This window comes from Salvelinus alpinus, chromosome 20 (assembly GCF_045679555.1).
Source record: "Salvelinus alpinus chromosome 20, SLU_Salpinus.1, whole genome shotgun sequence".
NCBI classification, from domain to species: domain Eukaryota; kingdom Metazoa; phylum Chordata; class Actinopteri; order Salmoniformes; family Salmonidae; genus Salvelinus; species Salvelinus alpinus.
In genome coordinates, this window is record NC_092105.1 from 46,988,911 (window position 1) to 47,133,089 (window position 144,179).

Here is a 144,179-nt window from a genome sequence, read left to right on the forward strand (position 1 = left end):
ACAGATCAGCTCACACAGAACTAGAAAACTCAACTCACACAGAACGGGCAAACTCTGCTCACATTCACTCCATATTCAAACTGGAGCTGGTCCCCTGACAGCTCTCATTCACTCAATGCTTAATAGCTACATTTCAATCTATCTCTTGTTATTCAAATTTCAATCCAATCTTAATAGTAATAATTTCAATCCATGTATTATCCACATTTCAATCAGCTATTGTTATCCAAATATCAATCTTTTAGCTTAATATGTCATATCTCACAATTTCCCATCCACATTCACTTAGTACTATTCCCAAACACACTCTGTAATCTCCCTTATTACCCATATGCATCTTCAATTGTTCCCTTGCCGCTACTTGCTATACATATAAATAACACCCCGTATTAAAAAATACCTTGTGTTATTTTGTAGTGGCTGCAGACCACAGACTTTTCTTCTAAATGCCTACAGAAAGCTGTTAGCAGGGCTTTCCATGGTACCGTTACACACTTGCTCTAGTTTTCCAATACAACTAGTGAATAGTCTTCTCTCTATAAGACTATGAGTACCTTTTTATGCGTTACCTTGTTTTAAATTTTTTTATCATTTATTTTTATACATATTTATTTAGAATATGAATCAATCCTCCTGTTCTTTGACGCCAAACTGTTGCAGAAATGATTACACAGGGACACATGAAGTCAATCTTAAATGAATAATTGTTTATTTGTCAGGGCGCTGGAGAGGTTCCAACCAACACAATGCACCATACTACACATGTCAATCAGGAGCTCTGCTTGGGCAGTCCCAGCAACTATCTTATATACAGCTATACACAGACAAGTTATATTTGCATGATTTAGCATAATTAATTAATCATTACTGTTTTGGTTCATTCATGTGACTGACCAATACTGCTTCATAACATGTGACAGACCAATACTTCACAAGGCTTCTCAAAACAAGGTCTGGGCGTACTGCCAAATTGCAGCTACTGATAGTGAGGATTCAGTCAGTCACTTGCATGAACACAGAAATTGGTTTATACAACAGCACATGAATAGAACACAGAAATTAGTTATAAGAAAAGCACATGTATAGAATTTCTATCACATAAGTATTGTGTGTAGATCAGTGACACAAAATCTAAATGTAATCAATTTAAAATGCAGGTTAACACAACATGTGGAGTAAGTAAAGCGGTGTGAATACTTTCTGAAGGCACTGTATTGTGCAATCTTATGTGTCATGTTACCAACTGTCATACCCTGGATATCTTGCCGGATTCTGATAGTTTCAGCTAGTGGCTCAAGCACTAGCACAAAGAGCAAAGGAGAAAGGGGACAGCCTTGTCTTGTACCCCTGGCCAGGGGAAAAGTGAGTGACATGAAACCTGTATACATTCAAGGAAATCTCCTCAAACAAATAACCCCACCCCTATCAAATGCCTTTCCAGCATGTAGGCACACAGCAAGTTCCCTATGGTTAGTCTGACTAGCAAATTGTATCATGTTCAAGAGCCTTCTGATGTTTAAAATGAAAATCGATTTAAACAAAGCCAGTTTGGTCTAGATTTATATGTCCAGGCAGTAGGCTCTCAAGCCGTTTAGCAAGTAGCTTAGCGAGCAACTTATTTTCTATGGCTTATAGGCCGTTGAGACCCGCACTCAGCAGGGGGCTTACTCCTTTTCAAAATGAGAGTAATATTTGCCAAGTTAATAGTTGGGATACTTCCCTTTTGATAAGAATGTAAATACATGTCAGTGAGAGAACAAGCTTACTCATACTTTTATATAATTCAGGGCAATATCCGTCAATGAGTGAATGGCCTCAGAGACCTTCTCCCCTGTGATTGGTCTACAAAGTTCCTCTCTCTATTCCTCTACTACGGATAGAAAAGCAACCCTATCGATAAACTCTTTCCTCTTCACCTTAGATGAGACACACTCAGAGTAAAGATTTTGATAAAAAATTCCTCATAATCCTATTTATATTCTTATTGTCATGGTGCCTGACCCTATTACTGTCTTTAAGCAATAATATGGAATAGTTTCCACTTTACCCCTTGCAAGGCGATCAAGAAGTCTGCCCGGTTTATTGCTTGGTTAATAGAGCCTTTGCCTGACAAAGAAGCTAGCAGATTCAGCTTTTCTTGTTAGAAGTTGGTCTGAAGCTGAATTCCCTTGACACAGTTTTAGAGAATGTGGTTTTCAATTCTTTCTCAATCTGAATCATATTCTATAGAAACAGTTGTTTTTTAATGAGAACTTGTTCTCAACTAGCCTACCTGGTTAAATAAAGGTGACATTTCTTTATTTTTTTTTATATTAATAGCTTCCTTTTTTTGAGCTGATATATAATAGCCCCTCTCATGTATGCTTTGGCTGTTTCCTACAGCATTGATGGGCTGACATCTGGTGATTATAACAGACATAAAAAAGTTTAATTGAGTTGTGATATAATCAGTAAATGCCGGGCTGCTCAATATTGAGGGATTAAGTCGCCAATAACAGCAGGAGATAGAATATGTATACCAATAGTACACATACACGTATACCACACATACACAAATACACACATACTACATACTCCCACACACACATAACACACGCACACATGCATAATGACGCCACGCAAAACAATGACATGTTATTCTGTCAGCTTTAAACTCAGGCAGTTAGACCCTCTCCTCCAGTTTTTAAGTCTTTTGTAGTTTGTTCCAAGACCAAGGAGTTTTGTACTGTAGGAGAAGGATTGTTTCCCAATTTCAGTCCTTGCCCTAGGAACTGAGAATGAGAGCATTGACTGAGATTGCAGAGGCTGTAGGATGTTGTTGTTAGTGAGGAGCAACGATATGTAGGGAGTAGGCCAAGCACTGCCTTGTACACAAATATGTACCAGTGCTTAAGCCTTCTGGTATTCACTGTGTATTTATTCCTCGTGTCACTATTTCTCTCTATATGTTTTTTTATCTTTAACTGTGCATTGTTGGAAAATGATCCAGTAAGTAAGCATTTCACTGTTAGTCCACACCTGTTGTTTACAAAGCATGTGACAAAAAACATTTGATTTGATTTATTCTAGAAATAAAATCTGGTGCAGCTGAGAAAAGAAGGTAAAATCTCTCCCCCCCGGGATGTATTATTCTCCAGGCGTCAGACAGCTCAATACATAGCTCTTAAGACTGGCACTTTTCATAGCAGACGACTGGTCAGGCAAGCAGTATGTAGGGAGTGGTAAATGAGGAAATATTAGATAATAATCTAGATCATTTATTTGTTTCAAAGAGTTGGGTGCATAAACGCAGTCTAAGAGAACATGTTCTCCAAAAATAAACCCTGACATGAGAATGTATCAGCCCTCATGATCTTTAAATTTGACATTTTAGTCATTTAGGAAGTTAACTTTATTTATAATAAGGGTTACATGGAGAAAATTGGACCTCTCTGAAATAAAAATAGATGGCCCTCCCTTCAGTAAAATATATTTTACCTAAACCCTCCTTGAAAAGACAAGTGACCCTATCCTATACCCAAAATAATAATTTAAACAAAGTGTATAGCAGAGAACATGTCTACCATTTACCCTCACTTCTTGGATAGACCAGAGCCTTAGATATGCAGTTTAAGAAACTCTTCATCCATTAAGCATAACATGGCAACGCAGGCATTTTTAAGTGCACAGGCCTGCAGGCCAGACTGTTGTAAATTTGCAGACCACAGTGGACAAGAGATCTCCTTTATAGTAAAACCATTGCATGAATCTATCATCGTATTTGCAGGTCAGAGAATTTATTTTATTTTATAAATATTTCATGCAACTCTACGTCATTTTACATATTTTAAGAATGTTTAGTACCACACAAATTACCGAAATTACAGGCTAAGAATGGACAGAGATAGGCCTATGTGTTCATCTAATCTAATGCCAAATCAGTGTGTCTTGTTTGCAATGAAACTGTCTTTGTTTGCAAATAATTAAATCTGAGCATGGTACTTTCAAAAGTTAGGCCTGCCTTTCCACCCCAGAGTAGGCCTACCAACGCAGAAAAACATCAGCTTTAACTGTTTGCTACTCTTCTTCCATGGCTTAACCCTACGAGAGAAGGTCACAAGTGTTTACCTCAAAGCTGTCTGGGTTTAAACATCTTCTATTGTACAGAAAGTGAATAGCTTAATCAATTGATAGTTTCATAATTAGATTACTCTTTTTTTTACTATTTTCTACATTGTAGAATAATAATGAAGATATCAAAACTATGAAATAACACATATGGAATCATGTAATAACCAAGTAAGTGTTAAACAAATCAAAATGTATTTTATATTTGAGATTCTTCAAAGTAGCCAACCTTTGCCTTGATGAAAGCTTTGCACTCTTGGCATTCTCTCAATCAGCTTCATGAGGTAGTCACCTGGCTAAATTATGCTCTCTGGTGTATTTTGAACATTGAGAGCGGTCTCCTCCCGCCTATGACGAGTCACATTTTTTTATTATGCAGTTATTTGTTTTATTCTTTATTAATCACTTACCCAATCAAAGCAGGGTTCCCCAGTTACCCACGTGGGCCCCATACTTCCTCTCCTACCCCTTTATTTTGATTTGTTATACTGTAGTTCCAAGTGCTGAACAATTGTCCCTGGAAATAACTGGTTATTATACTGAACAAAAATGTAAACACAACATGCAAAAATGTCAATGATTTTACTGAGTAACAGTTCATATAAGGAAATCAGTCAATTGAAATAAATTCATTACACCATAATCTATGGATTTCACAACTAGGCAGTGGCGCAGCCATGGGTGGGCATAGGCCCAGACCCAGCCAATAAAAATTAGTTTCTCCCCACAAAAGGGCTTTATTACAGAGAAAAATACTGTTTCATCAGCTGTCCAGGTGGCTGGTCTCAGACGATCTCACAGGTGAAGAAGCCACATGTCGACGTCCTGGGTTGGCGTGGTTACACGTGGCCGGCAGTTTTGAGCTGGTTGGACATACTGATAAATTCTCATTGGAGGCAGCTTATAGTAGAGAAATTAACATTCAATTCTCTGGTGGATATTCCTGCAGGCAGCATGCCAATTACACACTCCCTCAAAGTTTGAGACATGTGTGGCATTGTGTTGTGTGACAAAACTGCACATTTTAGTGACCTTTTATTATCCCCACCACAAGGTGCACCTGTGTAATGATAATGCTGATTAATCCACTTCTTGCTATGCCACTCTTGTCAGGTGGATGGATTTGTTTGGCAAAGAAGAAATGCTCACTAATAGGCATGTAAAATCTGTAGACAAAATTTGAGAAATAAGCTTTTTGTGCATATCTAACATTTCTGGGATCTTTTATTTCAGCTCATGGACCATTTATATTTTTGTTCAGTGTAAATTGTTTTTGATTGCATTTGAAATGGTCCATTCTAAACTGAGTGTACCTAAAATCTATCAGTTGCAAAATAAACATATCTTTCGAAGGGTTATTGCTTGTGCTTCTAACTAGCATGAGTTTTACCCATCTTTCCTTAAGTATTACCCTGGTAAAGTGGGAGAAAATGCCACTTAAGTCCCCAGAGACCAGTCAGTCACTTGACTGACGTCTGTAAGTCAAAGTCCATTCTGACAGCCGTACAAAATGAAAAAGCAGTGGCACACTCACAAATATAACCAAGTTGTACAAGCCAATTGGTCTCAGCGAACAGCGATACAAAACAATAGCGTTACAGCAGTGAATCTCCTACAACTGTAATAAAGTCCATTTTGTGTCACTTGGCCTCAGTAGTGGAGGCTGTTGAGGGGAGAACAGCTCATAATAATGTCTGGAACGGCACAAATGGAATGGCATCAAACATCCCACCTATTCTGCTCCAGCCATTACCATCCATCCTCCCTAATTAAAAGGTGCCACCAACCTCCTGTGGTACTCAAAGTCATACACCAGTTGCGCTCCTACAAATAATCAAGTTGTACAAGTCCACTTTGTGCCAATTGGTGACAGCAGCACCTCAAACTTCTATTTTAATGTCTTTGAACTGAGGGTAATGATTACTAAACCAATGTAATGATGTAGTGGTGTTCCAGTTCTCCCTTATGGATGACAGCATACATTGAGCGCTTGGCCGTGACTGGAGAAGCCCCTCTCCAAGACAAAGGCTATTGTGTGTGCCGGTGACATCTCTCTGGGAAACCTTGAGGACCACAAACAAGAAAGTCTTTGCACCTTTTTGGACAACTGACATGTTCAGTTGAGGTCTACTGGCAATTAGACTTCATAACAATCCAGATTCAATGCTGAGAACCCCTGGAAGCATTTGTATATTATTTCATAAGCTCACAGGTGGATGGGCTTCAATGTGAATGAATGCTCAACAGAGCACTTCCATTTCATGTTCTTCACTGTCAAAAATGTTCCATTCAAGGACCGTCCATATATCCCAAAAATAATTATCCTCCTGGTAACACTGTACAAATATCTCAAAAATGTTTTGTTTATCGACTGCATTACTAAAACGTTTTCCAGTCCATAATTCATAGTCAATTCCATAACCTTTACCCACATCACTTCTGTAACCAAATATTTTATTGTCCTCTCCGCAAGCATCTCAACGGCATACCCTTTCCTCATAACTGAAACCCATCTTTTCTATTATAATTCCAAAATCCATCTCTAATCACTTTGCCAAAACATTCACGCATATCAAACATTCACCACTTTACAAGCAAAGCATATTTAAATTTTATGTCACCCGTTACCAAAACATACTTTTGTTAAGAGATGCTATCAATACTATATCCCATATATTCTTAATAAACCCACCTGAATCAAGTTAAATAAAAGCCCAATGTACATCTAAACAAACACCATCCAATTATATAAATATATTGATAATCAGGTTAGACAAAATGTACATAAAAAGAGGCACACAATAGTAATGACCAAAGTGAAAGGTCATTTGCCCTGAGACGAGAAGGAAATGGAATGAAGAGGGGATAGGACGGAATGTATTCGCCTCCATACAGAGACAATCTGTTATGACTCCCAATATACAGAGAATTCAGAAAGTATCCAGACCCCTTCCCTTCTTCCACATTGTTACGTTAGTCTTATTCTAAAATGTATTAAATCAATAAAAAAAATCCACATCTACACACAATACCTCATAATGACAAAGCAAAAAAAATTATTGTTTTTTTTAATTTATAAAAATTAGAAATACCTTATTTACATCACTTTTCAGATCCTTTGCTATGAGACTCGAAATTGAGCTCAACTGAATCCTGTTTCCATTGATCATCCTTGAGATGTTTCTACAACTTGATTGGAGTCCACCTGTGGTAAATTCAATTGATTGGACATGATTTGGAAAGGCACACACCTGTCTATATAAGGTCCCACAGTTGACAGTGCATGTCAGAGCAAAAACCAAGCCATGAGGTTGAAGGAATTGTCCGTAGAGCTCCGAGACAGGATTTTGTTGAGGCACAGATCTGGGGAAGGATACCAAAACATTTCTGCAGCATTGAAGGTCCAAGAATAGAGAGTGGCCTCCATCATTCTTAAATGGAAGAAATTTGGAACCACCAAGACTCTTCCTAAAGCTGGCCGCCTTGCCAAACTGAGCAATCGGGGGAGAAGAGCCTTGGTCAGGGAGGTGACCAAGAATTCGATGGTCACTTTGACAGACCTCTGTGAAGATGGGAGAACCTTCCAGAAGAACAACCATCTCTGCAGCACTCCACCAAATCAGGCCTTTATGGTAGTGGCCAGACGGATCGCACTCAGTTAAAAGGCACGACAGCCCTCTTGGAGTTTGCCAAAAGGCACCTAAAGACTCAGACCATGCGAAAAAAGATTCTCTGGTCTGATGAAACCAATATTGAACCATTTGGCCCGAATGCCAAGTGCCAAGGAAACCTGGTGCCATCCCTATGGTGAAGCATGGTGGTGGCAGCATCATGCTGTGCGAATGTTTTTCAGCAGCAGGGACTTGGAGACTAGTCAGGATCGAAGGAAAGATGAATGAAGCAAAGTACAGAGACATCCTTGATGAAAACCTGCTTGAGAACGCTCAGGACCTCAGACTGGGGCGAAGGTTCACCTTCCAACAGGACAACAACCCTAAGCACACAGCCAAGACAACGCAGAAGTGGCTTCGGGACAAGTATTTTAATGTCCTTGAGTGGCCCAGCAGAGCCTGGACTTGAAACCGATTGAACATCCCTGGAGAGAACTGAAACGCTCCCCATCCAAACGAACAGAGCTTGAGAGGATCTGCAGAGAAAAATAGGAGAAACTCCCCAAATACAGTTGTGCCAAGCTTGTAGCGTCATACCCAAGACGACATACCCAAATGTGCTTCTAAAGACCTGTTTTTGCTTTATCATTATGGGGCATTGTGTGTAGATTGATGAAGGGGAGGAAAAAACTATTTAATCCATTTTAGAACAAGGCTGTAACTTTACAAAATGTAGAAAAAGTCACAAGGTCTGAATACTTTCCAAATGCACTGTATCTGACTCTCATTGAGCTTTAAAAGGCTTCCTAGCCCTAGAAAAATGTAATAGCTTTTTAATGCTGATTAAAGGGATGCAGATTAGATTACTTTGGTGAACATCAGGAAATAAGTTGTGTTCAAGTTATACTTGGAATAAAAACAAACAAACATAGAATTAAAAACACTTCAGAGGACATGGTCATTTTCCAGTTAAGTAATTCATGAAATACCCAGATGATAAATAGAAAGTGCTTCAGTCACATTTGCCTTAGGCTAATGATTAAAGAGGAACTGACAACTTTGCAGAAACATTTGAGTAAGCATGGGTGTGGTGTGTACTGTCTATGAGTCACCTTTTTTAGAGCCCTCTTAAACCGCCTCTATTACTGTGGAATTGTAAACCAGGAGAGTTCAGGTAAACAATAAACACTGTAATAGACAGAAAATAGCATGACTCATTGGCTTACTTATTATGCAGGCCATGGCTGGGTAATGTGTGCATAGAAAACCTGTCTTCAATGACATGCATTTTCAGATGTGTTGTAGAGTTCCTGAGAACTAGACAAGGGAATGTCAGATGGAATGGAATGTAATATGCCACTCGGCGAAAGCCATGGCCCAAAGCTAATGCTTGTTTGAGAGTAGGGAGGTAATGTACATCTTGGGTCAAGCAAACAAGCATATAGTACGAGGATACTTTACTTTCACGTCCTCAAGTAGACTGATTTAGCTTGTATCTGCACAGCTCAGTGTTCTTTCAAATGCTTTTAGCAAAAAATACTAAACACTTTGGGGCGTCTAAGAACACTTTTACGACCACTTATTAGCCTTCTGGCAAATATGGTCAAGTAATAATTTGTTGACTGTTTAAAATGTCTCTTAAAAGTTTGTGGAAAAACAGTATAGCATCGATTTCCCTTGAGATATATCTGGCCACCCATTCTCTGTAAATTCAGGGACATAAATGTCCTAGACAAAACAAAAGACAAAACAGCTCACTCTAAAATACTATTACTCATTAGATCAAAGTAAACTGGTTAACTTTGGTTTGGCCGGACACACTGGATACAAGCGAGCGGTAGAACAGAAAAGGACTGAATAGGTCTTGGGTAGGCAACAGTGCTGCCTGCAGGTTCCTTGCTGCATAAAACCACAAGGGGAGGTCGCAGGAGGGGGGGCGCTTGCGTCGCTCTTTCCCCCTCAAAAGTCCCCGGGCGTCTCCACCTCAAACCGAAACCGCTTGGCGTGGGGCGAGTCCAAGGTGAAGTTCTCCTTGTCCTGTGGGTCCTCGGGTGGGGCGGCCCACTTGTTACCGCTGCCCCTCTGGCGGGGTGTACGTGGCGTGACGGGCTCGGTACTTGGGTACTGATGCCACAGCCAGGGGTGGGTCATGCAGTCGGCTGCACTGGACCTGTCCCTGTGTGGAGAGGGTGAAAACAACCAAGGTGAACACCAAGTGGTGAAAGTTCTAGCTGAATTTATATCTCACAAAACGCAAATATTTAAAATGAAAATGACAAAAAAGTATAGTAAGTACAAAAAATATTTTATTTTACATTTTCTGTATTGCTAAACACAATGTGACAACACTTCCTGTCAGTAGCAGTACTTCCCTTATGATTTGAATTCCCTGAACTTTAACTGGCCTGCAACATTCCCACTTACTCTGGTGTTTTGACCAGCAGCTTGCGGATGAAGTCGACGGCGAGCTCCGACACCCTGGAGAAGGCCTCTTGGCTGTAGTCCACATTGACTTGGGACACGTTCAGGTACGTCTCCTGTTTGTCGTCTCCTGCAAACGGAGACTCGCCTGTCACCAGCATGTAGGCTATCACCCCCACACTCCTGAGGAATAACACACCCAGAACACAGTTAGTACAAATGTGTCAGAGTACACACGCGCATTGACCTGCAAACACACACTTCACACAAGTGCCTCAGGCAGGCAGGCAGGCACGCACATACATATCTACCCACAGTCATTCAAGTTTATAGTGTTGATTGTGATGACTCACCACAAGTCAGTTGCCGTGGTGATAGGCTCGTAGTTTAGAATTTCTGGGGCTAAGGTATAACAAGGGAGAAAGAGGCCAGATCATTACATTGCAACATTGTTAGTGTAGAATGTCAGACTTAATTGCAACTGGTTTAGGGAATGTTGGACATAAGTTAAATGGACGTTGCCTTACCCACATACTCGGGCGTGCCCAAGATCTCTCGGAGCTCTCCGACTGTGCCCAGTTTGCGCGCCAGGCCAAAGTCCACAATCTTTATGTCCCCCAGCGGAGCCAGGCTGGTCAAGAGAATGTTCTGGGGCTGTAAGAAAGAGGGAAGAGTAGTCCAATAGGGTGACATAAGTTTGTGCAGGGTCATAATACAGCTGTATACAGCACAATCCTTTCTGCATGTGATCATGTTTACAGGGGAGAAGTGGGACGGCAGGTAGCCTAGCAGTTAAGGGCGTTGGGCCAGTAACCAAAAAGTCACTGGTTTGAATCCCCAAGCTGACTAGGTGAAAAATCTGTCATTGCGTCCTTGAGCAAGGCACTTAACCCTAACTGCTCCTGTAAGTCGTTCTGGTAAAATGTAAATATGCAGGTGGTGATGTAAAGATTATTAAAGGGAGCAAATAAAGTTGAGAAGTGTATTTTAGGTGTATGCACGTGTTTTTGTTGTATGCGTGTGTGCGCAGTGCACTTCTGTTTGTAAACTAGTCTGTGTGTGTGTGCATTAATAGGTGTGGAGGGACAGACCTTGAGGTCCAGGTGCACCACGCTGGTCTGGTGGAGAAGGTGGACGCCCTCCAGCATCTGTCTGATCAGCCGTGTGACCTGGCCCTCTGGGAGCAGCTCATCACAGTCACAGTAGTCAAAGATCTCACCCCCCGCCGCACTGTGAAACACGGTAGTCAGTACTGTCACAGTGTCTAACGCTAAATATCATCAATTGTTGCATTCTTACATCCATAAAACCTAGGTGGTTTTGGCTCTGATGAGCGCATAAGTCTGTTTCATATCATTTCAGGTTTGGCAACAGATAATTGTCTATTTCTAAATGGAATAGACTATCCCTTTCAGAGTTTACAAGGCACTCTGCTTTCGTGGAAGGATTAGTAAGGCTTTCTTCAAAACTCAATGAAACAAATAGGGAAGGTTGAAACGTTTCTATTCGAGTTGGCTCTCAGAATACACAAGAGTGCCACGGGTGGAGTTTAGGAACAACAGAACTTTCCAACCTAAGAACAGAATGTGGATTGAATTCTTTATCTCCAATCTGCATTCTAGTTTCTGTTTTGCTGGATTCAGAGTAAAAGGTGTACTCGTTCCAATGAAGTTCAAAGCGAAATCACTAGGGATTGTTAATGGTTAACTGGTTAGCCTCTGAAAATATATCTGGTCATGGTTAACAGTCTATAGGTTCATTTGTAAAATTAAATTGGCACGTGTTTGTCAGTCGTCAAGTATAGGGCTGTTGCGGTGACTGCAGGGCTGGGCAATCTATCAAATGAATGTCTTTGCACGATATTCCAAATGCCTGTATTGCACGAATCAAGGTTTTGTTATTTTTCATGTTTATTTCCGCTTGTTCTGGCGTTGTATTTTTAGTCTCCTTCGCTCCTTAGCTATGTGCACCTTCCCATTTACACCAGAGATCTGTGTATCCATCTCGTCATTATACACGTCTCCGCCCTAACAATGGGAATCATTGTCCCAAAGGCAGGCGACAAGCTAAGGTCCAAAATAAGCCCATACTGTAGAAACGCATTGGCCTTATTTTGGACAGATTTCAGCAAGAGTGAAACCTCTCGGTTTGCCTCTTCCTCTATGGTTTACACACACACCCTGAACCCCTCCCCCTACCTCTTTCACCAACACAGTTGAGAGAGAGATCACATCATCTCTAAAAAGCTGTTTCAACTCGCTATTTGCATTTGAGGTTTGGTCCAACAGAATCGGTCACATGGACACAAACACAATGAGACATTATTTTAGTGTAATAAAGCAGAAGTTAAAAAGGGTATCGTTATGAAAGTTGTCTCAACTACTCAAATTGCGTGGAGAGTAGTGACTAAAATGAGAGTATCAATGAATATTGATGCTGGAAAATGAATGCTCAGTTTGTTGCACTGCATTAGGGTACCAAATAACGTTATACTAGCTGTCAAGTCTGTTTTATAAATGTGCAATAAGCATAAAACACAATTATATAAAGGAATTGGCAACTCGTTCTCATTCTAAGAATTAAGGTAGGCCACTTGATTTCAACATCTGAACAGAGTGTACAGGCTAACATGCTTTTCAAACAGTTGGAGACAGACAGTAGGGTATGTTCATAACAATTCAACTGTTCAAGTAGATCCAAGTTGGCTAAACTTGAAATACAAAAGATTAGCTGGCTAATCACTAGCAAGTTGGCTTGAGACATTGTTGATGAGACCTGTGTTAATTTCCAAAGTTTAATGCCTGCTACAAGAAGTTATCATTAGTGAATGTGCATTATGCATGATTCTAGTTACATTTGTGACAAAAAAGGGGCATTTTCATAGACCGACTTGAAAGCCAGAAAGTGATTATTACAAAATAAAAAAAAAGCAGGTTAAACTATTTTGACACAATAATTAAATTATTGGGACTAATGGTTGTGGATGGCTTATATTTAGGTACAACTTCACAAGCCCTGCATTCATTAGATTATTGCTGACTGATTCAAATGCAGTGTGGTTGACCTTTAAATTGTACAATGTTTATTTAGAGAAAATATATTTTTTTAAGTTTGGACACCTCATTCCAGGGTTTTTCTATATTTTTTTTAAACTATTTTCTACATTTTAGAATAATAGCGAAGACATCAAAACTATGAAATAACATATAGAATCATGTAGTAACCAAAAAAAGTGTTAAACAAATCGAAATATATTTTATATGTAGCCACCCTTTGCCAGCTTTGCACACTCTTAGCATGCGCTCAACTAGCTTCACCTGGAATGCTTTTCCAACAGTCTTGAAAGAGTTCCCACATACGCTGAGCACTTGATGGCTGCTTTTTCTTCACTCTGCGGTACAACTCATCCAAAACCATCTCAATTGGGTTTAGGTCGGGTGATTGTGGAGGCCAGGTCATCTGATGCATCACTCAGCCTGGAGGTGTGTTGGGTCATTGTCCTGTTAAAATACAAATGATCGTCCCCCTAACCGCAAACTAGATGGGATGGCGTATCGCTGCAGAATGCTGTGGTAGTCATGCTGGTTAAGCATGCCTTGAATTCTAAAAAAATTACAGACAGTGTCACCAGCAAAGCACTCCCACACCATCACACGTCCTCCTCCATGCTTCACGGTTGGAACGACATATGCAGAGATCATCTGTTCACCTACTACGCGTCTCAAAGACACGGCAGTTGGAACCAAAAATATCAAATTCGGACTCAGACCAAAAGGACCGATTTCCACTGGTCTAATGTCCATTGTTCTTGTTTCTTGGCCCAAGCAAGTGTGTTCTTCTTATTGGTGCCCGTTAGAAGTGGTTTCTTTGCAGCAATTCGGCCATGAAGGCCTGATTCATGCAGTCTCCTCTGAAAAGTTGATGTTGAGATGTGTCTGTTACTTTAACTCTGAATAATATATTTGGGCTGCAATTCTGAGGCTGGTAACTCGAATGAACTTATCCTCTGCAGCAGAGGCAACACTGGGTCTTCCTTTCCTGTGGCAGTCCTCATGAGTTTCATCATAGCGCTTGATGGTTTTTGTGACTGCACTTGAAGAAATTTTCCAGATTGACTGAACTTCATGCCTTAATGTTATGATGGACTGTGGTTTCTCATTGCATATTTGAGCAGTTCATGCCATAATATAGACTTGGTCTTTTACCAAAAAGGGCTATCTTCTGTATACCACCCTACCTTGGTCACAACACAACTGATTGGCTCAAACTTTTAACAAGGAAGACCTGGTAATTGAAATGCATTCCAGGTGACTACCTTACAAAGTTGGATGAGAGAATGCCAACAGTGTGCAAAGCTGTCATCAAGGCAAAGGGTGGCTACTTTGAAGAATCTGAAGAATCTACATTTTTCATTTGTTTAACAACTTTTTGGTTACTACATGATTCCATGTGTGTTATTTCATACAGTGGCTTGCAAAAGTATTCATCCCCCTCTGCGTTTTTCCTATTTTGTTGCATTACAACCTGTAATTTAAATAGATTTTTATTTGAATTTCATGTAATGGACATACACAAAATAGTCCAAACTGGTAAAGTGAAATTAAAGATTTTTTTTTTTTATTATTCTAAAAAAATAAACAGAAAAGTGGTGCGTGCATATGTATTCACCCCTTTGTTATGAAGTCCCTAAATAAGATCTGATGCAACAAATTTCCTTTAGAAGTCACATAATTAGTTAAATGAAGTCCACCTACGTGCAATCAAAGTGTCACATGATCTCAGTAATATACAGTGGGGAGAAAAAGTATTTGATACACTGCCGATTTTGCAGGTTTTCCTACTTACAAAGCATGTAGAGGTCTGTCATTTTTATCATAGGTACACTTCAACTGTGAGAGATAATCTAAAACAAAAATCCAGAAAATCACATTGTATGATTTTTAAGTAATTAATTTGCATTTTATTGCATGACATAAGTATTTGATACATCAGAAAAGCAGAACTTAATATTTGGTACAGAAACCTTTGTTTGCAATTACAGAGATCATATGTTTCCTGTAGTTCTTGACCAGGTTTGCACACACTGCAGCAGGGATTTTGGCCCACTCCTCCATACAGACCTTCTCCAGATCCTTCAGGTTTCGGTGCTGTCGCTGGGCAATATGGACTTTCAGCTCCCTCCAAAGATTTTCTATTGGGTTCAGGTCTGGAGACTGGCTAGGCCACTCCAGGACCTTGAGATGCTTCTTACGGAGCCACTCCTTAGTTGCCCTGGCTGTGTGTTTCGGGTCGTTGTCATGCTGGAAGACCCAGCCACGACCCATCTTCAATGCTCTTACTGAGGGAAGGAGGTTGTTGGCCAAGATCTCACGATACATGGCCCCATCCATCCTCCCCTCAATACGGTGCAGTCGTCCTGTCCCCTTTGCAGAAAAGCATCCACAAAGAATGATGTTTCCACCTCCATGCTTCAAGGTTGGGATGGTGGTCTTGGGGTTGTACTCATCCTTCTTCTTCCTCCAAACACAGCGAGTGGAGTTTAGACCAAAAAGCTCTATTTTTGTCTCATCAGACCACATGACCTTCTCCCTTTCCTCCTCTGGATCATCCAGATGGTCATTGGCAAACTTCAGACGGGCCTGGACATGCGCTGGCTTGAGCAGGGGGACCCTGCGTGCGCTGCAGGATTTTAATCCATGACAGCGTAGTGTGTTACTAATGGTTTTCTTTGAGACTGTGGTCCCAGCTCTTTTCAGGTCATTGACCAGGTCCTGCCGTGTAGTTCTGGGCTGATCCCTCACCTTCCTCATGATCATTGATGCCCCACGAGGTGAGATCTTGCATGGAGCCCCAGACCGAGGGTGATTGACCGTCATCTTGAACTTCTTCCATTTTCTAATAATTGCACCAACAGTTGTTGCCTTCCCATCAAGCTGCTTGCCTATTGTCCTATAGCCCATCCCAGCCTTGTGCAGGTCTACAATTTCACCCCTGATGTCCTTACACAGCTCTCTGGTCTTGGCCATTGTGGAGAGGTTGGAGTCTGTTTGAATGTGTGGACAGGTGTCTTTTATACAGGTAACGAGTTCAAACAGGTGCAGTTAATACAGTTAATGAGTGGAGAACAGGAGGGCTTTTAAAGAAAAAATAACAGGTCTGTGAGAGCCGGAATTCTTACTGGTTGGTAGGTGATCAAATACTTATGTCATGCAATAAAATGCAAATTAATTACTTAAAAATCATACAATGTGATTTTCTGGATTTTTGTTTTAGATTCGTCTCTCACAGTTGAAGTGTACCTATGATAAAAATTACAGACCTCTACATGCTTTGTAAGTAGGAAAACCTGCAAAATCGGAAGTGTGTCAAATTTCCCAGACTTGAATCCAATTGAGAATCTGTGGTATGATTAAAAAATTGCTGTACACCAGCAGGACCCATCCAACTTGAAGGACCTGGAGCAGTTTTGCCTTGAGGAATGGGCAAACATTCCAGTGGCTAGATGTGCTAAGCTTATAGAGACACAGCTGCAAGTCTCTTGGGGTATAATTGCTGCAAAAGGTGGCTCTACAAAGTATTGCCTTTGAGGGGGTGAATAGGTATGCACGCTTAATTGGTTTCTTTGGTTTTATTTCTTGTTTGTTTCACCCAAAAATATTTTGCATCTTCAAAGTGGTAGGCATGTTGTGTAAATCAAATGATACAACCCCCCCCCCAAAAAAATCTATTTTAATTCCAGGTTGTAAGGCAACAAAATAGGAAAAATGCCAAGGGGGGTGAATACTTTCGCAAGCCACTTTAGTTTTGATGTCTTCACTATTATTCTACAATGTAGTAAATGGTCCAATTTTAATATATTATGTTTTTTAAACCGGGAATGAGTAGGTGTATCCAAACATTTGAATGATAGTGTATATGATGAAGAGATATGGCCATATCGCTCAGCCCTAGGTGGCTGTACTAGCGCCACACCGGCAGTCATGAGTCATGACTGCAGTAAAATTCCACATGACCGTTGAGCCACGGTAATCTCCTTTTATGCACTCTGGACTAGAGGTCGACCGATTATCATTATTCAACGCCGATACCGATTAAATCGGACGATTTTTATATATATATATATATAATAATGACAATTACAACGATACTGAATGAACACTTAATTTAACTTAATACATCAATAAAATCTATTTAGTCTCAAATAATGAAACATGTTCAATTTGGCTTAAATAATGCAAAAACAAAGCGTTGGAGAAGAAAGTAAAAGTGCAATATTTGCCATGTAAAAAAGCTAATGTTTAAGTTCCTTGCTCAGAACATATGAAAGCTGGTGGTTCCTTTTAACATGAGTCTTCAATATTCCCAGGCAAGAAGTTTTAGGTTGTAGTTATTACAGGAATTATAGGACTATTTCTCTCTATACCATTTGTATTTCATACACCTTTGACTATTGGATGTTCTTATAGGCACTATAGTATTGCCAGCCTAATATCGGGCGTTGATAGGCTTGAAGTCATAAACAGCGCAATGCTTGAAGCACAGCGAAGAGCTGCTGGCAAACGCAGGAAAGTGCTGTTTGAATGAATGCTTACGAGCCTGCTGCTGCCTACCACCGCTTAGTCAGACTGCTCTATCAAATAATAGACTTAATTATAATATAACACAGAAATACGAGCCTTAGGTAATTAATATGGTAAAATGCAGACACTATCATTTCGAAGAAAAAAGTTTATTCTTTCAGTGAAATACGGAACTGTTCCGTATTTTATCTAACGGCTGGCATCCCTAAGTCTAAATATTGCTGTTACATTGCACAACCTTCAACGTTATAACATATATAACACATAACATATATAACACATATATATATATATATATATATATAAAACCAGTTCATTTATTTAAGTCAGTTACGAACAAATTCTTATTTACAATGACAGCCTACCCCGGCCAAACCTTAACACAGATGACGCTGGGCCAATTGTGCGCCGCCCTATGGGCCTCCCAATCATGGTGGGTTGTGATACCCTGGTTCGATTCCAGGCTGTATCTAAGGCACTGGATCGGGAGCCCCAACTGTAGGCTAGGCCTAATAGATTAGTTAATAAAATGTAATAAAAAAAGTAATTTCCCCCCTCCCCCTTCTCTCAGCTCACTCTTGCACCTTGCTCCAGTTGTAGCCAGTCACTAGGCTACCTCAGATGCCAACCTATGTCAGAAGGATAAATGATGAAGCCTTTGATGGAGGAATTGCAACGTCTTGCTCCAGCCAAGGACCATCACTAACATTAGAGCCAAGGAAAGAGCAATGTTTTAGCTAAATATGATAGAGTTGTCTTTGACAATGAAGGAATCAAGTTCACCACATGACCAAAAGTATGTGGACATCTGCTCATCGAACATCATTCCAAAAATCATGGGCATTAATATGGAGTTGGACCCCCCCCTTTTACTGCAATAACAGCCTTCACGCTTTTGGTAAGGCTTTTCACTAGATGTTGGAACATTGCTGCAGGGACTTGCTTCCATTCAGCCACAAGAGTATTAGTGAGGTCGGCCACAGGAAATGGCCATTCCCGAACTGTTGCCACAAAGTTGGAAGCACAGAATTGTCTGGAATGTCATTGTATGCTCTAGCATTAACATTTCTCTTCACTGAAACTAAGAAGTCTAGCTTGAACCATGAAAAACAGCCCCAGACCATTATTCCTCTTCCACTAAACTTTACAGATGGCACTATGCATTGGGGCAGGTAGAGTCCTCCTGGCATCCGCCAAACCCAGATCCGTCCGTCGGACTGCCAGATGGTGAAGCGTGATTCGTCACTCCAGAAAACGTGTTTCCACTGCTCCAGAGTCCAACGGTGGCGAGCTATACACCACTCCAGCCGACACTTGGCATAGTGATCTTAGGCTTGTGTGTGGCTGCTCGGCCATGGAAACCCATTTCATGAAGCTCCCGACGAACACTTCTTGTGCCGACCTTGCTTCCAGAGGCAGTTTGGAACTTGGTAGTGAGTGTTGCAACCAAGAACAGGCGATTTGTATGCGCTGCGCACTTCAGCACTGAGCGGTCCCTTTCTGTGAGCTTGTGTGGCCTACCTCTTCGCGGCTGAGCCGTTGTTGTTCCTAGACGTTTCCACTTGACAGCACTTACAGTTGACCGGGGCAGCTTAAGCAGGGCAGAAATTTGACGAACTGACTTGTTGGAAAGGTGGCGTCCTATAACGGTGCCACGTTGAAAGTCACTGAGCTCTTCAGTAAGGCCATTCTACTGCCCATGTTTTCTATGGAGATTGCATGGCTGTGTGCTCAATTTTATACACCTGTCAGCAACAGATGTGGCTGAAATAGCTGAATCCACTAATTTGAAGGGGTGTCCACATATGTTGTATGTACATGGCATGTAAAAAAATAATGCTGTGGTTTAATCAAATAGGCTACCAATCGGAGAGCTGGACAAGCAGCCTGAAGCTCTACTCCTAACAAGTTTTACCTTCAAACCCAATTGTTTGCGTATTTAACTAAACCCGTGCCATCTGAGGTGAAGAGTGATATATAAATAGATTGACTTATGCAGTACTGACGCTCAGGTTAATTTGATGTTTTATGTTCAAGTTGTAAATGTTAATGTGTTGTAAATGTTCATATGGTGTACAGTGCTCAGCTGTAGGCTACAGTTCTATGAAGGTGCTGAGCAGACCATACTGCTGGGGTCTGTCCTCATCCTCCAAGCTTAATCATCTACATTTAGGTCATTTAGAATACGGTCTTAACCAGATCGACTTAGGCCTACAGTCAGTGCAGGTAAGACAACTACATATCACTGTCGCATATGGAATTACTGAAATTATTTTTAATACTTCCAAAACAAATAATAGCCTACATATTTCTGGTGCAAAAATGAGCACGGGACGGGAGTGATTTTTAAATCGGGAAGGGACAGGAAAGTTCTGAGGTTATAGAACTGTTGCAGGATCAGGACAGTACAGCAAAATAATTAACATGACAAGATGGGACAGGAATTACTTTCACTCCCTGACATGTATTTTTTCACCTGCCCATTTGATAACGGGCTATTCTAAATCGAAACTATGTTTACATATTAGTAAAGACAAGATTAAATTGAGAATATTCTGATCAGTGAAAATATGATAACTTCATGAGAGAACAGCTGTGCAGCCTGAGGCAAGGAACAGAGTGCAAGCTTTTTTGTTGCTACTTTCTCAAATCATCAACAGCCTATAGTTGTACCATGCTGTTTGATTTAGAAGACATTCTAAGGTTTATATAATTCACAACTAAAGTTACAAATAACTCTCAGTCTAGCATATAGGACCTGTTTCAAATGATAACTTTTACGCTCAACACAGCGACTTCATATGTGCAACCACTCTGTAATGGGAAAAATATATTTATATTTTCTTCAGCTAAGTTCAGTTATATTTCTCTTTTTATATTAAGCATATCTTGTCTGCTAAATGAACAAGCCTACAGCCTATGGCATGGAGCATAGCCAGATAACATTAGCCTACAGTAGGCCAACTCATATTCTGTTCTTCTGAAATACATGAGCTTCCTATCACGTTTCTTTTGAACTGACTAAAATAAATAATGGATTGATTGTGATGGTGTAAATTAAATTGATTTTTTATAATTGTTTTTTTTAATGTAGATGTTCAAAAGGAGTGCATCAGCAGCTTGTATGTGCAGAGGCCTGGAGATGCTAAACATGTTTACGTTAATAAATGGTCAATTACTGTGAGACCAGCATTCTTTTGCATGACAATAACAGGCTGACAATTTCATGACCGCCACAGCCCTAGTCATGCATCTTATTTATTACACTCGCACAGCGTACAGAGCCTAGTTTGAGGAGCGGAATAGCCTATCACCTCTCAGACTGCGCGAGGGCACCTCCTGAAAAAGCTGGTACTGGAGTGAAACGTGCTTTTTTAAACCCAGTCATTGCGCAATAAATAACGATTCTAAATGCAATCGCTATTAAACTCTTGATGACCACGACTAAAAAGCGATACTACTTTTATTTCTCAATCTCAACTCGTAATTCAAGAGCACCTCACATTCCCATTCGAGTGCATAGGCTATAGTCAACGGTAGGCAGGCTATCAGTGTGTCACCCACCACTTTGCAAGCTTGAGGCAGTATAATTGTTTGAAACCTGAACGTTTTACTTGACTTCAAATAAGGAGCAATGTCATACATTGCTTCAAAGTAGACTAGCCAAAATCCTACCATAGAAACCCGGAGGACATTTTTATAAAGACTTCCTCATTCCATTAGTGGCAGGTAGCCTAGTGGTTAGAGCAGTAACCAAAAGGTTGCTGGTTTGAATCCCCGAGCTGACATGGTAAAAATCTGTCGTTCTTCCCCTGAACAAGGCAGTTAACCCACTGTTCTCTGGTAGGCCGTCATAAATAGAAGGAAAAAAATGTATTACCGATAATTTCTCTACTGTTTTATTGGTTTTTATATGAACTTTCTTTTGCTGTCCAGAAGCCTAGCAACCCATCCTAGTTGTTGGTATTAGATTCCCCATCCTTTAGGTTCTAACAGAGATTTTTAGCTGTCATATATGGAACTGCTCGCATTAGGTGCACTGTTAAGAACTGTGTTTTTCCGCGAATTGCATTTTGGCAAATATTTGAAAATTGTGTTTTATTAACTGTTTCATTACAGGGATTGCATGCTCAATCATAGGATATAGCCTTTTGACTGTAAAACGATAGGCTTGCTATTGTTGAATGTTTCCATTAAGCTCTTAATGAAAAATGTCCGTTCCTGGTATGCATGCATAGCATTTTCTGTTGGTCACGTCACTTTAGTCTTGTAAAAAAATATAACCATTTGTTGACCCGGTTAATGAGTGGGGGTTAGTCAGAAGCAAAATTTGCCTAAATTTGCATCCATAGCAATCACACATTATACGGTCTCAGTTATATGATAGGCTATTTAAAATCTTAACAATTTATCATCTGTCCTGTACAATGGATAGGTTTATATATCTATTTAAAAAAATATATATATTAAACATACATGCGTTAAGGAGTTCACAGATGTAGTGGAGGAAGCTGATGGCGGTGTGAAGTGGATGTTGTGGGAACAATAAACATTTCAAATGTTACTGATTGAACTGATTGCACTGAGTGCAATAAAAAATTAAAAAGTTGCCAAAAACAACTCACTATTCCAGCAGCAGGATGATGTCGTGGTCTGTCTCGTAGGCAGCTTGCAGGTTGACCACACGAGGGTTGTTGCGGGCCGCCTCCAGCACGGCCATCTCGTGCACCACCTCGGCCCGGCAGTCTCGGCCCTGCCGCCGCTTCCGCAGGAACTTGGCGGCGAACACCTTTCCCGTGGCCTTCTCCATGCACCGCTTCACCACTGCAAATTTCCCCCTGGCACCAAGGACAGAGCGAGGGAGGGCTGAGTAATTTTTTAATCACACACTATCTGGGTCATTTTAGTCTTCTCTGAAGGAGACAACATTGTTACCATTTGTACATCAGTTCATACAGTACCAGTCAAAAGTTTGAACACACCTACTCATTCGGGTTCTTTATTTTTACTATTTTCTACTCATTCAGGTTCTTTATTTTTACTATTTTCTACATTGTTGAATAAAAGAATACATCAAAACTATGAAATAACAAGTGGAATCATGTAGTAACCAAAAAGTGTTAAACAAATCAAAATATATTTTAGATTCTTCAAAATAGCCACCCTTTGCCTTGATGACAGCTTTGCACACGTGGCATTCTCCCAACCAGCTTCCCATGGAATGCTAATCCAACAGTTTTGAAGGACTTCCCACATATACTGAGCTTTAAAAGTTATTGAAATATTATGGATTGAATGACCTTCATGTCTTAAAGTAATGATGGACTGTCGTTTCTCTTTGCTTATTTGAGGTATTCTTGCCATAATATGGACTTGGTCTTTTACCAAATAGGGCTATCCGCTGTGTACCACCCCTACCTTGTCACAACATAACTGATTGGCTAAAATGCATTAAGGAAAGAATTTCCACAAATTAACTTTTACCAAGGCACACCTGTTAATTGAAACACACTCCAGGTGACTAACGCACAAAGCTGGTTGAGAGAATGCCAAGAGTGTGCAAAGCTATCATCAAGGAAAAGGGAGGCTACTTTGAAGAATTTCATATATAATATATTTTGATTTGTTTAACACTTTTTTGGTTATTACATATGTGTTATTTCATAGTTTTGATGTCTTCACTATTATTCTAAAATGTACAAAAAGTAAAAATAAACAAAAACCCTGTAATGAGTAAGTGTGTCCAAACTTTTGACTGGTACTGTATGTAAATGTAAAATGTACATTTAGGTCATTTAGCAGACGCTCTTGACCAAAGTTTTAGTGGCCCTCCTGTTGACAGCGGAGAGGAAATGTTACAGTTTTAAAGCAAGTTTTCTGTATTTTACACATTTTCCATTGGGCGGAGAGAACATTTAACAATTTTATAACAAATTTCCTGCAATTCTACTCATTTCGCCATGTGGTAGTGGAAAATTAGCTGTTTTATAACGAATTTCCTGCAATTCTACACCTTTTGCCATAGGGTAGAGAGATACGTTTGCCGTTTTTAATATATCTGAGCGAGGCTGACTAACAAAGTCAAGGGGGGGTCCTGCGGTCGGTAATAAAACCATGATAACAGATCTTTGTTTGGGCACAAATTCTTAATGTAGCCAATGTTTCCCTTAAAAACTTTGCCAACAACACCAAGAAAACAGTTAAAGTCTGGTTTTCACATGCCCTTGCTTCCTTCCTCCTGAATTGCACTAGCAAGGTTGGGGACACCAGCGATGCGACATACCCTAATGGGTCCTTTATAATAGGCAACAAAGGTTAGGTTTGGCTCATGTAGAGCACTTATAGCCACATCGCTTACAAAAAGGACAATGAGGTAATCGTGTGAAAACGGAACAAAAAATGTCCACCAAGGTTGCATTTTCATGAAATTTCATAAAACGAAATGATCTTGTGAGAAATGCCTTTCCACAAATCTATTTGTAGACTTGCCTATTAGGTGCAATTTCTAACATTTAGCCATTCCAACCATAAAAACTCACGGTACACCAAATCTATCTGATACACAATCTTAGATGTAGCCTTGCTAGCTTTATTGTAGGTAGGCATTTACAGTTGGTAAACAAAGTTCAAGCATCAATGTAGTTAAAAAGTCTTAACTGTTAGTCAACTCCTATAGCTAACTAACGTTACACTGAGATTATCAGAGGTGCCATGTTATAGCTAATTTTAAGGATAACGTTAGTTCTAATCATATTTGACGCGTTAGTTAGTCAGCAGTATATTGTGATGTATCGCTCTATAATCCAAGAGGCCAGTGATGCATCAGAAGGTCAAGATGGAGTCAGAAGGAGGTCAAGATGTGAGAAGAAAATGAAGGAATTAGAAAGTTTGAAAGGGGGACATCGTAACTTTAGCATTGGCTCACCTGCCCAACTCGCCGGTGATTTCGTACATACTGTCCATCGGTTCCGTATTGATAAGGGTTTGAATTTCTCCAAGTAACCCATTAGGTCCATTGCGGTTGTCAAGCCGCCTCCGAGACATCGTTGTTGTTAGCCTGACTGTGGGAATAAATTAGCGCCTGTTAAGGCCGTTGACTAGCTAGCGAAATGTGTTTAGTGCTAAACCAGTTAAGGTTAGTTGGCAGTTTTATAGCTAACTAGCGTTTACTAACTAGCTGGATAAATGTACTAATATTAGCTGGATAACGTTACATAGCTACTAGCTAAATAACTAAGTTCGCTAGTTTGAAATGTTTTAGATGTAGAGAACTTGTTAGCTAGTTGGAGAAAAGCTAGTTAACGTTAGTTACTTGTTTGACAGACAGGTCAAGAAGAACAACGGTTAACGTCAGCTACTGTACTGCAGCTAACTAAACAAACAACACTAATACGTAAGCTAGACAGCGAATTACGTCACTCACGAATCGGCACTTGTGGGGTTGATTGACAAACGTGCCGAAACTGTCCCTTGGGACATTGTTGAGTTATTAGCGACTTTAGTGCCTAGTATCCTAACAACTGCCTAAAATCCTTCCACTCGTCGATGTGCGCAAAAAGTCTTCTAATTTTACTACCAATCACCTGTCCACAGGTTTGATATTTGCCGCCTCGTTATGCGCACGCGCGAGGTGTCTACAGCTTCTTCTTTGCTATCGTGGCGTTCGCACAATTTCTTTGTGCATGCCGCCTCCTGCTGTGAGGTATGGAAGGCCTAGAGTTTCAAGTCGTCTTACCCGGAACACGTCTTAACACTTGTTATTATAATTTTTCACTTGCTTTTTTCAAGTGTCAAATGTCATTTTTTTATACACGCGATTTTTGTTCACCTGTACAGTTTGTTTACAGGTGATTTGAACGCTTGTTATGGGCATTTTTATATGGAAGGCCAAGAGTTTCAAATCGTCATGATTTGAACGCTTGTTGTGGGCATTTTTACAGGCGTTCATTACACCTGCATTTACAGGTGATTCGAATGTTTGAATGTTGCACTTTCAGACGCATGCAATTGTGCCAGGCATTTTTACACGCGTTCATTACACCTGCATTTACAAGGTGATTGGAACTTTTGAATATTGTGCTTTCATACGCATGAAATTGTGCCACTGCACACGTTCTGAACGCCTGTGTAGTAACGGGTACGTTCCATGTGTCTCAAAGTACCCCATTGTAGCCCTCACACCTCAATTTTCGTGAGTTTGACTTTGTTTTGACTTCCAGCCTTTTGCGATTAATCGCTTACTCAGGGAGATGTTTCTAAATATGGATCAAATTGTTAAAATTAGTCAAGGCGTTGGTGAGAAAAATGGAGGAATAAATTAAAACCACTTTTTCCACATGGCATTACAACTACAAAGCTGACGCTGGGTAGCTCACTTATTTTAATTGAAATAGCAAGGCTAGTTAGATAGCTCGCAATAGTATTGTAACGACCCTGGGTTTATAAGCGGAAATCGAATCTGCTGCACCAGCATGCTTTTGCAACAAACTATTAGAAACGGTGCTAATTTCATTCAACATTTTAAAAAGGGTCATTCTGAACAGCAGCATCTTCCTAACAAGAATTTAGACCAGTTGAGAATTCAACAGAATTCAGTCTTGTTCATGATCGGTACAACATGAGACAAATAGCAAGCCATGGTATATCAGACTGTATACCACAGGTATGAGTCAATCTTACTTGTTTACTGTTGTAATTACGTTGGTAGACAGTTTTTAATAGCAATAAGGCACCTTGGGGGATTGTGGTATATGGCCAATATACCACGGCTAAGGGCTGTATCCAGGCACTCCACATTGCATCGTAAGTAAGAACAGCCCTAAGCCGTGGTATTTTGTCCATATACCACAAACCTCTGAGGCGCCTAATTGCTTAAATATAACAGATACTTGCACATGTGAGGTTTCAAATATATATGTTACTACTACTAGCTTACTCTCTCCGTGCTTTTCCTGAACATGTTTATCTTATATAGCTAGTTGTTATTGTTCTTCCTTGCTCATCCAAAGCAGGCTTTTTTCCTCCTCTTAGTCTTCAGATGCTTGACTACATGATCATCATGTTGTGGCTGTAATATGGACATTGCATTAGAACTAGATACACTCTTAGAAAAAAGGGTTCTTCAGCTGTCCCCATAGTATAACCCTTTTTAGTTCCAGGTAGAACCCTCTGTGAAAATGGTTCTACATGGAACCAACAAGGGTTCTTCAAAAAGTTATCCTATAGGGACAGCTGAATATCGTTTTAAGTTCTAGATAGGACCTTTTTCTAAGAGTGTAGCTTATCGGATAGACATTTTCAGGAAAAGCAGCTCATTTAGCAAGCCAATAAAATGTCTCTGATATAACTAGCTAGTAATTCTTGTTCTATAGACGTTCCTCCTCCTCGCTGGTCTGCAGATGCTTGCGTACTTGACATTTCCTAGAACTCACAACTTATCAGAAATACATTTTCAGGAAAAGCAGCTCATTTAGCAAGCCAATAAAATACCTATTGAATTGGTTCAACCTTGAAATATGGCTGCTCAAGATAGAGATCGTACCATTTTATCTCTGTAGCAGTTTTGTCTCACCTCTTCTGGGCACTGCAACAGCCAGATCTTATTCTAAGTGGGTAACATGGAATTCATTGGAGGAGGGAGAATTAATGAGAATCAGAACTTGGACAATGTCAGGAAATAAGTAGGATAAATGTACATCCTATCAATGACAAAATAAACTGCAGAGGTAGCCTTAAGATAACATTAGATATGTGCATGTTATGTACTGGACAGATGGCTATTTTCAAAACATTGGATTACCAACTTGAGCGGTGATGTCTCAGTTTGCACCACATTTTCACATGGACGTATATACACTGAACAAAAATATAAATGCAACATGTAAAGTGTTGGTCTCATGTTTCATGAGCTTAAATAAAATATTCCAGACATTTTCCATATGCACAAGACGCTTATTTATCTCAAATGTGTGTTACCCTGGTCCTTCCTCTGCTGCCTCCATAACAGTTTATGAATTGCTTTTTAGAAAACATTTTAATTCAGCCTTTGTGGTTTGGAAAGTATAGTGACTATTATTGCTTTAATTTATTCATCAAACAGATGGGGTTTTGGAAATGTAGGTACTTTTCGCAAAACAATCCCATCTGGTGGATGGAAAGAGTCATAATTTATATATACATATACACACACATATAATACACACACACACACACACAGTTGATACTTCAGACAAGGAAAAATGATGTATAGCTAATTAAAATGAAAAAAGACCTTTCTGAATTATGAAGCCTTTGTGCTTTTTTTTTTAAACACAACATGTGACTTTAACTTATTTAGTAGCTTTCTGCAATTATCCAAAAACAACTAGAAAAACGCCATTCCTTAACCAATAGGCTGAACAGGTGTAATGAACGCATGTAAAATACCCATAACAAGCGTTCTAATCACCTGTAATTGCACACTGAACAGGTGTAATGAACGCGTGTAAAAATGCACACAACAAGCGTTCAAATCGGAGGTGCTGAAGATGGAGGAGAGTGCAGACGAGATGTCAGCTTGCTCCGAGTAACCTTGACTTTTAGCCCTCTCAAACTTACTTAAATGTAACGGAACTTGGCTTATAGTAAACACAATAGAGAACAACGCTTAGTTGACCTGAAACTTTGAGAAATGGAAGAAAAAAATGTGCGAAAGAGCAAAGGGAGGAGAAGGCAGTTGCTAGCTGAGCACTCATACATTGGAGAAAAACCGCCACCTGACTCATCAGGAGAAGAAATGGTTGATTATGAAAATCCAGTCAATAGTCCTGCACCCAATAAGACACAGAAATAATTGTCTTTGCGAGAACTACAGGTCAACATAATCGATGCGGTCTCTGCAAAGATGAACGAAAGAGCCGATGGTCTGGAGAAAATGATACACAAAAACACATAAAAAAGAGTTGACCTCGAGACCCCTCTGAATCATGCATACAGGAGTATAGAAGAGCTTAAACTTGCAAACACTGCTACTTCTGAGAAATGCTCTGCACAGGAGAAGACCATCACCGACATGCAAGAGTGCTTATCGGAAGCAGAGCGATACCGGAGAAGGTGGGGGCTACGGCTTTACGGTGTCCCCGAGGACCAGGATGAGAATGTGAAGCGCTTAGTAAGAGATATCTGTAATCGTGTGGCACCGGACTTCCCCGATGGATGTATGGATATGGCTGCGGATGTCACTCATCATATTGGGAAGAAGCAAGATGCCATCGTCAGCCGCTCGATCATCATCCAGTTTACTTTTCGCACAGCGAGAGATGCAGTTTGGAAGAAAGCAAAGGAAAGCGCCTTTCTGAAAGAGAGAAAATTTTGAATCGTTGAGGAATTAACTGCAGCAGACAAGGCAGCAAAGGCAAAATTGTGGCCTCTTGTACAACAGGCCCGAAATCAAGGAAAGGGTGGATACTACAGGGGAATCAGAGCCTTTTTCGCCAACGGAAAATAATTACGACCGGGGTGATTTGTTCTGTCGGTAGGTTTATAAGATAGCTCCTTCCCCACTGTAAACAGAGCGTTCTAGTTTTGAATTATGGTGTTACTGTTTACAAGTTAAGACTTCTGTTAATACATATATAAAGCAACTTTTTATAGAGAGGGTAGAGTTGAGATTGCATAGGATTTTTCTTTCTATTCTGTAGATATGGACTTGAAGTTTATGTCAATCAATGCCAGGCGGATACGAAACCTGTTGAAGAGAAAAGCGTTTTTTTTTGTTTTGTATGGACTGCAACGCATATCTTGTATTCGTTCAAGAAACGCATTCATGCAAAGAGGACTATAATTTTGGGAAAAATCAGTGGGGCAGTGCCATTTCTTTGGCCCACGGGACTAATCATTCAGCTGGGGTTGCAATTTTAGCACACAATTTCAAAGGGCAATTTTTGTTGACTCCAATGGACGTTGGCTAGTAGCGGTCATCCACCACATGGACAGATTGTGTTGTGTAATGTATATGGATACTGTTCTAGTCCTCCAAATAACTTACTTCTAGAAGAAATTCTTAAAAGTCTGAGAAAATATCCATCCAGTCAGATTATAGTAGGTGGAGATTTTAATATGGTTTATTCTAAGCAGACTGATAGATTGCCCCATAGGCCTAACATTGGTGTGAACAAATTGGTGAATTTCTGCCAAAGCCTGGACTTAATTGACATATGGAGAGTTAAAAACCCTGGAGAGAAACAGTACACATGGAGTAATAGAGATCGTTCTCTACAATCAAGAATTGATTTGTGGGTGATAACCTCTAGTCTTGAGCCCAAAACAGTAGAGGCAAAAATACTGCCTGCAGTCCTGACGGATCATAAAGTCATATGGCTGACTGTAAGAATGTGCAGTAATGATGGTAAGAAATACTCTGGTGGTTATTGGAAATGAAATAACTCATTGTTATTGCATGATGATTTAAAAATGTGATTAAGAATCTAATTTCTGTTTACTGGAGTTTAGCTACATCTAATGCAGAATATGGGAAATATTGGGAACTGCTGTAATGTAAAATCTGCACAGCCTGTATTACTTATGGAAAACGGCTTGCTTTAAGGAGATGTGAGGTGTCACGAATACCACCGAAGGTGGCTCCCCTTCCTGTTCGGGTGGCGCTCGGCGGTCGTCGTCACCGGTCTACTAGCTGCCACCGATCCCTTTTTCCTTTTTGTTTGTTTTTGTCTAATTGTTTTCACCTGTTCCTTGTTGGGGTTTTGGGAGGGGTGTTATTTAAGTTCGTTTAGCCCGCTGGTGTTTGTGCGGGCTTGTTATTTTGACGTATGTGGTGTTTGTGTTCTTTTGGGTTTTCGCTGTCCGGGTTTTTTAGTAACTATGGTTTTGGGTTTGTTGCACCTGTGTTTTGGGCTTCACCCATGGTTTTAACTGGTTACTAGCCGAAAGGACATTAAAGCGTTTTTCCCGTCTACCTTCTGCTCTCTGCGTCTGACTCCACACCCATCACTTTCCAGACGTTACATGAGGTAGCTGAACTCTAAGACAATTGCGGATATCACAGAGATTGAGCATCTTTATCTTAATGAGAAAGCTAAATTGAATGATTTACAGAATCAACTAGATACATTGTATGAGGAAAAGGCATTTTTAATTTGGAAAAGAGGAAAGGGGAACTCAACACACTTCGGAAATGTAAGATTAATGGGGTTACCACTGAGGATAGAAAGGAGTTATCAGACTTTACCACTAAGTTTTATGAGAATCTTTACTCCTTAGATAACAATTTGAGTGACTCTAAGGATCTGCTTGATTCTATAGAGAATGTTTAAAAAATATATATTTTACCTTTATTTATACATGTTTTTTCTCATTGAGATAATATCTCTTTTCCAAGAGAGACCTGGTCCAATAGCAGCAGAGAATGTTAATTCGGTTAGTGAAGAATTCAATCGGTCTTGTTGTCAAGATTTATCCTTTATAGACATCCAGTACTTGGTTGCTCAGTTAAAAAATAATACATCTCCAGGTTGTGATGGATTAACCTCTGAATTTTACAAAACCTTCTCTGAAGAAATGGCACCATTTTTACTTGAAGCCTTTAAGGAGGCTATAAAGAAGGGAGAACTACCTGCCTCTCTGAAGCAAGGGGTTATTACTATTATACTTAAACCACACAAGGATCTCTTAAATATTGATAATTGGCATCCAATCACACTCCTAAATAACGACCACAAAATTATAGCCTTAATCTTTTCAAAAAGGTTGAAGTCTTGCTTGAATGATCTGATTGATCATATAGTCCAAACTCCTGCGGTAAGGTAGCTCAATGTATGATAGTTGCATGGTAAGAAAGGGGAGGGAAAAAAACACAGCTCAATGAAAACCGTCTCACCTATAGTCCGCCACAGTGGATACGTCATAATACCCATAAAACCTAGAGGTCAAACACGGAAATGGTTCCATTTTTTTTTTCACAATTCATTTTTTACATCAATGATTTTACAAACACTTCAAATGAAGCATGTGTTTAGTGTAGGCTTACCTTGGCGTGATGTTTTGATTACCATGTAATTCTCTCTCGGACAAGGTGAGTTTTATCAATATATTTGCAGTGGTGTAAAGTACTTAAGTAAAAATACTTGTAAATAGGTTTTTGGGGGTATCTGTACTTTACTATTTATATTTGACAACTTTTACTCCACTACATTCCTAAAGAATATAATGTACTTTTTACTCCTTACATTTTCCCTGACACACAAAAGTACTTAGAATGCTCAAGCAGGACAGAATTATGGCACCTATCAATATAACACTTTGTCATCCCTACTGCCTCTGATCTGGCGGACTCACAAAACACAACTACTTTGTTTGTAAATTATGTCTGAGTGTTGGAATGTGCCCCTTTCTGTCCGTAATTAAAAATATGAAAATAGTGCCTTCTAGTTTGCTTAATATAAGAACATTGATGTATAGCATTTACTTTTACTTTGTACTTTTACTCAAGTATGACAATTTAGTACTTTTTCTACCACTGTACTTAAGTACATTTAAAACCAGATACTTTCAGACTTTTACTCAAGTAGTATTTTACTGGGTAACTTTCACTTTTACTTGAGTCATTTTCTTTTACTCAAGTATGACAATTTAACTTTTTCCACCACCGTATATTTACTCTCAAAATAAAAATTAAAACGAGACTTAGTTGAGTGATAACTCAGTTCTAGAATGTTGTCATTGATGAGAATGAATCAAAACCCAAGTTATCAATTAAAAGTCTAACTATTTATATAGCACATTTCTTACAACAAATTCATTTCAAGTTCAAAGTCATGCATTGAAAGGCATGTGGCACTTAACATCCTTCCACTTGGCAGGTCTCTATAGGTGACCAGGGGATTCTCTACCACATGCGAATGCCTCCATGGAGCTCATCAGTGTAGCCATGCAGCCTATTTTGGCTAAGGAACCGTCTCCTGGGCAGGTTCAGTGGAATGGCATGTCTCCTTGAACCTGAGCCAATACAACTGCTGTCATCCCTGTCTGTACTTGACATTGTTAAAAAACAAGGACACCTTGGGCATGCAGGCATCCTGGCTAGCATGGCGCTGTTGGTGGAGCAGGTGGAGGCTATACGACAGGCAACAGTGGACAGCGCACCAACTCCAACTGGCACACCATGAGAGGGAGGTTGACGTCCAGCAATTATGGAGCAGTGGTTAGGGCCAAGCACGCTGCTAAAAAAAGGGTCCTCAGATCAGTCAATGGATGGGGTATTGTCTATAAAGTGGGACACAGATAATGAAGAGGAGGGCATCAATGCATTCAAAATGGCTACAGTGATGGATGTGTAGGAGTCAAGGCTTTGCGTCACGGGGTCTGGGATCTTGGGTGCCTCACCGGATGGTCTCGTGGGTACCACAGCAGTGACGGAGGTTGAGTGCCTATCTGCTGCAAGGGACCTTACCATTCAAGAGGCAGTGAAGTCAAAGGATTTCTAAACTCAGCAAAAAAAGAAACGTACTCACTGTCAACTGTGTTTATTTTCAGCAAACTTAACATGTGTAAATAGTTGTATGAATATAAGATTCAACAACAGACTAACTGAACAAGTTCCACAGACTTGTGACTAACAGAAATTGAATAATGTGTCCCTGAACAAAGGGGGGGAGGGGGTCAAAATCAAAAGCAACAGTCAGTATCTGGTGTGGCCACCAGCTGCATTAAGTACTGCAGTGCATCTCCTCCTCATGGACCGCACCAGATTTGCCCGTTCTTGCCGTGAGATGTTACCCCACTCTTCCACCAAGGCACCTGCAAGTTCCCGGACATTTCTGGGAGGAATGGCCCTAGCCCTCACCCTCCGATCCAACAGGTCCCAGACATGCTCCATGGGATTGAGATCCGGGTTCTTTGCTGGCCATGGCAGAACTCTGACATTCCTGTCTTGGAGGAAATCAGCCATACTGCTCTTCTGTGCGTGGTGGCATTGTCATGCTGGAGGGTCATGTCAGGATGAGCCTGCAGGAAGGGTACCACACGAGGGAGGAGGATGTCTTCCCTGTAAGCGTTGAGATTGCCTGCAATGACAAAAAGCGCCAGTGGAGAGCAGAGTGGTCAGTCCTTACAGGAAAGGGCAGGCCACCCAGGTAGTACTTGAAGTGTTTGATGGAAGCCACAACAGCCAGGAGCTCCCGCCGGGTGACACAGTAGGGGTGCTCATGTTTGTTGAATGTTTTGCTAAAGTACGCCACCACTCTCTCCCTCTCTGGCCCCAGCTGGGCCAGCACCCCACCCATGCCACACATTGCTCGTGTCTGTGTTCAGGGTAAAGGGCAAGTGTCCTTGAATACTCTTCATTTTAAGCTGCCCAATTCTACAAGAGTAATTGTTTTGAGCCAAACACACATTTGTCATCATCTGATGATAGTCAAATAGATGCCATGAGTTATAATAGTCAAGCCTATATTTATTGGTAAAAACCAGTAGGCTGTTTGCCACCCAATTATTCAAGAGTAGTTATTTTTATTGGTAATAAATAAAAACTGGTAGACTAATAACTGACATCAAAATTACTTTTATTTTCATATTTTCGCTATACGTGAGGTGTTTGTTGTGTGTTTTGTTAACATTCAAATGGCACAGTATGATTCTCTATCAAGAATAGTGCCTTGTAGCTCTCCCAGTCTTGTTTCACACGGTCGGGAACCGACCAATAAAAATGTGTTAAGAAACTAAAAACAACACACTCAATCAAAACCGTCTAACCAATTACAGAGCACTGGTGTAACGCCTATCGCTGTCATTCCTCCCACTTCTGTTGACATGCCCACTTTCAGACACACTCCACATACTGCATGCGGTTAGCCGTACTTGCAGCGAGTGGCTTCTCAAACACCATACTTACGATGAGGGGCTTCTTCAAACGGACGGCGTCATCGATGTGAACCTAGTATCTCACAACGACAGGGTCATTCACACATGTATTGTACAAAAAGCTGTAAACTATAAATACAATCATAGATCAGGAAAAAAAAAGAAAAAAAATGGGGCAATTCAATTGTTTAGCTGGGCCTCGGTATTTTCATATTTTCCAAAATACTTTGTTTGTTATGGAATGCAGAGTTAAAATAAAATGTGTATTTCTTTCTTTCTGCAAAAATAAATATATAGGATAGAAGGAGAGATATTCTTCATCTCATAGAATAGAAAACCATTTCCATGGTATGCTGTAGATCTCTATATGCTGCTCTCTAACGGTTGTGCCCTACTGGCTGAGCCCCTGCTTCACCTAAAAAACAATACACAAAGAAAACACACATCCATGTATCGCTAATTAAAACTTGCCCTGTGCCATTGTCTTTTAATACAATCATTGGGGTGAAAAGGAGAAATACAGGAGCTTTTGCATAGAGTGGAGTTCTGACAGTGGGATGTCCAATCCTATTGGTAATTGATCAGGCAAGGGATAGTGGTGGTGGCGGTGAGTTTTGTCCTTATTGGGCGAGAAGCAGACTGACTTTATTCTTATTGGACATTCGCAGCAGAAGAAAAAGCCTTGGCATGGAAAATGTCTTGATTGGCAGAAATTATTTGAACCCCATTGTGAAAGGTTACTGCCCATGCCACAAAGCCGCCCCTCCAAGCTCGAGGTGATGTGGGGGATGTGTGGACGTTCGAGACTGGGGTCATTCCGTTAAACAGAAATAGGGAGACATGGTTGACTATGCGAGCCCCAAACCATTAGTACATTCAGTGCAAAATAAACAGTACCAGTCAAAAGTATGGACACACCTACTCATTAAAGGGTTTTTCTTTATTATTACTAATTTCTACATTGTAGAATAATAGTGAAAACATCCACATTTAAATAACACATATGGAATCATGTAGTAACCAAAAAAGTGTTAAACAAAAGAATGCCAAGAGTGTGCAAAACTGTCATCAAGGCAAAGGGTGGCTACTTTGAAGAACCTCAAATGTAAAATATATTTTGATTTGTTGAACACTTTTTTGGTTACTACAGGATTCCATATGTGCTATTTCATAGTTTTGATGTCTTCACTATTATTCTACAATGTAGAAAATAGTAAAAAATTAAGAAAAACCCTGGAATGAGTAGGTGTGTCCATACTTTTGACTGGTACTGTACATGTATACACAACAGGGACAGACATACAGTACATGTACAAGTATACACAAAGAAAAGAGCACGCATGGTACACAGACAGGTGCTCTCACTTCCTCTTCGTCAGTCATTACAGCCCTATTGGTTCTCCGTGTAGCCATGAACCATGACCCTTAACCTCCATCCTCTGATATATCATCACGACAAGTGAACACTTGAATGTAACAAAACAAATTCCCTTCAAGCGTGCTGGCACAGTTCTTCAGTAACACTCGTCATAACCTGTCATATAAACAACAATGCTTGTTATAACATTTCATAGTTCGTGAACCCATACACAATGGGGACACAAAACATAGAGATATATTTGATGTATCCCTTGTCATGTCTTTGGACGCATTTATAACAGTGCTACGAACACATTATAGCAACATACCCTAAAGTACTATGTGGCTCCTTCCGCTCTTTTCTCCACATCGATAGCGATATCCTCATGCAAAATCTAACAAGAACAAACTGGTGTTGCACTATTTCGGCATGCAAATATCGAGCTATAACACAACGCCATCTAGGGGTTTCCGGACTCAGTGCAGCTCACAGAGTTGCTGAGATGGACCCTGCATGCAGTATCGAGCCAGGCTGAGATATGAAGGCTGCCTCCACAGTGCATCACAGTGGAGCTTCTATTACTATCTACTCCAGCCAGAGTTGTCTGTTTAGCTCACATAGACCTCTGTACAGTAGTGTGTGCACCCCATAGAAAATGTGTGTGTGTGTGTGTGTGTGTGTAAATAAATCCTTTGTGTAGGGGTTATGCACTGAGAAGTCCAAAACCAGGATGAAAACATGCTCAAGAAATCGTAAGCATCTGTGTTGGTGTGTAGTGTATGCCCCGTGCTTAAAGATGCTTCTATAGCTGTGTCGACAGTACTGAAGTATCCATATATAATGTGCTGCCCTCTTGTGTTTGCATCCTGGAACTGTTTTGGAATACACTTAAAGCTAGAATCCTTAATTGAAAGAATAACAAAGCGGCACCCCGCCTCTGTTTTGGTAGAAAGCTGAGGGGTGGGCCTGGAGAAATGTAACCCCTCTCAAATTCATAGACAGAACTATGGATGCAAGGACTGACCATCCATGAAATAAAAATTACAGTTTTAACCATGTTTTGAGGCTATACAGTATGTTTACATTTACATGGTTTACAATCATTGGAGTAAACCAAGTATATATTTTGGGTTCTGATGGGGTACAACTGTTGAACTAAGTTCATGATGCATTTATAAGTTATATACTTCTTGAATCAATGGGTATATATAATTAATTTCTACATCCAAAAATGAATGTAGGAAGCAACTAAGGATTCTAGCTTTAAAAGTTGTGGCTCTGTTTTTTTTGTGTGTGACACAGATAAACCTTTTGAATGTCATTTTGAACAACCAAATCAACCATACAAAGTCTCTCGTTACAACTGAGTTTTCAGTCGTGACCCAATAGGAAATGGACGCAACCCTTCGTGAAACAATGAGTAAAAGTGTCTCTCGTATCTCTCATAACAAGGCACGTGTCCGATGCCACAGTCTCGGCTTCCATATTCCTCAATCAACCACAGTCAGCAATTGTATGAGCTACACCTCGTGCGGCTCGGGTGTTTCTTCTTCTTTGAAGGCTCCTCAGTCTTCCTACTACGGCAAGCTGGAGGTTCATACCGGTTCATACACAGGTTCACTCTTTTGTGATACATTCATCAGTAAGTACACTGAATGGGAGAAAATTACATCAGTGAGAAATACAGCCTTTTATTTGGCAATGTCTCAGTGTGTATGTATTTCTGTGTGTGTGTGTGTGTGTGTGTGTACATGCATGTGGAGCTACATGCATCTATGAGAAAGTGCATCTCATCTATTTGGAAAAAGAGTGACCCTACAATTTAATTTGTATCCGTAAGTGTGTGTCAGTTTTAAAGCCTTGCTCATGTAGTCTAACATAAGGTAAGTGCAGTGTGTTTTGGAGTGTGACAATGCCTTTGGTGCCCCTTAGGAGCTCTGACATATCATTTCTGAAGGGATTAAATTGTAACGGTCTTACTCATGAGGGTCATCTTGAAAGTGTGTGCGTCATGTATTATAGTGTGCATAGTCTGCAGCCCCAGAGTAGAAAAGGAAACAGTTCTGAGGTCCAGAACACGAGGTCACTCCAGGAGGAAGCATAGGGGATTAGGATAAGGTTGCTCTGGGCTTGAAGTGCAGGCTGAACCCCTGGAGGAAGAAGGAGGACTGGAGATACAGTAACCAAGGCCATTAAACTGATAAGAGATAAAGCACAAGTGTGGTTGTTGTACGCAGGAATCGAATGGAGGGCATCAGTGTAGGTAAAAGAACAGTAACGTTATTCCAGGAAGTATGGGATCATGGAGCAGGGAGGTATAGCAAAGCCAGGGGGTCAAATTGGGGTTGTCTTATTGGTGGAATTGTCCCAAAAGTTCGTTTTTTCTCCACAATGATAATTTCTTGTAGATGTCTATTCAGTTTCCATTGTGTACTGTGAGTCCTGTCTCGCTTCAAGCTAAGGTGGTGGGATTTCCTCTCCACCATTTGTTCTTTCCCAATTCAACCCCTGGCTGTGGCGGACATTTTGTAGAGGTTACTCCAGGCCAAAGGTGCTGGTTTCCTCCACGGCCGTCAGCATTTTCTCGTAGAGCATGGAGAACGACGGGTACGGCGGGAGGTCCAGACGGTTAAAGCATGTGTGGGCCCTGTAGAGAGACAAATCGATAGTGAGGAGTAAACTGACAGAATATGCACACACCCACGCATGTACAATGTGCATAGTATACATTCTACTTCATATGTGCAACAGTGACGGTCGGTGCCATTTAAGATGAGGACACTATTTAATTGTTTTACGAGCATGGCCTTATTTCTATTAAAGCATATTGGATGACTGTCATTTATATTCCATTCACCCAGCTCAATGCAACATCGATAGATTTAGGCTACTACATGATACTCGAATTTCCCAATACCCATCATGAGGTTGCTACAACCTAGCTTATAAATGAAAGTTTACAACTTAGGTGCACAGGTTGAGAGAATTTTTAGTAATCAAGGTGACAGACAGTAACACATTCAATACCGTCATGCACACTCTTGCCTGCATCTAGCTGATCTAGCTGATCTAGGGTGTAATCATTAGTCCAAAAGTTGCAAATGAAAGTTTCTATTGGACAAATTTAGGTATGTTTCCTTCTTTTTGCTTCCATTTAAGAATCATTGTTCAACAGAATCGGCGGAATGAATACAAATCAAATGAACATTTTATTTGTCACGTGCCGAATACAAACCTTAACCAACAATGCAGTTCAAGAAAGAGTTAATAAAACATTTACTAAATATAGTTTTTGAAAAAATGATTCAATCAATAGGTAACACAAGAAATGTACATAACAATAACGAGGCTGTATACAGGGGGTACCGGTACCGAGTCAATGTACGAGGGTACAGGTTAATAGAGGTAATTTGTAAAGAGACTATGCATAGATAATAAACAGTGAGTAACAGCAGTGTAAAAACAAAGGGGGTAATGCAACCAGTCAGGATGCTCTCGATGGTGCAGCTGTAGAACTTTGAGGATCTGGGGACGCACACCAAATCTTTTCAGTCTCCTGATGGGGAACGGTGTTGTCGTGCCCTGTTCACAACTGTCTTGGTGTGTTTGGACCGTGATTGTTTGTTGGTGATGTGGACACCAAGGAACTTGAAACTCTCATCCCGCTCCACTTCGGTCCCGTCGATGTTAATGGGGGCCTGTACGGTCCTCCTTTTCCTATAGTCCACTATCAGCTCCTTTGTCTTGCTCACATTGAGGTTGTTGTCCTGGCACCTCACTGCCAGGTCTCTGACCTCCCTATAGTCTGTCTCATCAATGTCGGTGATCAGGCCAACCACTGTTATGTCGTCAGCAAACGTAATGATTGTGTTGGAGTCGTGCTTGGCCACACAGTCATACGTGAACAGGGAGTACAGGAGGGGACTAAGCACGCACCTCTGAGGGGCCCCAGTATTGAGGATCAGTGTGGCAGATGTGTTGTTGCCTGCCCTTACCATCTGGGGGCGGCATGTCAGGAAGTCCAGGATCCAGTTGCAGAGGGAGGTGTTTAGTCCCAGGGTCCTTAGCTTAGTGATGAGCTTTGTGTGGGCACTGTGGAGTTGAACGCTGAGCTGTAGTCAATTTACAGCATTCTCATGCAGGTGTTCCTTTTGTCCAGGTGGGAAAGGGCAGTGTGGAGTGCGATTGAGATTGCATCATCTGTGGATCTGTTGGGGCAGTATGCGAATTTCAGTGGGTCTAGGGTTTCTGGCATGATGGTGTTGATGTGAGCCATGACCAGCTTTTCAAAGCACTTCATGTCAACCGACGTGAGTACTATGGGGCGATAATCATTTACTTTCGCTATCTTGGGCACAGGTTACTTTCGCTATCTTGGGCACAGGGACTATGGTGGTCTGTTTGAAACAGAGACAGGTTGAAGAGGTTGAAAATGTCAGTGAAGACACTTGCCAGTTGGTCCGTGCATGCTTTGAGGACACATCCTGGTAATCCATCTGGCCCTGCGGCTTTGTGAATGTTGACCTGTTTAAAGGTCTTGCTCACATCGGCTACAGAGAGTGTTCACACAGTCGTCCGGAACAGCTGGTGCTCTCGTGCATGTTTCAGTGTTGTTTGTCTCAAAGCGAGCATAAAAGGCATTTACCTCATCTGGTAGGCTCACTGGGCAGCTCGCGGCTGGGTTTCACTTTGTAGCCCTTAACAGTTTGCAAACCCTGCCACATCCGATGAGCGTCAGAGCCGGTGTTCCAATAAGCGCCCGGATTAGTGTCCCGCTCCTTGAAAGCGGAAACTCTAGCCTTTACCTCAGTGCGGATGTTGCCTGTAATCCATGGCTTCTGGTTGGTTGGGAAATGTACGTACCATCACTGTGGGTACGACAAGTCCATGCACTGCATGCCAGAACATATTCCAGTCTGTGCTAACAAAACAGTCCTGTAGCGTAGCATCCGGGTCATCTGACCACTTCTGTATTGAGCAAGTCACTTGTACTTCCTGCTTTAGTTTTTCCTTGTAAGCAGGAATCAGGAGGATATAATTAATTATTATTATTTGTCAAATGGAGGGCGAGGGAGAGCTATGTATGCATCTCTGTGTGTGGAGGAAAGGTGGTCTAGAGTGTTTTTTCCTCTGGTTACACGTGACATGCTGGTAGAAATTAGGTCAAATGGATTTAAGTTTGCCTGCATTAAAGTCCCCGTCCACTAGGAGCTCTGCTTCTGGATGAGCATTTTTCTTGTTTGCTTATGGCTTTATACAGCTCATTGAGTGCGGTCTTAGTGCCAGCATCGGTTTGTGGTGGTAAATAGACGGCTACGAATAATATAGATATGAACTCTCTTGGTAGACAGCTTATCATGAGGTATTTTACCTCAGGCGAGCAATACCTTGAGACTTCTTCAATATTAGGCATTGTGCACCAGCAGTTTTTGACAAATAGACACACACCCTCTTGACAAAGCAGTATATCCTTTGGGTCGGACTCATTAAAGAAATACAGATGAAGTCGGAAGTTTACATACACCTTAGCCAAATACATTTAAACTCAAGTTTTTCACAATTCCTGACATCTAATCCAAGTAAAAAATCCCTGTCTTAGGTAAGTTAGGATCACCACTTTATTTTAAGAATGTGAAATGTTAGAATAATAGTAGAGAGAATGATTTATTTCAGCTTTTATTTCTTTCATCACATTCCCAGTGGGTCAGAGGTTACCATGCACTGAATTAGTATTTGGTAGCATGGTCTTTAAATTGTTTAACTTGGATCAAATGTTTTGGATAGCCGACCACAAGCTTTCCACAATAATTTGGGTGAATTTTGGCCCATTCCTCCTGACAGAGCTGGTGTAACTGAGTCAGGTTTATATGCCTCCTTGCTCGCACACGCTTTTTCAGTTCTGCCCACAAATTCTCTATAGGATTGAGATCAGGGCTTTGTGATGGTCACTCCAATACCTTGACTTTGTTGTCCTTAAGCCATTTTGCCACAACTTTGGAAGTATGCTTGGGGTCATTGTCCATTTGGAAGACCCATTTGCGATCAAGCTTCAACTTCCTGATTGATGTCTTGAGATGTTGCTTCATCTATTTTGCGAAGTGCACGAGTCCCTCCTGCAGCAAAGCACCCCCACAACATGATGCTGCCACCCACATGCTACACGGTTGGGATGGTGTTCTTCGGCTTTTTTCATCCAAACATAACGATGGTCAAAATGGCCAAACTGTTCTGTTTCTGTTTCATCAGACCAGAGGACATTTCTCCAAAAAGTATGATCTTTGTCCTCATGTGCAGTTGCAAACCGTAGTCTTTTTTTTTTTATAGCGGTTGTGGAGCAGTGGCTTCTTCCTTGCTGAGCGGCATTTCAGGTTATGTCGATATAGGACTCGTTTTACTGTGGATATAGGTACTTAAGTACCTGTTTCCTCCAGCATCTTCACAAGGTCCTTTGCTGTTGTTCTGGGATTGATTTGCACCAAAGTACGTTCATCTCTAGGAGACAGGTCTCCTTCCTGAGCGGTATGACCATGGTCCCATGGTGTTTATACTTGCATGCTATTGTTTGTACAGATGAACGTTGTACCTGCATGCATTTAGAAATTGCTCCCAACGATGAAACAGACTTGTGGAATCTACAATTTTCTTTCTGTCTAGGCTGATTTCTTTAGAGTTTTCATGATGTCAAGCAAAGAGGCACTGACTTTGAAGGTAGGCCTTGAAATACATCCACAGGTACACCTCCAATTGACTCAAATGATGTCAATTAGCCTATCAGAAGCTTCTAAAGCCATGACATAATTTTCTGGAATTTCCCAAGCTGTTTAAAGGCACAGTCAACTTAGTGTATGTAAACTACTGGCCCACTGGAATTGTGATACAGTGAATTATAAGTGAAATAATCTGTCTGTAAACAATTGTTGGAAAAATTACTTGTGTCATACACAAAGTAGATGTCCTAACCGACTTGCCAAAACTATAGTTTGTTAACAAGAAGTTTGTGGAGTGGTTGAAAAACAAGGTTTAATGACTCCAACCTAAGTGTATGTAAACTTCCGACATCAACTGTACATCTTCATCCAGTTTGAGGTGAGTAATCGCTGTTCTGATGTCTAGAAGCTCTTTTTGGTCGTAAGAGACGGTAGCAACAATGGTAGCAGCAACATTATGTACAAAATTAGTTACAAAAATGCAAAATAAATAAATAAATACATAGCACAGTTGGTTAGGAGCCTGTAAAACGTCAGCCATCCTCTCCTGCTCCATTATCTTGTTGTACCCCTAATCCCACGCAAACACAGTTCACTTTCATAGCAGCCACATAAACAGCATGATCTCTTTGCTTGTTGTAATTTGTTCTTGGATCTATGCACTCTCCTCTCTCACATTTTCCCTTCACTTGTGGACTTCAGTGCACAACACATTAGCTGTCAGTGACCAGGCAAATAAAAGCTTTCCAAGCCCAACATTCATATCATAACCGCTACACACAACCTACATCATTGTCAACATTGCTAGTAGAACTAAACGCATTAGTAAACCCACTACAATCATGCAGTACAGTGTACAGTTAGCAAGCACTTTAGCAGTTACACCTGTGCGCCCGGTGACAATAAATTAATAAAACCAAAAGCTTACCTTGACTTGGAAGCGTTCCAGTGTTTGATAGCAATATCCAGCTAGCTAACATACTGTAGCATTCCTCTGTTTGAGCAAGCTAAACTGGCTAGCTAGCAAAGTAAGTGAAAACAATTGGAAACATAGCTAGCTCTCCCTCTTGCTTTAATTTGTTAAAAACTGTTAAACTCTTGTCTTTCTCTCTCTTTGAGTCAACTACTCACCACATTATATGCACTCTAGTGCTAGCTAGCTGTAGCTTATGCTTTCAGTATTAGATTCATTCTCTGATCCTTTGATTGTGCGGACAAAATGTCAGTTCATGCTGCAAGAGCTCTGACAGGTTGGAAGATGTCCTCCGGAAGTTGTCATAATTACTGTGCAAGTCTATGAAAAGGGGTGAGTACCATGACCTCCAAGGTTTTGCATTAGCTGTCCTCCCGCTACACCATGGTGCTTCCCTACAAAGTGCTGTTGAGGCTACTGAAGACCTTAATTACAAAACAGTGTGTTTTAATCAATTATTTGGTGACATGTGAATATATTTAGTATAGTTCTATCTAAAAATTATAGTTTTTAAAAAATGTTTCACTGTTTTAATTTGTATTAAATTCACTGAGAAGGATGGTCCTCCTTTTCCTGCTCTGAGGAGCTTCCACTGATGTGCACACACACATCACATACACACAAACCTATAGTACACACAAGATAGTGACAGAAGCAGAACATTTTGAATAGCTCACACAAACAGGTAGGCAAATATACAGACAGACAGGTGTACTGTACCTGGGCAAGGAGGTGATTTTGCCCCACTTCTCCACACAGAACCTGCGTGGTCCATTGCTACCTCTGAGGGAGGCAAAGCCCTCATAGGGAATACTGGAGGTGCCTGTCACAAACTAGGGAGAAATACACAATGTCAACTATCCAATTTAGGTAACACTTTATTTTTACAGCACCGAATATGGGCTCCCGAGTGGCGCAGGGGTCTACGGCACTGTATCTCAGTGCTAGAGGCGTCACTACAGACCCTGGTTCGATTCCAGGCTGTATCACAATCGGCCGTGATTGTGAGTCCCATAGGGCGGTGCACAATTGGCCCAGCGTCGTCCGGGTTAGGGTTTGGCCGGGGTAGGCGGTTATTGTAAATAAGAATTTGCTCTTAACTGACTTGCCTAATTAAATAAAGGTTAAATAAATAATAAGCAGGTATTTACATACAAAATACTTGTAAAAATGGCAATTATATACATTTTGCACAGAAATTACTTCTCGTCACAAGGATATTAATTGTACCAGGAAGCACCAATTTTAAGCAAGTAATTTCACATTCAATACCAAATAAATACCAGTGGTAACAGAGCTGTACAATTAAGAGCTATTGTAAGTTAAGACTGGGGAGCTCAGCCTTTCCTAAGTATCAAACTCTGTTGGAGTTTCCCCTGAAAAGTAGTACCTGCAGCAGTCTCAATTTCTGCTCATTGTTGAACCTCTCCACTGCCGCCCAGAACCAGCGGATTACTATGTGGTTGTCATGGTACCCTGGGGAGAAAAAGGCATCTCAGTCAGCCATAGTTCAAAATAAGCCTCCTGTTCTTAAAAGTATCTGTAGCTTTCATGTCCAGTCAAAAGTGTTGCCCCTGCACTTGTTTGTAAACTGGGTGGGTTGTGCGGGGCCAGGCAGTAACGCCTGATTCCACTAATCAAAGTCTTTGAAGACTAAGATGAGATGATTAGTAAAATTATGGGTGTTACTACTTGGCTGGAGCAAAAGCATGCCCCCACACCGTCAGAGTGCCCACCACTGCTCCCGTCTCTACCTCCTCTGTACTCTGTGTTGTTCCTCCAGTCTGCCAGGTCGATCTCTGCAGTGCCAGCGATCACCAGCTCCAGCTCCCGGGCATCAAACACAGAAACCAGCCGCACGTCCACCACCTAACCAATACATGTCACAATACTAACGTATTATCTATGACAGAGACATTCCCACCTGGCCAATACATATTGCAACACTGATACACCCCTAATACATTTAGAGTAACCACATTGAATGTTAATGGCCTGCATGATTATCCATTTCATTATATCTATTTAAGATACATTACCACCTGCTGCATCATTATCTATTACACAATACACATACTGTACATTACCACCTGACCAATACATACTGTATCATTATCATTATCTATTGCAGATACAATATCACTTGACCAACACATATCAGAATGATGGACCATTATTGGTGTGTGTGATGTCATAGGGCCCTGTGTTTTGTACAATCATGTCACATGACCTAGATTTGAACCTTTATTTAAAGCTTTTTCATCAAACTGTCCCCTTCTCTTTTTATTTCAAATGGTCCAGCACCATCCTCAGACAATTGCTTTCATTTTTGGTGAAACAAATTCCAGGATAAGGCTTAAAATACAGGATAGAAATCATGCTACAGTGAGCTCCAAAAGTATTGGGACAGTAACAATTTTGTTGTTGTTTTGGGTCAGTACTCCAGCACTTTGGATTTGAAATGATACAATGACTATGAAGTGCAGACTGTCAGCTTCAATTTGACTGTATTCTCATCCATTTTGCGTGAACCATTTAGAAATTACAGCACTTTTTGTACATAGTCCCCCCCCCCATTTTAGGGGACCAAAGGCATTGTGACGAATTCACTTATATATGTATTAAAGTAGTCAAAAGTTATGTATTTGGTCCCATATTCATAGGCCGCAATCAAGCTTGTGACCGTACAAATTTGTTGGATTTGCTGTTTCTTTTGGTTGTGTTTCAGATTATCTTGTGCCCAACGGTAAATAATATATTATGTCATTTTAGAGTCACTTTTATTGTAAATAATAATAGTATATGTTTCTAAACACTTCTACATTAATGTGGATGCTACCATGATTACGGATAACCCTGAATGAATTCTGAGTAATAATGAGTGAGAAAGTTAGATGCATGAATATCATACCCCCCCAAAATGCTAACCTCCTCTGTTACTGTAATGGTGAGAGGTGGTAAAACAACAAAAAATGTCCCAATACTTTTTGGAGCTCACTTTATGTCACAAGATTGCACAAAACACAGGGCCCTACCTCATAGAAGCCTCGCACCAGGCTCTCCGTCTGCTGAGCCACACCCCTTTCGATGCGCCACTTAACCATACGCTCGATGTACTCCTTCTTATTCTTCTCTGACACTGGAATACCTGCCCCGCCTGGCTTCAGCTCTCTCTCTGTGATCTAAAAGGCCGTAGAGATTGATACACAATATGGGGTGAAACCTAGTCTGGGTACCAGTGTTTTTAGCTAGCATTCCACTTCTTGACGCTTCTATCATTTGCCAAAGAGACTGGCCTTTCTTCAATCTTCCAATATAAACATTCTATCATTAACTTTTTTGGGATAGGGGGCAGCATTTTCCCCTTTGGATGAATAGCGTGCCCAGAATGAACTGCCTCCTACCCAGTCCCAGATGCTAATATATGTATATTATTATTAGTATTGGACAGAAAACACTCTGACATTTCTAAAACTGTTTGAATGATGTCTGTGAGTATAACAGAACACATATGGCCGGCAAAAACCTGAGAAAAAATCCAAACAGGAAGTGGGAAATCTGAGGTTTGTAGTTTTTGAACTCAGCCCCTATCGAATTCACAGTGGGATATGGGTTATGTTGCACTTCCTAAGGCTTCCACTAGATGTCAACCGTCTTTAGAACGTTGTTTCAGGCTTCTCGTGTGAAGGGGGGCCGGATGGGAGCTGTTTGACTAAGGGTTCTGCCTGCAGCCTCGTTCTCAGTCACACGCATTTCACATGAGAGGTAGCTCTCGTTCCATTGCTTTTCTACAGACAATGGAATTCTCCGGTTGGAACATTATTGAACATTTATGATAAAAACATCCTAAAGATTGATTCTATACTTAGTTTCACAAGTTTCTTCGACCAAAAATATAACTTTTTGAACTTTTCGTCCGACTGAACCTGAACGCGCTTTTGGATTTGTTTACCAAACGCCCTAACAAAAGAAGCTATTTTTACATAAATGGACATACATTTACATTTAAGTCATTTAGCAGACGCTCTTATCCAGAGCGACTTACAAATTGACATAAATGATGGACATTATCAAACAAAACAAACATTTATTGTGGAACTGCGATTCCTGGGAGTGCATTCTTATGAAGATCAAAGGTAAGTGAATATTTATAATGCTATTATGACTAATGTTGACCGCGCCACATGGCGGATATTTATTTTGGCTGGTTTGGCTCTGAGCGCCGTTCTCAGATTATGCTTTTTCCGTCAAGTTTTTTTGAAATCGGACACAGCGGTTGCATTAAGGAGAAGTGTATCTAAAGATCCATGCATAACACTTGAATTTATCAACATTTTTAATGAGTATTTCTGTGAATTCATGTGGCTCTCTGCAAAATCATAGCATGTTTTTGAACTACTGAACATAACACAATGTAAAATTTGATTTTTGGATATAAATATCCACTTTATCGAACAAAACATACATGTATTGTGTAACATGAAGTCCTATGAGTGTCATCTGATGAAGATCATCATTTTATCTCTATTTGTGCTTTTTGTGACTCCTCTCTTTGGCGGGAAAAATGGCTGGGGATTTTCTGTGACTTGGTGGTGACCTAACATAATCGTTTGTGGAGCTTTCGCTGTAAAGTATTTTTGAAATCAGACACTGTGGCTGGATTAACGAGAATTTTATCTTTAAAATGGTGCCTAATACTTGTATGTTTGAGAAATTTGATTTATGAGATTTCTGTTGATTTGTATTTGGCGCCCTGCAATTTCATTGGCTGTTGGCGAGGGGTTCCGCTAGCGGGTTTAGTCAGGAACCTTCCCGCTAGCCATGATTGGCTGAGATAACGGATAGGCTGGACATGCCGGGAGATGAGTTTGGATGTAGCTTGCTTCTGTCTATAACATGAGCTGGTCAGTATGTGTTGAAAGTCCTTTCTACCGTGCCGCTTTTTAAAGATATAACGTTAGCCATTGAGAACTACAAAAATGTTGCTACTTTTCTAAACACCATTGATGCCCTGAATTTAGCAGGCGCTATCAACAGATCTGTTGGAAAAAGTTGTGATGGGCTACTGTCAGCACACGCCACAGTCAGTGTGAACTGGAGTGACTTGACACAAAACAGAGTTAAATGGTTCCAGTCTGCCATGGATCATTGATCCATGTATACGGGTAAGAGTCTAATTTTCAGATATTATACGTTTCTAATTTTGTCAGAAAGTTGTTTTCATTGCATGTTAAAGTGTACTGTTCGCTAGCTAGCAGCGTTAGCTTGCTGGCTCGCTAGCTAAAGTTACATGTATTATCAGTGTAGTAATATTAAAATCAGAAATACATTTGCATTGCTAGTTATAGCCTAACGTTAGCTAGCTAGCTAACATTGAACCTAGTTGGTTAGCTTTAGCTACTTGCAGATTCATACTACAGCTATGACAATCGGTTTGTATTGGTGGTTATAGTATGAGTTGGGATTATGACGGTTCATTGCTAGCTAGTGTAGTAGTAACATAAAACACATGGATAAAATATAAAGACATAAGACAGCTGAACATTAAAGTAACGAACCACATGTTCACATTTATCATGAGACTGTGGTAATGGAGATATACTAAGAGACGTTCTGGCCCTCTTATTTTCTCCATTGTGCTGACAGACTGACCAGACACATGGGCACCTAAAACAATTGGACACACTAGACTTATAGTCTACACATTCCACTAAAAGCACACATACCAGAGAAATATGCCTAAGGCAACTGGACACTAATGATAAGAAGAGACATAGAGTCTGCCAATTCCAATAAGGACATACCAGAGAACATGCTGGGGCATTGAATTAAATACAGGGTTGAGTCATAGGCCTAGAGTATAGAGGGACATATATTATTTTTAAGACAAGCATGGGTCTGGCCACTATTATAATTTAACTGAAAGCAGATAATGGGCGTTAGTAGGCGTGAACAAGCAGGAAGCCTGAACTAAAAAGATAAGGATGGCAGGAAGAATTAGGGGAGGTATGCTTATTTGCATATGGGGTGGACCCATATGCTATTTATGTATAAATGTTGGAACCGGGGTTGGGAAGCGGTGTGTGTTCCGCGGGGTGTGTTCCGCGGGGACATGCCAGTGGGCTGTACAGTTGTAATAAAGAGCATGTTTGATTTTAAAAGTTCTGGTAAGCGTTGTATTTGAAAATGATTTTCCACGACATAATTGGCGAGCTAGCCAGGAGCTGATAGGGACTGGGACGTTCTTGGCTGATGATGGGTTCTTTGGACAATCTAAACAAACAGAGGTGGCCGCCCAACTAGACGGTAAGCAAGTTCTTACAATAGTTGAAATGTTTGTGTAAGATTGCTCCAGAGATACTGTCTCAGCGAGAGGAGCGCCACGTAAGTCTCTCTTTCAAATTTCCTAAAATGAAACCAGTAAATACAAAAGAACTTTTAAATTCAATGAATTTGCATGTATGTGTAATTTGGGGAATGGTATTAAATGTAAATGTATGCGCATGTATAGAGACTGAGTGAATAGGTGCTGTGAACTTTGCTTGTGTTAGATGTAGAGTGAGCATGCATGCGCTCGTTCAGATCAGACCGTTCGAATGTGTAGCTTAAATGATGCGGTTGTTTGCGCATCTGGCTGAGATGGCTGGTTAACATTTTTGAAAAGGTCTGCTTGGGTGGGATATTCACAGCGCGGCAGAAGGGTCTGTTGGTGAATATTTAGTAGTTAAATTAATATTTCATGGTTACCGCTTTGAAAGAAGGACTGAACGGATGAAATATTTAGAAGGCAGGAAAAACGTTAGCCCGATTGTGCGGCGTTCAACTGCAAAAGTAGCTTATACAGTCAAAGCATAAAACAGTAGGTTGTAGGAAAACGTTAGCCCGATTGTGCGGCGTTCAACTGCAAAAGTAACTTATACGGTCAAAGCATAAATTAGTAGGTTGTAGGAAAACGTTGGCCCGATTGTGCGGCGTTCAACTGCAAAAGTAACTTATACGGTCAAAACATAAATCAGTAGTTAAATAAATATTCATAGTTTCCGCTCTGAAAGGAGGACTGTATGAGTGAAGTAGTAGGTGCAGGAAAAACGTTGGCCCGATTGTGCGGCGTTCAAATGCAAAAGAAATCCTGCGAATAAAAAACCGCTCTGTCTAGCTACCAGGGTTTGGTAATTCAGTAGGTCACGCCATAATACTACTCTAATAATAGAAGAAAAGATAAGTATTGGGGGTTGAATAGAATATGAAGACAAGCTGATCCGATTAGACAGTAGTCTCGTCATATTGTAGAAGTCTAGGCTTATGTAGGTGGAAGTGAATTAAGTCAATAAGGAAAGACAAGTTGTGTGTGTATGTAGGCAGAACGTCCAGGAGAGGGAGCGCGCAGCTCTCCTGTGACAGAGTAGAGTTGATGAAGGGTGTCGTTAACTGCTATTAGGCAGAGGGAAAGAAGTTAAGAAACATCGAAGTAAAATAAGTTATAAGCAAGGATAAAAACACTGATGTGATAAAGTAGTAAGCGACCATAGTAAAATTACTAAAAAGGTATCAAAATAAAGTATAGACAAAATAAATAACTAAAGGTAAAAGTAAGACGTTAGATAGAGATCTTAATGGAACGGGCAGTGGACCTGTGTGGCTCAGTTGGTAGAGCATGGTGCTTACAAACGCCTGGGTTGAGTGTTCAATTCCCACGGGGGGACCAGGATGAATATGTATGAACTTTCCAATTTGTAAGTCGCTCTGGATAAGAGCATCTGCTAAATGACTTAAATGTAACGTAAATGTAATATTAACAATATGTACACTTTCTTTTCCAGAAAGAATAAGGGAAAAAAAAGGGTTTTTTAATCTTCTCTGGTCAACAATGTCATTGGAGACTGCATTACTGTGGAAAGCAGTTAATTAAAGTCAGCCGCTTTAAAAATAAAAATATCTGGATAAGGCTAAAACATGGAGTTCTGGATGAGTGAGTCCAGTCCCTTTGCGATTATTGGCTTATGATTCACTAGTGAGTACACCATGTACTGGGAATGAATATGCATTAGTAGATATATTGGAAGGGTTTTTTCCAATTCAGTTTCAAATTGGGTATGCAAAAGGATGAACATGTTTTTGAAAAATGTATTTAAGTTGCTCCTAAAGAAAGGGGGAGTGGAAACATATTAATGGTCTCAAAATGCCCTGAATCCTAGGAATTTCTTGTGAAAGACTGATCACCTTTTACTAGAAATTGTTGGAACAGGTGGGATATACTTATAAAATGTTTAAGACACTAGACTCTATTCAAACTGTATAATATTATCAGGCCACTCATGAGAGAAACTGAGACAAAAGGGCTATTGGGAAAATAGATAGTACTGGTATTTAAAGTGTTTAGTATAAATGTTAATTTTTTTATTTTTTTATTTTTTTTATTTTAATTTCTCTTTTTCTCGTTTGGTCAATTTATTTTTGTTTTGAGGAACATAAGGTTGTGTATATGTTCCTGAGGAGGGACTGATATAAATGATATATAAATTGACTTAAGGATGTTTTAAGTATGTATCAAACAATGGCAGTTATGGGTTAGGGGACTTATAAATGAAGGTAATGGTAGTAAAGGGGTGTTATTTCTAGAAATATGTATAAAAATAGAGATAATTCACAGAAAAGGAAAGATAGCTGGCTGTGTAAAATATAGGGACAATTCTAAAAGTAAATAGAACAATTCACATATCTAAAGATATGGTAAAAAGAATAAGTGGTGGCATTTTGAACACTAGAGCAAAAGTTTAAGAAACTTATTACTTAGTTTTGATAGGATTGGATATTAATCCAACTGGAAGACATTTGACTGATTACATGTTATTGTACAGCAGTTGATGTAGGGAACATCATTTGACTATCATTGAATATTTCTGTGGCAGGAGGCCAGGTATTTGAGGCAGAATGGTTACATAGGGCTGTTATTAAAAATTAAGATTTAGTGATCTTGCTAATGTTGTCAGGAAATAACCCATGTGTTAGTGTGTATGTCCTCAGGAAAAAACAGCCAGAAATGGAAGGGCTTGGGCTGCATTCTGGAGATTGAGTGTACATCAAGATACACCAGGCTGGTGGTATACTTCTTACAACACTGCAGTGGTAAAGTTCTTTATGTCTCTCTTTGGTGGGTGTATAAGTCTCACGAGAAGTAAGGTCCAGCTGAATAATGGGTGAGCTTGAAAACACCATGACAGAGGATGTGGAATCAGAGAGAGAAAGAGAGAGAGATTAGATTCCACTATAGACATACTGGGTTGAGTTTGGAGGCTACTTGTTTTATTTTTAATACATCATGTGAAAGAGAATGGATAATAGGATATTATACTCTAAACAAACATGTTAAAGGGATTGATATGAAAGCATATACAGTGTTGAATTAATTCAAGAAGAGAGAATGTTAATTGTAGGTTATGCACATGATTATCAGTTGAAATGGAGTAGATGGGAAACTAAGTAAAAATGACATGATTTGGGAACACCTCTCAGAACCTGTGGCCGAAAGGGGAAGACTGGGTGGAAGCATGAGGAAGCTTTTTAGGGCTTTTATTTTTGTGGAGTCCAGCAGAAAAGTATCCTGGAGGCATAGAGTCAGGTAAAGAGAGAGTGGGAATTGTCATGGTCTCAGATTTCAGTTTGCATGAATATATTTATGCATAACACATAACATTGTCAATGCTGTTATGTTTTGTCTGTTGTTTTCCAAGTCTTATGTTTAGGAAACCAGAAGGAGAGGGGTTCGCCAGCTTCAGCTGGAATGTCTGTTTGTTGTGTGATGAGTGATGGAAGTAAGAGGATGTATGGTGCAATCTTAGAACAGAGGCCATAAGTCTCTAAGTATGAATGCTTCACAGAAAGTAGGCAGAAACCTGAACCAGGATGAGAGGTTCAGCGTCTGATGATCCAAAGGGGACCAGAAGGACCTCTCTCAGTGGTACCAGGAGATCTAGTCCATGTTGGAGGGATCCGGAGGAAGTGGGATCAACCGAGGAGAGATGGACCCTATGAGGTGGCCAAAGCAACAAGAACGGCCGTCCAAGTGAAAAGAAGCCAGACGTGGTACCATCTGAACCACTGCAGCTGAGTCCCAACAGAGAAGGATACAACCACATAGAGATGAGGACACTGAGGATGCTGATTCACCAGGAGGGAGCCTGGAGGGAGCAGGAGCAGCGGAAACGATTGAGATGCCAGGGAGGAGCCAAGAAAACAGTAAATCAAGTGAAAGCCAAAATATGACACGTGCACCGACTAATGCACCCAGAAGAGGAGGAGAGGCCTCACAAGGAACAGAATAAGAACGTTTCTTTCCTAAAATTGAAACCCTTCCAGATGGAAGCTAAGTCCGGCCTGAGGAGGGAGCTTCAGGTGAAGAAAGAGGAGGAAAAGTCCCGCAAGCTGAAGAAAATGGGGATTACCCCACAATTGACTTTTAAACTTTTGAATGGCCTCCTTTACAGACAATTGATGTTAGAACAACAAAAGAATAATGACATTGACATAACAGAAGCAACAGTGAATGCTAGTATAGAAACAACAGACTAATGCACAATCAAGATGTATGGTGGGAGCAGGAAGAGAAGAATGAAATCAGCCGAACAATCCAAAAAGACTGACAAGGTTAGAATCTATGTTCCACCTCAATGTATAACAGAAGCAGGAGAACTGAAGTCTATCTCAATCATAAGGATCAAACCCTTATCGGAGATTGCACTCTGTGGATGGACACATCACCAAACAAAGGGAGAAGTCGTTTGGGACCCGAAAGGATGTGACCTGACATGAATCAAAGAAAAAGACGAGTAGGTGCTCATCATGAACAAGATTGAACCAGTGGAAGGTGAAGACCTACCCCTGCACCTGAACAGGAAGAACCTGTGACAACAACAAGGGTGGCGGCTGCTGTGACGACCACAGTAGTTACCACTAGATGACATCGACTGCCCTTACCAAGCAGACCACCGTGCCAACAAAGCAACCTGAGACATCAGTCAGGAGAGTTTTTTACTGACATTTGGAACTTTCTGATAAACTCTAATGATCTACCTCAAGATAAGAACATTGAAAAAGCAACAGAATTAGATATATCAGAATCAGAAGCACTCAAGGACAGCACACGAGAAGAAGTAGTGAAGAACGAGTGGTACAAATGGGTTAAGTCTATGGCAAACAAACACAGAATGGACAATTGTATTTTGTGTAGAAAATCACCTTTGTCTGATCTTTTAATAGTCTCTGAACCAGCATCATTTAAAAACTGTGTAAGTTGGAAAAATGACCATTGTACCAATAGAAAGTATTCTATTTCCTTGTGTGACATTGAATGTAGGATTGCTCAAGGGAGCACTAGAGGCAGAGCCATGTTAAACGAGACTAAGTTGGGAGACAATGATTGTGCTGCCTATGAAATTAGAACTGAATTAAATGGACCCCAGTTAGACAGAAGTACTGTGGTTAAAGGAAAATATGAATGTTTTTACAGACACCACACTGAAGGAATTGATGTAGGAAACACCACTGTAGAATGTGATACTATTTGGGTGCTAGAGAATGCGGGAGTTCGTAAAAGTAATGATAAAGGATTGATTATGAATAGAAAAGGGTTGTGTAGTTACATAACTCAGGTTGCGCCATCTCTTACTATGTTGAAAAATCAAGACAGAGGTATTGCTGATAGTTTCTGGATGTGTGGAAAAAAACTAACTGTTGAATGTATTGCCTGATGGATGGATTGGTCCTTGTGCCTTAGTTAGAGCAATTAAATAGGTTACTATTATTGAATCACTCCATGATGACTATGTTAAACCTAGAGTTAAAATGGCTTATGATAAGGATCCTGAGGTATACCTTAATGCAATTGGACTGCTTAGAGGTCTACCTAGGGATTTCAAGGCCAGAGATGAGGTTAAATCAGGATTTGAATCTATATTTTTGTGGATAACACCAAATATGAACTTAGAATGGATTAATTATATTTTTATACCAAATTTGATCTTTTACTCTTATGAATATTGGAGATGTTTGGTCTAGTTGGTTTTCTTTAATGTTTCTGATTGGATCTTTTACTCCTATTTCACATTGGAGATGTTTGGTCTAGTTGGTTTATATGCTTCACTTTGTTTTAATTTTTTGTATTTTCTTGTTTATCATAGGTATTTTAATTTACTATCCCAAAGTCTTATTTGTATCATTTATGTGGCTAAATAGCCCCAGAGGGGGGATTGTAGTAGTAACATAAAACACATGGATAAAATATAAAGACATAAGACAGCTGAACATTAAAGTAACGAACCACATGTTCACATTTATCATGAGACTGTGGTAATGGAGATATACTAAGAGACGTTCTGGCCCTCTTATTTTCTCCATTGTGCTGACAGACTGACCAGACACATGGGCACCTAAAACAATTGGACACACTAGACTTATAGTCTACACATTCCACTAAAAGCACACATACCAGAGAAATATGCCTAAGGCAACTGGACACTAATGATAAGAAGAGACATAGAGTCTGCCAATTCCAATAAGGACATACCAGAGAACATGCTGGGGCATTGAATTAAATACAGGGTTGAGTCATAGGCCTAGAGTATAGAGGGACATATATTATTTTTAAGACAAGCATGGGTCTGGCCACTATTATAATTTAACTGAAAGCAGATAATGGGCGTTAGTAGGCGTGAACAAGCAGGAAGCCTGAACTAAAAAGATAAGGATGGCAGGAAGAATTAGGGGAGGTATGCTTATTTGCATATGGGGTGGACCCATATGCTATTTATGTATAAATGTTGGAACCGGGGTTGGGAAGCGGTGTGTGTTCCGCGGGGTGTGTTCCGCGGGGACATGCCAGTGGGCTGTACAGTTGTAATAAAGAGCATGTTTGATTTTAAAAGTTCTGGTAAGCGTTGTATTTGAAAATGATTTTCCACGACACTAGCTAGCTACCTAAATGTCTAAATAAAAGACTCCACTTCGCAGATGATTACATGACCCATCAAGTCATGAATGGACATGTGTACATGTCTAGACAATAGTGACCTCATCCACTTAGCTAGATGTGGCTGGGGGGTGTTTATATCATTTCTTTCACATGACCCATCAATTTAGACAAGTGTGTTATAATCTAATAATTATAAAATATTTTTATCAGGACACTTTGTTTTTGATATTGCTACTATGCAAATATACAAGTAACCATTTCACTGTAACGTTTACACCTTCTGTATCCTGTGCATGTGACAAACTACTCACTCTCTTTAGCACATGGCCTCACATGTGAATTCTTAAAGAGATGGGTGGGGCTAAGGCTTAAGAGGGTGTGAACGATTCTTAATGAGTGTAGACAAAGAAGAGCTCTCCAGTAGGTGTACCAAAACATTCAAGGGCCATTTTCTCAAAAGTGGGGTTACGTTCAGGTTTATCAACTTTAAAAGCAGAATTACTGTTCCATTATTCCTCAACTGTAGTGTATGATATACCATTTTTTTTAGCTCAGAGTCTCTACTTTTATCCAATGTAAAAAACACGATTTAAATTTTTGCTACATAGGACCGAATCCAAGTGGTGGGCCACATGTGTAAATAGGGGCACTAATTTGCAGTGGTGTAAAGTACTTAAGTAAAAATACTTTAAAGTACTACTTCAGTAGTTTTTGGAGGTATCTGTACTTTACTATTTATATTTTGGGCAACTTTTACTTTATTACATTCCTAAAGAAAATAAAAGTACTTTTTACTCCCTACATTTTCCATGACATTCAAAAGTACTCATTACATTTTGAATGTTTAACAGGACAGGAAAATTGTCCAAATCACACACTTATCAAGAGAATATCCCTGGTCATCCCTACTGCCTCTGATCTGGTGGACTTACTAAACACAAATGCATCTTTTGTAAATTATGTCTGTGTTGGGGTGTGCCCCTGGCTATTCGTACATTTTAAAAACAAGAAAATGGTGCCGTCTGCTTTGCTTAATATAAGTAATTTGAAATGATTTATACATTTACTTTTGATACTGAAGTGTATTTAGAACCAAATACTTTCACTCAAGTAGTATTTTACTGGGTGACTTCCACTTTTACATGAGTAACTTTCTATTAAAAAGGTATCTATAATTTTACTCAAGTATGACAATTGGGTACTTTTTCCACCACTGCTAATTTGTCCCAAAATGTTAAATAGAATTATATGGGAAAGGTGTGCATTCCTGGTGCTTTTCTCCACAGTAATGTTTTAACAATGTCTAATATTTAGTTTCGGGTGAAATTTGTTTTTAGTGATTCTTGTCTGCTGATAGTTACTTCAGGGTTTTTGAGTCTAAGAAGGCTGTAGGATCAGTCCAACTGTTGTTCAATTCTGATTTATATCGACTTTAAAATAGTTGTTAATCACTGTTGTTTCTAACGCATTTGTATCTTTCTTTTAAAATCATAACTAGTTTGGCATGTATTCGCGTTGCGAGTGCTGTGAGGTTTGTCATTAAGTAGTGTGCTTTATTTGAGCTTAGTAGTTGTAGTTGTTGGCTCTCTTCAAAAGTAGAAGATCATATTCCTGTTTAATTTTTTTAATTTTTTTTTTCTTCTTTACCTTGTAAATATGTTTTATGGGCTTTTTCTAAGATAGAAATTCAAATGAAAGAGAAATAAATCACTAACTCAGATTTAACTTTTGCTGTCCTCTGTCTACATTTGTAATGGTTTTTATTTTTTCATTTAAATATTTAATACATTTTGGGCCTTGAAGATGTACTCTGTTCATTCTCCATATTCAGTCGCTAATTGTATTTTCTGTTGACGTAATTAAGCATGAGATACAGGTGAATGATTTGATATTTTACATTTTACATTTACATTTAAGTCATTTAGCAGACGCTCTTATCCAGAGCGACTTACAAATTGGTGCATTCACCTTATGATATCCAGTGGAACAACCACTTTACAATAGTGCATCTAACTCTTTTAAGGGGGGGGGGGGTTAGAAGGATTACTTTATCCTATCCTAGGTATTCCTTAAAGAGGTGGGGTTTCAGGTGTCTCCGTGTCATGATATGTCATGGATTTTATAACCAGTAAATTATTGTGTGCATTTTTGCAAGAAGCAAAATGTAGTCAATTCTTGAATAGTCTTTCTATAATAGCCTTTCAATAAATATTGTTTTGTAGTTGGGAATAATAATCTCCAGGTGTCCTGTAAATTATTTGTAGAGATTACATTTTTCCGCATCATTGGAGGCTCATTGAAAAATTCTTTATTGCGACATCTGTCAAACTTATTGAATGCGTGATTTAGTGTTGCCTGCTAAAATAATAGTTCATGTCTGGATTTGATTTCATATAGCTTGAATTCTATCTATAATTAACAGATTTGACATTTGATTTGCATTCGCCTTCAACACACAATTTCAACAGTCGAATTATATCTGCGAAATAATTATCGTACTCCAGAAATATTTAATATAAAAAACGCAGAAGGTAATTAAAGTGCAACTTGCCTCTGAGCACATCTGACTACGACCCTACGAAACAAAAATGTCCTCCAGGAGTGAAGACGTGCGCTTCACTTTAAGAGCCGTGGTGGAGGTACAGGGTTTGAAGGACAACTATGAGAGCCAATGGACTTAAGAGTTTTGATGACAAGCTATTTTGAAAACATTCCATTGTTGGTCAAGGGGTCGTGAAACGTTCATACAGAATTAAATGAACAGAATTAATTCTGTTCATACAGATTTCAATAAAACAATATCGATTAATGTACAAAAATAGCACTCACTTCTGTCATCATGACATGCTTTGAGAGGCTAGTTAAGGATCATATCACCTCCACCTTACCTGACACCCTAGACCCAATGCAATTTACATACTGCCCCAATAGCTCCACGGATGATGCAATCGCCATCGTACTGCACACTGCCCTTTCCCATCTGGACAAGAGGAAGACCTACATAAGAATTCTGTTCATTGACTACAGTTCAGCCTTCAACACCATAGTACCCTCCAAGCTCATCATTAAGCTTGGGGCCCTGGGTCTGAACCCCGCCCTGTGCAATTGGGTCCTGGACTTCCTGACGAGCCTATCCCAGGTGGTGAAGGTAGCCAACAACACCTCCACTACGCTGATCCTCAACACTGGGGCCCCACAAGGGTGAGTACTCAGCCCCTTCCTGTACTCCCTGTTCACCCATGACTGCATGGCCACGCAGGTCCCCAACTCAATCACCAAGTTTGCAGCCACTAGGCCACTGTTGTGCCAGGTAAATAACCTCTCCCTCAACATCAACCAAGCGAAAGAGCTGATCGTGGACTTCAGGATCCACATCGATGGGGCCGCAGAGAAGAAGGTGAAAAGCTTCAAGTACCTCGGCGTACACGTCACTGACAATCTGAAATGGTCCACCTACACAGAAGTCGCAACAGTGCCTCTTCAAACTCAGGAGGCAGAAGAAATTTGGCTTGGCCCATAAGACCCTCACAGACTTTTATTGATGAGAGCATCTGTCGGGCTATATCACTGCCTTGTATGGCAACTGCACCAGCCGCAACCGCAGGGCTCTCCAGAGGGCCCCCGCCTAGAACCCTGCCCTCAACTGTAGTCACTAGTTGGCTACCACCCGGTTACTCTACCATGCTGCTGTCCTATGTTTACTGAACAGAAATATAAATGCTGCAGGCGAAAATTTCAACAATTCTACTGATTTACAGTTCATATAAGGAAATCCTTAAATTGAAATTATGACTGGGCAGGAGCGCAGCCATGGGTGGGCCTGGGAGGGCATAGGCCCACCCACTTGGAAGCCAGGCCCAGCCAATCAGTGTTTGTTTTTCTCCACAAAAGAGCTTTATTACAAACAGGAATACTCTTCAGTTTCATCAGTTGTCCGGGTGGCTGGTCTCAGATGATCCCACAGGTGAAGAAGCCGGATGTGGAGGTCCGTGGTCTGCGGTTGTGAGGCTAGTTGGACGCACTGCCACATTCTCTAAAATGACATGAGGTGGCTTATGGTAGAGAAGGTAACATAAAAATAACTAGCAACAGCTCTGGTGGACATTCCTTCAGTCAGCATGCCAATTGCACACTCCCTCAACTTGACATATGTGGCATTGTGTTGTGTGATAAAACTGCACATTTTAGGGAAGCCTTTTATTGTCCCCAGCACAAGGTGCACCTGTGTAATGATCATGCTGTTTAAATCAGATTTTCTTGGTATGCCACACCTGTCAGGTGGATGGATTACCTTGGCAAACTGAGAAATGCCCACTGACAGGGAAGTAAACAAATGTGTACACAACATTTTAGTGAAATAAGCTTTCTGTGGGTATGGAACATTCCTGGAATCTTTTATTTCAGCTCATGAAACATGGGACCAACATTTTACATGTTGCGTTTATATTATTGTTTAGTAGACAGTCATGGAACTGGTCACTTTAATGGAACACTGGTCACTTTAAATAATGTTTACATACTGTTTTACCCAATTCATTTATTCTAGTCAAAGCCTATCCCATTCCGTCTCGGAGCTCTACGGACTATTCCTTTAACCTCATGGCTTGGTTTTTGCTCTGACAACTGTGGGACATTGAATAGACAGGTGTGTGCCTTTCAAAATCATGTCCAATCAATTTACCACAGGTGGGCTCTAATCAAGTTGTAAAAACATCTCGTAACAAAATGTGTAAAAGGTCAAGGGGTCTGAATACTTCCGAAGGCACTGTACACACACACACACACTGATTCAAGGGGTTGTCTTTATTTGTACTATTTTCTACATTATAGTAAAGTGATCAAAAGTATGAAATAACATATGGAATCATGTAGGAACCAAAAAAAGTTAAACAAATCAAAAGTTAAACAAATCAAAATATATTTTAGATTCTTCAAAGTAGCCATCCTTCGCCTTGATGATAGCTTTTCACACTTAGCATTCTCTCAACCAGCTTCACCTGTAATGCTTTTCCAACAGTCTTGAAGCAGTTCCCACTTGAAGCAGGTAGCCTAGTGGTTAGAGTGTTGGTCTTCTAACCGAAAGGTTGCAAGATCGAATCCCTGAGCTGACAAGCTAAAAATGTAATTCTGACCCTGAACAAGGAGGTTAACCCACTGTTCCTAGGCCGTCATTGAAAATAAGAATTATGACTGACTTGCCTTGTTAAATAAAAGGTAAATATTAAAGAAATATATATATGCTGAGCACTTGTTGGCTGCTTTTCGGTCACTCTGTGGTCCAACTCATTCCAAACCATCTCTTTGCAGCAATTCAACCATGAAGGCCTGATTCACACAGTCTCCTCTGAACAGTTGATGTTGAGATGTGTCTGTTACTTAAACTTTGAAGCAGTTATTTGGGCTGCAATTTGAGTCTGCTGCAGAGGATACGTTCAGTAGAGTTACCAGAGGTAACTCTGGGTCTTCCATTCCTGTGGCGGTCCTCATGAGAGCCAGTTTCATCATAGCGCTTGGTTTTTGTGACTGCACTTGAAGAAACTTTCTTGTTCTTGAAATGTTACGGATTGACTGACCTTTGTGTCTTAAGGTAATGATGCACTGTCGTTTCTCTTTGCTTATTTGAGCTGTTCTTGCCCTAATATGGACTTCATCTTTTACCAAATAGGGCTATCTTCTGTATACCACCTCTACCTTGTCACAACACAACTGATTGGCGCAAACACATTAAGGAAACAAATTCCACAAATTACCTTTTAACAAGGCACACCTGTTAACTGAAATGCATTCCAGGTGACTACCTCATGAAGCTGGTTGAGAGAAAGGGTGGCAACTTTGAAGAATCTCAAATATACACTACCGTTCAAAAGTTTGAGGTCACTTAGAAATAGTTAAAAGCACATTTTTGTCCATTAAAATAATATGAAATTGATCAGAAATACAGTGTAGACATTGTTAATATTGCAAATGACTATTGTAGCTGGAAACAGCAGATTTTTTATGGAATATCTACATAGGCATACAGAGGCCCATTATCAGCAACCATCACTCCTGCATTCCAATGGCACGTTGTGTTAGCCTTCTTAAAATGATAAACTTAGCTAATTGATGATTAGAAAACCCTTTTGCAATTGTTAGCACAGCTGAAAACTGTTGTGCTGATTAAAGAAGCAATCAAACTGGCCTTCTTTAGACTAGTTGAGTATCCGGAGCATCAGCATTTGTGGGTTCGATTACAGGCTCAAAATTGCCAGAAACATAGCCCAGTCTATTCTTGTTCTGAGAAATGAAGGCTATTCCATGCGAGAAATTGCCAAAAAACTGAAGATCTCGCACAACCCGGTGTACTACTCCCTTCACAGAACTGCGCAAACTGGCTCTTGCCAGAATAGAAAGAGGAGTGGGAGGCCCCGGTGCACAACTGAGCAAGAAGACAAGTACATAAATGTCTAGTTTGAGAAACAGATGCCTCACAAGTCCTCAACTGGCAGCTTCATTAAATAGTACCCGCAAAACACCAGTCTCAAAGTCAACAGTGAAAAGGCAACTCCGGGATGCTGGCCTTCTAGGCAGAGTTGCAAAGAAAAAGCCATATCTCAGACTGGCCAATAAAAATAAAAGATTAAGATGGGCAAAAGAACACAGACACTGGACAGAGGAAGATTGGAAAAAAGTGTTTGAGGTGTTCGGATCACAAAGAACATTCGTGAGACGCAGAAAAAATGAAAAGATGCTGGAGGAGTGCTTGACGCCATCTGTCAAGCATGGTGGAGGCAATGTTATGGTCTGGGGTTGCTTTGGTGGTGGTAAAGTGGGAGATTTGTACAGGGTAAAAAGGGATCTTGAAGGAAGGCTATCACTCCATTTTGCAACGCCATGCCATACCCGGTGGATGGCACTTAATTGGAGCCAATTTCCTCCTACAACAGGACAATGACACAAAGCACAGCTCCAAACTATGCATGAACTATTTTGGGAAGAAGCAGTCAGCTGGTATTCTGTCTATAATGGAGTGGCCAGCACAATCACCGGATCTATTGAGCTGTTGTGGGAGCAGCTTGACCGTATGGTACGTAAAAAGTGCCAATCAAGCCAATCCAACTTGTGGGAGGTGCTTCAGGATACATGGGGTGAAATATCTTCAGATTACCTCAACAAACTGACAACTAAAATGCCAAAGGTCTTCAAGGCTGTAATTGCTGCAAATGGAGGATTCTTTGACGAAAGCAAAGTTTGAAGGACAATTATTATTTCAATTAAAAGTCATTATTTATAGCCTTGTCAACGTCTTGACTATATTTGCTATTCATTTTGCAACTCATTTCATGTATGTTTTCATGGAAAACAATGACATTTTAAAGTGACCCAAAACTTTTGAACAGTGTATTTTGATTTGTTGAAAGTTTTTGGTCACTACATGATTCCATATGTGTTATTTTATAGTTTTGAGGTCTTCACTATTAGCCTACAATGTAGAAAATAGTAAACATACATTTAAAAAAACCTGGAATGAGTAGGTGTGTCCAAACTTTTAACTGTCACGCACGCTCCGGACTCAGACGTTGCTCGTCCTAATATTTCTTAATTCCATTCTTTTACTTTCAGATTTGTGTGCATTGTTAGATATTAGTGCACTGTTGGAGCCAGAAACACAATTATTTTGCTACACCCGCAATAACAAATAAATGCTAAATGTGTATGAGACCAATAAAGTTTATTTGATTTTGTTTTGAAAATGACCAAATTTGTAGTTTTCACCTGACAGCGACGATATATGAATCAAATTACATTTGTCACAAAATGCCGAATACAACAATGAAATGCTTACTTACAAGTTCTTAACCAACAATGCAGCTTTAAGAAAATCCCCAAGAATTTTAAGAAAAAGTAAGAGATTAGAGTAACAAATAATTAAAGAGCAGCAGTAAATAAAAAATAGCGGGGTTATATACGGGGGGTACCGGTACAGAGTCAATGTGTCAATGTGCAGGGAACACCAGTGTCGAGGTAATTACCTACATGTACATAGAGTTATAAAAGTGGCTATGCATAGATGAGAGTAGCAGCAGCGTAGGGTGGGGGCAACGCAAATAGTCTGGGTAGCCATTTAAATAGCTGTTCAGGAGTCTTATGGCTTGGGGTTAGAAGCTGCTTAGAAGCCTCTTGGACCTACACTTGGCGCTCCAGTACCACTTGCCGTGCAGTAGCAGGGAGAACAGTCTATGACTAGGGTGGCTGGAGTAATTTTTAAGGCCTTCCTCTGACACCGCCTGGTACAGAGGTCCTGGATGGCAGGAAGCTTGGCCCCGGTGATATACTGGGCCGTATGCACTACCCTCTGTAGTGCCTTGCAGTTGGAGGCCGAGCAGATGCCATACCAGGCAGCAGAGGTGTGGACTCGAGTCACATGACTTGGACTCGAGTCAGACTCGAGTCACAAATATGATGACTTGCAACTCGACTTTAACACCAATGACTCGTGACTTAACTTGGACTTGAGCCTTTTGACTCGACCTGACTTGGTACACTCCTCAAGCCCAGATATTAAAAATTATGCTATTAAAAAAAGTGTGCAGCGCATCAACTCTTCATTTAACAGATTACAGTTTGAATTGGACAGCAGCCAATCAAATTGTGCCAGCTGAGAAAAAATGGCATGTGGCAGTGCAGAGGAACGTCGGCGGGTGAATTCAGATGTAGCCCTTGGAAAGATGATACCCAAAATTATTATTTTACGATATAAAGACTACGCTGTATCAACAAAAAACGGATTGCAACTTGCAAAACATGCGGGAAGAAAATTACAGACGGAGGCGCAACAACTTCCAACTTTGTTCGACATTTGAAGCTGCACAAAGAACGGTAAGTCGTGGCAAATATAGCCAACAGCTATATAATTTATATCATTGTTAGTGTAGTATGTAGGCTAACGTAACGTTAAATCAATGAGCCTCCACAGTCAGTGCGGGAACGTGAACATTGCACCCAAGATTGAGCTACAACTGGCTACGCAGTTGGTAGCCTAAATCCTGCCTGATGTTACTGCTGTTCCGAAATCCATTGACATATGTTAGCCTAATGTAACCACACACTGAGAAGGTGTGTGTGTTAAGGTTGGGAGATTGTGTACAAGCCTACATCGCCCGATTGCGCCCTATAACAATCCTCGATAGTCGATCGCTATGGGGGGTGGGGTCCTTTCTCATGACTACCCATGTATTTCCATGGAAATACAAAGTTTATTTGGAAAGTAATAAATATACAGTATATATTTTTTAAAAGCATTCATGATTTGCGTAAATGTAATATACTATTACTCTTGTTAAAAATATGAAATGGTATTACATTTGGTGAAGAGCACATTATGACTTGTTTAGGACTCGACTTGGGACTTGAGTGCTAAGACTTGAGACTTACTTGTGATTTGTAAAACAATGACTTGGTCCCACCTCTGTCAGGCAGTGATTCAACCCATCAGGATGCTCTCGATGGTGCAGCTGTATAACTTTTTGAGCATCTGAGGACCCATGCCAAATCTTTTCAGTCTCCTGAGGGGTTTTGTCGTGCCGTCTTCACGACGGTCTTGGTGTGCTTGGACTATGTTAGTTTGTTGGTGATGTGGACGCCAAGGAACTTGAAGCTCTCAACCTGCTCCACTACAGCCCCGTCGATGAGAATGGGGGCATGCTCGGTCCTCCTTTTCCTGTTGTCCACAATCATCTCCTTTGTCTTGCTCACATTGAGGGAGAGGTGGTTGTCCTTGCGCCACACTGCCAGGTCTCTGACCTCCTCCCTAAAGGCTGTCTCATCGTTGTCGATGATCAGGCCTACCACTTGTGTCATCAGCAAACTTAATGATGGTGTTGGTGTCGTGCCTGGCCGTGAAGTCATGAGTGAACAGGGAGCACAGGAGGGGACTGAGCATGCAACTCTGAGGGGCCCTTTGCTGCAGAATCAGACCAGGCTGAAGCCATCACCAAATCTATTGGGATGTTTAATCGCTGCAGACATGAGGCCATACTCTGTTGTGGAAAACAAAAGGCTTAAAAATATCGTTAAAGTGCTTGAGCCACCCTACGAAAGCCCCTCGCAGATCATGCCAGATCTTTGTGAACAGGAAAATATCAAAATTGAGCACTGAAACTGCACCGTCTGTGTCCATGATCCTACCTCTGAAAACAAGGATTCTACAGTGGTTCCTCCTTTAAAAGTTGCGGCACACCTTGCGTGCTGCCTCAGCTTTCTGTGGCACGTCATTTAATTCTTGTTACTGCAAGTTACTGCTAGTTTGACCACCAGAGGGCATCTTTGAGAAGCATTTGATAGTATTCCTTATTGGCATTACCAGAGAATTTAAAACCTTTTTTGTAATAACATAGTATATGGGATTGATTAATAAATTTGGCTTAATACATTTGATTAATATTATGGTGTTTCTATTCAGAGAAAAACGAAACCCTCAGGGTTTCTATGGCGCTGTACAACGTGACGTCGGGAGTAGACTACAGGATCGGAGGATTCTAAATTGTTTGCCTTCATTAGACAACTTTGTTCCAATATTTCTGTAAATCAGTGATATTTATTCCCATAGTAATTCGTTATGGATCCATAACTAAAATCAACTTCTGCATTTTGAAAGAGTATTTTATTAACAAAATGTGTTTATTAGGCTACTGTGCAGTCTACAATAAATACTGTAGTAAACATGGCAATGCCTAATTCCTTACATAAGGGAGAGTAGGCTATGTCTACACTACAGAATGCGCGGCTCGCGGGAGACCGGTGTTATGTCCGGTGTGATGTCTTCACTATTCTACAATGTAGAAAATAGTAAAAATAAAGAAAAATCCTGGAATGAGTAGGTGTGTCCAAACTTTTGACTGGTACTTGCTTAATTAATTTGATTAATACTATGGTGTTTCTATTCCATGAAAAAGAAAAACCCTCTGGGTTTCTGATAGAATGGAACAGAAAATATGACGCTGTACAACGTGACGGTAGGCAGTACACTACTGGGCTATTTAGCTAAAGAATCCCTGTGTCCTGTGGACGGGAGACCGGGTGACGGGGTGGAAGGAGTAGGCTGTCCTTGTAAATAGGAATTTGTTCTTAACTGATTCCATATGTGTTATTTCATAGTTGTGATGTCTTCACTATTATTCTACAATGTAGAAAATAGTTTTTTTTAAATATAGAAAAATCCTGGAATGAGTAGGTGTGTCCAAACATTTGACTGGTACTTGCTGGAACGAAAAATGACGGTCAGCAGTACAGTACTGGGCTATTTATGAGGAAGGAGTACGCTGTCCTTTAGTTCATAACTGACTTGCCTAGTTAAATAAAGGTTACACTACGAGAATAACATTTCTGCACCCTAATTTTCAAATTCTTGTCTAACCAATACCCAAATGGCGATTAAGGGAAATATAAACATCTGCATTTGAATGTCCTTTAAAATATATATATTAACGAAAGCATAAAGATATTGATGAAGAAATACTGTGCTGCTGTTTTGAGTTAGAAATGTAACACTTTAGAGTACTTATTAAGCATTAAATACATTGCAAGTTGAGGGATTTTCACAACAGTAGCCGTTATAAAAAGTATATTGTCCTGCTAATAGGAAACATTTGCATGATGGGCTCTTTAAATAAATAAGACCTACACCATTTAACAGTATATTTAAAAAATATTTTTTTCAATGATGTGACTCTCTGCCAATAATTACATTTAGAGGATTGGAGGACTCTATATTAATATCTAAGGGGCATTTTCTGTTAGATATTCTCAGATATTCTCACAGATCCTAAGGGGCTTTTATATAATTCTAAAGTTTTAATAATAGCTTTGTTTAAAAAGTAACGCTATTTTGGAGATTTTGTTTTCATTTAACCCCGAGTGAGCGAGAAAAAGGGGTGAGACATTCTTAATTTGTAAATAAAGTCAGATATTTAGTATTATTTATTTCTGGAGAACCCTAACTTGATTATCTGGCAGACATCACTTGCTTATATTCAGTCAACACATATCTTAAGAATATCATGGAATATTTGAACATTTGTTTCACCATGCTTATCTCAGAGCAGCGCGAAACGGTGCTGAAATAGACAGCCACAGCGGGAAGGCTATGTATTCTGTGCCCACTCGTGGTATCTCTTCGGTTACACATCCTTGGAATAGCAGAACAGCATAGCGGTCCGGGCGGCCCTTGCTGTGCATGGTGAGCATTTGGTCAAGTTCTGTTGTCAGAAGAGGAATGGAAATTCTAGGGTGAACCGAACACCTGACGAACCCGCAACGTATGTTGACTCTGCCTGTCGGAGGTGGAGTTCCAGAGCTCACAGGTGTGCCTGGCATGGATTGTGACTCCATCTCGTTCCTTTTCAACACGTGAGTGAGTCAATGACTATTCAAGCCATTGACTCACTGATGAATGAAGATGAGCGATCGGCAAAGGCAATCTGTAATCTGCCGGTATCACAGCTTGGTAAGAAATGTGTATATAAAACTCAGCAAAAAAAAGTCCCCCTTTCAGGACCTTGTCTTTCAAAGATAATTCGTAAAAATTCAAATAACTTCACAGATCTTTGTAAAGGGTTTAAGCACTGTTTCCCATGCTTGTTCAATGAACCATAAACAATTAATGTACCTGTGGAACGGTCGTTAAGACACTAACAGCTTACAGACGGTAGGCAATTAAGGTCACAGTTATGAAAACTTACGACTCTAAAGAGGCCTTTCTACTGACTCTGGAAAAACACCAAAAGAAAGATGCCCAGGGTCCCTGCTCATCTGCGTGAACGTGCCTTAGGCATGCTGCAAGGAGGCATGAGGACTGCATATGTGGCCAGGGCAATAAATTGCAATGTCCGTACTGTGAGATACCTAAGACAGCGCTACAGGGAGACAGGACAGACAGCTGATCGTCCTCGCAGTGGCAGACCACGTGTAACACCTGCGGGACAGGTACAGGATGGCAACAACTGCCTGAGTTACACCAGGAACGCACAATCTCTCCATCAGTGCTCAGACTGTCCGCAATAGGCTGAGAGAGACTGGACTGAGGGCTTGTAGGCCTGTTGTAAGGCAGGTCCTCACCAGACATCACTGGCAACATCGTCGCCTATGGGCACAAAACCACCGTCGCTGGACCAGACAGGACTGGCAAAAAGTGCTCTTCACTGACGAGTCGCGGTTTTGTCTCACCAGGGGTGATGGTCGGATTCGCGTTTATCGTCGAAGGAATGAGCGTTACACCGAGGCCTGTACTCTGGAGCGGGATCGATTTGGGGGTGGAGGGTCCGTCATGGTCTGGGGCGGTGCGTCACAGCATCATCGGACTAAGCTTGTTGTCATTGCAGGCAATCTCAACGCTGTGCGTTACAGGGAAGACATCCTCCTCCCTCATGTGGTACCCTTCCTGCAGGCTCATCCTGACATGACCCTCCAGCATAACAATGCCACCAGCCATACTGCTCGTTCTATGTGTGATTTCCTGCAAGACAGGAATCTCAGTTCTGCCATGGCCAGCGAAGAACCCGGACCTCAATCCCATTGAGCACATCTGGGACCTGTTGGAAAGGGAGGGTGAGGGCTAGGGCCATTCCCCCCAGAGATGTCCGAGAACTTGCAGGTGCCTGGTGGAAGAGTGGGGTAACATCTCACAGCAAGAACTGGCAAATCTGGTGCAGTCCATGAGGAGCAGATGCACTGCAGTACTTAATGCAGCTGGTGGCCACACCAGATACTGACTGTTACTTTTGAACCCCCCTTTGTTCAGGGACACGTTATTACATTTGTTAGTCACCTGGCTGTGGAACTTGTTAAATTTGTGTCTCAGTTGAATCTTATGTTCATACAAATATTTACAATAAATGCAGTTGACAGTGAGAGGACTTTCTTTTTTTGCTGAATATATATATATATAAATAATTTGTTTAATTCTCAGAACATTAACCACGTGAGTTCGCTTGTTTTGTACTGTTCTGTTGTTTCGACCCAATGATTCGTCGGACAAACAAATAACTTTGCGTACTGCAGGCCCAGGCATTGATCAAAACTGGCGTGACATTCAATAACGTCATCGTCACAGACGAATCAACCCTGGTCCTTGAGCAATTTGCTCAGAATTGCTACAGAAAGATTAACGAAAGCATAAAGATGTTGAAGAAATGCTGTTTTGAGTTGGAAAATGCTTTAGCTAGCTAGATTCTGCACATCCACTGTTCCACAAGATGACAGCCTGGTTTGCTGGTTTTCTCAGGAGTCCCTAAAACATTAAACAACACAAATTCATTCTCCTAACACTAGCTAGCTGGTTAATGTTAGCTAGTCAGAACTCGCTTAATAGCGATTTTCATAAATTAACTTTATGACAAAAAAATAAGTACAAACCATTGTCTCTACATTAACATATTCCTCTCTATTGTAATTTTTTTGCCTGACTCGTTATGATGTTATAACAACTTACAGCTGGTTCCACCATAATGTTTTGTTAGCCATCTTTGTTGAAGAACGCCACACGGCAAGGGTGGCTCGCGTCAAAATTCGTAATTCAAGCCACTCGTTATGATTGGTCATATAAAAACCTTGGGACCCAAATGCATAATGAGTGCTCCAACTCCCCCTTGTGGTGGTCTGGAGCAATGAAGCCGTGACACTGGGTACCTCTAAGTCCTGCGGTGCAAACCTCGCAACTTTTAAAAGGAGGAACCACTGTACAATCCATGGTCACAAGTGAGGAAGACATCACAAGAGATGTCAAGGCAGCCATTAGAGAGGACCGAAACCCCAGATACCCCCCTAATGTACAGGACTACCTTCATAGATCTACTGCACTGGATCCAAGGTTCAAGTCCCTGTCTCACCTAGACCCTGCCCTACACCGGAGGACATAGAGTGATCTCACCACTGAGATTGTGGCCACTGAAGAAGTAACAAAAATAGTGTGAATTACTTAAATAATAAATATACTGCAGTCTAATCTTAGTCTATGCTATTGCTATTAGAATCATCCACTTTTGATTTTGAATAATAATGGCTTTTTCAATGTTATTGCAGCAATTATAGTTCTATGAAATATGAAAATAAATAATTTGTTTAAAAGATCAAGTCATTTTTTCTGCAGGGTCAAGCCACAGACTCAGAGGCATCTTCTCCACAAAATTATTCGGCCATGAAGGAGCTTTTCGGGGAGACCTTTGCGAGCAAGGACACGGGCAAGACGTTTGCCAACATCAAAGAGGTGGCATCCTACAAGGCAGCAAGCGGCATTCCAGTGGATGGTGATCCACTGGCATGGTGGAAATACACTCACATTGCCATGATGGAAAGATGCTACCTGGCTGTGCCTGGCACTTCAGTTCCTAGCGAGAGGGTGTTCTCCACGGCAGGGGAAATAGTGACTGCAAAGAGGTCTACCCTCTCCCCAGACAATGTTGACATCCTCCTCTTTTTGAAAAATAATTTGAAGTTATAATCTCAGGTCTGCTTTGCTTTATCTCTTTACTTTTTTTTGATGATGTTGACACAGGCTATTTTTTCCATTCACTATTGTTCAAAGGAAGAAGGTATGATGCCTCATATTGCACTTTAATTTAACAATTGAGAATATAATATTTTATTTTAAAATTGTATTTAAAACATTGAAAAGCTCCTTGCTTTAAGTGTTCTTTAAGTAATAAATGGAAAGCAAAGCTATTTTCCTATTTTCCTTTTTTGCTGACCCGAAAAATTATCCGATCCGTAACTCAAAACCCGCGATCCGATCCCAGAGTTTTGTGATCCGTTGCACCACTAAAATCTATGTAACTTAAGTGATTTGGTAAAATGTAAATGAGTAAAAAGTAGGTTACTTCCTTCAGAAATTACTTGAGTACAAGTACAGCCCACAGAGAGTAACTACAAAAGTACTAGTTCCTCCAAAAATTCAAAGGGCAATGGGCCGGATTCTTAACCATGCCAACTCTGGCATATGTGTGCCGGGGTCAGCGGCTATAACCGCTAGACCACACAGGCAACCAATAATTTATTCGACCTATTGCTTTCCTTGAACATAAAACAAAGCAATTAATAAACAATTCATATAATTAAACAATAACTGTTTTACCCCTAATGAAAAATACATCTACCCCTTACAAATATAAGAATTCCCACGAGACCCACTGTAGCCTACAAACACTGCTTCCAGCTGCCCCCAGAAGCGATTCTAAATATTCAAAATTCATTCAAATCCTGCTGCTGAAGGATTATTTTCCTCCTGCGACGAAAGGGGTGACATTAAGATCCGACATATGTATAATTCTAACTTCGAAGGCTCCACATATTGTCATGGAAAGTGTTATTTCCAACAACCAACGAGCAACTCTGGTGGAAATCAAGCTGCACGTTGAGATTGCTGACAGGCCAGTCTCTTTGGCAAATGACAGGAGTGGAATGTTAGCTAAAATGACTGATAGCCAAGTTAGGTGAATCCTACCTTCCCATTGACATCAATGCATGACTAAGTAAAAATGTGACTTAAGTAGAAGTTAGGATTCAGCCACAAGTACAGCACATTGCAACAAACAGTCAAATATCAAATGCAGGGCAGTGTATTTAGTCTAAAAACCATTGAAGATGCATACAATATATTCATTAAAACAAATCATGCACTCACACACCTGTCCAAAGACCTCCTCGTTGACGGTAAAGGTGAGGTCCAGCATGTCCTCGATGTCATTGTCCTTCATCCACTGTAAACTCTGGTGAAACTCCTCATCCAGGAACTCCAGGTCACTCAGGTCACACGGGCTGCAGGGGTCAAAGGTCAACAAGAGGAGAACAAGGGTAAATAGAGGTCAAAGATTTAACTCCTAACTCTACAACGAATAAGTCTCACATTTACATTTCAGTCAGTTAGAATGTGCTTATCCAGAGTGTATATCAACCACTTAATAAAAGCACGGTAACTGAATAATTAATGCCAAATCCATTTAATCAACTTCTGTCGGTTCAGCTTCCACCAGGTCAGTAGTTTTGTATAAAATATTTTACGTTAAAGCATAACTGGCTACTTGACACGGTGGTTGTGTTTCCAAAACCTATTAACAATGCGTGTTCATGACAATAGGAGCCCTAGCCAGCTGCTGGCTGAGGGCCTAATTGAGACACTCACATGCGCAGCAGGCCCTTGTAGAAGGGGCGGGTAAAGAAGGCATCCAGCAGATACTGGTGGATCAGAGCCAGGCCCAGGATACGCCCACTGAAACGAAACCTGGAACACAGAGCAACATCACTGCTAGGTGTACAGTACAGTATGTTTATGACGACAAGTCAGGGTTTTTGTGCCTTTGTTCTTTACTTTATCTACAGTAGGTCTGTCCAGCATGTCTGTGTCTTCCTATATCCATCCACCCACTCACCATCAATATCATTGTAATGTAAACTTGTCACTCACCACTCGTGATGGTTGTCCACGAAGGCAGACATGGGGCTGATCTGCACAGTGTAGGTGTCGTTGGCGGAGTACTCAAACAGGCCGTAGTAAGGGTTAAACAGCTCCCTCGACACCAGGAAGAAGAACTCCCTCGAGGGGCCGCTGTAGTCCAGCCTATTAGACACACAACACACTTTTATAAACCATATATTAAGATTATGGAGAATATACACAACGTACACAGCGGTGGGCTAGCATTTAGAGCGTTGGGCCAGTAACGGAAAGGTTGCTGGTTCGAATCCCAGAGCCGACAAGGCGATCTGTCAATCTGCCCTTGAGCAAGGCACTTAACCCTAATTGCTCCAGGGTCACCGTCAATAGTGTCTGATCCCTGGCCGTGACCCCACTCGCCGAAGGTGTCTCAGGGGGAGTTGGAAAATGCAAAAAACACATTTCCATTCGACACCAACACACTTGTAAAACACAGAACAAATATAAGCACCCACCTATCTGACCTTGACATAACAACCGATGCATACGAGCAAACGTAAGGAAATGTGTAGCATATATGAAATACCTAAACCCAAACACTCACCCTTCCTCGCCCACAAAGCTGACGTAGAGCTTACTCCTCTGCAGGTCTTTGCGGGAGTAGCACATTATCTGATTGAAGGCATCCTCCAATAGGTGATCTCTACGAATGATCAACCTGGAAGGAGAAACACACAGACAGTCACGAACGTGCACACCACACATACACACAGGTTAAGATGAAGCAATACAGGATACGGGCTGATATTTAGCTGTTCAAATACGTCGTCACACAGCAACAGTACTCACTTGACTTTCCCAGGTCCCTGGCCATAGCCTTTCGTCTCCAGCTTGCGATAGAAGTTTCTCAGTTTGGCCTCAAAGTCACGTTTGTAAGGGGCAGGGGCGCGTGCATTAGCTCGCTGAGTACCTGAGAGGGGGGCAGAAAAGGAAGAGCAGAGAGGAGGAAGATGAAAAATAGACCCCAAAAAATACATAAGTTCATCAGAAAATCGTGTATCTCATTATTGTCAACTTTCATTAGAATATAATTAGTTCATATGAAACACTTCACTTTACTGATTGAGAGCGCTAAGCAACTTTTACGTCTCAAGGCTTTATCTCACTGTCTTGCCCTGCTTAGGATGGATAGTTTGGATTAGAAGCAAAGCTATGGGAAGAAAAGGCATGAGGAGAAAGTGTGTGCGCACGCGGCTTTGCATGTGTGTTCTCACCGGGGGAGCTCTGAGGGGAGGAGCAGTAGCTGGGGTGCAGTAAGGCATGAGGTGGCACATAGGACATAACCTCCTCTTCAAACAGGCTGAGGGAGAGAGGGGTGGCTTAATAATACACACACTTATCACAAGCACACTAACAAACACAATACTCGCAAACATACAGTCACACACACACATGCAATACCATCTCGCACACACAAACGCACACTAATCACAGACAGACATTAACCCCTGAAGACACACCTGAGCAAAATGACTAGATCAGCATCGCTAGAGAGACGAGCAAGCCCGGAAACACCCTCGCTGCGAATGAACTGTAACCTTTCCCTGCAGACACACAGGTTAACATTCGTGATACTGCTGTTTGGCACAAACATAATACACTTAGAGGGTTAGGATTAAAGGTTAAATATCTGCTTAAAGGGTTCCCATGGTGACTGGGGTGACCTACTTGAGTGAGTGGTTCCGGACGAGCTCTGGCTGCCTCTCCTGCAGGATCTCAATGATGTTGGGTTGCCGTAGAAACGCCACAATCTTGTCGTTGTAGGCTGGGGAGAGACCTGTGTCAATATCAACATTCCTGGGTCTGTAACTGGGTGGGTGTGTGTGCGTGCGCCGGGGGTGTGTGTGTGTGTATATAAGCCAGTGTACTCACCCACAGGCACCAGGTCCTGATTGCGAGTGGACCCACTGAAGGTGCTGGAGGGGCAGGGCATGACAGGTGGGCTGGAGTGTCGCGTGTCATCTACCACCTGCAACACAAGGGGACATTCATTTTAGTCAATTCCATTAACCTGCATCATTAGTTTTACAATAAGCATTATGATTGACATTGGTCTTGTTAAAGCAAGTCTTAGTGCTGATCTCTGGCCTGTATTCCAGTGTGTCAGTAGTGCAGTGGGTATAATAGACTGCATTTAGAGCTGTGGTGGCAAATTCCGTTGAGGTCGACTGAAAATACCATTCACTTTGGCAGTATTGTCTATTTTGGATGTGTAAGCTAGCATGTTCTTCAAACCAGCTAGCCAGGCAAGCTGCCAAGCCACGTGTACTGTAGGGTAGTCCACTAGTTTGCATGCTGTCTGGTCTGACAATTTTTTTGAGTCGCCTAAGGGAACTTAGCAGTAGTCTCACCTCGCCTGCGCTGTGGCTGCGTTGGCGGCTAAGGTGCTGTCGGTGGGCCAGCAGGCTAGTTGAGTGTGCACTCTGGAGGGGGAGCCGCGGGTCGATGAAGGTTGTGGAGCGACAGTTGTGATCCACAAAGAAGGGCTGTGGAGACACACAGCCAGCCACGTACATTAAGATAGATAAACAAACTACAGTTTATAAAGGTGTACTGTACATACAGTTCCAGTCAAAAGTTTGGACACACCTACTCATTCAAGGGTTTTTATTTATTTTTACCGTTTGCCTTGATGACAGCTTTGCACACTCTTGGGATTCTCTCAACCAGATTCCCCTGGAATGCTTTTCCAACAGTCTTGAAGGAGTTCCCACATATGTAGGGCACTTGTTTGCTGCTCTTCCTTCATTCTGCGATCCAACTGATCCCAAACTATCTCCATTGGGTTGAGGTCAGATGATTGTGGAGGCCAGGTCATCTGATGCAGCACTCCTTGGTCAAATAGCCCTTACACAACCTGGAAGTGTGTTGGGTCATTGTCCTGTAGAAAAACAAATGACAGTCCCACTAAGCCTAAACCAGATGGGATGGCGTACCGCTGCAGAATGCTGTGGTAGCCATGCTCGTTAAGGGTGCCTTGAATTCTAAATAAATCAGTGTCACCAGCAAAGCACCCCCACACCTCCATGCTTCGCGGTGGGAACCAAACATGTGGAGATCATCCGTTCACCTACTCGGCATCTCACAAAGACACGGCGATGGGAACCAAACATTTCAAATCTGGACTCAGACCAAAAGGACAGATTTCCACGGGTCTAATGTCCATTGCTTGTGTTTTTTGAACCAAGCAAGTCTGGTCTTACTGGTATCCTTTAGTAGTGGTTTCTTTGCAGCAATTCAACCATGAAGGCCTGATTCATAGTCTCCTCTGAATAGTTGATGTTGAGATGAACTCTGAAGAATTTATTTGGGCTGCAAATTCTGAGGCTGGTAACTCTAATGAAGTTATCCTCTGCAGCAGAGGTAACTCTGGGTCTTCCTTTCCTTTGGCGGTCCAAATGAGAGTCAGTTTCATCATAGAGCTTGATGGTTTTTGCGACTGCACTTGAAGAAAATGTCAAAGGTCTTGAAATTTTCCGGATTGACTGACCTTCATGTCTCAAAGTAATGATGGACTGCTCGACGAAGATGGCGCTGATGGAGATGGCAGCATCGTGACTAGCTCTTAGGAAACTGCATTATTTTGTGTTATGTATTATTTTTATATTATTAGCTCAGGAAATGTTTTGTCATTACATACAGCCGGGAAGAACTATTGGATATTAGAGCACCGATTACTCACTAGAACTACCAGTATTACGACTTCCCTGGAGCAGATCCTTGTTCACTCTCCCCAGAGCAATTTAACTTATTCCAGAGGTGGACCCAAAACATTGCCGGCGGAGGAGAGGCACTCGAGGCGGCCTGCTGGTTCGACCTAGGAGGCGCGCACACCACCCACCACTTCTGAGTATTTTACTCGCTAATGTTCAGTCTTTGGATAAAAAAAGTTGAGCTTAGAGCAAGGATTTCTTTCCAGAGAGACATTGGGGCCTGTAACATACTTTGTTTCACGGAAACATGGCTCTCTCGGGACACTGTCGGAGTCCGTAAAGCCTGCAGGATTCTCAGTACATCGCACAGACAGGAATACATATCTTTGGGAAGCAGAAGGGCAGAGGGGTGTTTCATGATTAATGACTCATGGTGTAATTCTAGGAACATACAGGAACTCAAGTCCTTTTGTTCACCCAACCTAGAATACCTCACAATTAAATGTTGACCATATTATCTCCCAAGAGAATTCTCCTCCGCCATGGCCGTTTACATCCCACCTCAAACCGAAACCTCGACGGCCCTCAAAGAACTTCATGCAAACTGGAAACCACATACCCCGAGGCTGCATTTATTGTAGCTGGGGATTTTAACAAAGCAAATCTGAGGACTAGGCTGCCAAGGTTCTATCAACATGCTGACTGTCCTACCTGAGCTACTAAGACTCTCAACCATTGCTATTCAAACTTCCTGAATGCTTAAAAGGCCCTCCCCCGCCCTCCTTTCGGCAAATCTGTCCACAACTCTATCTTGCTCCTCCAGTCCAATAGGCAGAAACTCAAACAGGAAGTGCCCATGCTTCGTACTATTCAACGCTGGTCTGACCAATCGGAACCTATGCTTCAGGATTGTTTTGATCACGTGGACTGGGATATGTTCCGGGTAGCTTGAGAGAAAATAATCTAGACGCATACACAGATACGGTGACTGAGTTTATAAGGAAGTGTATAGGATATGTAGTACCCACTATGACTATTAAATCCTACCCTAACCAGAAACCGTGGATAGATGGCAGCATTCATGCAAAACTGAAAGCGTGAACCACCGCATTTAACCATGGCAAGGCGACAGGTAATATGGCAGAATATAAACCGTGTAGTTATTCACTCCGCAAGGCAACCAAACAAGCTAAATGTCAGTATAGAGATAGTGGAGTCGCAATTTAATGGCTCAGACCCGAGATGTAGCAGGGACTACAGACAATCAGGGACTACAAAAGGAAAACCAGCCACGTCGCCGAAACCGACGTCTTGCTTCTGGATAGGCTGAACATGTTCTTCGCATGCTTTGAGGATAACAGTGCCACCGACGTGGCCCGCTACAAAGGGCTGTGGGCTCTTCTTCTCTGTGGCAGATGTGAGTAAAACATTTAAACGTGTTAACCCTCGCAGGGCTGCCGGCACCCCTAACTGCGTCCTCAAAGCATGCGCAGACCAGCTGGCTGGAGTGTTTACGGACATATTCAATCTCTCCCCATCCCAGTCTGCTGTCCTCACATGCTTCAAGATGGCTACCATTGTTCCTGTACCCAAGAAGGCAAAGGTAACTTAATGACTATCGCCCCATAGCACTCACCGCTGTCATCATGAAGTGCTTTGAGAGACTAGTCAAGGATTATATCACCTCTACATTACCTGCCACCCTACACCCACTTCAATTTGCTTACCGCCCCAATAGATCCACAGACGATGCAATCGCCATCACTCTGCACACTGCCCTATCCCATCTGGACAACAGGAATACCTATGTAAGAATGCTGTTTATTGACTATAGCTCAGCATTCAACACCATAGCACCCTCCAAGCTCATCATTAAGCTCGAGACCCTGGGTCTGAACCCCACCCTGTGCAACTGGGTCCTGGACTTCCTAAAGGGCCGCCCCCGGTGGTGCAGTTAGGAAACATCACCTGCACTCCGCTGATCCTCAACACAGGGGCCCCACAAGGGTGCATGCTCAGCCCCCTGCTGTACTCCCTGCAATGGAGAAGGTGGAAAGCGTCAAGTTCCTTGGCGTAAACATCACTGACAAACTGAAATGATCCACCCACACAGTCAGTGTGGTGAATTAGGCGCAACAGCCTCTTCAACCTCAGGAGGCTAAAGAAATTTGGCTTGTCACCTAAAACTTTTACAGATGCACAATTGAAAGCATCCTGTCGGGCTGTATCACCGCCTGGTACGGCAACTGCACCACCCACAACCGCAAGGCTCTCCAGAGGGTGGTATGAAGGCCAAAAGGCCAAAAAGATCATCAAGGACACCCGAGCCACTGCCTGTTCACCCCGCTATCATCCAGAAGGCGAGGTCAGTACAGGTGCATAAAAGCTGGGACCGTGAGACTGAAAAACAGCTTCCATCTCAAGGCCATCAGACTCTTAAACAGCCATCACTAGCACATTAGAGGCTGTTGCCTATAGGCATAGACTAGAAATCACTGGCCATTTTAAGGAATAGAACACTAGTCACTTTAATAATGTTTACATATCTGGAATTACTTATCTCATATGTATATACTGTATTCTATACTAGTCTACTGAATCTTAGTCCGTTCCGCTCTGACATCGCTCATCCATATTATATAGCCTTAATTCATTCCTACTTAGATTTGTTTGCATTGGGCATATGTTGTGTAATTTGTTAGGCATCACTGCACTGTCGGAGCTAGAAGCACAAGCATTTCGCTACACCCGCAATACATCTGCTAATCACGTGTATGTGACCAATAAAATTTGATTTGACTCATTTCTTTTTGCTTATTTGAGCTGTTCATGCCATAATATGGACTTGGTCTTTTACCAAATAGGGCTATCTTCTGTATACCACCCCTACCTTGTCACAACACAACTGCTTGGCTCAAACGCATTAAGAAGTGAAGAAATTCCCCAAATTCACTTTTAACAAGGCACACATGTTAATTGCAATGCTTTTCAGGTGACTACCTCATGAAGCTGGTTGAGAGAATGCCAAGTGTGCGCAAAACTATCATCAAGGAAAAAAGGTGTCTACTTTGAAGAATCTAAAATATATTGATTTGTTTAACACTTTTTTGGGTTGCTACATGATTCCATATGTGCTATTTCATAGTTTCGATGTCTTCACTACTATTCTACAATATAGAAAATAATACAAATAAATAAAAACCCTGGAATGAGTAGGTGTCCAAACTTTTGACTGGTACTGTATATCCACACACACCCCTGCTCTTACACCCAACCCCACTTCACACATACCACTTCACACATACACCCCCTCCCCCCCACCACACACTGATCCAGACCTTGCCGGTCTGGTCATGCTTCATCTCCCAGCCCCTGGGTAGCTCCAGCTGGATGTTGGTGAACATGTTGAGGAAGGCCACCAGGTCCCTGTTGTGCTGGTAACGCTCATAGTGGTGGGCATCCCGACGCACCTTACTGATCATGTGCTTCAGGCAGGTGTTGCTCGTAAACATGCTGTAGGCACTCTGGGGAGGGAGGGAAGAGACTGATGAGGACATCAGAGGGACATTAAATGCTGGGCTCTTCTGTAAATGGGGTTATTACCTTGAGCAAACACATTAAGGGAGATTGATGAATGAAAACCCAGGTAGCATAGCTCGTATTTATATATCAATTAACCTGATGAAGGCAACATTTGAAGTAAACTAGAAAAGAGCATTTCATTCCAAGAAGCTCTTACCTTACCATTCACACCTTTGCAGATTATTATCAACTACTGAGAGATATGACATGGTAAGGGTGACCTTGAGGGACCAAAGGTGATCCATAAGGTGAAATGTGAGAGTTGAGCGCCTATGCAGCCAGACTCACAGGGTTAGAATGCAGCACGGTGAAGAAGTCTGGGCTGCACAGGAACTTTGCACTTGGAGACTGGAGCAGCAGAGAGAGACGCGACCGAGAGCTGGAGTGACCCACTGCGCTCTCTCTCCTGTACTCTACAACAGACAAAACAAAAACTGTTAGAGATAAATATATGTTGGGAAGGATGTGTGTGTGTGTGTGTGTGTGTGTGTGTGTGTGTGTGTGTGTGTGTGTGTGTGTGTGTGTGTGTGTGTGTGTGTGTGTGTGTGTGTGTGTGTGTGTGTGTGTGTGTGTGTGTGTGTGTGTGTGTGTGTGTGTGTGTGTGTGTGTCTGTGTGTGTGTCTGTGCGTGTGTCTGTATGCGCGCACGTATGTGTGCATACCTCGTGAGTGTTATCAGTGCGTGTGTGTATGTATGTTAGTGCACAAGCACACCAGGGATGGTCTGGGGAAGAAAGTCACTCTCTGTGGGCTCTGGCGGGAGGTCAACTGTGTTCTCCTCAGATCTCTCACTGGTCATCGTCCTCCTGATGCTCTGATATCTGACAGACAGAAATAGTAAGAGGGAAAGAAGGACAGTGTGAGAAAGAGAGGAAGGGGTGTGAAGGGTTAAGGAGAGAGAGGAAATGTAGAGGATGGAAGTTACAAAAGTGTGTGTGCACATGAGCGTGTGAGGGAGAGAGAAGGTGTGAGTGTATACGTACATATATGTGTGCGAGTGTGCGTGTATATGAGCGCATGGTGTGTATGTACGTGTGGGTGTGTGCGCCTCTACACGATACAGACCTGCGGTTGAGCTGCTCCATCTGTTGGATGGAGCTGGAGCGGGTCAGGCCCTGGGGAGCGGGGGGTCCGGTGGGGCGCTGCCACGTGGTGGTCCGGTTCACGTGATCGACAAAGAAAATACGACCGTGACTATCGATCCTCGCCTCCCAGTCTGAGGAGAACAAACGCATGGCTTTACATTCGCAAACACACACTTAACATGAGACAGAGGCTATGTCCCAAATGGCACCCTAGTTCTTTTATAGTGCACTACTTTTGACCAAAGCCCGTAGGGAATAGGGTGCCATTTGGGACAAAACACCGTCAAACTAAATTTACACATGGTTGACATGCAGATGCATTCTGACAGAACCATGACACCTCGAATAGCATAAACATACAGTATATCAAATAGTATACCATTGTGTATATAGCCGTTAGAAATGTAGGACTTAGACATAGATTTAGATAGACAGCTCTAATGACACAAAGTGTGTTTTAGCATGGGCAGTGCCATTGAGAACTGTCACCATTTTGAAGTAGATATGCAGGTCATAAGGAAAAGATCAGCCAACGAATTATACTCCTCAGCAAACATTCCATAACTGCATGTGGCAGTAAATTTCCAACCTTGGTTTTATACATGTTCAGACAACACACTCCAGGTGGCGGTATGCACCCTTTCAGTTTGTCTACATACTTATAGAAGTAATAGTCAAAGAAGCCATTAAGGCACATATACAAAGAAGCCCCCTCTATCAGCCTCTATGGAGCCAAATATACACATTGTATCAAGCAGCCTTCTTCCTCTCCTTTTTGTCATCTTCCTTCACCTCAAATACATACAGATATAGTATGTACTTCCAGACACTTACTAGGCGGTAACGGTTCGTCCACTCGTTGGTATCGGTGAATGTCATGGCGTACTGAGGGGAGGCAGTGCACGGGGTGACCGTTCACTTGAGCACCTGACGATACATTCAGGAAAAGTTAGAGCACATGAGCCTTTTTATAGTAATTCACTATTAGTTTCTACATGACTGGATTAATGAATTAATCATATTTAATGATCATTTCAAGTAGGGGTGTACGCGGATGCTTTGATGAATCCCACGGAAGCAAAATAGTAATATAACGTAGCTATAATTTCATCATGTAATTTCTAAGATACTACAAGGTAAATATTGGACTGTAAAATAAAGCATAAAAAAATGATTTTAAAAGTGGTAGTTACACACCGTCCTCTCCATCTGTCTCCATGGCAACTGCATCTGAATCAACGGATACCGCCACCCCTGCGGGTCTTGGCTCCTCCCCCTCCTCATCCTGGGGAACATCCCCAGATACTTGAAAGCTCCACATCCGCTCACTAATCTCCTCCCCTGGCTCCAGCTCATTGGCAGACGGAGCGTCTCCTTCAACCTCATTGGCTGATGTATGCCCGCCCCCCTCGTCGTCTACATGCTGGTGGGTGGGTGGAGTGTCAGTGAAGGAGTCTCCCCCTGGGCCAATGGCAGCTACTGCCCTCTCCTCTGCCTCCTGCAAAGCCGGTCAGAAGGTCAGAACAGTGTTTCCTAAATGATGGTCAGGACCAGGGATGTAGTGGAGCGTTAATAAATGATGTTAACACACCTTATTTGCTTTGGTGAATAACGTTTGTGCGCCTATAACACTAAAATGATATTGTTAGTATTTACGCTACCTGCCAGCATCATCTCGAAAGGCGTTCTTGTTCACCCACCTTTTTATAACCACTGCCAGATCTCTGGTTAGGACCCACTGGCGGGTTGTGGTTCATTCTTTTACAACTGCAGCTTTTTATTTTTGACACCTTACTTTGTGAGGATTTTGTTTGCTGAAACAAGGTAAGGTCCTGGCTAGAAACATTGTTTGATGTCGTGTTATATTAGCTCTGTTTTCAACCTCAGAATGAGAACCAATCCTGAAACAGGAAGACCGCTCAGTGAGCAAGCAACTTTATAGCTTTAAATCCTGAATTATTCCTTTACTAAATGTCTCATGGACAGACACACATAACTGGTATCCTAGCATCTGTCAGCAGACAGACGTCTAACGAGGAACTTTGTTCCGGTGAGAATATTTTTCATCAATCTTTCGAATATCAGATGGGGAGGGGGACATTTGGCCCATAGAATTGCCTGTAACTTGCAAAGAGAGCTACCGCCCTGCTTCCACTCCTCATTCTAGCATATTTTCTAACGTGTCGAATTTAATCGAGCATCTGACACAATCACGCAAGATTCTAGTTCTGGGTTTCCGTGATTGTTCCTTGACTTACTACTACAGATATATTATAGGCTATTTTATGTATTGCATAGAGAACTTTCAACCACAGGTAAGATCTACTCACTTTACCACCAGTCACTCACCTCAGCGGTGGACATTGTGATTGGGCAACTCTCTGAGGAAGAGAAGACTGTCAGTGGGGCAATTGCCATGGAGCAGGTGTCAATCGGCGACGAGGCGTTGTCAGCGGGCCCCTGGCCCTCCTCTGGCCCCTCCAGGCCCACAGCCAAAAGACTCTGGGACAGCACCTCTGAGAAGAAAGGAACTTCCTCCACCTCCGAGAAAACATCAGGCTCTGAGGAGTCCTCGAAGTCGATGGCCAGGTCTAACTCAGGGGCCACATTGGATTCACCACCAGGGGCACAATCTTCCCCCGTTACCCCCAGCTGTTCATCTCCCGCCACCCTGGGTTCCAGCTGCTCAGGGTCAGGATCCTGCTGTAGCTCTGGGACAACGTCTTCTTCTTCAGGCCCCTCGGGACCCCCGTTGAGCAGCAGGGGGGACCCGGGCACCGGGTAAATTTCAGTGGGCCCCGAGCGCTCCTCATCTTCGTCTGAGTCAATGTGCAGCATGGCACTGAGACGTGTGTGAGTGGGAAAGCTAGAGCGCAGCTTCGGTGAGGCGGCGCCCAAGGGCCTCTCTCCGGGGCCCTTGGGGGCCTCGATGGCATCCAGGCCTTCGCTCAGGGACCTCTGCAACCGTAGAGGGCCAGAGTAGGATTCACCCTCTGTGGTTCTGCCCTCTGTACCGCTAAAGTCCCTGTAGTCTGGGACTGGATAGGCTGTGGCCCCGCCTTCCCAGGACCGCTGTGAGCCCAGGGATCCAGTAGGGGAGGGGCCTCCAGTGACCACCCCCGGGAGTAGGTGGGGAAGATCCTCGTCATCTGACGGAGTCCCAGGGGCCCCGTTATTGGGCACACCGATGATAGAGTCTGGAGAGGCCCCTGAGCATGAACAAGATCAAGATTCATAATTTTGTAATACCTTGATTTTTATTCCATTACAATTTAGCAGTGTGTACTTTAATTAGGTATTGTTGTTTACAAACACAATAAATTACAGGCAATGGCCCTCACCGTCAGGTCCAGTGGATGTGAGCTCCACCCTGAACTGCATCTGGCCACTCACGTGCTCAGTGGGCAACCGTCGACACAGAGAGAAGCTCAGAGGCTGGAGACTGAGGATAGACGGACAGACAAACAAACAACCAAATGCAATTACTCAACTATAGTTAACACGCAATGATAAAGCATAGCGAACAATCAATAATTATGAGCATGGGTCTAAATGAGCATCATTAAGAACACGTATGTCTTTGAGTGTGTATAAATTGTTTGTTTGTTTTAAAGCACATTGTGTGTGTGTGTGTGTGTGTGTGTGTGTGTGTGTGTGTGTGTGTGTGCCCATTTTCCAGGTTACCTACCCAGGTATTTTCTCAATCAGCCTCTGCACAGGAATGGTCAGCTGACCAAGGAAGCGTTTGATGATTGGTCGACTTTTGGCAAACTTGTCCTTCACCTCGATGTTCAGAATGTCTGTCATCAGTGCTACAAAAGTGTATTTCTACAGAGAGAGAGAGACACAGACTGGTTCGCTAAGCACCATCTGACCTTTCTATGTGAAAGTGATTTGCGGTGATCAGAGGATGAGCAACAATTTAATTTGGACAGCAACTTCATTGAAAACCTGAAGTGCAACACCACGACAATCTGAGCAAGGAGAAGCCTAGCGGGAAAGGCTCGCTCGGCTCCCCATGAACTATATTTAGCTCGACTCTTCAGCCATATTAATTTCAAACGTTTGATCGTTACAATATTGTAAATAATAGGGAACACATATAGTGAGTGAACCAGTGATCTATGAGTGGAGTGAGTGTGCACGTTTGTGTGTATGTCTGTGCACGTGTGTGTGTGTGTGTGTGTGTGTGTGTGTGTGTGTGTGTGTGTGTGTGTGTGTGTGTGTGTGTGTGTGTGTGTGTGTGTGTGTGTGTGTGTGTGCGTGCGTGCGTGCGCACATGCATGTATATAGATCACCTCTCCTCGCCACTTAGGGTTGGTGGTGTTGGCGATGATGGCGGAGCGTCTCTCCTGTCCGTGGTGGCTGAAGGTGGGGAAGCCGCTCCTCTTCCCGGGGTGGATGGACATCTTCAGGTAGGGATCCGGGTTGAAGAACATACCCTTCTTCAGCCCCACCGCATGCATATCTACACAGAGGAAGACCGTCATTAAAATCAGGGACTGTACATGTCAAGAGTCTCCGAATAGGAGCGCTGACCCAGAATCAGTTTAGCTTTTTAAGCTCACAATGAATAAGACTACATGGAGGGGGGGGGGGGGGGCATCACTCCTACTCTGAGACCCACTACATACAGTACAGCCCCGGGTCCTGCTTCACTGAGCATCGTCGTCTGAGGCTTTGACAAAACTCAAATTGGAGGATAAACTGCCAACCAGAGGAGGCTATTGGGTGGAGATATAGGTGGACGGGCTCATCGCAATGTCTGGAATGGAATAGTATCAAACACATGGAGACCATGAACGTATGTTGAAAGTGCAACGCATTGGCAACAGCCGACTTATTTACCTCGTTATTTAACCTTCCAAAATGGACACGTCAAGCCGTATCAATAAAGGCTTTTATCTGCAACTACAGTTTTGCCAAGTCCAATTGTTCATGTCACAAGCCAGGGAAACCAAAGCGCAGCTTACCATTTGAACTGACATTGCAAACGAAGAGTTGCAGAAACGTTTTGCTTTTTCACTAGTTGCCCGAGGTTTATTGCAAGGGAAGGATGACAGACATACACATTCATTCGGTTCTACTTTTGTGATAGAAATCAGTGCTTTTGAGGCCAATTGGAAGAAACTTTAGTCAATGATTGAGGCTGACTGTATAACTGCTTGCATGTCGGATGTTAGGAGCAAAGTTAGAACTTATTTTCAAGTGGCAATAATACATGCAAGGAGGAATAAAAGGTCAAATAAAGAAGAAGTAGTAGATTATAATAATGAGTTAATCAATAACGAAAAACTGACGCTCTTCTATTTAAATCATTTGAATCGGAACTATAGAGGGCACCTTTTCCAAGTCAGAGTCAATGAGGACATCTTCCTGGTTTTGGCCAAACCACACCTCACCTGTCAAAGTAAAGCTGACCAGTTTGCGAGGATGATCTGTGGATGACTGCCCCTCACTTTGACCTTCTCCCTGAGAGACACAGAGAAGTTGAATGTAAAAACACACACACAGACACACCACGACACACACACACACACAACAAACCATAAAAACACACACAGACAGACACACCAGGACTCCAGGGTTCTTCACAGTGATGCAGGGAGTGGTTGCTCTCAGGGCTCCACTGACGCCATGGTAGTACTTGAAGCAGATCTTGGTCTCAGCTAGAGGGAAAACAGAGAGATGCATGACATGAACACCATCCCTCGTTTCTCTCTTCACCCACTCTTTGGCTGGCTGCGCCACAATTATGAGACGGGACTTGTAATATTCTTATGTAACAGGGAAGTACGTACGTGGAGTAATGCAAAACGTACAAATCTTGCTCACAGTTACTTGTGTTTGCATGCATTATAGAATTAACAATTCAATTAAAAGTAGTATACTGTGTAATTGCAGTGTAATTCCCTTCCCATTAGTTACCCATGGAATAATGCCACTATGGTTGTTCCCTATAGGCCCTGCGCAAAAGTAGTGCACTACGGGGCCTCCCGAGTGGCGCAGCGGTCGAAGGCACTGCATCCCAGTGCTAGAGGAATCGCTACAGATCCGGGTTCGACCTGTAGTGACAATTGGCCCAGCGCCGTCCAGGTTACGGAGCGTTTGGCCGGCTGGGATGTCGTTGTCCCATCAAGCTCTAGCGCCTCCTTGTGGCGGCCGGGCGGATGCACGCCGACTTCGGTTGCCAGCTGTACGGCGTTTCCTCCGACACATTGGTGTGGCTGGCTTCCGGGTTACGCGAGCAGTGTCAAGAAGCAGTTTGGGTAAGCGATGTCGTGTTTCGGAGGACGCAAGGCTCTCGACCTTCGCCTCTCCCGAGTCCGTATGGGAGTTGCAGCAATGCGACTAACTACCAATTGGAAATCACGAAAGGTACAAAAATTAAATTGTGCACTACATAGGAAATAGGGTGCCATTTGGAATTAAACCAATGTCAATTATTAAGTATTGCATCTCCCCCTTTCTTAATCCTGTCCCATTGGACCACACTCATTACAAAGACCTTTTGAAATGTAGTTTCTACATTATACTTGATCATATTTCTCACTGTATAAATCCCAATGATGCTTTCTCTCCTCTCCTCTCACCATCCATGAAGTAAGGCCCAGGCTCCAGCCTCCAGACGATCTGGCCCCTCTGTGTCCCATTCACCCCACGGTTCTTACAGTCCCACACATTGGATGGGCTGATTTCATCTGGGCCGGCGAACAGAAAGAAAGCTCTGTCAGTCCAGTCAGTATGTGTGTGGGGTTCTAAATGAGTATATGGCTCTAAAATGTGAGTGCGTGCGTGTTGTGTTCTATGAAGACATGGCAGTGACGGACAAACTTCTGGATTATTGTCTAACCTTAAAAATGGTTGACCCCAAATAACATTATGGTCAAATGTTTATTGAACAGCACTTGTCTACGCTCCACTTTGCAGCCTTATCACAGCTGTTGTTCCACGTCTGTTTGCCTCATGTCATATAACCATGACAGATACTTAGCTTCAGACAATTCTTCTTTAATCCATAATTGTAGTGCCTAAAATACATTCTCTACAACCTCTAACACAAAGGACAAGAAATTGTAACCTACCACGGTGTTAAAACGGAGGGAATTCCGCTGTACGTAGCACTTTCGACCCCCCCCCCCTCTAATAATGAACCACCACTTCAGGCTGAACTGAACGAGCACGAAGCAGCACAATGAGGGGGTGAGAGAGGAGGGTGAGGTAAGGTAATATCATTGAATGTCTGCTTAGTAGTGGAAAGTGGGAGAGCACGGGCCACCCGGGGGGATTAAGACCCGGACGCTAGTAATGAAGTGCATGATGGCCTCGTGATCGATAGCCACGTGGCCTGGCACCCTCCCTGCATGCTTTCTCTGCTTTCTCCTGTCTCTCATAGTTTAACCTTACAGTGAACCATTGGGATCCTTCTTCCTTAAAGGAGGGAAGTCCAGAGAGGTCAAAGGGCGGGTGGATAGAGGATTCACGGAGCTTCTAGAAGTCGACTGACTCGTCCAAAAGCCAATTGGTAAATCGGTAAATGAGTATTAGAGTTAACCATAATGTGGTTGCTCTAGCTTTCTGTTAAATAAATACTATAGAGTTTGTTGGCTGAATGTCTCTAGTGGGTATGCTTACTTGCATAGAACCGAACTGGTCATACTGTAGTTTCAAAGAATGTGTGGTTCATAATATGAACAAATATGAATACGCTAGATACGTTGCCTTTTACTGCAACAGGGGAACATTTAGGCTTAGTAGCCTTATGCAGGGTGCCGCTTAAGCAGGGCTATCATGTTGGAGACCACCCAGAATAGTCTAAGTGTATATGGTATACGTGATAGCGTGCGTGTAAAGCCTATCGCATGTTTCCCAGTCAAAACAGTTTAAGTATATATTATGACAATATGTGCGACGTTTTTGGTTCATTTTGGTGTTCGGACGTTTATCGGCTGCATAACCTATTTTCTTGAGTCAAGTCGAAGTTTGGTAGCCGTAGTCTATGCCCCTTCATCGTTGATTGGTCAACAGGACTACTGCTAGTAGGAGTGGGAACTATGGACGGGATTGTTCAATGAAGTGTTTGTCCTTCAACGAGAGAAGACTAATTTTCATGCACGTTTTCTTACTTGAGAAAGTAGTTAGATGTAAAATTTGCAACTAAGAACTCCTCTGCAATTTTTTACAAATTTTAAATCAAGAAATCTTAGACTAATTCTGACTATTTGAGGAACTGTATACTGGCTGTGTTGTTGCTATGGCCTTTCAAGAGGGACAAACAGTAATATTGCCGCTTTCTTCTAGTTTTTCAAGCGTAGGTCTTTTAAGAGAGCATGGGCACAGAGCATGAGCACAGACATTTAAGTCACCTAGCTGAGTTCTGCTAGGAGCAAACAGAACCTAGTATGCAGGCGCCTTTATAGTACACCAAGTCAGAAGTATTTATGTTGACTCAGGCTTCCCTTCTGTGGAATTTCAACAGCTCCAGTTTCAATATTGGACTCTGGAGTCTCCTGCACCAGACTTGCTATTCTCAACTCTACAAAACTAGCTAGAATCAGCCAGTCCTACTAGTTAATCAAAGAAACACTACTGTTATATAATCAATGAATGTGGAACATTTATTTCAACCTTTGACTCCATGCTCCACCAGTAAATAGACATGTTTCTCAACTCCAGGTCATTTTTGTTTAGGCGGATACTAACACTCCTGATTCAACAAATCAATGGCTATATTATTAGTTGAATCTGGTTGTGTTCGTGCTGGACTATGTTCGTGCTGGGGCAACCAGTACAGGTGTTCTACTTTAAACTTTCCTAGTTATGAACTACACCATTGTGAAATGAATATACTGAATGTCTCACCGATGTGATACAGGCCGATCCAGTCGGTGGCGTCCACCTCCTCCTTGATGTCCCAGGAGATGACCAGGTTCTGGCCCCTCCCCAGCGTGAACTCCAGTGTGGACGCAGTCAGCGACGAGCGGCTCTGCGATGTCACCAGGTCTGTGTCGCTGTTGGCCCTCGGGAGACCCATGGGGCTGCTCACCACAGAAGCCGTGTCCCTGGCGGCACCGCCTCGCTCCGCCAGGCTCCGCAGGTTCTCTGGGCTGAGCGTGTGTCGCAGGTGTGGACTGCGCCTCCGTGGTGCCGACAGGTGCTCCCGCCCCACGTGTGCAGACAATCCGTGTGCATTTTGGGGGTGGGCTGTGTGGGGATGGTTACGGGTCCTGGGAAGGACCGCGAGTGAGGGACGCATGGTGGCTGCGGAGGGACCAAAGCAGGAACTTTAACGTTTGGCAGGGTGACGGAAGATGGCAAGGTGTTGGTGGGGCACAGATAACCGGAAACCCTTGGTCTTAGTGGTTGGGTTAGGCATCAAAGATATGGTCTACCTCGGCCACTTAACTATAGTAGCTTGCTACAGCTTTAGCTTTCCGATGGTGGTGTCAGTAGTGGTTGATGTAGAGGCTGCAGACCTTATCCTTCCATAGAAGCTCTGTGGTGTGTTGTACCTAAAGTTCTGGCCATTCTCTCTCTGGCCAATTTAAAAACAGAAGCATGTCTTGAGTGCAGTATGCCATCCAGGAGCAAAGACAGGTTGAAGACACAGCCAGCATTGTCCACTCCGCTACTCCAAATTGACACTGTCCAACAAGCAAAGATCAAGACAGAGACCGAGGCTAGGAAAGAAGAGAACAAGGCAAGATGGAGGGGGAAATGAGGGACAGAGGGAGACAGACAAAGACACAGAAACAAGCACGTCAGTATTCCTAACAGATGCCCTACACACACAGCAAACGTAGTGGACACTGCTGTCAAAGATCCAGTCACCTTGCCTGGCTACCCAAACGCTACGCAACGCCCACGGACATTACTTTCTTCTACGCAATGAGTCTGGATTCGAGTAGCTCCCCAACAATATCTAGAATGGAAATCTATTCAGGACCGTCTGATTGGTTCCACACGTGGGTAAAGCAGTGTTTTGAAAATTCGTCATTGGCTTTGATACTCTGATTGGTTAGAGATAATACAGTCACTGATGACTTTGTTTTGTACAGTACCCCTCATTTTGACACCACCACATGACTTCAATGACGGCAGTCTCCGACTGAAGTGTGTAGCGAACGATAAGAGCAGCAGAAGAATTCAGTGGGAGTCGTCAAGCACCCAGTCACCAATGCAGTACTAGACGTAGCCATTCCAATTTACACACCGCGTCATTCTCTACTTCTTAAAATCAACCTTCCAACTGAATCAGGAAATCTGTGTGGGTGTGCGTGCGTGTGTGTCTCAGATTGACTGCCTCAGAAAAGGCAAGTGGAGAAAGGCAGCTGTAACTGCTTCTCTGGAAGCTTCTAATTCAGCAAAGGCCGCTGGGGGAAATAAGGTGGGGAGGACTGTGATTGGCTGTCGGATTCTGAACCACAGCCGTTTAGTAGGAAAAGGGGGACATGCGACTTAATGATCCAACAGGAGCTTATTTTAGATGTGCTGAGCAACAACCAAGGCTTTTTGAAGCTTGGGTATAATTTGAGCTAATGCTAGCGCAAGTCATTTTTGATTTGGGCTGATCTATGCTGGGCTCGTCTCGTCGGCTGGTCAGCACTATTTTAGCCGACTATGCTGTTCTGGCTGCTTGGAGACCATTGCATCGTAGTGTAGCTCTTCTGTAAATTGAGGCGATTTTTGACAAGCTTAAGGGGTGCGAGCTAAATCAAGCACCTAAACTATCTGAAAGAAAACACGTAATGTTAGGAGCCAGGTCTACAGCCTTCAGAGTCAGCGATGAAGAGGCGACTCTGGGATGCTGGCCTTCTAGGCAGAGTTCCTCTGTCCAGTGTCTGTTCTTTTCTCCCATCTTAATCTTTAATTGGCCAGTCTGAGATATGGCTTTTTCTTTGCAATTCTGCCTAGAAAGTCAGCATCCCGGAGTCGCCTCTTCACTGTTGACGTTGAGACTGGTGTTTTGCGCGTACTATTTCATGAAGCTGTCAGTTGAGAACTTGTGAGGCATCTGTTTCTCAAACTAGACGTTAATGTACTTGTCCTCTTGCTCAGTTGTGCACTGGGGCCTCCCAAGCTTTCTATTCTTGTTAGAGACAGTTTGCGCTGTTCTGTGAAGGGAGTAGTACCAGATCTTCAGTTGCTTGGCAATTTCTCGCATGGAATAGCCTTCATTTCTCAGAAACAAAGAATAGACTGACGAGTTTCTGGCCATATTGAGCCTGTAATCGAAACCACAAATGATGATGCTCCGGAAACTCAACTAGTCTAAAAGGCCAGTTGTATTGCTTCTTTAAATCAGAACAGTTCAGCTGTGCTAACATAATTGCAAAAGGGTTTTCTAATGATCAATTAGCCTCTTAAAATTATAAACTTGCATTAGCTAACAACGTGCTATTGGAACACAGGAGTGATGGTTGCTGATAAATGGGCCTCTGTACGCCTATGTAGATATTCCATTTAAAAAAAATGCGATTTCCAGCTACAATAGTCATTTACAACATGAAATGTCTACACTGTATTTCTGATCAATTTGATGTTATTTTAAAATGGACAAAAATGTTGGCTTTCTTTCAAAAACAAGCACATTTCTAAGTGACCCCGAACTTTTAAACGTCAGTGTAGTTTAGAGTGATGTTTCCGTAATACACACGATTGCCAGTGTTCTATTTGCGACACTTAGGGTGTGGGTTGATGGTCACTAGACTTGATGCCCTAATGTTATACATTGTTCTCATATCTGTAAGTAGTGCTTACATTTACATTTAAGTCATTTAGCAGACGCTCTTATCCAGAGCGACTTACAAATTGGAAAGTTCATACATATTCATCCTGGTCCCCCCGTGGGGAATGAACCCACAACCCTGGCGTTGCAAGCGCCATGCTCTACCAACTGAGCCACACGGGACCTGCTTGACACCAGAGCAAGTTACTGAAGTTACTGAAGGTCCAAGGACACACTGATTATTCACTGTCGTATTGATGACATTATGTGGACACTGATGTTCTGATTACTTCATGACTGCCCTTTGATGTAATTGATTACTGATGATCGTCTGACTACTGTGATCGCTCCGATTACGGTTTTCTGTAGTAGCTGATGTTTATAACTCGGTAGCAGGAGACAAAGGTCACTGCTACACTGGGTTTTCTACAAGCCCCTAGGGCTAATGCTGACAAAACCGTTTCCTGTCTGATTGGGGTATAAGGGCTTGTTTAGAGAAGGCCAGGTAGACTTTATCTGCTTCTGTGCTGGGTGGTGTCTCCCTGTTGCAACTTGTAATACACAGAGTGATTTTTGATTGCTCTCCTTTTGTTCACCTGGACATTCCTATAACAGACACGTAGTGTGTGTGCGTGTGTGTGATGATTGCCTGTGCTTCCAGACTGATGCTGAAACTGAAGAAAGGGATGCCTGGATGGATGTCCCGGAATCAACCAGACTATATAACTGGGAGATACGCACAAATAGATATGGGCACAGCTACGTGGGAAGAGGAGCAATTTGAGTAAACAATCCGAGGCTTTACAGTCGAGAGACAAAAGTCTGTACACTTGCATAGTAGTTATGTAGCCGTTGTTGAGGTCAGTGGCGCAGCTGTGTAAGGCACTGACTCTCAGTGCAAGAGGCGTCACTGCAGTCCCTGGTTCGAATCCAGGCTGCATCACATCCGGCCATGAATGGGAGTCCCATAGGGCAGCGCACAATTGGGGTAGTCCGTCACTGTAAATAAGAACTGACTTGCCTAGTGAAATAAAAAAATAAAACAGTGCTCAAATTCTTTCCATGTCTGTGTTCCATTGTTTTCACTGATCTGAGTGGGAGAAGTCTGGGTTGTCTTTGTCCCTGAGCTAACGGGATAAGGAGTCTGTTCACTGCCTCTACACACAGGGCCTTGACCTGAAAATCCTTCTTCCCTTCCTTGAAATAATTACTGATCTAACATGACTGGATGAAAGCTTCCACTACACTGCTTTCATCCATCACGTCATGTGAGATCTGTGATTTATTGACATCTGAGAAGAAAAGAAGGAAGCAAGGATTCATTTTCAAAGGAGAAAAACAAGGCCATGGTAGCCATTTCTGTTTAGGACAACAATTGCAGGTTTGAAAGGTTGGTGAAATAAGGATGCTATTATGTAGTGGGACCCAGATGCCATCTAGTGCCTTGAAATTCTGGTTATAACTGCATGAACGTGTATTATTAGGCCTATAAATAAATACAAGTTTATTTTTGAGCTCATTGGACACCAAGCTTATGGTAAAGCCATAGAATCCTTTTGTTGGGCAAGAATACCAGAGAGCTATTTTGCTTGGCACAAATACTGGTAATTTCAACTAAAAAATATATTTGTCCTTCTGATAGCGTTGAATCAACGTGGAAAACTGACTGGATTTGAAAGCAGTCAACATAAAAGGAATTTTGAAAATGTGTGACTTTTTCCAAATTGTAACCTAAATCCAATGGCATGGTTCCAATTTTTGTTGATATCAATTTGAAATTGCAAACTAGATTTTGAACCTCCATCCCTTCTTTGAAGGAACGTCACTGATCTGACTATTTCGGTGAAAGATATGTTGTTGACCAGGTTTGCTTTCTCCTGTCCAGTCATGCTAAATCAATCATTATTTCAAGGAAATAAGAAAGGAAGGCGAAAGGGAGATTGTACTTGCAACATTTTGTATCGAACGACAGGGGTGAGTAAAGATATTACCCTTGGGGAGTTTGTAACATCACTGCGCTTCACTATTACAAATCCCGCACACCTCAGACCCACTTCCAATGGCCGCACAGTGTACCATCCCACTTCTAACACCAATGTAGGTGAGAATGGGGGTGATGACCTCCCTGAGCAGGGATGGAGCCATGGCTGCCTTACTCCAAAAGCAAAAGTGCTCGCAACAAACGTTGGTTAAGTTCCCATTCAAAACGGGAAGTTGGTGAACTGTTGTATTCGTCGCATGTGACTAATACAATTTGATTTGAAATAAACAAACTTTTAAAAAAATAGGATGCCTGGAATAAGGATATTGCATTTCTTGGCAATTGACCCGCATTCTACCAACACCACTGCACACTTAGTGGGAAAGGTATCACTCACTCTCTCCTCATACATCTGTGTCCCTGCTGGAGGGTGGTTGGCCCTGTGAATATTGATTGACAGCGGCCTATCTTCCAGGCTTCCTGTTGACATCAGTCTGTCCAGAGGAGATCTGGGCCTCTCAAAGACTGAAACACGCAGGGAGGATAGATGACAGTATGGAAGAGTGCACACACACCTCTTGCCAAGGAGAAGTGCTGAATCTTCAAAACGCAAGGTGCTGTATACAGCACTCCTTTGCGGCACACACACAAACTTGCACTCCCATTATGTCATGCGCATGGGTGTTGTATACACACTGACAGTAGTATGTTAGCAAGTGTGTGCACAGTATTGTTTTCTGAACTGACAGCACAGACCTGTATTGGTTATCAAATACTGTAATGGAAAAGAGTGTATGTATGTGCATAAATCAATGTCTGGGCTTGAGTACAATATGCGCCTCCAATGATGTCAGCAAAGGGATTCCTTTACTGTATGTGTGTTGATGTCAGCATTGGGATCCCTCAGTGCTCCTGTGGAGGTGACTGCAGCACTTTCCTGCTTGACAGAACAGGCACCTTGGGAAGCTGGCACGAAGAGTGTCACCAGGATCTAAATGTGCCTCAAAACACTTTCAGTAAGGACTCAGACATACAGCCAGCACACACACAGACATATGACGCATACACGTATGGCACCCCGAGAATCACACACAAAACCACGTGCAAAATGTGCTCATAGTCCACACAAACACAGCTATAAGTATAATATGTTGTAAATGAACTATGCTAATGTTACTGTAGATGTAGGCTAATCATTCATGGACCTGTGCACCATGGGTAACGCAGTTAATCTAAATGTGTACATTTTGTCAATGCACAGAGACCTCATAATACTGAATGCAGTTCTTACTGACAAATGAGAGCAGGAACAGACTGTTCCTGAGTATTCCCAGCAATATGCCATGGAGTTACTGTCAGGGCTACTTTGCTGGCTGCTTCCCAGTGAGAATATGTTCCTGGAATGAGTCACATGCTGGGAGGTATCCCAGCAAAAAAAAGTATGACAAATGTATGCACTCACGACTGTAAGCCGCTCTGGATAAGAGTGTCTGCTAAATGACTTAAATGTACGTATCCCACAATGACCTGCAGTGTGAGCGAGCACCACTGAAGACGCTCCATTCACGCTCACTTTCTGTATTCATGAAGGATCACTTTAGAACACAGATATATTTATAAAACACAATGGAAGTGAAGGCTGCTAACATATGCAAACTGCACAGGAATCTGTACCTTAAATGTTACCTTTACTGTAGATGTACACACACACAGTCAAAAAACACATGAAACAAGCATACAAACTGTACAGCCAACCCCAATGTGCTGTCATTACTCAACTTTTGAGGAAACCAGTTACACTTAACATCTGAGCAGTTTAATAAGTGATTTTGTAGTCATTACTCAAACTGATACAGTCACTGTGACCCTGTAGGAGGTCCAGATGTGAGTTGTATCAGCTTGAAAATGCTGACTAACTCCCCCACTAAGCCACACCTCCAATATAATTTCCCAGTGTGCCTTGCCTTCGAGTAAATAAGTTAAAAACATATCAATGACCATGTCTCTATTTTCAGTCCTTTGGCCTTCACTCAGTGAGTTCCTAGGTGAATATCATTAAACTCTTTATGACAATACATTAGATATCACATAAGGTCTTATTTTGAGGCCTAGATGTATTGTAACAGTGGCCTGAAACTCATGGTTTACAGGGCACATCATGCCTACAAGTATGGTTCCAAATTACAGTAACAAATTACCAGATACAAATAAATAAAACATGGATTTCCAGGAATCTTACAACCAGGATATCTGTAAAACCTGTGAAATTTACCAGAATTTTGAAACCCTACTTGCAAGTCACATTATACCATCTTGCAAAATTATATGTAATTCCCAATGGAATCCAGCCAGAGTTAGGATATCCAACAAATTTTTATTCACCCACAACCTGCATTCATAAATGACTGCCAGGGATAGGAACAATGTGAAGAGACTACCTAAGCCATTTACACTGGAACAACCATTTCAGTAACACGTGCAAAAAAAACTAAATGATTGGATTCATTTATATTTCTTTGTCTTGCATAATCAATCACTCAATGTACATGGAAAAACTCTGATATTAAAAACAATTACATTTTTTTTAACCTGTAGAAAAGCATGCTGGTTAAATTAATTTGTTATAATTTTTTTTTTAAATGATGCTGTGACTTCATTTAGTTGAGTCAGTAGCACAAACTTTATTTTTTTTAAATCCCCTTTTTCTCCCCAATTTCGTGGTATCCAATTGTTAGTAGTTACTGTCTTGTCTCATCGCTACAACTCCCGTACGGGCTCGGGAGAGACGAAGGTCGAGAGCCATGCGTCCTCCGAAACACAACCCAACCAAGCCGCACTGCTTCTTAACACAGCGCGCATCCAACCCGGAAGCCAGCCGCACCAATGTGTCGGAGGATACAACGTACACCTAGCGCCCGGCCCACCACAGGAGTCGCTAGTGCGCAATGAGACGAGGATATCCCTACCGGCCAAACCCTCCCTAACCCGGACGACGCTAGGCCAATTGTGCGTCGCCCCATGGACCTCCCGGTCGCGGCCGGCTGCGACAGAGCCTGGGCTCGAACCCAGAGTCTCTGGTGGCACAGCTAGCACAGGTTTACAGTCACTGTTCTTACTCTCCCTACTTACTGTACATCACTTTGTCCAACTACACCTACATTGTATGACTTACTTTCCCCGCAAAACAGATGGCGACAAAGACAGCCTGAGACAACCAGGGACAACATGCAAACGTTAGCACTCTGGGTTGTCGATAGGCACAGACCTAGGATCAGCTTCTCATCTCTGAACCGTGACCTTAGAATGGCATCACCCAAACGTCGTTATGTTTTTTAACCATTTAATTTTGAGTTTAATTTGTTTTCTGAACTGGGTTCAGATGGAAATGATCATCTCGACCATGTTGGTGACTGCATCCGTCCAACCAAGTGAGGCTTGGCAGGACTTGGAAGTTTGTGAATATGGGCAGTTCCATCTATACTGAACAAAAATGAAAATGCAACATGTAAAGGGTTGTTCCCATGTTTCATGAGCTGAAATAAAAGATCCAAGAAACTTTCCATATGCACAAACAGATAATTTCTCAAATGTGTCACATTTGTTTACATCCCTGTTAGAGAGCATTTCTTGCTGTTTAATCAGCATGGTCATTACACAGATGCACCTTGTGCTGGGAACAATACAATTAAAATGTGCAGTTTTGTGACAATGAATACAGTTGAAGTCATTAAAACTTGGTATTCAACCACTCCACAAATTTCTTGTTAACAAACTATAGTTTTGGCAAGTCGGTTGGGACATCTACTTTGTGCATAACAGTGCATAACAGAAGTAATTTTTCCAAGAATTGTTTACAGAGATTATTTCACTTATAATTCACTGTATCACAATTCCAGTGGGTCAGAAGTTTACATGCACTAAGTTGACTGTGCCTTCTTTAAAGAGCTTGGAAAATTCCAGAAAATGTCATGGCTTCAGAAGCTTCTGACAGGCTAATTGACATAATTTGAGTCAATTGGAGGTGTACCTGTGGATGTATTTCAAAACCTACCTTCAAACTCAGTGCCTTTTTTGTGGACCTCTGCAAGTCTGGTTCATCCTTGGGAGCAATTTCCAAACACCTGAAGGTACCACATTCATCTGTACAAACAATAGTACGCAAGCATAAACACCATGGGACCGTGCAGCCGTCATACCGCTCAGGAAGGAGACGCCTTCTGTCTCCTAGAGATGAACGTACTTTGGTGCAAAAAGTCCAAATCAATCCCAGAACAACAGCAAAGGACCTTGTGAAGATGCTGCAGGAAGCAGGTACAAAAGTATCTATATCCACAGTAAAACGAGTCCTATATCGACATGACCTGAAAGGCCCCTCAGCAAGGAAGAAGCCACTGCTCAAAAACCGCCATAACAAAAAGCCAGACTACGGTTTGCAGCTCACATGGGGACAAAGATTGTACGTTTTGGAGAAATGTCCTCTGGTCTGATGAAACAAAAATAGAACTGTCTGGCCATAATGACCATCGTTATGTTTGGAGGAAAAAGGGGGAGGCCTGCAAGCCAAAGACCACCCCATCATGTTATGCCGGTGCTTTGCTGCAGGAGGAACTAGTGCACTTCGCAAAATAGATGGCATCATGAGGTAGGAAAATTATGTGGATATATTGAAGCAACATCTCAAGACATCAGCCAGGTAGTTAAAGCTTGGTTGCAAATGGGTCTTCCAAATGGACAATGACCCCAAGCATACTTCCAAAGTTGTGGCAAAATGGCTTAAGAACAACAAGCTCAAGGTATTGGAGTGGCCATCACAAAGCCCTGAACTCAATCCCATAGAAAATTTTAGAAAAAGTGTGTGAAAAACTGAAAAAGCGTGTGCGAGCAAAGGAGGCCTACAAACCAGACTCTGTTACACCAGCTCTGTCAGAAATTTGACCCAAGAAACAATTTAAAAGCAATGCTACCAAATACTAATTGAGTGTATGTAAACTTCTGACCCACTGGGAATGTGATGAAAGAAATAAAAGCTGAAATAAATCTCTACTATTATTCTGACATTTCACATTCTTAAAATAAAGTGGTGATCCTAACTGACCTAAGACAGGGAATTTTTACTAGGATTAAATGTCAGGAATTGTGAAAAACTGAGTTTAAATGTATTTGGCTAAGGTATGTAAACTTCCGACTTCAACTGTAATTATACTTTTCACACCCCTGAGTAATTTCATGCTAGAATCACATTTAGAAGCGATTATAGCTGAGTCTTTCTGTGTAAGTCTAAGAGCGTTGCACACCATTTAAGTCTAGCCATAGATTTAAGTCAAAATTGTAACTAGGCCACTCAGGAACATTCAATGGCATCTTGGTAAGCAACTCCAGTGTATAATTGGTCTTGTGTTTTAGGTTATTGTCCTGTTGAAAGGTTAATTTGTCTCCCAGTGTCTGTTGGAAAGCAGACAACCAGGTTTTCCTCTAGGATTATACCTGTTCTTAGCGCTATTCCATATATTTTTATCCCAAAAAAACATAGTCCTTGCCGATAACAAGCATACCCATAACATGATGCAGCCACCACCATGCTTGAAAATATGAAGTGTTACTGAGTGATGTGTTATGTTTCGGGCAAATCCAACGCAACGCTCTGTATTCAGTCCGCCCTTGCATGACCAAATCTGAGGCAATCATAGACATCCATGTTTCATAAGTTTGGACATCACAGTACAGTATAACACAGTTGAGAACAGTACAGTAAAGAAAAGTACAGTACAATGTACTCTACTGAACATATCTTTACTATACTGTAATGTATTGAACTCTACTGTGCCGTCTATGTTTAACAAAAAATGTAGACATCTATTTCAGATTTTGTCTGGTCCGGCTCAACTAAAAGTGGTCTTGTTTGGGGGCAGAGCTCATTACAATAATTGCCAGTGTGTAGAAAAATACCCAAATATGCAATAGAAGGATATTGCATATATATTGCATATACCTTTTTGTAGCCATAATTCTGTATAGTACAGATCAGGGACCTATGATGTACTTCAGTTACCAGATGTTGATCCACTTCACCTACTGTAGTAAAATAACCAGATTATTATATTTTTTTACTCAAAGTGTCATGTCATAGCTGACACCCTATTCTTTCTGCAGACATCTTTGAATCTTAATTCGGAACAGATAACAGGTTTTGGAAAATGTGGTCGCATAAAAAAAAAACGAAGGGAGATTTTATCGTCATTCTGTTACCAAAGTTTGCATCTGCACAGTTGTTCCTGTAAATGTATTTTGTGAAACTTTGTAAAACCACTCAAAGTAGTCCTTGTGCATAGAGTATTGCTTTCGTTTTTTTACTTTGAGATCAATGTTTTTTGTTTGGAATACGTTTTAAAGTGACAAATATGATGTTAATGTTGGTGGTAAAGTTTTAAAAAAGAAAAAAAAGAAAATGGATTTTAGGCCTGTATAAATTTCAATATAAGATGTTACAGTTTGCTTTGATAAACCAAGTGTGATATACCCAGGATGTGAGGTGACCATACTGTATGTATGCATGCAAAGGCCATGGGGCACAGTTCTTGTCTTCAGGGGCTGCAGTCCTGCTGCTTTATCTCGCACCTTGTACTAGCACTGAATTGATCGATTTAAAGTCACTGATGTCCCAAAGAATGTACACACATCAAGGCTTTGGACAACTGAGCCGATCCAAGCCCAAATCAAGGCGTACTGAGCTCGCATGGTTACTGGAACCCTTCTGAAAATAACAATGTGAAATAAAAATAACTGAGCCAGCACAAAATGGTTTGGGTCTGCATAATAATGTGAAAGGGTAATGGTTTCCATTTCCCAGGACTCAGTCTCAGATTAACAGGATAGGACGAGAACCAGCAGACATGTCGGCCCTTGAAGACTGGACCTGTGACACGCTGGCTATAGGCATAAACCCACTCGTAACATTTGACATGACATAATGTTAATGCTTAGCTGCGTAGGGGCATGGCGTAAGCATTATTCTGTTCTCCCCAGGGCATTCATCACCACAAAGTAGTTACAAATCGGTAGCCTATCAGAATGTTTAGCAAATGAAATAGTTAGCACATCTTACTATAGCATCTAGCACTAGTATGCTGCCAGTAGCACAAACGATGACATCACTTTCCTACGTGAATGAGGAAACCATCAAAATAAAAGCCTGCTTTTGAAAACATTGCGATGTGGATAAGTCATTCAAATGATATTGAATTTTAAAATCAATGGCCACTTTTAATTGTGCATACAAGAAAATGCAAGAAGTCATTTCTGAAAACAAATAGAAAATATATGTTTTAACCTTCTCAAGTGTGAGATCCAAATGTCTAAAGGTCGCCGCAGCGTGAGTTTTTTTTATGCCCATGATGTCAGAATGCACTCACTGTTCCAAAATGTGATTGTTACCCAACAGGACATAGGGCTGGGCGGTACGGCCACAATCTCATATCCCGATATAGGTCATTTCATATCCTGATAACGATACATATCACGATATAGCACATTTTCTGTAAATTCAATGAATAAATAGTTTATATAAAATGACCACATGTAAAGGCCTATTTCTTATTACATTTTGAATATACGCAACAAATAAAAAAGGTACTTACTCATATGTTATTATTTCTCCTTTTATTTAGAACCTTTGTGCAAATTTTCAATTAAGGGTGTAACAAAATATTAAATATTAATGTATAAAATCTATAAAAATAAAATTAAAAAAAGGTAAATAGAAAACACTTCAACTATAGTTGCAAACAAAATAAATATATATTTATTTATTTTTAATTTAAAAAAATGGGGGGCTTGTCTGTTTTGCATGTTATTTTGGCATTAATACGTGTCACATATCAATTTGTATGTGGTACCTGGGGTGACAGGTAGCCTAGTGGTTAGAGTGTTGGGCCAGTAACCGAAAGGTTGCTGTATCGTATCCCAGAGCTGACAAGGTAAAGATTGGACATTCTGCCCCTGAACAAGGCAGGTAACTCAACGTTTCTAGGCCGTCATTGTTAATAAGAATTTGTTCTTAACGGACTTGTCAGGTTAAATAAAGGTTAAATAAATTAAAAAAAAACTTGGGTCGAGTGTTAGCACCAACTCACGAAACCCCCGTTTCTCGCCCGTGTAAATTGGGGCCATGTCTTTGCAGATGTAAGTTGTAACGGCAGCTGTTATCTCCTTCCGTCTTCGTGATACTTTGCCATATGGTGTGCCGGGGGCAAAAGCCTCTTGCAACGTCTGAGTCGGGGTTTGTTTTGAGCACTCGACTGTACTTTTTTGGGTCTCATCCGTAGACTCTCTCCGTACTGTTTCACATGATTCTTGCGTAGGTGGTAAAAGAGGTTAGTGGTGTTTGAGCCCGTTGTCGGGACCGACATGCAGCATATTTTGCAGAGGACAGTTTTCTGGTCCGTGTCAGACTTTTCATACCCAAACCACGTTCATGCAACCAAAGTAGCCCCTCTTAGGGACAAGTGCCGTGTCTGCTTTGTGTCACATTCACTCTTGTCCATGTTTGTTTGTGTTGCAAATGTCCTTCCACGCGGCACGCAAAGCGTCGTCCAATTGATGAAAAATGTTGCCATAAAGAGTGATTTGCGACAACCAAATAAACGACAGAGCATAATATGAAACAATAGACATTTTTCTATCGTCACACGATATATATCGTCATAGCTCCCAGCCCTAACAGGACAGTTAACTCGCGCTGCCCTCAAACCAAGGCACGCTGCCTGATAATTATCTATAGATGGTTTCAACTTGTCAATTTTTCCCTCCTGGCCAGTGGTGTAAAATACTTAAATACAAATACTTCAAAGTACTACTGAAGTTGTTGTTTGAACTTTTAATTTTCTTTAAAAATGTAGTAAAGTATGTACTTTTTACACCATACATTTTCCCTGACACCCAAAAGTACTCCTTACATTTTGAATGCTTAGCAGTACAGGAAATCTGTCTAATTCACACACTCAAGAGAACACCCCTGGTCATCTCTACTGCCTCTGAGCTGGCAGACTTAAAACACAAATGCTTTGTTTGTAAATGATAACTGTTGGAGAGTACCCCTGGCTATCCCGTAAAAGATAAATAAGGAAATTGAAATGTATACTTTGATAGTTAACTATATTTAAAACCAAATACTTTGAGTTTTACTCAAGTAGTATTTAACTGGGTGACTTTCCCTTGTGTCATTTTCTATTAAAAAGGTATCTTTACTTTTATTCAAGTATCAAATTTGGGTACTTCTTTCACCACTGCCCCTTTCCACATTTGTCTGGCACCCGCATTGCCTTTTATTTATTTTTTAAGGAAAACAAACTCTGCGAATGCACATGTGTGCGTTCCTATCAAAGTAAGTGCCTTATTTTCTGTATATTGTTTTGTTGTTTCTACTGTAGCATACCATATGCATGTATGGAGCGTAACGTATTTACGGTTTTATTCACATTTTCAAGTACTGGTGAAAAATCATGCATTCCGATTCTTGCATAGATTGTAATAGACACGTGTTTAGAATACTTTTTTGAAGGTTGTACTGATTATGATAAACTAATGCTAAGCAGCATCCCGCTCTTTCAGTTTTCCTACAAGGCTGCTATCAATAAACCATTTTGAGTCGGGAACGTTTAGAAAGACACTATCAGTATCAAGTCATCTATGCATTTTTTTAATGTGGCGCCATGTTTGTCACGTAAGCGCCTGTCAGTCCAAAGATGTTATAACGAAACGAGATGAAGTGATAATTCACTCGACTGACTTGTGTTTTCACGACAACTGGGAACTCTAAAAATACGAGGTCAAATCATGATGTCAGTGATCTTCAGATCGGAAAGTCAGAGCTCTAACAAGAAGCCTGATGTCCCCGGATGGAATTACGAGTTGGATGACCGTTAAACGATTTTCTCCCAGTCGATGCTCGTTTTTATACGAGTTCCCAGTTGTCTTGAACACGCTGAAGTCAGAAATTGGAGATTTCCCAGTTGTCTTGAACGTGGCATTAGATTGTAACTATGGTACCTCAGGGTTTCCAGCGCAGATCCCCCTTTCCAGGGGTTTTATTTAGCATAAACTTCTGTGTTTGCCCCCCCTTTTATTGATAAATCGCCCATAGTAATATTTCCTGCATCATATCCCCCCACGACACCTTCCCTCCCATGGACTTGAAAACCCCCACAAATTAAATGAACCCCCCCCACAAACGGTTTCATCCCTGTTTAGTTTTTGCTCTACTGTTAGGCTAGATTTGGGGGGGGGGTGATCTGTGAGGTGATAACATTTTATTTGCATTGTGATTTGTCTAATACTGTAAACGACTTGTCAAGTCATGTCCTCCGGTTGTTGTATATACAGTAACAAGTACATCGAAGATTTGCAATATGCTGAAAAGTGACCAAAGCTCATTTTTCAGGCAACGGGCGCAGCCATCTTTGACCGTAACTTTGTTTATTTGCGTCTTATAGTGAATAGCACTCTGGGATTGAGTTTTTGCTTGTCAAAGATAAACAAACATGGCTGCCATCAAAGAATTTAGCTTCTGTTAGCTTAGCTGACACGCATCTCTTTTCTAAACAATATTACATTTCTCCCATCTGCTCACCAGAGATGTGGTACATTGTAAACAACTCTAGCTGGTAGGTCGCTACCTTATGTTTTGTTTGTTGTCATCGCAACCTGTTATTTAGACTGGTTAATGGAATGAATTTGGCTGTGGATGTGTTCCACGTGATGCTTGGATGGTGAAATTCGCATTTATCTTTTACAATAAAAAGGGGAAATTGAGGAATTTAAGTTGTGAAGCCCTTTATTTCCCATCAGTACAAAACATTGTTTAGATGCTTTTCAGACAACTCTTCCAAACACATATTTGCAATGGTTTGCTGCACTGACCACTCAACAAGGATCACCAATATGTGATCGTACACAAAGGGTTAAAAACATTTAAGACCAATAATGAAAAAAATACAATGTTGACACTGGTATGTTGAGAATATTGGGCTGAGTAAAAGCTTGTTGAGGGGATGGTCGGGGAAATGTCCCTCGGGGGAGCAGCAGGTAGCTGACTAGTGGTGTTTTTGCCATGATGCTCCTGTACTGCCCGTGTCTGAGTGATTGAATCAGGGAAAACAGGGCATGGTTTGGGTGGCTGGGGTCCCTGATGGGGTCCCTTCTTTACCTTCCTGCGACACCTGGTGTTGTAGGTGCCATGTAGGGAAGGCAGTGCACACCCAGTGGTGCGTTCGGCTGCACATGTCACCCTCTGAAGCGCATTCCGGTCCGCGGCATAGTTGCCGTACCAGGCTGTGATGCAGCTTGACAGTATGCTCTCGATGGTGCTCCTGAACACTGAGGGCCCTCAGGGACAGGCTGAATTTCTTCACTTTCCTGAGGTTGAAGAGTCACTGTCATTCCTTCACCACGGTGTCTGTGTGGTTGAACCATTTCAGCTTCTCCGAGATGTTTAAGCTGAGGAATTTGAAGTTATTGACAGTCTCCACGGCGGCCCTGTTGATGAGGATGGGGGCGTGTCCAGCCTGGTTTCTCCTGAAGTCCACAATCAGCTCCTTTGTTTAACTAATATTAAGGGACAGGATGTTTACCTGGCACCATTCCGCCTACATCCTCCCTGTAGGCTGTCTCATCGTTGTTGGTAATCAGGCCTACTACTGTTGTGTCATCAGCGAACTTGGAGTTGGAACTGTGGGAGGCCACACAGTCGTGCGTATACAGAGAATACAGGAAGGGACTGAGGACGCACCATTGTGGGGCCCCCGTGTTTAGAACCACTGTCGAGGAGGTAATGTTGCCTACCTTTGGGGGGGGGGGGGGGGGTCAGGATGTCCAGGACCCAGTTGCATAGGGAGGAGTTCAGACCCAGGGCCGTGAGCTTTGTAATGAGCTTATAGGGCACTATAGTACTGAAAGCCGAGCTGTAGTCGATGAACTGCATCCTTACATATGCATTCCTTTCTGAGGATCTATCAGGGCGGTAGGCAAATTGGAGAGGGTCAAGTGTGTCGGGGAGGGAGGTGGTGACATGATCTTTGACTAGCCTCCCAAAGCACTTCATGATGTCGGAAGTCAGTCAGTGCTACTGGTCGGTAGTCATTCAGTTCAGTTACTTTACCTTTTTGGGAACAGGGATGATAGTGGACATCTTGAAGCGGGTGGGTATTAGCGGCCCAAGTTTGGGAGAGATTGAAAATGTTTGAGAACACAACAGCCAGCTGGTCTGCAAATGCTCTGAGGGCATGGCTATGGATACAATCTTGGCCAGCAGCCTTGCGAGGGTTAACATGTTTGAATTACTTACATATGTCCTCAGTGGAGACCGTGTGTAGCCCACGTTGTCACTGGGGGCTCTCCTCGTCAGCTCAGAGTCATTATCTTCGAATCATGATTAAAAAAAGGTGTTTAGCTTCTCCGGTAGGGTGGTGCTGGTGAATGCGATGTGGCTGGCTTTTTATTTGTAATCCGAGATTGTTAGGAGCCCCTGCCACTTACGCCTTGTGTCCGACCCGCTGAATTGCTTCTCCACTTTTTCCCCTATACTTGCATTTCGCCATCCTGATCGATCTGCGTAGGTCGTATTTGTATGGTTTAACCAAACAATTGTCCCCGGTTACCTTGCCCTGTTTATAGCAGCATCCCGCTCTTTCAGTTTCCCTACAAGGCTGCGATCAATCCACCATTTTTTGAGTCGGGAACGTTTAGAAAGACACTATCGGTATCAAGTCATCCATGCATTTTTTTTAATCCGGTGACTGTCGGCATGTTCATTGATGTTATTCATCTCCAGAGGCAACCCAGAACATATTCCAGTCCACGTGATCAAAACAGTCTTGGAGAGTGAATTCTTAATGGTCGGACCAATGCTGTGTAGACCTCACCACAGGAACATCCCTCAAGTTTTTGTTTGTAGGTGGGGAGAAGCACGATGGAGTTATGGTCGGATGTGCCGAAAGGAGAAATGGTCAAGAGTAGAATGCAAGTTAGACAGTCAATGTGTTGGTAGTAATTACTTTTGTTAAATTCCCCCACAACAATGGATGCTGCCTCCAGAAATGCGGTCTCCAGTTTGTTCAGGGTCCAATTAAGATCTTTGAGAGAATTTTTTGTTTCGGCTTGGGGCGGGATGTACTCAGCCATTGCGATAATCCCTGAGAACTCTCGGTAGGTAAAACGGGCGACATTTGATGACCAACTATTCCAAGTCGGGGGAGCTCGCAAGCTCCTGTACGTTTCCTCTGTCACAAAATGGGTTGTTGGTCAAAGCAGAGCCCACCACCTTTGCTCTTGCCAGAGACAGCCCACTTACGATCTGCTTAAAAAACCAGTAAAACCCGCTGGTTGTATATAATCCGTTTGGATGTCGGAGGAAAGCCAAGTCTCAGAAAAACAGTATGTTGCAGGATCTGATGTCCCTCTGGAAGGAGATCCTCACCTCAAGTTTGTTCAATAATGATTGAACATAGGCGAGTAGCATGCTTGGTAACTGAGGACGGGTCGCCCAGCGTCTTAATCTTATTAAGACTCCGCCACATCTACCTCTCCGTCAGTGTCGTCGCTTCGTACTCTCCGGTAAGACTGCCAAGCAGCTCAGCGCCTAGTCCATTGTTCCGCCATCTCAAGGAATTCGGGGAGGTTGGATGGACAGTGATTACCCAACGATTTGTATTCCAATAGTTCTACTCAGATGTATGTAGTAATGTAGAAAAACTGATTAAGAACATTTGAGAAAACGCACGGGGAAAAAAGTAGAAACCGGCAATGTTTTATCGGAGCTCGATGCGCGGCACCCTCTGTCGGCGCCGTCTTAACCACCTATACATCACTAGAGCTTGGGATGCGTATAACAGTCGAAGCTCTGCTCTTCGTTCACTCTCTACAAGCCAATATACATCCCATGTACAGCATATTACAGTGTATTGCATTGAGGGCTATGGATGGGGTAGAGAGCAAAGCTCTGCTGGATATGTACGACACACTCCCCCTCCAAAACTACACATATTTGATTAGTAGTGACCCTACTGAGTATTTCCCATCCCACTTTAGCTGAGACGGGTAGAAAGGTTCTCTCTACAAGCCAATAAGTATCCCATATACCGTGTATTGCATTGCAGTGAATGGCGTGGTAGTAGTAAGGAGTCACCAGTGCTCTGTATTAAACCGGTTGCCAGCACAAGAGACCATTTAAGTTTCAGAGTAATTCTGTATGGAGTAATTCCAATAACACATTTGTATTTAATTGAAAGTGTATTTATTTTAATATAGCCTACACAACAGCGTTCAACCACAGGAGGTTGGTGGCTCCTTAATTGGGGAGGATGGGTTCGTGGTAATGGCTGGAGCGAAATAAGGGGAACTGTATCAAATAAAACATGGTTTCCATGCGTTTGATGCCATTCTATTTGCACTGTTCCAGCCATTATTATGAGCCACCCCTCCCCTCAGCAGCCTCCATTGCAAATATCAGTATTTGTGTAAACCTTCAAAAGAAATGCAGGTATAAATACAGTATTAAACTTCGCCAAATTATCCAATTATTTTGTGAAATGCGGTTGCAGTGTTGTGAATAAGTTGTACTGCACTAGAGTCCAGCCCCCCCCGATTAAAATCGATATTCCCAAAGTTCAGCATGTCTTTGCAGGGGGACTCTTATTTTGAATATAAAAATACCCGATCGTGCTGCAGGCATACTATCCTGCTGCTAGGAACACGGTAATGCAAGTACTACTGACATCGATTAATTTGCATGTCAATACGTTTCTGTGGTGCGTCGAGCGCACAGGCTCATTGCCTTGCACACAATCCTGAATAGGGACTGTACTGAACAGTATGCTACCATTACTTGCTATTGGGTTACTCTGGGATTTCCCTACGTCATTTCTTAATGCACATCTCATTAATAAGACGCAGGCTTTAAATCAATCACTTTCACTTCATTGAAAGTGATCAAGACATGCACACATGACGCTTATACCAATGTAGTGGTTTGACTATAAACATATTTAAATTCCTTTTGTTTTCGATAAGAATCGTGGCAATGAACGATAATAAAATATAACATTCTGACCACGGGTGCATCGGGTAGCCTACCCATGACTTACCTTTTGCGCAGAGGTGCGAGATAACGGACCCAAAAAATAAACGTGAGCACAGCCTTTATCCGCAGTTATGGTGTTGATATCACGATGAATTAATTCGTTTCTGTTTTGTGCAGTCTCGGATTTATGAACGGGCGGGGTACCGCTTTAGGGGGCCCAAGTCCACCGCAGGGGTGTAGAAGTACCCTGGGTTTGAGTCACGTACAGCGTCGGCATCACTCCTCCGGTTGGCAGCACCGTTGGTGTGAAATTTTCGGGTTGCGGAGGCAGGTCGGCCTTTTTGTAGCAAAATGTCACCGTGTCTAAAGGTGCGCGCTAGCAACACTATTCTCCTTAATTATTACAACTACGGCTCGTTTTGTCTCCTTTTCCCCCATATTTGCTTCTTCATCGCAATGCGCCTTCTACACCCTCACGAATAAGGTCCTCCGTATCATCTTCTCTGCCAGCAGATTCTCAAATCCGAACGCCCTGTCCCGCAAGCAATGCAGGTTTGGAGCCAAACCTACCGAGTAAAATGGCGAATGTAGCCTCCTTAATTATTGCAGTTTGGCTATGAGTCCCTTTTCTAACATTTTTTGAAATTATGCATTACTGTATATACCAGATGCGTGAGCCGTGCCTCCTCACTGTTGATATGGTTTCATTATATTATGGGGGAGAGCACAACGTGGGCGGTGACTTAAAAGGGATAGACCAGCGTTTCCCAAACTCGGTCCTCGGGACCCCAAAGGGTGCACGTTTTGGTTATTGCCCTAACACTACACAGCTGACTCAAATTATCAAAGCTTGATGATTAGTTGATTATTTGAATTAACTGTAGTGCTAAGGCAAAACCAAAACGAAAAACCTGGGACTCTGGGATAGACCCATCCTGCAAGAGTGTGTGTGTGTGTGTCTGCAAATGACAGGACTGCATTTCTATCCATATATTTTATATAATTCATTGACGTGGTTTAGGTTAATATCCCATCCATTGTGGGCTCTGCCTGCCATGTAGCTAATGGTATATAAGCCAGCAATTCCATACAGAAAAGCAATATATTGAAATATATATGGTGGAAGGGCAAATTTGTTTTTTAAAGGTGACAGGCTAAAGTCTCCATGTAAACCATTCCACTTAATAATAATGCTAATTTAGGCTTCTTAAAGGGGCAATCTGCAGTTCTAACAATAACAAAGTGGTAACTGATTTTGTAAATAGCTGAGGGATGTGGCTGGAGAAATGTAATCGCGCTCAAACTCATGGACAGAGCTATGGATACAGGGACTGACCATGCATGATATCAAGATGATAGCCTAAAAGCATGGTTAAAACTATAGTGTTTGTTTACATTTACATTATTTACCAACAAACGTGTAAAACAAGCTCATATTTTGGGTTCTGATTGGGTATGACAGTTGACCTAAGCTTATGAAGTATCTATGAGTTATATTCTTCAAGTATCAATGGATACAGTGGCTTAGAAAGTATTCACCCCCCGTGGCATTTTTCCTGGTTTGTTTCCTTACAACCTGGCTTTGTATCACTTAATTTACACAACATGCCTACCACTTTGAAGATGCAAAATATATTTTTTTGTGAAACAAACAAGAAATAAGACAAAAAAACGGAAAACTTGATCGTGTATAACCATTCACCTCCCCAAAGTCAATACTTTGTAGAGCCACCTTTTGCAGCAATTACAGCTGCAAGTCTCTTGGGTTATGTCTCTATAAGCTTGGCACATCTAGCCACTGGGATTGTTGCCCATTCTTCAAGGCAAAACTGCTCCAGCTCTTTCAAGTTGGATGGGTTCCGCTGGTGTACATCAATATTTAAGTCATACTACAGATTCTCAATTGGATTGAGGTCTGGGCTTTGACTAGGCCATTCCAAGACATTTAAATGTTTCCCCTTCAACCACTCAAGCGTTGCTTTAGCAGTATGCTTAGGGTCATAGTCCTGCTGGAAGGTGATCCTCCGTCCCAGTCTCAAATCTCTGGATGACTGAAACAGATTTCCCTCAAGAATTTCCCTGTATTTAGCGCCATCCAGCATTCCTTCAATTCTGATCAGTTTCCCAGTCCATGCTGATGAAAAACATCCCCACAGCCTGATGCTGCCACTACCATGCTTCACTGTGGGGATGGTGTTGTCGGGGTGATGAGAGGTGATGGGTTTGCACCAGACATAGTGTTTTCCTTGATGGCCAAAAAGCTCAATTTTAGTCTCTTCTGATCAGAGTACCTTCTTCTTTTTTCTGGCCACTCTTCCATAAAGCCCAGCTCTGTGGAGTGTACAGCTTAAAGTGGTCCTATGGATAGATACTCCAATATCCGCTGTGGAGCTTTGCAGCTTCTTCAGGGTTATCTTTTGTCTCTTTGTTGCCTCTCTGATTAATGCCCTCCTTGCCTGGTCCATGAGTTTTGGTGGGCGGCACTCTCTTGGCAGGTTTTGTGGTGCCGTATTCTTCCATTTTTTAATCATGGATTTAATGGTGCTCCGTGGGAAGTTCAGTTTCGGATATTTTTTTATAACCCAACCCTGATCTGTACTTCTCCACAACTTTGTCAATGACCTGTTTGGAGAGCTCCTTAGTCTTCATATTGCCGCTTGCTTGGTGGTGCCCCTTGCTTAGTGGTGTTGCAGACTCTGAGGACAGGTTTATATCGACTGAGATCATGTGACACTTAGATTGTATAAAGGTGGACTTTATTCAACTAATTATGTGACTTCTGAAGGTAATCGGTTGCACCAGATCTTATTTAACGGCTTCATAGCAAAGGGGGTGAATACATATGCATGCACCACTTTTCCGTTGTTTTTTAATTTTTTAAACAATGATTTTTTTTCATTTCACTTCACCAATTTGGACTATTTTGTGTATGTCCATTACATGAAATCAAAATCAAAAATCCATTTAACTTACAGGTTGTAATGCAACAAAATAGGAAAAACGCTAAGGGGGATGAATACTTTTGCAAGGCACTGTATATAATGTTTCATGAATTTAAAAATGCATAAATTGGGCCTCCCGGGTGGCGCAGTGGTCTAAGGCACTGCAGTGCTAGCGAGAACCCAGAGAGTCTGGGTTCGAGCCCAGGCTCTGTCTGGCCTAGTGTCGTCCGGGTGCGACCGGGAGGTCCATGGGGCAACCGGGAGGTCTATGGGGTGACGCACAATTGGCCTACCGTCGTCCGGGTTAGGGAGGGTTATCCTTGGCCGGTAGGGATATCCTTGTCTAATCGTGCACTAGCGACTCCTGTGGCGGGCTGGGCGCAGTGCACGCTGACCAGGTGTTTTCTCCGACACATTGGTGCGGCTGACTTCCGGGTTGGATGCGCGCTGTTTTAAGAAGCAGTGCGGCTTGGTTGGGTTGTGTTTCGGAGGACGCATGGCTCTCGACCTTCATCTCTCCCGAGCCCGTACGGGAGTTGTAGCGATGAGACAAGACAGTAACTGCTAACAATTGTATACCACGAAATTGGGGAGAAAAAGGGAGCGATTTATAGCCAGTAATCTAAAATAATTCATAGATTTTAAACAAAAAACAGTTCCAAACAAGTTCAGGAAGCCAAGCTAGAGCTCTGTGAGACGTTCACAGCGTTGGGGGCATACATTATAGAGAGAGAGACGTTTAGAAAATATGCTCATTTTCATTAACACTGAAAATGCAAATATATATTTTATCATTATAAGGTGAAATCTTATAGTTAGTAATTTTATAATTTGATTATACTATATTTAAAAAGCATGTAAGTAAATTCAAGCCTTATTCATATAGTTTTGTTGAATAGGAAATACGTCCACAAAATATTTCATATTTTCAATGTGTACTTGAGCTTGTGTGAGCTCACCCCATTATCCCATTTCATGTTATAATACACAAAAACACGGAGTGATACACAATAACTCTTTAGAACCCATAGCCGCAGTCAACGGCCTTTCTTTAAATTATTATAGCGGCCACGAACAGGCTTGTTTTTCTAACAATAATATAAAATTATCTTGCTAACAACCTGTTGCCATATTCGCGTTGCTGTTGTCATTAACCGGGAACAGGTTATGCTGTCATTTGACTTTTCAACAACAACAAAAAATACTTCATTACTCAAAATGATGGTGCCGAAACAGACACAACTTTCTACTGTGAAAGAGGCTGTATCTACAGTATGTTGGTTGGTGATACGGATTCGGGCACGTCCTTGCACTTTGAAAAGGGATAATGTTGAGGTGAGTGAAATAAGTAAACAGCAGATATATGTTTGGTGTTGTCGATGTTTGATGCTGTGAAACTTGGGGAATAACGTTATTCCTGAGATTAGTAAATCATGTCATGATAACTTGGTTGGTACAGGCGAGCAAATCAGCGGTGGAGCTTGAATGATTGCTTTTTGTCTCATGGAAATAACATTAGTTGCATTGTTTATCTATATATAGTCAGCTAACTAGTTGGTTGTTTTGTCTTGTTTTCCACTGATGTAATTCATATGGAAACGGCCCAAGCTGCTTGCTATAGCTAGTTAGCTAACTACTATAGTTAGTCTGCCAGGCAAGAAAATGTATGGCTGCGCTTACGAAGCATCAACCTCAGCTGTCACTTTCACTACCTAGCCATACAGACAACCAGCTAACTAGCCACAAAAATGAAAGCTAGAGTAATTAGTTTTCATCTGTTGGGCTTAGGGTATGGTTTGTCATGTTTGCTAGGTGCAGATATTCATAGGCTATACATTGCTTCATTGTCCTATTATTTTACAGCTTAACTGTCGTGTTAGGGTAGTAGGTGTCCGTGCAGTGGGTCTCATATGATGAGTTGGATATTTGTGACCGGATTCAGGAAACTAGGCGTATGTCGCAAGTCACGACTTCACAGGAGAGCCGTTTGCACCTAATTTTTTTATTTTTATCAACATGCTTTTTTTTGTTGCAGAAATGCCTTCTCAAACATGTGAACTTTCATGTGCCTTATTATCAAACATGTATGCCACCTGTAAATATTAATACAATTGTTACATTTCGAGGTTTATTCACAGAAAAAGAGAGCAACCTTCCCACTAGCCATGATTGGCTGAGATAATGAGTGGGCTGGATATGCCGAGAGATGAGTTTGGATTGGTCTGCGGTGTAGCATCTTGTGTCTATAAAATGAGCTGCTTGTAAGGCATAGATAATCCTTTCTACTGCAGTTTTTTCGAAAGATATAACATTAGCCATGGAGAACTGCAAATATGTTGCTACTGCGCTCAATAACATTGCTGCCCTGAATTGATCAGGCGCTATCGACAAAGGTCAGTGGGAAAAAGTTGTGATGGACTACTTTCTGGAGGACGATCGTGCCATGCTGACTCTCTGACTCTGAAAATGAATCAGACGATGAGGAAATCCCTGATTTAGGTAAAAATATTTCATTTCCATTGAACAGTGATGGAGAAGAAACGTGTAACGATCGTCTAATGGAGGAGACCAAAACGCAGCGTGGTAAGTGTTCATATTATCATTTAATTCAAACTGAACACTAAACAAAATAACAACGAGGAAGAACAAAAACGAAACAGTTCTGTCAGGTAATACACACAAAACAGAAAACAACTACCCACAACACACAGGTGGAAAAAGGCTACCTAAGTATGGTTCTCAAATCAGAGATAGACAGCTGATAGACAGCTGCCTCTGATTGAGAACCACACCCGGCCAAACACACAGAAAAGAAAACATAGAACACCAGACATAGAATGCCCACCCCAACTCACGCCCTGACCAAACCAAAATAGAGACATAAAAAGGATCTCTAAGGTCAGGGCGTGACAGTACCCCCCCCCCCCCCCCCCAAAGGTGCGGACTCCGGCCGCAAAACCTAAACCTATAGGGGAGGGTCTGGGTGGGCATCTATCTGCGGTGGCGGCTCTGGCGCGGGACGTGGACCCCGCTCCACCTTAGTCTTGGCCCACTTAGGTGGCGCCTCTGGAGCGGGGACCCTTGCCGCCGACCCCGGACTGGAGGGCGACTCTGGCAGCTCCGGACAGCAGGGCGGCTCTGGCAGCTCCGGACAGCAGGGCGGCTCTGGCAGCTCCGGACAGCAGGGCGGCTCTGGCAGCTCCGGACAGCAGGGCGGCTCTGGCTGCTCCGGACAGGAGGGCGACTCTGGCTGCTCCGGATAGGAGGGCGACTCTGGCTGCTCCGGACAGGAGGGCGACTCTGGCTGCTCCGGACAGGAGGGCGACTCTGGCTGCTCCGGACAGGAGGGCGACTGTCTACATCGGCGTACAGAGGACCATTATCTGCACCCATCACTCCTGTGTTCCAATGGCACATTGTGTTAGCTAATCCAAGTTTATCATTTTAAAAGGCTAATCGATCATTCAGTCTATTCTTGTTCTGAGAAATGAAGGCTATTCCATGCGAGAAATTGCCAAGCAATTGAAGATCTGGTACTACTCCCTTCACAGAACAGCGCAAACCTAACCAGAATAGAACGATGAGTGGGAGGCCCTGGTGCACAACTGAGCAAGAGGACAAGTATATTAGTGTCTAGTTTGAGAAACAGACGCGTCACAAGTCCTCAACTGTCAGCTTCATTAAATAGTGCCGGCAAAACACCAGTCTCAACGTCAACAGTGAAGAGGCAACTCCGGGATGCTGGCCTTCTTGGCAGAGTTGCAAAGAAAAAGCCATATCTCAGACTGGCCAATAAAAGAAAAGATTAACATGGGCAAAAGAACACAGACACTGGACAGAGGAACTCTGCCTAGAAGGCCAGCATCCCGGAGTCGTCTCTTCACTGTTGACGTTGAGACTGGTGTTTTGCGGGTACTATTTAATGAATCTGCAAGTTGAGGACTTTTGAGGTGTCTTTCTCAAACTAGACACTCTAATGTGCAAAACACTCAAAGACCCTTTTCTCAAAAGTTGATCAACTTTCACAGCAGAATTATTTTCCCATTGTTCCTCAAAAATGCTGTGTATGATATACCATGTTGTACTTTTTACAAATGTTTAAAGAAAACAATTTCTAATTTTGCTACATATGACCAAATCCAGGTGGTGAGTCACATTTGTTTACATCAAATTAATTCCCATAATTTAATTTAATAATTTAACATTAGTGAACTCTGTAGTTAGTCTGTCAGGCAATAAAGCAAGAGTTGATTGGAGAGAGGGTGTGTGGAATGGGAGGTGTGTTACTGTATCACACTATTTATCATTTGGAAGAGAGTATGTGTATGGTTGAGAAAAAGAGAGGAAGGAAGAGAAAGAGTTTGAGAGGGAGATTATGTTCCTGACCACAGCTGTATCCTATTTGTTGCTCCTCTCCTCTCCCTCTGTTCTTCTAGGTCAGTGAAAGTGAGGGAAGTGATGTTGAGAGTCAGGGCTCAGCAGCAAAAGGAAGGGAGGAAGATGAGTTATGATGATTAGATGAGAGAGATTTGGAGCAAGGAGGGAGGAGTGGAGTGAGGGGAGAGTGGAGGGAGAGAAGAAGAGGAGAGTGAAGGAGAGATGACTGGAGGTGGAGAGGAGAGTAGACGGAGAGTAACAGGGAGAGGAGGAGAAGGGAGAGTAATACGCAGAGGGAGAGGATGAAGCAGAGGGAGAGGACGAAGCAGAGGGAGAGGAGGAGGCAGAGGGAGAGGAGGAGGCAGAGGGAGGGGAAAAGCACACCCGAGTATGTCTGCCCCAAGTCCCACCATTCGCCCTTGTACCACACAGCCTGGGCCTAAAGTGAAAGTGGCAGGGGTTTTGGAGTTGTTTTTGTAAGTGGTAGGAATTTATCTATTCCAGAGCTTGTAATAGATTGCAACAAGAAAATTGGAGGGGTTGACCATTTTGCCCAATTGAGGAGCTATTACAATGTTGGACACTCAGGCAGAAAATGGTGGAAGTATGTGTTTTGGGGGATGCTCAACATTGCCATCATCAATGCGTACATTGTGTGGGGGACCCTGCAAAGGCCCCTTCCCAGAAACCGCAGGCGCTGGTCCCTGAAGGCATTCAAAATGCAGCTTGTGTATTCACTTTGTGATATGGCTATAGTGGCAGGAAGGGGAGTGTGGCACCAGGGTGTGTGGACCGAGTAACTCATTTGTGTGGTGTTGCATCCGGAGTGGACGCAGGGCAAAGAGTGGGACTCCTTTGGGTGCTCTACGTGTTCTGTGCCACTTTGCAGGATGGGGCCTTGCCTCCAGAAGTTCCATGACATGTTGTAGACTAAATGCAAACACTAAAGTGACATTGTGAAATATGAATTTGTCCTACAAAAATGTTATTGTCTCTGAACAGTTGTTGTGTTTTGTATCTTCTCTCTTTAATACTTGATGCATTAACTGAATTATTGTCAGTGTACGCTACTATTTGTACATTGTGTATAAGGCCTGGTCTGTGCTAAATCTAATTGAGAGGGGTTGCCTACTTTTTGATATAGTCTCTATATAGTTATAGTCTATACAGATATAGTCTCTATATGCATTTTTACATTGTTACAGAAGTAAGAATCGTTGTCAATCAAATAACCTACTTTGTGTGGGTTTTGAAATACTTTCTGGATATTGTCCTCTGGTCACATTGTATAATTTCATTTATTTATATGTAAATATTATTTATAAGTATAATGAGTGAGTAATTTATTCAAATTTACTACAATTGAATTACTCTCTGGTTTTTTGTTGTGTTAATTGCTTTTCGATAGTGAGTGTATTTACACACTGGAAGACAACATTTGTGTTATTCCTATTGACATGAATGTGGTATCATATTAAAGAAGAGGTTGTGCTTTTTAAAGTTCCGTTAACTTGAAATTGTCATTTGTTCTTTGTTTTTGAGCTATGTTTGTTTGTTTGAAATGTGTGAGAAAATTAGTTTTATCTTGAAAATTCTCAGTAATCTACAGCAGCATTCTAGAATTCTATTGGGGTCTACAGAGACAAAATTAATATAAAAACCGCAATAGGCTATACATTTACAGTAAAAGTTCAGTAAATACACTCAGTGTAGAAAACATTAGGAACACCTTCCTAATATTACGTTGCACTCCCTTTTGCCCTCAGAACAGCCTCAATTCTTCGGGCATGGACTACAAGGTGTCAAAAGAGTTCCCCAGGGATGCTGGCCCATGCTGACTCCAATGCTTCCCACAGTTGTGTCAAGTTGGCTGGATGTCCTTTGGGTGTTGGACCATTCTTGATACACATGGGAAACTGTTGATCGTGAAAAACCCAGAAGAGTTGCAGTTCTTGACACACTCAAACCGGTGCGCCTGGTACCTACTACCATACCCCAAACAAAGGCACTTAAATATTTTGTCTTGCCCATTCACCCTCTAAATGGCACACATACACATTCGATAAAAGGCAGTACTGTGTAGCTGTCTTCATCGACCTGGCCAAGGCTTTCGACTCTGTCAATCACTGCATTCTTATCAGCAGACTCAATAGCCTTGGCTTCTCAAATGACTGCCTTGCCTGGTTCATCAACTACTTCTCAGAAAGAGTTCAGTGTGTCAAATCGGAGGGCCTGTGGCCAGACCTCTGGCAGTCTCTATGGGGGTGCCACAGGGTTCAATTCTCGTGGCCGACTCTTTTCTCTGTATATATCAATGATGTCGCTCTTGCTGCTGGTGATTCTCTGATCCACCTCTACGCAGACGACACCCTTTTGTATACATCTGGCCCTTCTTTGGACACTGTGCTAACAAACCTCAAAACGACCTTCAATTCCAAACAACACTCCTTCCGTGGCCTCCAACTGCTTTTAAATGCTAGCAAAACTAAGTGCATGCTCTTCAACCGATTGCTGCCCGCACCCGCCCGCCTGTCTAGCATCACTACTCTGGACGGTTCTGACCTAGAATATGTGGACAACTACAAATACCTAGGTATCTGGTTAGACTGTAAACTCTCCTTCCAGACTCACATTATGCATCTCCAATCCAAAATTAAATCTAGAATCGGCTTCCTATTTCGCAACAAAGCCTCCTTCACTCATGCTGCCAAACATGCCCTCGTAAAACTGACTATCCTACCGATCCTTGACTGTATGTAGTCTATCACAGTGCCATCCGTTTTGTCACCAAATCCCATATACTACCCACCACTGCGACCTGTATGCTCTCGTTGGCTGGCCCTCACTACATATCCATTGCAAACCCCACTGGCTCCAGGTCATTTATAAGTCTTTGCTAGGTAAAGCGCCGCTCACTGGTCACCATAGCAACACCCACCCGTAGCACGAGCTCCAGCAGGTATATTGCACTGGTCATCCCCAAGCCAACACTTCCTTTGGCCGCCTTTCCTTCCAGTTCTCTGCTGCCAATGACTGGAATGAATTGCAAACATCTCTAAAGCTGAAGTCTTATATCTCCCTCTCTAACGTTAAGTATCAGCTGTCAGAGCAGCTTACCAATCACTTTACCTGTACACAGCCAGCCAATCTGTAAATAGCACACCCAACTACCTCATCCCCATATTATTACTTACCCTCTTGCTCTTTTGCACCCCAGTATCTCTACTTGCACATCATCCTCTGCAGATCTATCACTCCAGTATCAATGCTTAATTGTAATTATTTTCGCCTCCATGGCCTATTTATTGCCTACCTCCCTACTCTTCTACATTGGCACACACTGCACATAGATTTTTCTTTTATTTTGTGTTATTGACTGTACGTTTGTTTATGTGTAACTCTGTTTTGTTGTTTTTGTCACACTGCTTTGCTTTATCTTGGCCAGGTCGCAGTTGTAAATGAGAACTTGTTCTCAACTGGCCTACCTGGTTAAATAAAGTTGAAATAAAATCAAATAAATAAAGAATTGTTTCAAGGCTTAAAAATCCTTCTTTGGATCGGACCCTTTTTTTTTTGCGTCTCCTGTTGGATGCCATGGTTGCCCTTAGTTTGAAGATGTAATCCGGAGACGGGTGTTTTCTACATCTCCTGAGCTATCATACTTGAATTCCACTCATTTCAAAACGCGGCTTCATCAATAAGCGCATCGATGACATCGTCCCCACAGTGACTGTACATACATACCCCAACCAGAACCTATGGATTACAGGCAACATCCGCACTGAGCTAAAGGGTAGAGCTGCCGCTTTCAAGGAGCGGGACTCTAACCCGGAAGGTTATAAGAAATCCCACTATGCCCTCTGACGAACCATCAAACAGGCAAAGCGTCAATACAGGAGTAAGATCGGATCATACTACACCGGCTCTGACGCTCGTCGGATGTGGCAGGGCTTGCAAACTATTATAGACTACAAAGGGAAGCACAGTCGCGAGCTGCCCAGCAACATGAGCCTCGATGCGAAAGAAACTCACACCTATTTAGGCGAGGTGCTGGCTAGCGGAGTGGAACACTTAAAAAAAATAAAGGAGAGCTGCACACTCTAGGAGCTCAGATGCAAAAATATTGATGTCCAACGTTTCGACAGACAAGCTGTCTTCATCAGGGTATAATGACAAACACTGCGGGATGACTCATTTAGATAGTGTCAAAAGACACACAGGTGTCTGTAATCATGACCGGGTGTGACCTGATATCATTGGTTAATTCTCATATATTAAAATAGCATACAAAAAAACATAAAAGGATAGCGTACGATCATAGATACAATTTGGCTACGTAAGCCTACAAACATTTACAATAGCAAAATCACAAGAATCACAAGAATGGCTTCAGATCAAAGTTTACGTTGAGACCGAAGGGAGCAAGGGTCTTGCAATCTATTACAGACTACAAAGGTAAGCACAGCCGAGAGCTGCCCAGTGACACGAGCTAAATAACTTCTATGCTCGCTTCGAGGCAAGTAACACTGAAACATGCATAAGAGCATTAGCTGTTTCCGACTGTGTGATCACGCTCTCCGCAGCCCATGTAAGTAAGACCAGGTCAAAATTCACAACTGCAGGGCCAGACAACTGCAGGGCCAGACGGATTACCAGGAAGTGTACTCCGAGCATGCGTTGACCAACTGGCAAGTGTCTTCACTGACATTTTCAAACTCTCCCTGTATGAGTCTGTAATACCCACATATTTCAAGCAGACCACCATACTCCCTGTGCCCAAGTACACGAAGGTAACCTGCCTAAATGACTACCGAGCCGTAGCACTCACGTCGGTAGCCATGAATTGCTTTGAAAGGCTGGTTATGGCCCACATCAACACCATTATCCCAGAAACCCTAAACCCACTCCAATTTGCATACAACCCCAACAGATCCACACATGATGCAATCTCCATTGCACTCCACACCCCCTGTATATAGCCTCGCTATTGTTATTTTACTGCTGCTATTTAAATATGTGTTACTTTTATTTCTTATTCTTACACATATTTTTCTTAAAACTGCATTGTTGGTTAAGGGCTTGTAAGTAAGCATTTCGCTGTAAGGTCTACACCTATTGTATTCGGCACATGTGACAAATAACAGTGGATTTGATTTGTATCTCTGTTAGTCTAATGGCTGGGATGCCAGTAAGATGTTAAACTAGAAGACGTACTGAGTCAACTCCACCTGTGGCATCCTCTACATCTGCTATTCCCAAACTGGGGTATGCGCAATGCCGTCGGGGGTACGTCAAATAAAAATGTGATTCACATTTTCAAACAGTCCATTTAGATTTTCCAACGGGGCTATACATTTGGGTGATGTTTTTTCTCACCTGAGTAGTCTCGTTTCACTGCCAAAAAATAAAATTAAACCGTCTAGTGTTCAGCAAAATAACAACACGATGTTAAACACAGGTAGCCTTGTCAAATAATTAACATTCAATCACATTAACCGTTACTCTCTCGCGGGAATTCCACTAACGGTCCGTATGTAGCCAAACGTAGCTGCTGCTCATTCCGTTTGCTTGAAAATTGATGAATGGTTAAAAAAAGTAAGGCCTACGTCCATGCTCTACTGGTAGTACTGCTATTACCAGCAGTACTACACCTGCACCTGTTGACGACACAAGTTGTTCTGCTTCCACGAGCACATCCAATGCTAGCATAAGTAATTCTACATTTGTTGCTAGCCCAACTAGCATGGACACTGACAATTGTGAATCTGATGCAGTCGAAGAGCTACTGCCCCCTTACCCGGGAAAGCACCGGACAACAGACAGGGACGTTGGACCATCGAAGAGGCGCAAATATGATTAGAACTAGTAGTGTAGTGCCTTTCCTCAGCCACACTGTGTTCTATGTGCAAAAGTACTACAGTTGAAGTGAGAAGTTTACATACACCTTAGAAAAAATACATTTAAACTCAGTTTTTCACAATTCCTGACATTTAGTCCTAGTAAAAATTCCCTGTCTTAGGTCAGTTAGGATCACCACTTTATTTTAAGAATGTGAAATGTCAGAATAATAGTAGAGAGAATGATTTATTTCAGCTTGTATTTCTTTCATCACATTCCCAGTGGGTCAGAAGTTTACATACACTCAATTAGTATTTGGTAGCGTTGCCTTTAAATTGTTTAACTTAGGTCAAACGTTTGGGGTAGCCTTCCACAAGCTTCCCACAATATGTTGGGGGAATTTTGGCCCATTCCTCCTGACAGAGCTGGTGTAACTGAGTCAGGTTTGTAGGCCTCCTTGCTCGCACACACTTTTTCAGTTCATTTTCTATAGGATTGAGGTCAGGGATTTGTGATGGCCACTCCAATACCTTGACTTTGTTGTCCTTCAGCCATTTTGCCACAACTTTGGAAGTATGCTTGGGGTCACTGTCCATTTTGAAGACCCATTTGCGACCAAGCTTTAACTTACTGACTGATGTCTTGAGATGTTGCTTCAATGTATCCACATATTTTTCCTACCTCATGATGCCATCTATTTTGTGAAGTGCACCAGTCCCTCCTGCAGCAAAGCACCCCCACAACATGATACTACCACCCCCGTGCTTCACGGTTGGGATGGTGTTCTTTGCCTTGCAAGACTCCCCCTTTTTCCTCCAAACATAACGATGGTCATTATGGCCAAACAGTTATATTTTCATTTCATCAGACCAGAGGACATTTCTCCAAAAAGTATGATCTTTGTCCCCATGTGCAGTTGCAAACCGCAGTCTGGCTTTTTTTATGGTGGTTTTGGAGCACTGGCTTCTTCCTTTCTGAGCGGCCTTTCAGGTTATGTCGATATAGGACTCGTTTTACTGTGGATACAGATACTTTTGTACCCGTTTCCTCCAGCATCTTCACAAGGTCCTTTGCTGTTGTTCTGGGATTGATTTGCACTTTTTGCACCAAAGTACGTTCAAGTCTAGGAGACAGAACGCATCTCCTTCCTGAGTGGTATGACGGCTGCGTGGTCCCATGGTGTTTATACTTGCGTACTATTGTTTGTACAGATGAACGTGGTACCTTCAGGCGTTTGGAAATTCCTCCCAAGGATGAACCAGACTTGTGGAGGTCCACAATTTTTTTTCTGAGGTCTTGGCTGATTTCTTTTGATTTTCCCATGATGTTGAGCAAAGTCAGTGAGTTTAAAGGTAGGCCTTGAAATACATCCACAGGTACACCTCCAACTGACTCAAATGATGTAAATTAATCTATCAGAAGCTTCTAAAGCATTGACATAATTTTCTGGAATTTTCCAAGCTGTTTATTAAAGGCACAGTCAACTTAATGTATGTAAACTTCTGACCCACTGGAATTGTGATACAGTGAATTATAAGTGAAATAATCTAGCTGTAAACAATTGTTGGAAAAATTAATGGTATGTAAACTTCCGACTTCAACTGTATTTCACTGCTCGATGAAGCCTTCACGCAGACATTTAGAAACGAGACATGCCAATTTGAAAAATAAGCCATGGGAGTTTTATGAGTGTGAATTAAGACTACTTTCGAGTAGTAAGATATGTATAAAAGCAACAGATACCATTAATAAGAAGGGGCTAGAAGCGTCTTATATGGTGGGCTACCGAGTGGCTAGGACAGGTAAGCACCATACTATTGTGGAGGACCTAATTATTCCTGCTGCTGTGGATATGGCTGGGGGAAAAGGCCCAAAAATCTATACAGACAATGTCTTCATCAAACAACACTGTTTCACGACGCATCAGTAACATGGCAGGAGATGTTTTGAAACAATTACTGCTTCGCATACAAGTCAGTGAATTCTATGCATTACAGCTGGATGAGTTAACAGACGTGGCGGGCCTGGCACAACTCCTGGCATATGTCCGTTACGTTTATGGGGGGTCAATTAAGGAAGACATCCTCTTCTGCAAACCACTGGAAATCAGGACAACAGGAGATTATATTTTAAAGTACTGGACAGCTTTGGTGGTCAAGATGTGTTGGTATCTGTACTGATGGTGCAAAAGCCATGACAGGGAGACATAGTGGAGTGGTAATGCGCGTGCACGCAATTGCTCCCGGACGCCACTGCAGCATCCACCGAGAGGCTCTTGGTGCTAAGGGAATGCCTGACAGCTTGAAAGACGTTTTGGATGCTACAGTGAAAATGGTTAACTTTGTTAAAGCAAGGCCCCTGAACACTTGTGTATTTTCTGCATTATGCAATGATATGGGCAGCGACCATGTAACGCTTTTACAACATACAGAAGTGCGCTGGTTATCAAGGGGAAAAGTATTGACACGTTTTTTTAAAATTGAGAGACAAGCTTAAAGTTTTCTTTACTGACCATCATTTTCACTTGTCTGACCGCTTGCATGATGACGAGTTTCTCACACGACTGGCCTATCTGGGTGACGTTTTTTCTCGCCTGAATGATCTGAATCTAGGATTACAGGGACTCTCCGTAACTATATTGAATGTGCGGGACAAAATTGAGGCTATGATTAAGAAGTTGGAGCTCTCTCAATCTGCATTAACAAGGACAACACACAGGTCTTTCCATCATTGTATGATTTTTTGTGTGCAAATGAACTCAAGCTTACGGACAATGTTAAATGTGATATAGCGAAGCACCTGAGTGAGCTGGGTGCGAAATTACTCAGGTACCTTCCCGAAACGGACGACACAAACAACTGGATTCGTTATCCCTTTCATGCCCTGCCTCCAGTCCACTTACCGATATCTGAACAAGCGGTTCTGTGAAAAATGTATTTAATCAGAAGCCACTGCCAGATTTCTGGATAGGGCTGCACTCAGAGTATCCTGCCTTGGCACATCACGCTATTAAGATACGGATGCCCTTTGCAACCAGTACGTTTGTGAGAGTGGATTCTTGGCCCTCACTAGCATGAAAACTAAATACAGGCACAGACTGTGTGGGGCAAATTATTTAAGACTGAGGGGCTTATACAACCCAACAATGCGGAGCATCCTTTCAAGCACACCCTTCTCATTAACCTGTGGTGAGTTATTCACAATGTTTGATGAACAAATAAAGTTTTATATGTAAAATGGCTAAATAAATAGCAAAATTATTGATTAGTATTATATTATTATTTGTGCCCTGGTCCTATAAGAGCTCTTTGTCACTTCCCACGAGCCGGGCAAACTCACACCCACTCTTATGTTTAATAAATGTATCGTGTATCGTATATAAATGTAGTGTGTGTGTGGCAGGCTTACAATGATGGCAAAAATCAACATTTGAGAGTGGGTTGACCCTGGTGCTAGAGGGGGTACGCAGCTGGAGGTTGAATGTTTGAAGGGGTACGGGACTATACAAATGTTGGGAACCACTGCTCTACATGTACAAGTGAGTATCCTCCCCTCAGCTCCTCAATGGCTCCTCAATGTGTTTTTTAGAAGGTTTAGTCATGTCTAATTTGCCTTGACAAACAGCCCATTTCCAATCAGAATACCTGTATTTATACTGGTATACCTTACTGAGTAAGACCATGTCAATTTTCTCTCCTTCCCATTTATCCCTCTCCCCTCCATTAGCTCCTCTGGAGAGGCCTGCCTCGGATGAATGAGGCAGAGGGCAAACCCACCCAATACCACCACCTCATCTCACTGAAGAACGAAGAAGGCAAGACTGAGGAGTACATGTAAAGTACCATGGTCTAAGAGAGAGAGGCGAAATGAATGAGTAGTGCCGAGGGCAAGTGGGTCACGAGAGGAATCACACTAATACGTGATCCCGTACAAACGTGTGATAGAGTTAAGAATGTGACGTAACCTCACTCTACAGCTAGCTTGAAATGTTGCGGATGGTGCCATCCAACTGGTACCTTTGGGTGGCTCAAACTGTCGGTAGGTTGTCAAGGAGGATGTTCATGTGTGTTTGCGACTAGAGGATCACTGGTTCGAGCCCAGTGTGGGACAGGGACAGTGGAGGAAGATATACTGTTTTTGCATTACCACTACACACCTGATTCAAATCATTAACACTTGATGATAAGTTGATCATTTGAATATGCTGTGTAGGCAAAAACAACAATGTGCACCCCTTTGGGTCCCCAGGACCAGCCTAAGAAATGCTGTTCTATCTAGACTAATCACATTCCCCACCTCACCTATCCCTGGAGACCGTATGTAGACATGTTACAACTCTGTGAACACATTGACTACACTATAATGAATGTTTGTTACGTGTACCTATTTGCTTTTTTGCCGACCACAAGCATGTAGGTTAGATATGAAAGCATTGCTTGGTTTTTAAAAAGTGTTGCTTCAGTTTGCAAACAAAGTAACTGTGACACTTATGTTTTTAAGGTGATTCCCTAGAGGACTCTAGTCCTCGGGATGCAATTAGTTTAATCAGGTGTGTTAGCTGTGGAGGACTGGAGTACAACGATGAGGACGATCAGATCGAGATGGAATCAACAGATTCAACGCAAGATCCAGCTTGACCTGATACATGGCTCTCTGATTCTAATAACTAGCTGGTTGATAAGCTGCAGGAGGGTAACTCTCCGGGAGATCTGACCCTCCACTTAGTCCCCCCCCCACCCTTTTCTCTTGTGACCTCTCTCCCTCTACTATAGCCGTGTTTGGTGATTGGACTGAGAGAGATGTAAACACAGACAGCTTGCGGCTACCACGTTACATCATCATTTAAAATCAAGTGAATAATCTTTGTTTCATATTGGTTGTTTGTTTGTGCTAAGGTTCATTTGAATAGTACTGATGAATGTATTACAAGTTGACTTGAGTGACATATGTTTTTTATGTATTGTAACACTTTCTGTAACTGGTCTCATCACCCGTTGCTTGCATTTCAATAGCTAAGTTGTTTTTGAATTACACACAGGGGCAGCTCTAGCTTTTTAGAGGCCCTAAGCAAGATTTGGTTGGGGGGGCCCCCACTTACATTTGATCCGGGCATTAAGTCTGGAGGCTCTGTACAGAGGTTGTGATGCAATTGCGAGCCTCCGGAGGCTTGCAGACACCAAATCGAGCTCTGCACGGCGATGCTGTGAGCCTCCCAATTTTTGTAACAATGCAGAGGGCTCCGCTTAGCTCCACATTGACATGATTGGTTGATGGTAGGTAGGGGCAGTACATCCCGTATAAACAAACTCACTTCCTTGACAATTTGAATTGTTGAATTTGCAGTGCACTTTGACGAAAAGCTATCAGAACAAGTTCATTAAAAACATATTTTCATGTAGGGATTTCAAAGACACGAAAATGAGTTCCTGGAAAGAGATTGGGTAGGTAATGGGGATACATGCAGTAAAGAGGTCAATGGAATGCAGACCGTGGGGGATAGGACACTGGATTGGCGCACATTCAACAAACCTGATCTAACAAAGTGGATATTTGTCAATTCCGTCATGATTGATGTATTGTAACAGGCCCACAATGTGGTTAATTGGATATATTTAATTGGATATATTTGGCTGTTTTTGCTGCATAGCATTAAGAAGTTATCCCCTTTCAGGTTTAGAAAAAGTGACTGACAAATGCTAACTCCCATTCATATAAGCTGGTAGTGTAGCTAGCACAGAGAAATCGATGGTGGTAGTCAAAGTAATTTTTTACTATAATGCAGTTGATTGATGAAGATGACATGAACATGGTTCACAGAGCCCTGACCTCAACCCCATGGAACACCTTTGGGATCAATTGGAACGCTGACTGCGAGCCAGGGCATAATCGCCCCAACATCAGCGCCCGACCTTACCAATGCTCTTGTGGCTGAATGGAAGCAAATCCCCGCAGCAATCTTCCAACATCTAGTGGAAAGCCTTCCCAGAAGAGTGAGGGCTGTTGTAGCAGAAAAGGGGGGACCAACTCCATATTAATGCCGATGATTTTGGAATGAGATGTTCGACGAGCAGGTGTCCACATACTTCTTGTAGAGTGCCTAGCAGCCGAGACAATGTCATAGGGTTGCATCCTTACAACTGGTACTACAGGTACAGTGCTTGGCTCACTCCACACAAATGTATGGTGACCAATAAAGTAAAGGAGATCTTTAAGATTATCCATAGATTCTATCCGTGTAATAACTTGATTTCTAAATATAGACCTGATGGTACCAGTGAATGCAGTTTTTGTGAACTAGAAACGGAATCTATTGAACACTTATTCTGTCATTGTTAACATAGTGTTCTGGACTGATGTAAAACTATATCCTGGCAACAAAATGCATACAACTATTGAAATATCTAAGTTTGACATTATCTTACTACACTGATTCCACAATTGAACGTGAGTATGTCATAAATCTCTTTATTTTATTAGGAACATTTTTCATGCACAAATCAACATTTATGAAGAAAAATACATTTTTTGACATTTTTGTATCTGATTTGGAAAACTATTCAGAATCATTAAAACATATACAAAACAAAATGAAGAAAAAAATCTATACGCTACATATCTCTATTTTTATTGATATGTGGATTTGTATTATTATAATTTGTATTTCTTTGTGGAATCCCTCTGGCTGTTCTGTTTTTTGTGTTTTGCATGTTACTGTTTAATAAAAAAAATTGAATAATAATAATTAAAAAGGTGCACTATGCAGAAATCGCTCCGCCATTTCCTGGTTGCTTACATATTAATAGTTTGCCTAATTTCAGTTTATATGACAAAACAAGCAAGTATAGTGTAGACAATCATTGTACCAGGGGCAAAACTTCCCGCCACATTCTGAAATTGCATTTTTGTCCCCCCCAGTTTTATCATTGAAATGTGTTACAAAACGAGGCAACGGAGTGCTGCATCTGATGCAGCACCCCATCACTCTCCCTCTTCATCAAATAGCCCTTACACAGCCTGGAGGTGCGATGGGTCATTGTCCTGTTGAAAAACAAATGATAGTCCCACTAAGCGAAAACCAGTTTGGAGATGTATCGCTGCAGAATGCTGTGGTAGCCATGCTGGTTAAGTGTGCCTTGAATTCTAAATAAATTACAGTCTCACCAGCAAACCACCATCACACCTCCTCCTCCATGCTTCACGGTGGGAACCACACACGTGGAGATCATCCGTTCACCTACTCTGCATCTCACAAAGACACGGGAGTTTGAACCAAAAATCTCACATTTGGACTCATCAGCCCAAAGGACAGATTTCCAATGGTATAATGTCAATTGCTCGTGTTTCTTGGCCCGAAGCAAGTCTCTTCTTCTTATTGGTGCCCTTTAGTAGTGGTTTCTTTGCAGTAATTCGACCATGAAGGTCTGATTCACAGTCTCCTCTGAAAAGTTTATGTTGAGATGTGTCTGTTACTTGAACTCTGTGAAGCATTTACTTGGGCTGCAATTTCTGAGGCTGGTAACCTCAGATCAATGTATCCTCTGCAGCAGAGTAAACTCTGGCAGTCCTCATGAGAGCCAGGAGTGTTTCTGTCTGTAATAAAGCCATTTTGTGGGGAAAAACTCATTCTGATTGGCTGGGCCTAGCTCACCCATGGCTGCGCCCCTGCCCAGTCATGTGTAATCCATAGATTAGGGCCTAATGAATTTATTTCAATTGACTGATTTCCTCATATGAACTGTAACTCAAGTGCAACTTTGTTTTCAATAATCTATGCCAACTGTCTGTTTTGCCCATAGTTGTACAGGTGCTAACACAACCAACCCATCTATTATAAGTCGGTTAATTGACCTCATTCTCTAAATAAGCAGTTGATTAACAGAAAATAAAGAGCAAATGAGGTACAAAAGTGTAAAGACACCCGTGGTTGCCATTTCTTCTCACAACTTTATTTGAACAGCAATAATGCTAACAAATTGCACAAATCTCAGTTATAATAACATTAGATTTAAAAAAAAATTACAATATAAAAAAACACCAAAGCAATCTCTTTTTTGTTGCGACAATGCTAAAACCTGAGAATTGAGTATGCCGGTCCTTGTCACTTGACCTATAACCTAACTGTAGAAACAGACTCCAAACATTCACTCAGGCAAGGTCGTTTTGGGGTCCAATTGAATTTCTGGAACATTTCCTGTTCAGCAAAGGTCAGCAAGAGACCATCTTCACACAACGAGGACCAGATAAGAGATAGGAGCTTATAGGTTTAAAGTCACCTGGGACAGAAACTGCAAGAGACCGCATCGATAGCATGACTATCAGCGTGAGACCGACAGTTTGTTAACACTTAACTGGATGTTCACTTCCCTATAGGTCAACAGAACATCAAAAAGCAAGTGGAGACCCAAACTATTTTTACCATTCATCTGGACTTTGCAGTTGCTGAACTAAATCCACCACTCTAGTTGAATATGTATGTTGGGACATTTACATGTAAGTATTTTGTCATTGGACGTGAATCAAAGAAGAAAGTCCTGGGGGGGGGGGGGGGTCGCTGTGGAGTTGAAGTCTGTCTAGTATCCTAGTTGCAACAGTAAAGCTACAACAGCACGAAGCAACAGCAATTCACTTCATTGGACACACAATATGTACAATTTGGAGACGCTTTCCTTAAAACCATCAGCGATATCCTTGGTATAATCATTCCACAAGCAGCCGCCATCTACTACGTTACTCTGTTAACGGGATCATGTACATTTTCAGGCATTCATAACGTGAATTATGTCTGCTTTTAAGAACAAAACAACTGTTATGATCACTTACAGTTGCAATAACAGATTTGAATAATAAAAAAAAGTTATGACCGCTAACATCACAATCTTAACAGCTATGAACGCAAACATTAGGCATTTCAGGGTTCAAGGAACAGTATTCCATATAATTATTATTATTATTATTGATTTAACTTGTGTAGTGCTTTTCATCACATAAAAATAATCTCAAAAGAGCATAAAAAGCTAAACAAACATATTTAAAATCGAGATATGCTCGTCGCGACAGCGTCACTCAGGTTGGTTACGTTAGAACATAAGTAGTTGCTGAGGTGTCAATCTCACTTCAGAAATCACGGCACGGTCACAGTGAACACCAATAAAAAAAAAAGAGAAAAAAAATCTAGCATATTCATAGAAAACATATGCTAATTTCTACTAGTTTTACCACAAAGGTTCATCTATATAAATCTGGTCACAATTCACATTTGGAATGAGGCAGAGTACGTACGTTTCAAAGCACTAAAACTGCACCACGTTGACATACTATCGTTTAGTACACACAAAGCACCCGCACTAAAGTCTCACATACTTATGCACACACATACAAACAAACAGGTACATTCACAGTGCAGGTGACACAGGGGTGTCGTCGGGGAGAGTGTGTCGTATACGCGTGTGTGTTTGTGCTGGAGTGGGTTTGGTCTCTTTAAAATTGAAGCTAGCTAAGACGGACAAAGGTGTTTAATTCATAGCCTGTCTTGTTGAGCTTAAAAAGGTGTTAACACTGTACAAGAACCAAGCTGCCTTTACCTTGACAGAACACCATTGTGGCTTTGTCAAATAATTTAACATACACCAACATAACCTGTTCCATTCCATGTAACCATTCTGTATTTGAAATCTGTTCTGTCTTGCAAATGAAAGTGACAGCTACAAGCAAGAGTTATGCTCACTACTGTTGCACTCAGATGACCAGATTAGTCACTTGTCAGGGATGCTGGTCTACGTCACAATCTTATGCCCTATACTAGGGAAGTGTCTTGATTGACAGGCAGATAGGAGAGTGAATGCGTGGAGGGGGAGGGGCAAATCGGCAGAAAGGCACTAGCTGCTTTGTCCAAGGGATGCCAACAGAGTTGGGGTCAAGGGGTGCTGGTGAGCATCAAAAGTACACGTACAAACACACAGACACTATTGGTTAATTCTTACAAAACAATTGTCAAAGAAACACCACTAACACAACCCACTGTGTTGTACATTGGAGTGGCGCTATGGCTGATAGGGTTTTTACGCAAACACACCCACCTTGAATTAGCAAACAGTAGAGGGTGAAACAGTCGGAAGGCACCATCTCTGGTGCCTCCATGTATCGGTGGCAATAGGGCTCCTTCATCTGATCCTGAAGATCTACAACCCTGTGCTTTCATTACTACAATGAGGGTAATACACATTTATACATGCATTTGCCTTGTGGAGACCAAGCCGATGTCAGTTTGTCAACTGTATTTCCATGCAGGAGCTATATGTGTCTTTAGAAAGTCCAGTTTGGAAAAATGTGAGGTAACTGATTAAGGCAAATACCAAGTGCTGATGTTTTCCAAGTAAGTAACGACTTTTCTAGTAAATAATAGGGGCCGTGGCCTCGAAACGACATCGATAAAAAAGCCAAAGATCCCTTTAAAGCTAGCTCTTCAAGCGGAGGACATTTTGTTAAATCAGAAATAGACAGCAGCTTGTAACAACATATCAAAGTCACATGATAGGCCTGTTTGCAAGGTAATATCAGATCTAATATACTCTAGTATGGATAACATCAACCGGGACTCCGTCCATAGAGATGCACAGAATAACTGCTCAAGGAGTTATGTTACGACATAGATACAATGTCAAGTTGTCCCCCTAACTGATCTGATGTGGAATAGCATCCAACTCCATATAACCTTCCTATAACATTGCACAACTAAATTAAGCTATGGTGCGCAGGGTCATCCATTCCTCATGATATCCTAGGTAGTCAGGACCCGGTCACTTTAGATTGAGACTAACCAATAACATTCATAGCTATGGCCACATACTGCATAATAAATGACCATACTTGGCTAAGAACAGGTTATGTAGTTAGGAGCTCGACTTTCAAAAACGCAGGATGATAGCAACATAAGAGAGCAGCTGAAGAAGATTTGAGGGTGTGATAGAGTTTAAGCCGACTCTTCCTTGTAAAAACCTTTCAAATCTTTACACTGTCAAAAGCATGACGGAACATGTCCTGTGCAGTTACAATAGCTAGCCAAGCAAGCGAGTTAGCCACGGTCTTGCGTACAGTACAGCTAGCTGCGTGACATCGTTGTAACTAAGGTTGCAAAAGGGAGGGAATGTTACCGGTAACTTTCAAAATTGACCAGTAAACTACCAGACTTTTGAAAAGTTTAAGGATGTTAATCATTTTCATAGCATGTAAAATATATTTTTTTAAATCGTATTTTATAAAAATGGTAACTTACAGGTAGTTTTGCAACTCTAATTGCAACACTTGACTGCTTATGACATCTTACTAATGACAGAGTAAAAGTAGCTAGCTTCATGAGTGTGTTCAATCAAAGTTACCAATAAGACAGGCCAAGACGTTTAGGGCCAATAAACAGAATCCAATAAACACGAGACAAATCCCCCTCATACTCGCTATTACCACAATTATACTGTACTAAAACAGGTTAAATTACAGTTGTATGAAAAAACGAGAGCCATATCCTGTTGAGAACCACAAGTGTCAGGCGTGACATTTGTTATGAAGGAGTAACCGCGTCATGCTCCTTGAAGACAGAGCCATATATATACAGAGTAAGGCAAAACTTGGTTAAGACTGGGACTTCCGACGGTAGCCATGTTCGCACCAAAAGCTTGGAACACTTGGAGAAAACACGGCGGACAGTTTCGCAAACTATGTATGTCTATGGCTCTGCTGTAGGGTCGCCATCGTCGCCCCCCTTCAGGGCCTGAAAGGGGAGCGCGATCCCAGGCCAGACTAGCTTTGACCAGTTTGGGGACCTGACCCGGATCTGTGAGTCTGCCGAGTGATAGGCACAGCGCGGGTACCAGCAGAACTCAGAAGAGACAGGAAACAGCCAGCGGAACTAGGGCTGCGGACACAAAGTAGTTTACGCGGTATAGATGGAGTGGGGAGAAAGTCACCATGGCAACGGAGAGAGGCAACAGCAGGCGGGATGTGATAGGCAGGGTTTTACTGAAACACAAGAGCGTAAAACACAAGTTAAAACACACACACACACACACCTGGGTGAAAGGACAGGAGTGAAGACAGACATGAAAGATGTGTGCGCATGTCAGACAGACAGAGCAGTATAATACAAGCACCTGTAGCTGAGAGTGAGTGTGTTACAGTTGATGAGCAGCAGAGAGGCGATGAAGAGAGGCACGGAGTGGGGCCAGCAAGGATCAGGATCCAAACAAGCAACAGAATATCTGCAAAGAGAAAAGGCAATTAAAGGAAGGGGGAAAATCACAGTTCTACACATGGACACACACACACGGTAGAGTTAGGGAAGTAGAGGGTAGACAAGGTAAGGGCTAGACACACATACTCTAGTACCTGAGGTTGCGGGTCCAGTGGATCAGTGATGGGGCACAGAGCATGACTGGTAGAGTGAGGAGAGCAGAAAGGCTAATGTGCAGCTGCAGGTCATCTCTCACATCCTGCAGTACTGAGTCCGACAGCAGGGGGGCGCCGTTACATTCTTTAGGTTTGCTGTCCAGGGAATCACTGTTCCCGGTGCCTTTCTCTTTTTCCCCGGTGCCTTTCTCTTTTTCCCCGGTGCCTTTCTCTTTTTCCCCGGTGCCTTTCTCTTTTTCCCCGGTGCCTTTCTCTTTTTCCCCGGTGCCTTTCTCTTTTTCCCCGGTGCCTTTCTCTTTTTCCCCGGTGCCTTTCTCTTCGTTTCCAGTTCCGTTGTCTTTGTCGGATTGTTTCTCGGGCGCCTGGAAGGATAGTTGTGATTATAATCAATATATGAATATTTTAGAGAGGTAATTTCAGAGTGGGCAATAATTCGGACTCTTACCAGGTTCAGCATATGACTCAGAGATCTCTCTGTCATCTGTAGCCTCAGAACCTGGACAGAAACATAGGCATACATCAGTAAACCACCGGAAAACTAACAAGTTCAATGAGTAAGTATTTAACTGGGCCCCTAGACTCACTCGGTAGAGATGCAACAGGAAGGTGGCTGTGATTGACAGGGCTCCACAGGAAGCCCATCCTAACACACTCAGACACAGGATGAGGAGCAGCTGAGTCCGCCTACACAGGGTGCCGCAGTCCCGAGACACAGAGGGCCTGAAAGCAGACACCCACACACACACACAGACTCAACTAATTCCAATTCCATGTAGTTCAATCTAATGCATGAGGGGAGCGGGCATTCATTACCTGTGAAGCGGGGCCAATAGCAACGAAAGCAGCCTTAGAAAGAGGCGGAGCAGCACGCTGCCCCAGAAGGCCATGGCTGCTCCCAAAACATACAGCAGGGGGGACAGGAGGCGTGGCCAGTCTTCGTTTAGGGGCAACCCCTCCTGTGTCGTACCATCTGGGGAGGTGGCGGGGAGAGCATCTAACGGCGGGAGATGAAGAGTGGACCAACCATCCTGGAACCAGCTATACCTGGATACAAATAGAGGGATGAAGGAGGATAGAGGGACTTTGTATGGTGTGGTTTCATGTAATACGAGTGGTCTTTCACAGTGTGTCTGTGTGCATTTGTGTGTGTGCACACCACAGGAGGTTGGTGGCAGCTCAATTGGGGAGGACGGGAACATGTTAATGGCTGGAGCGAAATCGGTGGAACAGTATCAACAACATCAAACACATGGTTTCCATGTGTTTGATGCCATTCCATTCGCGCCGTCCAGCCATTATTATGAGCCGTCCTCCCCTCAGCAGCCTCCACTGTTGCACACACATGCATGCTTGATGGAATAGTCGGTCTACCTGAGCAGCAGATGCAGCAGGTAGACGGGAAGGTCCACCTTGTGGGGCTGCAGGGATCTGGCCACGGCATGGCTCATCTGTAGGGGGCGCCCCGTCCTCACGACAGAGGACATCTGCCCCCCACAGGCCAGTAGGAGCGCTACAGCCACGTACACCGGCAACACGGGCCCACAGAATCTCAGCACCTGGAAGGACAGCAGGGTAGAAAATTCGTTAGCTAATTAGTCATATTGGTGTGTTTGAATTAAGCTAACTAGCCTCCATTTCACACGGGGCTAAATTACCCAGGACTACTACAACGCTCATAACTCTGTATGTAAGGGTGAGAGCTGAGCACAACAGAGTGTAGAGGTCTTACCTGTCCAAGCACTCTGGGAAATGATGTTCTCACAGATACCTGGAGGGACAGATGAGAAAAATTCAGCCAGTCTTAGAGAAAAAGGGAAGTTTAATAAAGTTTTTTAAATTAAAAACCAAATGTGATTCAGCTCGAAGCCTGTATCATGGTTTAATGCCTCACATTAAATGGGCAATACCATGTTGAGATAAAGAAAATCAAAAGTATCCCATTTAATTCTGTGGGCAGTACCTTATAGTGGCAGTTGGGAGCAGTGTGAAGCTGCAACAGCACACCAGTGGAGTTGTCAGGACGACTTGTGTGGAGCATTCCTGATATCTCTGTTACAGAGGGAATACTGAGAGAGATGCAGGGATAGACCAAATAAATAACAGTTTTCCATTGGGTTACTGGTAAATACAGTAGATTTAAAAATAGCCAAATGTCATCTGATTGGTGGACAGACAAACAGATGGACGGACAAGTGGTAAGATCTTGCCTGGACGTGGTAACGGAGTCCTCCCTAAACCATGGCACCTTCATTATGTAGACATTGGGCAGTCTGTCTGTACATAGAGACAAGGACATTCAATCCAACATTACTGGTAGTTTTGCATTTTGACCCATTACCAAAATCACAAATTAAAGATTATTAAGAGCAGCTGTCAACCAAACTCACACAAACATCAGTTGACAAAAATGTGCTGCTGCAAAACTGTAGACATCTGCTTACCTGTTTTGGTTACTTTGCAGTGGCTTACGACTGAGATTCTGAAAGCCTGATAGACCTGAGGATACAGTGGTCAGAAAGTATAAAGACCCAAATACCTTTGCCTTGTTTCGCCAGTACTCTATGTAAGATGTTCAACCTCCTGATAGAATGTACTGACTGCTAGTAGTGGATCATTACTTGACCAAACTTATTATAGAAATATACAATTCGGATGAACTTACCTGATGAAAGTGCTGCAGCTCAATGGTGTGCCGAAGTCCGGTGGAGTTGAGAGTGACGTCACTAACACTCATGCCTGAACGAGCGAGGACCCACAGAGTTCAACCATAGGGAGCCAGTGTTGCCCACCGAATGAGAAACGTCAACAAATTCAGTACACCTAACAAACTAGCTCTTGCAAAATAAACGGAGCAAAATACAGATTTTCAGACAATCCAGACTGCAAATATAATTGTTCCTACAGGGAGGAACTAGAGAAAAGGAGGACTAACCGAAGGAGAGAACGTGTGGTACTGGCAGAGAGACGGTCTGAGACTCCTGTCTCTGCCACTCACACTCCACTGTGAACTGTGGGACACAGAGTAGAAAAGATACACACATGAAGGGTACTATAAGAGTTTCTCTACTCCTCATGTATAAATATGGAATGGCGCTACCACTGAGGTAAATGTAGTTTATTTGCTTATATTGTCACTACACCTTATGGAAAATAGTGTTTCTCTACTACATAAGTGCTATCGAAATCTAAAGTTGTTTTTAAGAATGAGTGCTTTGGGTTATAAAAAAAAAATGAGTGCACACAGTGTACCTGTCTACCGTTGAGGTTGGAGGCGACCACAATGAGGTGAGAGACAGACGACAGCTCACGGAGGCTCAAAGTCAGAACCTGTGGTAAGAGGGACAGACAGAGACCAGTGAAGCGACAGTTCTGAAGATGTATTTTGATCTACACTAAATTATTTTATACACTTATTCATTTTTGGTCAACACGGTTTGAGTGCCGTGTCAAGTCGTGTCACAATTGACTTAAAAGTGCATTTCACAACACAAGAAACAGAGAAATGAAAAACAGAGACACAGCAGACAGTACATTGACACAAAAAACATGACTGACTTCAAATAACTGACTGACCCCTGATATTTAGTGATGGTGTAAATATGGGAAGCTAATGCTCACCTTGTAAGCTGGGAGAAGTTCTGTTCCAAAAGACAGATCCACTGCCTGCACACTGGGGAAAGAACGAGTACAGTCAGAGACACCAGTGAAGGGAGAAAAGAAGAAGAGAAGGAGCATGGAGAGAGAGAGAGAGAGAGCGAGAGAGAGAGAGAGAGAGAGAGAATGGTCCGTCAGATGTCAGAAAGAGCAAGCAGTACGCTGAAGCAGAGATAAAGGCGAATGAACGAGGAGAAAGAGAGCGACAAATGGAAAGAGTGTCTGACATGGTCAGTCAGTACTCACCACTAGGGATGTGACAAATGGAGAAAAATAATCTAAACGTTTCAAAAGACATTTGATCAGTTTTCCGTTAAAACGATAAGAAATATTCATAGAATTACATGTGAATTCACAATGCAGCTGCGCTGCTGCCAACAACGGTTTGTGTCCCTTTCAGATGTTTAAGCATGGAACTTTTACTACCGTTAGTGTACCTCAATTCCACCTCGCAAAGTTTGCATTTCCTTCCCATTTAACTTAGCTGGTGTTGCTTGCCTTTCTCTGCCATAATGGTGGGAGAGCCGACCCAAAATACTTGATTCCTCGGCTCCTTGCCCGTCAACTCCCATTTCTGAGTATCAAGATTCAGTATTTTTGGAACGGAGGAGACTGATTATTTTCTGTACTTTCGAGAAAACAACACTCGCGTCTTTCATAGCGAGCTAGCGAGGGACGAAGAGAGAGCGGATGGGCACAGTATAGGCAGGTCGGCCACCGGGCAGAACAAGAGTCAGAGACGTGCACAAGGCCTATCTATCGGCAATCAAAAGCTGTATCTCGCAGTGGAATGCTGTATCTTAAATTCTTGGCTTGCAATGTCTCACAACTTCAGTAAAGCAGGGACTATCATCAATGAATAGGCTAGGACATTCTACAACAGAGTTCCAGAGTGGCGCAGCGTTCTAAGGCACTGCATCTCAGTGCTAGAGGTGTCACTACATAGTCCCATAGGGCGGCGCACAATTGGCCCAGCGTTGTCCGGGTTAGGGTTTGGCCGGGCTAGGCCGTCATGGTAAATAAGAATTTGTTCTTGATCGACTTGCCTAGTTAAATAAAGGTTCAATAAAAATAAATAAAAACAGACTGAAGACACACTCATATCATTAGCGAAAAGCAAGAGCAGGCAAGCCGGCGCGAGGGAAAGAGAAGGCGGCAGGCAGAAATATGCAGTGTCTCGTCACGCAAATTCACCAAAGTAGCCTAAAGTTTGCCTTTTGCTCTCTGGTTTTATTTAAATTACACAGCTTACCCCAGGCCTTTATAGCCTAACGTCTAGTTGGGCTATAACACAGAAGATAAAGTTTTGTGATGACTGCACTGTGATTTTTATTTTGTGGGGGGGCCGGGAACAAAAAAAAAAATGTTCTTCAACGTTAAGGATCCCAACTTATCCACACCCCTACTCACCACATGGATCCGTTCATCTGTGTACAACCGTAAACCCAGCTCGTCATTTCCTGTTGGAGAGACTACAAACATTGGCTCGGTAGTCTCACAAAATGCAGTCTTCTGCTTGTAAGCTTCACCTTATACTATGTTCTCAACTTGCAGACTTACTCACTTCATTAGTCTTTACATATCAAACATCTCTTAGAAATGGTGGCAGAAGTGGGAGTCATAACCAGTGGGAAGCACCAGCGTTATCACAAGAGCATATATGGTATATTGGTTTGAATTCCATTAAAGCCGCTCTGGATAAGAGCGTCTGCTAAATGACTTAAATGTAAATGTAAAGCAGCAGAGCTGCCATATCAGTCTCACCAGGTTGTTGCTGCGACAGTAGAAGTGACTGTAGGCTCTCCTGCGACTGGAGAGGGCAAACAGGAAATACTTGGCTTGTCCTTCCTGCAGAGAGCAAAGAAACAATAACTGCAAGCCATATTTTCAGAAGACATGGATCTGCTCCTTCTGGGTCTAGAAGCGCAATTTAGCCTACTGGAAAACTAAGTGGCGCAATAAATCACATTAATTACACCTACCTACTTATTTTAGGTCTGTGAAGACCAAAGTGATAGGAGCTATGTGAAGGGTCTATGGACCAAAATGGACCTCGGCCCTGGTGGTAACGGTGTAGGCTTACTTTGGGAGCACTGTACGCCAGACGGAGTGTGTTCACCTCGCTCCACGTTTTAGGAGACCCTGGAGAATGTGAGAAATAGGAGAGTGGTCACACACCCGGTAATACATATGTTCTGTAAAGGACACACAGCCTAAAAAGTGACATGCAGTCACACCGTTCGGCTCTGCTACAAAACACACTATAGCACTGTAACCCACTGACCTGAGAGGGAAACGGGCGTCTCGAGCTGCTCACCCAGCACACGTACAGGGTGTCTGATAAAATGATGGTGCAGAATGGCCATTCTCCTCTCTGGATCGTCTGAAAACTGGTTAAAAAAAAAAAAGACGTCAATACACAGTACTTAGCAACTTCAAATGGACAGACAGAGTGTTCCAATTTTCTTTCCTTCATGGCCACTTAAGAGTTGAAAAGACTGGGCAAGATTCGAGACTAATTATTTCTCCCATCAAACTCTTCTCAGATCAATTAGGGAAGTAAGCGACACACTAAGATGAAGTGAGCCACAATCCTGGTGTACATCTAGTCTGCATAGGCTTTATCTTGGTCTCCTTTCCTTCATCTGCTATAACCACGTGTCCACCCAGTTATGTGAGTAAAGTCATACCGCAATAGAAAAATATAATACTAGAAAAAAAAATAGGACGTTTCGGTAACATTTTAGAAATGCAGACATCCTTTGTTTCGTTCGACATGGTGGGAGAAATTGTGGTGGGAGAAATGGTGGTGGAAACACCTTCACGTGCAAATACAGATATAATAACCATCATATCGAAGTGAACGTGGAGTCACGCAATGATATGGTGTGTGGTCCTTCCATTAAGACTCGGGAAACCATGCAGTTTATTAGACTAAAGATGAAATAAGTTACGATGAACTTCACAGGGTGATGAAAGTGCACGGAGATGACTTTAATGCTCCTTTCCAATAAATATCGCGGGTCTTATTTTGGTGACATGATGATCGATGCTTGACTGCGGTTTGACAAATAAAAATGTATCCATAATAATCTCATCATGTGGACTAGACTACCCGCACTTTATATGCAAGCTGTTGTTGTCTAGAGCGCACGTGCCAAGACAAAAGTAGGCACATTTGCTATTTAACAGTTTGTTACAAAACTATCGGTAGAGTTGAAAAAGAAATGGAAACACATTGAACTTTTGGTTTTTATTCAGTACATGAAAACTTAAGGGGGAAAAAAATCATTTTTGTGCAATACTTAATTACGCTTTTTAGTTTTTACGCTTTTTATTACGCTTTTTAGTTTTTAAAATCTTTTTGGTAGAGAAAACATGAATATTTGAATGAAAATGTGTCACCAATTGGATTGAAACCTAGCTACTGACGCAAAATAACTGGATAGTTGGAAGCAAATTCCCAAATGGCATCCAAAATGTTGCCTATCCTGTCTTTTTGAGATCAGTCAAGGAGGCCCAGCCTGGTTTCCAGTCTAGTGAGCCAGTGTGATACTCACCTGTCCCGTTTCAGGTTCAATGAGGTCAAAGAATGCCCGCACAGTGGCCAGAACCAGCTCTTTGCACCTGGAAAACAAACAAAATAAGCAAATGACTTGCATATTTATGTAAGAGGGTCTGGAGATTACATCAAGCAAGCTCTAAATTGAATTCCTCTACTTACCAAACAATGGACAGGTGGTCCGTGGACACCCAGGTCCTAGGAACAGCAGTAACCTTCATAAAAGAAAAACAGAAAAGTATATTAACACTATCAGTGTTAATTG

At 42.1% G+C, this 144,179-nt stretch overlaps 3 protein-coding genes across 4 annotated transcripts in view; all 3 read right to left on the bottom strand.

The window, feature by feature from the left end:
• Positions 1-8,535: 8,535 nt before the first annotated feature.
• On the bottom strand, positions 8,536-25,260 carry stk17b (serine/threonine kinase 17b (apoptosis-inducing)). The gene is made up of 8 exons (XM_071356043.1): positions 25,143-25,260; positions 24,645-24,780; positions 22,345-22,557; positions 11,231-11,369; positions 10,667-10,793; positions 10,493-10,541; positions 10,143-10,322; positions 8,536-9,894 (listed from the first exon to the last, which is right to left on the bottom strand). Exons 2-8 carry the CDS (start codon positions 24,761-24,763, stop codon positions 9,678-9,680), a joined length of 1,044 nt encoding a protein of 347 aa, XP_071212144.1. The 5' UTR covers positions 24,764-24,780; positions 25,143-25,260; the 3' UTR covers positions 8,536-9,677.
• Positions 25,261-34,258: 8,998 nt separating this feature from the next.
• LOC139547012 (E3 ubiquitin-protein ligase HECW2-like) lies at positions 34,259-111,883 on the bottom strand. Its single transcript, XM_071356044.1, has 30 exons — positions 111,207-111,883; positions 91,226-92,043; positions 88,957-89,064; positions 87,938-88,032; positions 87,766-87,835; positions 86,662-86,831; positions 86,052-86,191; positions 85,705-85,805; positions 84,713-85,572; positions 83,561-83,861; positions 83,198-83,290; positions 82,344-82,494; positions 81,993-82,099; positions 81,568-81,692; positions 81,036-81,221; positions 76,396-76,530; positions 75,917-76,013; positions 75,713-75,809; positions 75,505-75,588; positions 75,259-75,344; positions 74,834-74,954; positions 74,589-74,702; positions 74,015-74,167; positions 73,733-73,831; positions 73,239-73,368; positions 46,649-46,795; positions 45,368-45,482; positions 45,004-45,089; positions 44,334-44,446; positions 34,259-38,580 (listed from the first exon to the last, which is right to left on the bottom strand). Exons 2-30 carry the CDS (start codon positions 91,617-91,619, stop codon positions 38,469-38,471), a joined length of 4,590 nt encoding a protein of 1,529 aa, XP_071212145.1. The 5' UTR covers positions 91,620-92,043; positions 111,207-111,883; the 3' UTR covers positions 34,259-38,468.
• A 24,139-nt stretch (positions 111,884-136,022) lies between these two features.
• Positions 136,023-144,179, bottom strand: part of pgap1 (post-GPI attachment to proteins inositol deacylase 1) — a 34,033-nt gene continuing 25,876 nt past the window's right edge. Inside the window, exons 6-26 of one of the 2 annotated variants that reach the window (XM_071356047.1) lie at positions 144,077-144,129; positions 143,913-143,979; positions 142,637-142,742; positions 142,436-142,494; positions 142,117-142,200; positions 141,763-141,812; positions 140,317-140,368; positions 139,948-140,025; positions 139,631-139,706; positions 139,361-139,434; positions 139,140-139,194; positions 138,906-138,972; positions 138,659-138,764; positions 138,428-138,466; positions 138,070-138,254; positions 137,512-137,742; positions 137,283-137,418; positions 137,144-137,194; positions 136,678-137,060; positions 136,443-136,550; positions 136,023-136,311 (exon numbers count right to left, since the gene is read on the bottom strand). In XM_071356047.1, the coding sequence (XP_071212148.1) occupies positions 136,173-136,311; positions 136,443-136,550; positions 136,678-137,060; positions 137,144-137,194; positions 137,283-137,418; positions 137,512-137,742; positions 138,070-138,254; positions 138,428-138,466; positions 138,659-138,764; positions 138,906-138,972; positions 139,140-139,194; positions 139,361-139,434; positions 139,631-139,706; positions 139,948-140,025; positions 140,317-140,368; positions 141,763-141,812; positions 142,117-142,200; positions 142,436-142,494; positions 142,637-142,742; positions 143,913-143,979; positions 144,077-144,129 (2,199 nt within the window). In that variant the 3' untranslated portion in view covers positions 136,023-136,172. Of the gene's footprint in view, positions 136,312-136,442; positions 136,551-136,677; positions 137,061-137,143; positions 137,195-137,282; positions 137,419-137,511; positions 137,743-138,069; positions 138,255-138,427; positions 138,467-138,658; positions 138,765-138,905; positions 138,973-139,139; positions 139,195-139,360; positions 139,435-139,630; positions 139,707-139,947; positions 140,026-140,316; positions 140,369-141,762; positions 141,825-142,116; positions 142,201-142,435; positions 142,495-142,636; positions 142,743-143,912; positions 143,980-144,076; positions 144,130-144,179 lie in introns of both variants that reach the window. The other variant, XM_071356046.1, reaches the window with a different exon arrangement.

Coding starts and splice junctions, on each gene's coding strand:
- LOC139547012 (XM_071356044.1), bottom strand. CDS start 91,619: ATGCGTCCCTCACTCGCGGTCCTTCCCAGGACCCGTAACCATCCCCAC. Junction 88,033..88,956: donor TGGGCCTTACTTCATGGATG/GTGAGAGGAGAG, acceptor TTTTCCCTCTAG/CTGAGACCAAGATCTGCTTC. Junction 74,703..74,833: donor CAGGGACCTGGGAAAGTCAA/GTGAGTACTGTT, acceptor TTCTCCTTCCAG/GTTGATCATTCGTAGAGATC.
- stk17b (XM_071356043.1), bottom strand. CDS start 24,763: ATGTCTCGGAGGCGGCTTGACAACCGCAATGGACCTAATGGGTTACTT. Junction 10,794..11,230: donor TGGTGCACCTGGACCTCAAG/GTCTGTCCCTCC, acceptor TCTTTCTTACAG/CCCCAGAACATTCTCTTGAC. Junction 9,895..10,142: donor CTGCTGGTCAAAACACCAGA/GTAAGTGGGAAT, acceptor CTCTCCACACAG/GGACAGGTCCAGTGCAGCCG.